Below are 144179 nucleotides of genomic sequence, written 5' to 3'. Positions count from 1 at the left end.
GAGAGGGCGCCTGGCACAGAGGGCGTCAGAAAGGGCACAGATTTCATGGGCCTGCATGCTCAGATGCTCCGTCTCCTTTGTGACTTAGTGACCCCATGGACTGCAGCCCGCCAGGCTCCTCTGTCCATGGGGTTCTTCAGGCAAGAACACTGGAGGGTTGCCATTTCCTGCTCCAGGGATCTTCCCGACCCCCAGGGATGGAATCCACAGAGCCCAGTGCAGATGGGTTGTTGACCACTAGCGCCACCTGGGGAGCCCTTCGTGGGCCTGGTAGCGCTACAATTAGACTGAGTTTTCTCTGAGTGCAAGGGGAGCCCTTCGGAATTTAGTTTTAAGCCGAAAAACGACATCAATCAGACTTACACAGGCAGACCTCCTTTTACTGCATTTTGCTTTCTTTGTGCTTCCCAGATGCAGTGTGCTTTACAAGTTGAAGGTTTGTGGCAAACGTGCGGTGAGCAAGTCTCTTGACGCCATTTTTCTGACAGCGTTTGCTTACTTCCTGACCCCGTGTCACATTTTGGTAATTCTCAAAATATTTCAGACTTTTTCATTGTTATTACATTTATTATGGTGACCTGTGATCTTTGATTTCACATTGCAAAAAGATTAGGACTCACTGGAGACTCAGATGATGATTAGTATTTTTTTAGTAATAAGGTACTTTTCATTAAGGTATGCACTTTGCTTTTTTTAGACATATGCACACTTAATAGACTTCAGACAAGAATACTGGAGTGGGCTGGCATTTCCCTCTCCAGGGAATCTTCCCAACCAGGGATTGAAACCAGATCTCCTGCATTGCAGGTGGAGTCCTTACCGTCTGAGCCACCAAGCGCAATAGACTTCAAGACAGTGCAAACATAACTTTCATATGCACCAGGAAACCTTTTAAAAAGCTCATGTGACTCACTTTATTGACATACTTGCTTTGTTGTGCCATCTGGAACCCAGCTGGAGACATCTCTGAGGCCTGGCTGTGTTTGAAAAGACTCACCGTGGTCACCGTGTTGAATGAGCGCTATGTAGGTTCCAGGGCAACCCTGCGTCGATTTCGAGTGAAGCAGTAGGATTCTCTGACAGCTGGATCCGAGGAATGTGACCAGCAGTAGGAAGTCAGGGATGGCTCCAAGGTCGTGGTTGAGCTGATGGAAGATGAGGGTGAGTGCAAAGGGAGGCAGGGAAGGCTGTGAATGGGGTTTTGAGGGAAGATCTGCGCTATGGTTAGACACATTGAGTTTGTCTTCTAGGTAGTCAGGTGGAGCTGTTGTTTAGAAAAAGAGGTCAGGGTTCAGCAAAGTGTTTGGAAGATGTGAACCTGGGAGTTGAAAGACAGCGAGACATTTAAAGCCTTCAGGCTGACAGCTCTACAGGAAGGAATGTTGGTAGAAAAGAAGCTGAGCCCTGGGCACCAGGGACGTTCAGAAGAGGGAAGGGAGAGCAGAGGAGGCTGAGAGGAGAGACTGGAGGTAAGGGGACGGGGAGAGCAGAGCATCGCGGGAGGTGGGGGATGTACAACGCCCGTCTGTCAAGGGGTGGATGGAGGAGGAGAAGTGTGGACGGTGTTGACCGTGGCAGAACAGCTGGCAGAGGGCTGGGGCAACAGCCTGACCACAGTGGCTTTAAGGTGAAGAGGAGGACGGAAACCACAAACGTAGATAGCAGGTCCCTCGTGACCCTCACAGCAAAGAGGAAACAGAGAAGAGAGGCAGTGGAGGTGGTGAGATCTGGGTAAAAAGTGGAAGTGAAAGTGAACATCACTCAGTCGTGTCCAACTCTTTGCCACCCCCAGGACTATACAGTCCATGGAATTCTCGAGGCCAGAATACAGGAGTGGGTAGCCTTTCCCTTCTCCTGGGGATCTTCCCAACCCAGTGATCAAACCCAGGTCTCCCACATTGCAGGTGGATTCTTTACCAGCTGAGACACAAAGGAAGCCCACAAATCCTGGAGAGGGTAGCCTTTCCCTTCTCCAGTGGATCTTCCCAACCCAGGTATTGAACCAGGGTCTCCTGCCTTGCAGGTGGATTCTCTACCAACTGCTCTCAGGGAAACCATGAGATCTATGTACCGTGTGGGTATTTGCAAACCAGACATTCAGAGTTAGTGGTGATGGCACCCAGGGGAGGCAAGCGCTGTGGCGGGTGTGTGTGTGTGGCCAGGGGCAGCGAGGAGGAGGCTCACTCTCACATCTCCATCAGCAGCTAACCGTCTCCTCACCTCGTACGCCCTGCGCAGTCCCAGTAAAAACACTGGGCCAGTTCTGTAAACACAACAAATTCAGGAAATTTAGGGCAGAAGCTGGTCATGGCCACTTTTAACTGCTCCTCAGGCAATGGCTCAGAGGATAAAGAATCCTCCTGCAGTGCAGGTTTCTTCCCTGGGTTAGGGAGATCCCCTGGAGGAGGAAATGGCAACCCACTCCAGTGTTCTTGCCTGGAGAACTCCACGGACAGAGGAACCTGGCAGGCTCTAGTCCATGGGGTTGCAAACTGCTGAACATGACTGAGCACAATTGTCTTGGCTCAGGTGATTCCATGAGTACCCCCATTAATCAAGAACCTTCTCTGCCTGCTAAACTGCTTCTCCTTCGAAGTCCAGTTCAGCTGAGAAACTTCTGTAGGTATTTTTGAGGCAGGAAAGTCGAGGGCACAGAGGAAGGGGTTAGGGGAGGGTGACCCTGGGAGGACACATGGCATCCTCTATTCTTCAGTAGCCAGGGACGCTCGGAAAATGACTGTTGTTAGGTTTAGAAACTGTCTCTGGGAGACCCTTTGGGGCTTTCTGATTCTGTAGGGTCTGTGCCCTTCGTGGTCTTTGATTGAGTTATTTTATATCTCTGTAAGCTGTAGAAAACAGACAGTAAAGCAAATGATTCCTGTCCACATCGATGCGAGTGAATTTTGCTGTGGGGACGCAACTGATTTCTGTCACAGAGAAGGCGGATTTGCATCCACCAACAAACTCATGGCAGCGCTCCTGATTGCCAATTCAAGTCTGCTCCTTGGGTTCTCCTTGAACCTGTTTTGATATCTTCCTCGTTCCCTCGTGATTAATCAACTAAATCGTATCTTTGACACAAATTCATTTTGCATTTGTATGAAAGTCATGATTTTGCCTGTTAAGAAGTGATCCTTTAACACTTGTTTAATTTGAAAATGATGGCTAGTGGTGGTAAGTAAGGAATGGGGATGGGAATAGAGACACAGCAAAGAAAGTATGTTTGGGTTCCCAGGGATAAAATTCTATCCAAACGAGTCCAACTAAGGGGAGTTTAACTAGAAAGATCTAGGGTCCTCTTATGAAACCCAGGGGTAAGCAGAATGGCCAGGACTCTTCTAAATTAGGAAGAGGGTAGGGGATTAAGTTTGGCTGCATATAACTGAGATAAAATATATATGAAATAGAAGTATAAAATTCAGAAGCTCAGATCTAGCATGACAGCTTCTCAGTGTCATAAAAAACTCAGACTGCTATTTTTCTGCTCTGTCATCCTTCAGTTCAGTTCAGTTCAGTTGCTCAGTCGTGTCCGACTCTTTGCGACCCCATGAATCGCAGCACACCAGGCCTCCCTGTCCATCACCAACTCCCGGAGTTCACTCAGACTCACGTCCATCGAGTTGGTAATGCCATCCAGCCATCTCATCCTCTGTCGTCCCCTTTTCCTCCTGCCCCCAATCCCTCCCAGCATCAGAGTCTTTTCCAATGAGTCAACTCTTCGCATGAGGTGGCCCAAGTACTGGAGCTTCAGCTTTAGCATCATTCCTTCCAAAGAACACTGAGGGCTGATCTCCTTCAGAATGGACGGGTTGGATCTTGCATTCCAAGGGACTCTCAAGAGTCTTCTCCAACACCACAGTTAAAAAGCATCAATTCTTCGGCGCTCAGCTTTCTTCACAGTCCAACTCTCGCATCCATATATGACCACTGGAAAAACCATAGCCTTGACTAGACGGACCTTTGTTGGCAAAGTAATGTCTCTGCTTTTGAACATGCTATCTAGGTTGCTCATAACTTTCCTTCCAAGGAGTAAGCGTCTTTTAATTTCATGGCTGCAGTCACCATCTGTCATCCTTAGCATGCTTCCAACTGCAAAGTCATCTCAGTGTCTAATATGATTGCTGAAGCTCCAGCCAGTATTTCTGTATTCCAAGCACCTGGAGTGAGGAAGAGAAGGATTCCTTTTAAAGAAAAACTTCCAGCAAGACCCACATAACACTTCTCTTGACCACACAAGATTTCAATTGGCCAGAAGTGAGTCGATGACCACACCTAAATTAGATACTCACTGTGGTTTGTAGATGTAGTTTGGCTACTCTTGACAATTTGGAATGTTTAAAACACATGAGCAGACATTTAAATACTAGAAAGATTAGACATTTCTGGACTCTCTTAAAAAAAGACAAACTCAGAAAGTCTGACAACCCTCTTTTTTTAAAGCCCAGTTTGCTCCACCCCTTCAGGTTACTTGCAGGCTATGTGACTTTGAGCTCCAGCTTTTCTGAGGGAGGAGTTGATGGGCCCAGATCTCCTGGAATAGTGTCCACTCCTGGCCCAGCCCTGCCGGCCCCTGGGAGAAGGGCTTGGCAGCCATGGCCGTCGGGCGGTTCTCCAGGTCAGGTTTGGTGCAGTCGGTCTGTTGCGTATGAGACTTCATCTCCATTGGCACCCTGGGGAGTGTTGTCAGACAGCCTTAAGCTGCCAGAGCCTTAAGCTACCCTTTTCTGAGTATCTACTGAATGCCACAGCTGTTGCACTCCAAACCCCATTTTACCAGTGTTTCTCTCAAAGGGTGGCACAGAGACTTCCTGGGGAATGTGTTTAAACTGTCCACTCCTAGCCCGGGTTCCAGAACGGCAGAATCAAGCTCTCTCAGTGGGACCAAGGACTCTGCATTTCAGCAGTCTCTCCAGGGCCTTCTGAACACTTCAGTTTGGGAGTGAGGGCATTACACAAACCCCACAGTTAGGAGTGCGAGCCTGAGTCTGCTCCCCGGGGCTGTCCAGGGGAGGCAGAGAGCAAGCAGAAGCTCTTTCATCAGGAGGCTGCTGGCCCCTACAGGCCTCTCTATCAAAGGCAGCTGGGGGCCACTGGGCATCTCCTGCCACAGGGTTAACCCTGGGCTGCACAGAGGGGTCTTGCCTTAACTGTCTATTTCACTTAGCAGCGGGGAAGGGGAGGGGCAGACAGTGAGCCTGGGGAAGAGAGTGCTCATGCCAGCTTCCCCTCCTCCCTTCCAACCAGGGCCGAGCTCACTCTCTGAGGCTGTTTCCTCCCCTTTACGTGGGCAGTTACTATTGTAATGGGTGATCCCGGTTTCATGCTGTCTAAATGCTATCAGTTTTCATGGTGTCTATCCCTCCTGTTTCTGCTTCTGCTTCTGCTTCCTTTGCTGGGTGTGATTTCCACAGGCGCAGTGCTCCAGGGTGGCCCAACGAGAGCCTGTATTGAGGACTTGATTGGAAACCATGGGGGAAAGAGGACATTCTTCTCCCTGGCTGGGAGCTGTGGGGATGTCGCCTGGGCTAACTTGTCCCTTCAAAGGGCAGTTCTGCCTGGGAAGGGCGCCAGCGTGGGGGAAAGCAGGCCTGAGAGAAAAGAGGCTAAGGAAGCGTCAGATGACATCCTGTAAGCCCCCGCCTCAAAGCCAGGCCCACTCCAGCGTGAGCGTGCCAACGGATTCCTGTCTCCTGCTAAAGTTAACCCGAGCCGATTTCCTCTTGCTGAGGGAGTGACAGAGGGCCCCATACAAGCAGCAGGCGTCAAGTCTGAAACCCGCATTTGCTGCTGAGTGTGGCGTGGCTGCCACACACTCAGTGCTTGGGCACTGCTTTGGATCTCCTTTGGCTTTTTATGATTTGTCCTCAATATTAGCTCTTTTTCTCTTTATTATTTCACTCCTTAACTGCTCGACTGATGGTAACAGCTGGCAGAGTTAAATGTGTCTGCAGGAAAAAGCTTTCAAGTGACAATGCTTTCCTAATCGGCTGCCTAGAGCGCCGGGTTGGGAATCAGTGGGAAGCAGAGCAGGGTTTGATTAGCAATGTCTGCCACAGAGGCTGTGCTCCACTGAGGGTGTGCATGCTACGTTCTCACCGTGTGTGAGTTAGTCCTTTTTTTGGTGTCAGTTGTTGCAAATCAATAAAAGGGAATTTTAGTGGTTGTGTGCCCCGTGATTTCTCAAGTTGGGGCCACTTCTCAGCCCAGTTCAGAAACTGGAGCCTGGGAAGATTTATGGCCGGAGGTGACTGAGGGAATTTGCAAAGGACTTGGGGGCAGTGGCCAGAAGTCACACTTAGTGTCTGCCACTTGCTGGGTGATTCTGCACAATCACTTTCCCTCCCCCAGCACCAGCGACTGAACCTGCAGTGAGAGGGATTTGAACCAGGAGGACTGGAGAGGTCTCGTGACTTGTGGGCAGGAGGCATGGCCGGAGCTGTCTTGCCTCCGGTCTTGATGCTCTGGTGACACTGACCTAGATGTCACTCTCCAGACACGTTGCTTTGCCCCTGTCCCTTTGAGGGCATTTGTCTCTCTGTGAAATGCTACGCTGACGCACTCCTCATCATCCCTCGGCACCCTGCTCAAACGCCCCTTCCTCCTCCTCGTCGTCCTCGGACAGAGGGGCTTGGAGCCTCTACTTGGCGTGCAGTGCTGTGAGTGGCCTGAAGGCAGGCCCAGGTCTGCTTCAGCTCGCACTCTAGAGCATGGCCTGTGACCCGGCGCAGAGCTAGTGTTCAGACAAGGTTTGTTGAATGAATTAGCAAATGACCTCTTTTCAGAGGCATGAAGTGCTGTGAAATTAAGGGAAAGGCAAGAATCCCCAGGAATCACATACTTTCTATAATTTTTCTCCCACCTTCTCCTCCCTTCTTTAGAATTTTCCTTTAGAGTCTCCCTTAGCATTTCCAAGAAGAAAGGGCCTGTGACATCATTGTCGTCACCTTTGGAGGAGAAACTCTTGACTCACTGGATTGGCCTGGGCTGGCCAGGGCTTGTGTGGGAAGCCTCTGTCCTCACCTCCAAAGGCTGTGCAGCCAGGACTCTCCAAAGACTCCATCAGAGTCACTGTTTACATGCTAAAGCCTGTTTTTCTCTGAACTTCCTGCAAATTGAACTGCATGTGCTAAATACATAATGAATCTGCTAAACTCTTTAATGAACTTGCAGTCCTTATTGATTTCCTCGTTGATTACACATAATTTGCTGAACTGATTTGGCTATGTGACTTGAAAGGCATTTGGGAGAGATCTCTGCAATTTGTCACTCCAGTGCCCTGGACTTTAAAATGAATACGGAATGATACATTAAAAGAAATCCCAGGGGTTGTGATCCCAATTATCTTCAGTGGATGGTAACACATTCAGGGCAGCAATTTTTTTTAAACTGAGTTCTGATTATACACCAGGCCCTGTGTGAGCTGCTGGGGTTTCCCGGATGAATAGGAGTGCGTTTCTGATCTTGGTGTGCTTATGGTCTATGGAGTGGGGGTGGGGGGTAGACTGATGGGCCTTCAAGTGCTTACAATTTAGAGAGTGGGAACACAGAGGAGGGGCATGTAAATTCACTTATGAAGGTCAAGGGCAACTTCAGAGAGAATTTGATCTTTGAGCTGTCTCTTAAAAATTGTGTAGGAGTTTCCAGACATGCCAGGTAGAGTAGACGTCTGCTGCTCTTGCCTGCTCAGCTTCCCTCCTGCCTTCTTTGATCATAGCATCCAGGTATTCTTTGAGAACTCACCTCCTGCATGCCACCTCCCATGAAGTCCTAGAGGAACCAGGTGTATGGCCCACCCCCAGCCCACAGCCAAGATGTGGGTCCTTCAGACCTCTTACTCCTGGAACTCCATTTCCCAAAGTATCTTACAAGGACAGAAGGCAGCTGGAACCAAGTCATCCCAAGATGGCCCTTGAAATTCTGCTCCTGAGATTCAGCCCTACCTGGATGGTCTCCTTCTCGAATCTCAGTCTCTGAGCTGCTCAATAGCCAGGCTTGGTTTCTGCAGTTCATAATCAAAAGGCCCTAAGTGACAAACTTGGCATCAAGGGCCCTTGCCTCCACTCACTCTGGGAAAGAATTTCTCCTTCCTTCCTGGCAAGACCACGAGCGCACAGCTATGCCTCTTGTCAGGGCCACGTCCCCATGACATATTTTCATCTCCAGCTCTGAGTGGTCCACTGAGCTGGGAACTTGAATATCCAACCGCTCCACTAACACGGCCACTCCGATAGCTAACACACAAAGCACCGACCCCTCAATCTCCGCTGCCCTGCCGCCTAAACAGCCACTTCCTCCCATCTAAGAAGATGACACCACATCCACCTCTGCGTTCAGCCCGTTGTCATCTGTCTCCTTGGCGCGCTCTCTCCCTGCCCAGCCCCATCCACCTGCTGGTCGTCTTGGACCCACACTCCTTCCCTCACAAGTTGCATTTGAACCCATCCTTTTCTTTCTGCATGGATTCCTTTCTATATCAAGACCTTCTCTCTCCTGGATCCTGTAATAGCTTCTTAAATTCAGTCTTAGACTCCTCAGTCCTCTACGCCCTTCTGCTTAACTACCTTCCAAGGCATCTTGTTGCGGTTGAGATACAACTCAAATCTCCCACTGTGGTCTCTTGGCACATCCTGCTCCGCTTAAGCCCCTTCCCACAGCCCTGTCCTCACCTCCTCCTCCTCCTCCTCCCTCATATCCAGCCCGCAGCTGACTGGCCTTCCTGTTCCTGGTACCCACGGAGCATCTCTGGGGCTTTGTGCTGGTGGGCCTCTCTGTCTGGGTGTGTTTATCCCCCGCTTTTACCTGGCGGCAGCTCCTCGTCACTCTGGCTCAGGGTCTCCGCTCAAAGGCCCTCTCCTTAGTGAAGTCCGCGCTGGCCGCCCCAGCCTCTCTCCCCGCGCCCCGCCACCGGCCACTCCAAGCAGATCTGTACACTTTCGCTTTCCATATTGCACTTTTTGCTGTCAGGTATTGCCTGGTTCCTTTGTTCACTTGTGTGATATCCATCTTCCCTACTGGAATGGGGGCCCCCGCAGAGCAATCTCTTGACTCTTCGGCCACTTCTGCATCGTTGTAACTCTGCACGTAGTGTGTGCTGAAATATTTGTGCCACGCAAGCACAGGAGCGAGTGAGTGAAGAGAAGAATGGAGAGCACGTGTCTCAGTGCTATCTTTGCACTCGCTGTGTCTCCTGCTAGTCCTCGAGGACAAGGACTGGGTCTGTTTTGACTCTCAGTATCCCCAGCACCCCAAAGATCGCTGGCGCACAGTAGGTATTCAATGAAGGTGTGTTTGAAAGATGCAGAAGTAAACGGCACTTGTAGCAGAGGGAGCAAGAGAGGGGAAACTGTGGAGGGTTACTTAATTTATGGCAAGCGGATTTACACGCTCTCTTCTTGGATAAAGCACTGAGCACGGCTATTTATGGAGCAAGAATGTGTGCTCGCACGCACATGCACTGCTTCAGGGAAACGGTGAGGAACGGAGCGTCATCTGATAAAACCTTTGCAATGAACTCTCCCTTCCCATCTAAAGCAATGCAATGGAAATTATTTCCAAGGATCAGAGTTCACAGGGGGAAAAAAAAACAAAGGGAAAAAAATGGTAGGAAGGGATGGCGAAATTTTGATAAACATCCAGACTTTGTATGATCATGGGTTAAAAGGGGCTTGATGTTCACCTAGGCCAGAAGTTCTCAAATGTTTTCAAACATTAGAATGGGGATCTTATTTTTTTTGGTAATAACTAAATTTCCGTCTTTTTCTTTCTTTCATTGAAGCATAGTTGATTTACAATGTTGTGTTCATTTGAAGTGTACAGAAAAGTGCTTCGGTTATACACACACACACACACACACACACACATATTAGATTCTTTTCCGTTGTAGGTTATTACAAGATACTGAATATAGTTCCCTCTGCTATACAGTGGGTCCTTGCCACTTATCTATTTTATGTATAGTGGTATGTGTCTGTTAATCCCAAACTCCTAGTTTATCCTTCCTCCACTTTTGTAAAGAATCCCCCTACAGAGGCAGGAGACTTAAAAGATGTGGGTTCAATCCCTGGGTTGGGAAGATCCCCTGCAGGAGGGCATGGAAACCCACTCCAGTATTCTTGCCTGGAGAATCCCCATGGACAGAGGAGCCTGGTGGGCTACAGTCCACAGGGTCACAGAGTCAGACACAACTGAAACAACGTAACCCTCGAACACATACCTCTTTGGTCAGCATGTGTGTTTTCTATGTCTGTAAGTCTATTTCTGTTTTTAAAATAAGTACATTTGTATCATTTTTTTAGGTTCCACAAGTGAATGATGTCATATAATGCCATTTGCAGCAACGTGGTTGTGTATACATATATCTATCTGTATATATATACATACAGTGGACTGTTACAACCATATATATATGTGTATGTGTATATATATATATATATTCGCATATAGAAACATATGTTATATCCTCTTTATCCATAGAATGGAGGTTTTACAAAAGGGGAAGATTCCTGGGGCCCATACCCATAGATTCTTGTTCTGTAGATCTGGGCTAAAGTTTCAGTCTGTGAATCTGTATTTTGGCATTCACCCTCTGGTGATTTTTACGTAGGTAGTCATCAGCCCCCAGGCCAGAGAAACCCTGAGCTAAACCAAACCCTATTTGATGTCTTGAAATCTCTCTGTAGCATCCCCTCTGGATGCCCTTCTTTCTATCTGTGATACCCTGGATGGAAACTCACTGTCTTTGGACGTCTAAGACTGTAAGGAAGTTTTATTTCATGTGCGTAGAAGGCCATTTGAAGGAGAAGGTACAGCATACACAAAAGCTTTTAAGAAGAAGGGGAGTTGCTAAAGGGTGGTGCAACGTAGATGGAGCATTGGATGGCAGGGAGAGGTGCAAAGCCTGAAAGCTAAACTTGCAGGTTGAAGCCAGATCAGGAAGGCCTTGAATGCCCAATTGGTGGAGTTTGGGCATTATTACCAGACACTGGGGACCTGTTGAAGAGTTTTTATCAGAGAACACCAGCGCTGGTAAGGTATGATTGCTACTTGGCATGGCTCAATCCAGTATCCAGTTTCTTTCTCTCCCCTTCTCTTGGTTATGCTTTATCATCAGATCTCATGTCACAAGATGGTTACAGCAGTTCCAGCCCTTCCACCTTCTCTCTAATCCTTCTCTAGGCAGGAGGAGGCACAGCATATTTTTAAAATTCACAGAAACAGACTAAAGGCATTTCATGGGCTCTAAGCAGGTCAGGGACCAGATGCCATGATCTTCATTTTCTGAATATTGAGCTATAAGCCAACTTTTTCACTCTCCTCTTTCACTTTCATCAAGAGGCTCTGTAGTTCCTCTTCACTTTCTGCCATAAGGGTGGTGTCGTCTGCATATCTGAGGTGATTGATATTTCTCCTGGCAATCTTGATTCCAGCTTGTGCTTCCTCCAGCCACTGTTTCTCATGATGTACTCTGCATATAAGTTAAATAAGCAGGGTGACAATATACAGCCTTGATGTACTCCTTTTCCTATTTGGAAACAGTCTGTTGTTCCATGTCCAGTTCTAACCGTTGCTTCCTGACCTGCATATAGGTTTCTCGAGAGGCAGATCAGGTGGTCCGGTATTCCCATCTCTTTCAGAATTTTCCACAGTTTATTGTGATCCACACAGTCAAAGGCTTTGGCATAGTCAATAAAGCAGAAATAGATGTTTTTCTGGAACTCTCTTGCTTTTTCGATGATCCAGTGGATGTTGGCAATTTGATCTCTGGTTCCTCTGCCTTTTCTAAAACTAGCTTGGACATCTGGAAGTTCAAGGTTCACGTATTGCTGAAGCCTGGCTTGGAGAATTTTGAGCATTACTTTACTAGCTTGTGAGATGAGTGCAATTGTGCGGTAGTTTGAGCATTCTTTGGCATTGCCTTTCTTTGGGATTGGAATGAAAACTGACCTTTTCCAGTCCTGTGGTCACTGCTGAGTTTCCCAAATATGCTGGCATATTGAGTGCAGCACTTTCACAGCATCATCTTTCAGGATTTGAAATAGCTCAACTGGAATTCCATCACCTCCACTAGCTTTGTTCGTAGCGATGCTTTCCAAGGCCCACTTGACTTCACATTCCAGGATGTCTGGCTCTAGGTGAGTGATCACACCATCGTGTTTATCTTGGTCATGAAGATCTTTTCTGTATAGTTCTTCTGTGTATTCTTGCCACCTCTTCTTACTTTGCCAACAAAGGTCCATCTAGTCAAGGCTATGGTTTTTCCAGTGATCATGTATGGATGTGAGAGTTGGACTGTGAAGAAAACTGAGCACCGAAGAATTGATGCTTTTGAACTGTGGTGTTGGAGAAGACTCTTGAGAGTCCCTTGGACTGCAAGGAGATCCAACCAGTCCATTCTGAAGGAGATCAACCCTGGGATTTCTTTGGAGGGAATGATGCTAAAGCTGAAACTCCAGTACTTTGGCCACCTCATGCAAAGAGTTGACTCATTGGAAAAGACTCTGATGCTGGGAGGGATTGGGCGCAGGAGGAAAAGGGGACGACAGAGGATGAGATGGCTGGATGGCATCACCAACTCGATGGGCGTGAGTCTGAGTGAACTCCGGGAGTTGGTGATGGACAGGGAGGCCTGGCGTGCTGCGATTCATGGGGTCGCAAAGAGTCGGACATGACTGAGCGACTGAACTGAATGAAGCAGGTCAGGTGCCCATCTCTAACCCAGTCACCATATTAAGCAATATAGCATTGTGATTGGCCAGGCTCAAGTCACGTGTCTATGGAAGGGATAGGGTCAACTCTACTGGAAACGCTGGGATTGCCTATGGAGGATGGGTGGTCCCCCAGAAGGAGATCTGATGAGTCAATTTAGAATGATTTATTCAATGTCTGCAGAGAACTGCCCTAGTCTTTAGTGGTGTGTGGGGTGAGGTGGAAGTCCCTCTGTGCCTCAGGGAACCAGGGCCCGGGGTAGGAGGGTGTAAGGCGGAGAAGGCAGAGTGGCAGAGGATGGAGGTTTTGAAGAGACAAAACTTGAATGCATGATGCTTAGTGGGTCAGGTCCTGGCTCAGCCATTTACTTTGTGAGGGGCCGTGGGAATGTTATTCATTTCTCTGAACCTCATTCTTCATTGCTCAAGTGGTACATGAGATGTTTTCTTTAGAGAGCTTCTGTAGGGAGTTGACAAATTTATATAGAGTCCCTCGCACAAAGTAACTACTCGATAACAATCGGCAATTACAATATTTCCTTGGCTCTATGAAAGCAGTGATTATAGATGAATCATTGATTTAATAGGCTTTTGGAGAGAGGAAAAAAATAGGTGAATCATTGATTTAATAGCTTTTGGGGAGGGGAAAAAACTGCCATATTAATGGCATGAAATTTCAGAAATGTTAAATTTGAAAAATAAAAATTGCCTTTGGATTGAGGAAATGGATAGCGATGATCATGGTGGTGCCGGTGATGGCATTGATGATGACTGGGGGGTAGGTGATCAGTGGCTGAGAAAACAGATTCGGAACACACAAACCCTGGTTTGGGCACTGACTAGCTGCCTGCTGTTGAGATATATAAACCATCAAAAGGACTCAACAAGTGGTAACTTCTTCTCCTTGCCCACTCGGTGCCTCAGTTTCCCTTTTCACTCTCTGTCCCATGACACATGATTTTTTATCTTCCTTACACATAGCTGTACTCACTTACTTTTCTACAATTTTTGAAAAATAATCAAGTTGCTTTGATAATTTAGGAAAATCTCTTCTAGAAAATTATAAAGAAAAAAGTCATCTAATTTCATGCCTGCCCCCTGGAGATGACTCTTCACTGCTTTATCGGATTTCCTTCTATGGTATTTTTCTGTGTATAAGGCTTTGTTGTTGTTGAAGACATAATCATCCGGTAATTTCAATTTTGTAGCCGATTCCCCTCTTGGTTATTACTGACTCTCCTTAAATAGAATTTTAATGACCGTAATATTTTTCATCATGTGTCTGGAATTGGTTGACTTAATTATTTCTATTTTTGAACACTGAGTAGTTTCCAAGTTTTCACTGGTGTTAATAACATAGGGATGAAAAAGTTCTGCCGAAACTCATTTCGTATTTCTGATAATATCGTAAGGAAACAATCTTGGATGTAGAAATATCGGGGGAAAAAGTTGGGACATGTTTTCAGTTCTTAGGAGCCAATGTGTTTTTCAAAATAATTTTATCACTGTAGCTATCTTGTAGCTATCTTGTATCTCGTAGCTATCTGTTTTAAATGTTTGACTTGTTCACAAATGTGAGTGCTTGCAAAAACATACATGTGCACGCATGTTTAGCGTTTGTCATGAGTGTCCCTGTAGACTATGGTCAATGGGTCTGTGCAACTGGGAAACAACCCTTCAAAACTCTGCCACCCCCAGCTCAGTGTTGAAAGGAGCCAAAGAAGCTGACATAGGATCTGATTGGCAGGGCCATTGCTGTCTCCAATTCTGGCTCAGACACTAGGTTTCAGCTCCAACTCTGGGGCTAAAATGAGATGTGGCTGGCTGCCAAGGCCAAAACCTTCTTTTCCCTCTCCAGGGTAAATTCCTTAGGGCTTAAGTGACTGCTATCCTTCTATGCCCTCATGTCTGGGAAACTCTCTGCTGGGCCCTAGGCAGCTACCCTCACCAGGGAGATTTGCTCCTGGAACATCCCTCTCAGGATGCAGGAAAATACACTGGGGTGTGAGAATAAATATTAGAAGTTCTTATATTTTAAAAAAACTTTTTTTTTGGTGAAAATAATGCATGTTTATAAAGGTATATGCAATACAAATCTACAGTTAATGGCTTGTTCTAAAATGCTGAGAGTTAAAAACTGGTCAGTGCCCCAGAAGCCTACCCCTTTCAATGACACCCCTCTCCATCCTGCCAAGGTAACTCTTGTCCTAACTTTTATGATAATCAGTACATTAACATTCTTCATACTTCTACTATCTAGCTATGCATTCCTAAACACTTCAGTTTAATTTTGCCTGCTTTGGAGTTTTCTATAAATAGTATGCAAATTATGTTTCCTCTTAAGTCTGACTTCTTTAGCTTAAAAATACTCTTTTAAGATTCATCCATGTTGCTCTGTAACATTTTTTGTCAGAAAATATTACTGAGCTGAATGAATATACCACGATTAATATAATCATTCCACCTGGGGTCTGCAAACTACAGCCCATGGATCCAAATCCAACTGAAGGCCTGTTGTTTATAGATAAAGTTTTATTAGAACACAGCCCAGCCCATTCATTTACACACTGTCTACGGCTGCGTTCACTCTAAGGAGAATTGTGGCAGAGAGTATGTGGCCCATGCTGTATGCTTGCATGCTAAGTTGCTTCAGTCATGTCTGACTCTTTGTGATCCTATGGACTGTAGCCCTCTGGTTCCTCTATCCATGGGGATTCTCCAGGCAAGAATACTGGAGTGGGTTGCAATGCCCTTCTGCAGGGGATCTTCCCAACCCAGGGATTCAACACACTTCTCTTAAGTCTCCTACACTGGCAGGCAGGTTCTTTACCACTAGTGCCACCTGGGAAGCCTGTATATGGCCCACAAAGCCTAAATATTTACTATATAGCCTTTGGGGGAAAAAAAAAAAAGTTTGTTCACCCCTCCTTCTACAGTTGATGCACAGTTGTTCTCTGGGTTAGGGTTATCACAATTTATGCACATTTTTCCTGGTATGTAGGTGCCCAAGATTTTCTGGGGTATATACTTAAGAGCAGAATTGTTGGTTCACACAGTATACCTAAGCTCAAATTTTCTAGATAATGCTGCGCTGTTCCAAAGCGGTTGTATTAATTTATATCCCTCACTTGTGCATAAGAGCTCTGGTTGTTTCACATCTCTGGACACTTGTATGGGTGGACTTTTTTTTTAAATGCAATACGAGCAGTTGTCAGTTATTATTACTGCTGCTCTTAAGGACCTTGCAGTCTAATGGGGACGAGCCATTGAGCAGTTATCGCTCGGCGTGCAGAAAATGTGTGTCATCTTTCCTGTCACAGTGACTCCTGTCTAATTTTTTTATTCATTTGGGAAATTGCAAATACAGCTTATGTTGGTCAGATCTAGTGCCTCTAGGATTTAGATGATGAGGGGAAAAGTGCTCTGAGACAACTCAAGGTAAGTTCCTCCTGAGAACATAAGATTGCCTCCCGCTTTTAGATAAAGATGCAATTAGCGCATTGCGCACTCTGGATTCAAATTCCTTCCTTTGTTGCTTCCCATTTATCGAGCAAGAACACCTCTGGATTTTGCTTCTGTTTTGCCTGGAAATAGTCGAGGAAGAGTCATTATTTAGCTTTTTTTTTTTTTTTTTTTTGGTCACTACCTGTGATTAGAGGTCTTTCAAAATAAATCAATGGGTCAGATATGCCTTTACAGTCTTATGGTTGATAGCCTCATTGTTTTTACTCCACCTTTATTATGCTGGACATAATTTTTGCCAATCTGATAGGTATGGTTTAGTACTTTATATCTTAGTATTTGGGGCTTCCCAGGTGGCGCTAGTGGTAAAGAACCCTCCTGTTAAAGCAGGAGATGTAAGAGATATGGGTTCTATCCCTGGGTTAGGAAGATCCCCTGGAGGAGGGCATGGCAATCCACTCCAGTATTCTTGCTGGAGAATCCCATGGACAGAGCCACATTTTCTCTCCTGTGAATTTCTTAGTCATTTTGTCCATTTATCATTCAGTTATTTGCTTTTTCCTTCTTGATTTATTGGAATTCTTTATCATATTCTGCTTATCAATCTTTTGTTGGTTATGTATTGCAAATACATTTTCCTTGCCTTTGACGAATCAAAGTTTCACTTTCTTGTTGGTCATTTTCACTCAGCAATTTTAAATTTTAGTCAAACCAACTCCTTTCCTTTGTGGCTTGTGCTTTTTGTATATTAACCAAAAAATTTTTCCTGTTCTCCTGTATTGGCCTCTAAATTTATATCTGCAGGAGTTACATACAGCATCTTAGTCTTTTAGACAGTTCTGTGGAGTGGACGTTTGTGTCCCCAGTTCAGATGAGAAAGCGGTTCAGAGTTACTGACTTGTCCAAGGTGGCCCAGCTAATAAGACCATAGGGGAGTGCAATCTAGACCTGCCTGCAGCTCCTCAGGACATGACCTCTGGAGTCCTTCCAAGGATTCAAATAAATCCTTCCTCTTCCACAGACCGGAGAAGGGCACTCTGTTCAATTGCATGCCCTAGGAAGAGGAAGTTGAAGCCCCAGAAAGGAAAGTGTGTTCAGGTACCCTGCCCAGCGCCTGACCAGGGAAGAGTACTCTACTTTTATGGGGCGGGTGGCCTCCAGGATACAAACCACAGAAATGCCCCTGTGGCCCGCTTCCTGTGGGTCTCAGAGCAGCTGGCCTGCATGCCAGCTTGGACTCGCTTCCCACCCCGCAGGGCTGTTTTCAGGCCTCGGTCAGAAGCAGCCTGGCCTTGGGGGTCCCTGGGGCTCAGCTGTGGACAGTACACCCATTGTTTTTCCACGGCAGGCCTTTGAAAGTGGATGACTTCCAAAAGGTCCGCTGCTTTTTTCCAGAAGTGGGAGTCCTGCCTCTAGCCTGCCTGTTTTAGGCAAGAAAGCTCACAGCAAGGTGTTCGCCACACTCCCGGCACCCACTTCACAGGCACTGCCCTGGGAGGATCCATTCTGTGTCACCCGCTGGGGTCATGACTCTGAGGGTGCAGACTCTGGGCCTACCTCTCAGTGGTTCCCCCAGGACACAGAGGTGAAGTCAGACATGTTTCCCACCCTGGACCCCTCTCTCCATGGCTTGTGAGTTGTAATGCAACCCCAGTCCAAAAGTGGCCAGGCCCCTTCATGGGGTTGCCTTTGACAATGGGTATCTAAAGGCAAAATTTACTCTGGGGCCCAGTATTCAAAGGAAGGAAAGTGTTAGTTGCTCAGTCATGTCAGACTCTTTGCGACCCCATGGACTGTAACCCTCCAGGCTCCTCTGTCCATGGGATTCTCTAGGCAAGAATACAGGAGTGGGTTGCCATGCCCTCCTCCAGGGGATCTTCCCGACCCAGGGATTGAACCTGGTTCTCCTGCATGGCAGGTGGATTCTTTATCATCTGAGCTACCAGCGAAGCCTGGCAATATTCAAATATTCCCCGCAGATCACAAAAGATGTCCCTCCTACATGGGTATTTTACCCCTGAAGAAAAGAAGCCACTGTTTGGGCTTTATGTGCAGCATCTCACCAAGTTCCTACAACTGGCCCAATGGGGCCCCATTCTACAGATTAGAAAACAGGGGTGCAAAGCAATTAGGCACCTTGACAACAAGGGCACACCGCTATAAACGGCAGAGGCACGATGGTTCATTTACTCGTTTGACACAGACTGTTGAGATCACACTATGTGCCAGGTGCTGTGATAGATCCATGCAGACATCTGTGGGAATGGGCATCTTGGTAGAGAGAACAGCCAGAAAAAGGCCCCCAAAGTAGGAAAAAGCCTGGAGCTTGAGGAACACAGAGAAGGCCAGTGTGTCTGGAGTAGACTGATGAGGGGGCAGTGGAGTGAGGGTGAGGGCAAGGCATGCAGGGGACAAATCTCACAGGGCCCTAGAGGCCACAGGGATAGGAGATTCTATTTCAGGGCAGTGAGCACTCTATACGGAGAAGGCAATGGCAACCCGCTCCAGTACTCTTGCCTGGAAAACCCCATGGATGGAGGAGCCTGGTGGGCTGCAGTCCATGGGGTCGCGAAGAGTCGGACACGACTGAGCGACTTCACTTTCACTTTTCACTTTCATGCATTGGAGAAGGAAATGGCACCCCACCCCAGTGTTCTTGCCTGGAGAATCCCAGGGACAGGGGGAGCCTGGTGGGCTGCCGTCTATGGGGTCGCACAGAGTCGGACACGACTGAAGCGCCTCAGCAGCAGCAGCAGAGCACTCTGTCTAGGGGAGGGGTAGGATGTGATCTGCATTTTACAAGCAGTACTCTGGGTGCTCACTGGGGCTCGAGGAGGAGTGTCAGGCCAGGCCCAGGGCTGTGGCTTCAGTTCAGGGTGAAGCTGGCGTTACAGGGCGGGAAGAGCAAGTGTAGATGGGTGAGGCAGAGACAGAACCCCTGTGTCTCCTAGGGTCTTTTTTTAAAAAAAGTTGAGATATAATCTATATCCCATAAAATTTATCCTTTCTAAATTCACAATCAAGTGACTTTTAGTATAAGCCAAAGTTTGTGCAGCCATCATCACTGTCTAATTCTGAAAACTTCCATCATCCCCAGAAGATGCCCCATACCCGCTATTAGTCAGTCCCTCCTCTCCCTTTCTCCACTGCGTGGACATCACTAATCTCTAGGGACCAGTCTTGTTTGGACATTTAATGTGAATGAAATGACTCAGTAACTGGTCTTCTGTTGTTTCTGGCTTCTTTCACTTTCACAGTGGTTTTAGTTCATTTGTGGTAGCATGAGTCAGAACTTCATTTCCTCTAACTGACAAATAATGTCCCATTCTAGGACATCCCACCTCTTGTTTATCCATCAGTTGATGAACATTTGGATTATTTCCGCTTAGCTACTATGCATAACTTCTGAAGAATATCTATGTTCAAGTTTTTGTGTGGACATTAGGTTTTCATATGTATCTGGTGGTAAAAGTAACGTCCAATGCTGTAAAAAAACATATCACACGTGCAATTGCAATGTTACGTCCGTGAATCAAGGTAAATTGGATGTGGTCAGGCAGGCAACGGCAAGAATGAACATCGACATCTTAAGACTCAGTGATCTAAAATGTATGGGAATGGGCAAATTTAATTCAGATGACAATTATGTCTCCTACTTTGGACAAGAACCCCTTAGAAGAAACGCAGTAGCCCTCCTAGTCAACAAAACAGTCTGAAATGCAGTACTTGGGTGCAATCTCAAAAAGGAAAGCATGATCTCAGTTCATTTCCAAGGCAAACTATTCAACATCACAATCATCCAACTCCATGCCCCGACCAATGATGCCAAAGAAGCTGAAGCTGACGGTTCTGTGAAGATCTAAACACCTTCTAGAACTAACACTGGAAAAGATGTCTTATTGTTCATAGAGGATTGGAATGCAGAAGTAGAAAGTCAAGAGATACTTGGAACAACAGGCAAGTTTGGCCTTGGAGTACCAAATGAAGCAGGGCAAAGGCTACCAGAGTTTAGTGAAGAGCACCCACTGATCATGGGAAACGCCCTTCTCTAACAACCCAAGAAAGAACTCTACACATGGGCATCATGAGAAGGCTGATACTGAAATCAGATTGATTATATTCTTTGTAGCCAAAGATGGAGAACCTCTATATAGACAGCAAAAACAAGACCTGGAGCTGACTGTGGGTGAGATCATGAGCTCCTCATTGCAAACTTTAGGCTTAATTGAAGAAAGTAGGGAAAACCACTATGCCTTTCAGATATTACCTGAATTCAATCCCTTATGATTATACAGTGGAGATGATGAATAGATTCAAGGGATTAGATCTAGTAGGCAGAGTGTCTGAAGAACTATGGCCAGAGACTCATAACAATGAACAGCAGGCAGTGACCAAAACCATCCCACAGAAAAAGAAATGCAAAGTAGTTGTCTGAGAAGGCTTTACAAATAGCTGAGGAAAGAAGAGAAGTGAAAGGCAAGAGAGAAAGGGAAAGATATACCCAACTGAATGCAGAGTTCCAGAGAATAGCAAAGAGAGATAAGAAGCCCTTCTTTTATGAACAGTGCAAAGAGAAAGAGGGAAAAAATAGAAAGGGAAAGACTAGAGATACTTTAAGAAAATTGGAGATATCAAGGGAAGGTTTCATGCAAAGATGGGCCTAATAAAGGACAGAAATGGTAAGGATCTAACAGAAGCAGAAGATATTAAGAAGAGGTGGCAAGAATACACAGAAGAACTATACAAGAAAGGTCTTAATGACCCGGATAACCATGATGATGTGGTCATTCACCTAGAACCAGACATTCTGGAATGTGAAGTCAAGTGGGCCTTAAGAAGCATTACTAGGATCCAAGCTAGTGGAGGTGATGGAATTCCAGCTGAGCTCTTTCAAAGCCTGAAAGATGATGCTGTGAAAGTGCTGCACTCAATATGTCAGCAAATTTGGAAAGCTCAGCAGTGGCCACAGGACTGGAAAAGTCAGTTTTCATTCCAATCCCAAAGAAGAGCAATGCCAAAGAATGTTCAAACTATGGTGCAATTGTGCTCATTTCACATGCTAACAAAGTTATATTCAAAGTACTTCAAGTTAGGCTTCACCAGTATGTGGACGGAGAATTTCCAGATGTCCAAGCTGGGTTTAGAAAAGGCAGAAGAGCCAGAGATTGAACTGCCAACATTTCTTGGATCATAGAAAAAGCAAGGGAATTCCAGAAAAACATCTACTTCTGCTTCATTGACTATGCTAAAGCCTTTGACTGTATGGATCACAACAAACTGGGAAGATGGGAAGACCAGAACACCTTACCTGTCTCCTGAGAAATCTGTATGCAGATCAAGAAACAGCAGTTACAACCTGACAGGGAACAACTGACTAGTTCAAAATTGGGAAAGAAGTATGAAACGTCTGTATATTGTCACCCTGCTTATTTAACTTCTATGCAGAGTACATCGTGAGAAACGCTGGGCTGGAAGAAGCACAAGCTGGAATCAAGATTGCTGGGAGAAATATCAATAACCTCAGATATGCAGATGACACCACCCTTATGGCAGAAAGTGAAGAAGAACTAAAAAGTTTCTTGATGAAAGTGAAAGAGGAGAGTGAAAAACCTGGCTTAAAACTCAACATTCAGAAAGCTAAGACCATGGCATCTGGTCCCATCACTTCATGACAAATAGATGGGGAAAAAAGTAGAAGCAGTGCCTATTTTATTTTCTTGGGCTCTAAAATCACCATGAACAGTGATTGCAGCCATGAAATTAAAAGATGCTTGCCCCTTGGAAAGAAAACTACGACAAACTTAGTGTATTAAAAAGCAGAGGCATCACTTTACTGACAAAGGTCCATTTAGTCAAAGCTCTGTTTTTTCCAGTAGTCATGTACAGATGTGAGAGTTGAATCATATAGAAGGCTGAGCACCAAAAAACTGCTTTGGAACTGTGGTGCTGGAGAAGACTCTTGAGAGTCCCTTGGACTGACTGCAAGGCCATCAAACCAGTCAGTCCTAAAGGAAATCAACCCTGAATATTCACTGGAAGGACTGATGCTGAAGCTGAAGCTACAATACTTTGGCCACCTGATGGGAAGAGCCAGTTCATTGGAAAAGCCCCTGATGCTGGGAAAGATTGAAGGGAAAAGGAGAAGGGGGCAACAGAGGATGAGATGGTTAGACAGCATTGCCAACTCAATGGACAAGAATTTGAGCGAACTCTGGGAGATAGTGGAGGACAGAGGAGCCTGGCGTGTACAGTTCATTAGGTTGCAAAGAATCAGACACAACTTAGAGATTAAAGGGCAGCAACAGCCCCATTTTTAAATTGGCTTGTTTATACTTCTATTATTGTGTTGTAAGGACTCCTTTTATATTCTAAATACAAGTTTCTTATGAGATAGAAGACCTGCAAATATTTTATCCTATTTGGGAGGTTGTCTCTTCACATTCTTGATAGTGTTTTTTAAAGCCTAAAAGTTTAGAATTTTAATGAAGACCAATTTACCTCTTTTTTGTTTTTATCCTTGTCTGTGCCCTCGGTGTTATGCCTAGGAAATCACTGCATAGGCCAGTGTCAAAAATACTTATCATTGTGTTATCCTCTAAGACCTTTATACTTTTATCACTTATATTCCGTTCTTTGCTCCACTTTGATTTAATTTTTGTATGTGGTGTGAAGTAGGGGTACAGCTTCATTCCTTTCTAGATGAATATCTAGTCGTCCCAGCACAGTTTGTTGAAACGACCATTCTTTCCCCACAGCCCAGGGTCTTCAAGAGCACCTGATGAGAAACCGTAGGGGAAAATGCTGCATGGGTGAAGGCTTCCCCAGGATAACCCATCTCATAGAGCTCCATCTAGTCCTGGGCCCTTCAGGGCTTCCTCAGTTCCTGGGAAGACAGTGCAGTTGGCTAGAGAAATCAGCTCAGAATTCAGTGAGCAATTCCTTGATGCTTCACAGACTCAGACTATGTCTTCAGAGATTGGGACAGGAAGACCCACTGAGTCCAGCAACCTCCCTTTGCTGAGGAAATACCCAAGTGTCAGAGAGGTGACTAGCCCAAGGTTGCAACCAGTTAGCTGTGGCTGGGCCCAGAGCAGCCTCACCACTCTCAGGATGGATCTCTGTGGGCACAGAAAAGGCCCTGTCTCCCCTGCAGACCTGGAGAGTCCCCGGGGCACAGGGATACCTTTGAAGACTCTGAGGAAATGAGCTGCTTCTTTGGCATAAACTCAGCAGGAAATAAAATATTGATCACTAATTCCAACATGAAATAATAACGATGGCTTTTAAAAAGGCCAAGGTTGAAGTGCCCCCTCTCTCAAAGAACTCTGTGCTGCTGGTGCTACTGGGCTCCCTCACAAACAGTCCTCTAGGTGGGGAGGTGCCAGGGGGTGGTAGAATCAAAGGTTTCCTAGGGAACAGGGCTTGGGAGGGGGGTCCTCAAGGACAAGGCTGTCGTTGCCAGGAGGAAATAGGGGCCAGGCAAAGGAGGCATGTTGGTGGATTGAACAGAAACAGCGAAGGCAGGCGCTTCTTTAGTGACGTCATTAGTCAGACTCAATTTGCTCTTCTGTTAAGTGCGGTGTGTCCACTGAGATGCTATTGGCTATGTGAGCAACTTACCGAACAAAAGGGGCCTAAACATGGGGGTTTTAAAGTCCTAATTTGACAGGAAGTCTGCAGGTTGACAGTTCCAAGCTGGATGACCCAGCTCTGCTTGTCGGAACTTCCGGGCAGCCTCTCTGAGTCTTTCTTCTCATGCTTGCAAGATGGCAGTCCTGGTTCTCTAGTCTAGTAGGAGAAAGAAAAGGAAAGCGAAAGTGAAATCGCTCTGCTGTGTCTAACTCTTTGTGACCCCATGGACTGTAGCCTGCCAGGCTCCTCTGTCCATGGGATTTTCCAGGCAAGAATACTGGAGTGGGTTGCCGTTTCCTTCTCCAGGGGATCTTCCCAACCCATGGATCGAATCCAGGTCTCCCGCATTGCAGGCAGACTCTTTACTGTCTGAGACACCGGGGAAGCCCCTAGTGGGGGAAGACAGGTGGTAATCTAAAATGCACGCATGTGTGTGAACGTCACATGTGAAAAGTGCTATGAAAATGGGCAGAGCAGAGTGGCAGAGAGTAACAGAGGGGCTCTGATTACACAGAGTGTCAGAGAAGAGGCCTCTGAAGGGCTCATACTTAGGCAAAGACCCAAAGGAAGAGAAGGAGCCAGATGCTGGCATGATTCAGGGAAGAGAGATCCTGGCAGGGCTGGAATCCAGGCGGAAGCCAGCTTCTCACCTCTGTAGCTTGTGCATCATGGACAGCACACAGCCAGGAACTCTGAATTTTAGTGCAGGCAGCCAGTTCTAAACAGCTCATCCAGGGCCTTCAGAATTCAGAATGCAATAAACAGTCCAGGCGAGCAAGGAATCTCTGAGAACAGGGTCTCATGGAAATGCTGGTCCACCAGTCTCCTTGCTTCTCCTCTTGTCCTCCCACAGTTTAGTCTCCAGCCAGAAACCAGACAGTTGTGACACAAATGTCCATGAAATACGGTCATCCCTTTGCCCAAGGCCCTCCAATGGCCTCTCACTGCTCTAGGAGTAAATCCAGAGCCCATCCCATGACTGGTAAGATTCTGCACCATCCAGCTTCTTGCGACTGCTTTGACCCCTTCTCTTACCACCCTCTTCTCATTCTCTCAATTCCAGCCTTCCTGGTCTGCTTGCTGTTTCTGGAATCTGCCAAGACGCTCTTGCCTCAGGGCCTTTTCACATGCTGTTCCCTCTGCCTGGAACCTTCTTCCCCAAATGTCTACATAGCTTACTCCTCACTTCACCCAGGGCTCTGCTCCAAAGGCACTGCTCAGAGTCTCTATCACCTTGCCCTGCTTTATATCATGGGGCTGTCTTTCTATCGTCAGCTTCATCAGAGCAAAGCCATTGTGTCTGACTTCCCCAGTGTCTAGACAGTGCCTGGCATACGATAGGCATTCGATAAGTGTTTGTTAAGTGAATGAATGAATGAAGCAGACCCACATGTGAGAGCATACAGATATTTGATATCCCCAAGTTATGGCTTCTGAGAAGAGTGGCCCTGTTCACAGCGACATCAAGAGAGGGGAGTGACAGGGAAAGAAAGATTGTGCCCCTGGCTGGAACACTGTCCAGCTGAGTCATCACTGAGGCATCTTGGAAAATCATCAGGAGGGCAGGCTGGGCTGAAGAGGGGGACTCAGGAGTCATGGGTGTGACGAGGGTGACACAGATCACAGGTGCCTGCCCGCGGAAGTGTGCAAGACAAAATGGGGGCCCAGCCTTGTGTGGACTGGAGGGTGGAAGAGGGGTGAAGAAAGAGCGGGCAGACAGGTCAATAAAAGGGGAGGAGAAAGATAAAAGAAATAATCACAAGGGATGCAGCTGAGAAGGGGCCATCATTTTCTATTTGTACTTTCCAAAATATATAAATAACTCACATAGCTCAATATTTAAAAAAAAAAAAAAGATGAGTAAAGACTTAAATAAAGGCACAAAGAAGGCACACAGTTGGCCAATGGGCATGTGAAAAGATAATCAACATCACTCATTATTAGAGAAATGCAAATCAAACTTCAGTGAGGTGTTACCTCATAGCAATTGGAGTGGCCATCACAAAATATCTGCAAATAATGAAAGCTGAAAAGAATGTGAAAAGATGGGGACCCTCTTACACTGTTGGCAGGAACGTAAATTGGTGCAGTCACTACGGAGAATAGTATGGAGGTTCCCTAAAACACTAAAAACAGAGTTCATATATGATCCAGCAATCCCATTCCAGGGCATACATCTGGAAATATACTTGTACCCCAATATTCAGAGCAGTATGATATATAATAGCCAAGCAACCTAAGTGTCCATCAAAAGATGAATGGAAAAGAAGATGTGATATACATATATAATCACGTCTTTATCTATCTATGTGGAATATTACACAGCCATGAAAAAGAATGTCATACGGCCATCTGCAGCAACATGGGTACACCTAGAGGTTACTATACCAAGTGAAGTAAGTCAGACAGAGAAAAAACAAGTATCGTGTAATATCACTTATATATGCAGCCTAAAAAATCAGGCAAATGAAACTGTTTATAAAACAGATAGACTTACAGACATAGCAAACAAACCTAAGGTTCCCAAAAAGGAAAGTGATTGGGGGGAGGGATGAATTAGGAGTTTGGGATTAACAGATACATATTTCAGTTTACAAAACAGGTAAACAGAAACCTGCTATATATCACAGAAAACTATATTCAATATCTTGTAATAACCTCTAATGGAAAAAAATATGAAAAAATACGTACAACTGAATCACTTTGCTGTACACCTGAAACTGAGAGAGTCATTTCCTAGGCAGGTTGATAAGAAGTCTAGGGGTCCCCAAGGAGAGAGGGGTCTGGAATTCTCAGGGAGGAAGAAAGGACAAATTTCTTCCTTCTCTACATTCCTTAGGATTATATAACAACAATGTATTCTGCCTGAGGACAGTCTCTGGATTAAACCTTCTGGCTAATTCTGTTATCTTAAAATGTAAATTATGGGAGAAGGTCTGGTGAGGTCTTTACAACCTCCAGACATTCTTTGGATTTACTGGAGAGTATATAACTTCATTGCCAACACTAACAAGCGGGTACTCTTTCTACCCCCTTCTGATGCCTATGTCAGAAGCTTTCTCTATCTCCTTTATACTTTAATACAACTTTATTACACAAAAGCTCTGAGCGATCAAGCCTCGTCTCTAGCCCCGGATTGAATTCTTCTCCTCCAGAGGCCAAGAATCCCGGCGTCGTGATTCAACAATAATCTTTCAAAACTAACTCAATATTGTAAATTAATTACACTTCATTTTTTTTTAAGTGTTTTGTGGGGACATGCAGGGGTGAGGACTGAACAGCAGTACTGCTTTCTGGAAGTGCATTTTTAAAGTCAATCGTTTCAGTTGGCCTTGGGAAAATAAACCAACGTTTCACAAATAACCATGCTTTTCAAAACTAAAAGCAGACGAGTTATTCCCAATGTGGACTACTTTCAATCAGAGCAGTGGAGTTTGGCTTTTTTCCCCAAGTCCTACATGAGGGCCTCACAAGTTATACTGGAGCCACAATGGGGCCGAATGCAGAACTTTCAGCTCAGTTCAGTCGCTCGGTCGTTTCCGACTCTTTGCGACCCCATGGACCACCGCACGCCAGGCCTCCCTGTCCATCACCAACTCCCGGAGATGACTCAAACTCATGTCCATCAAGTTGGTGATGCCATCCAACCATCTCATCTTCTGTCATCCCATTCTCCTTTCTCCTTCAATCTTTCCCAGCATCAGGGTCTTTTCAAATGAATCAGTTATTTGCATCAGGTGGCCAAAGTATTGGAGTTTCAGCTTCAGCATCGGTCCTTCCAATGAATATTCAGGACTGACCTCCTTTAGGATAGACTGTTTGGATCTCCTTGCAGTCCAAGGGACTCTCAAGAGTCTTCTCCAACACCACAGTTCAAAAGCATCAATTATTTGTCACTCAGCCTTCTTTATAGTCCAACTCTTACATCCAGAACTTGCTGCTAACACTTAAAAACTTGGAGAGTTTCCATAAAAACCCAATTTCTAGGTTCTTTAAAAACCAAGAGTATCTGAGAACACTGGCCTCTAATCCCCAGAAAGCATCAGTTGGCTGCTCTCTTTCATATTTACTCTTGAATACTTTGGTTAAGCTAATAACAATTCTTTTAAAGAAAACCCTTTTATAGTGAAAACTTCCTACATACTAAGAAGTAGAGATGAGACTAATGTGAGGTACTTTGCCATATTATCACAAAATTTGACAGTTGTTAAGATCTGCCTTTCTTGTTTTCTCAATTTCTATCCCAACCTTTTTTTTTTTATCTTTTTTTCCAGGGGAGGAGAAGGTTGTACTATTTTAAATTAAATTCAAGACATCATGTGACTCCACCCATTAATACAACAATTTGACTTTCTAAGAGGTGAAGACCTTTAAAAATCATAACCACAATGCCATTATCACACTCAACAAAATTGGTAACAATTCCTTAATATCATCTAATATCCAAATTATGTTCCATAAGACCCATAGACTGCATTTGGTTGACATGTTTACTAAATTTCTTTTAATCTATAGTTCTTTTTCCCTCTTCTTCTTTTTTTCCTTTTACACTTTTTTTTTTTCCATTTGTTGAAGAAACTGGGTCATTTCTCTCGTAAAACTTAGCATATTCTAGGTTTAACTGTTTCCTCCTGCTGTATTTAACATCCTTGTCTATCTTTGTATTTCCTCTAGACCAGTTATAGTTAGAGGCTTGGTTAGAGTCAGATTTATTCTTTCCTTTTTTTGCAAGTGCTACTCACTGGCTTGTTGCTGTTGTTCCATCACTAAGTCAGGTCAGATTCTTTGCGATCCCGTGGACTGCAGCGCCCCAGGCTTCCCTCTCCTGCACTGCTTCTGGTGTTTCACGTCCATTGAGTCGGTGATGCCATCCAGCCATCTCATCCTCTGCCACCTCCTTCTCCTCTTGCCCTCAATCTTTCCCAGCATCAGAGTCTTTTCCAAAGAGTCAGCTCTTCGCATCAGGTGGCCAAAGTATTAGAGCCTCACCTTCAGCATCAGTCCTTCCAATGAATATTCAGGGTTGATTTCCTTTAGGATTGACTGATTTGATCTCCTTGCAGTCCAAGGAAGAGATTCTCAAGAATCTCCCCGCCCCACCCCCCACCCCCCAGCACCACAATTCTAAAGCATCAATTCTTTGGCGCTCAGCCTGTTTTATCTCTTACATCCACACACGACTTCTGGAAAAATTATAGCTGTGACTGTATGGACATTTGTTGGCAATGAAGTCTCTGCTTTTTAGTATGTGGTCTAGGTTTATCATGGCTTTCCTTCCAAGGAGCAAGTGTCTTTTAATACGGCTGCAGTCATCATCCACAGTGATTTTGGAGCCCAAGAAAATAAAATGTATCATTGCTTCCACTTTTTTCCCTTCTGTTTGCCATGAAGTGATGGGATCAGACGCCATGATCTTAGATTTTCGAATGTTGAGTTTCGAGCCAGCTGTTTCGCTCTCCTCTTTCGCCACTCATCAGCAGCGCTCTTTATTTCCTGTTGCTTTCTGTCGAGGTGCCCAGACATCTGCTTTCCACATTTTAGAGAACAATGAGCAAGTTCAGATGTGTCCGTGGATCTCAGCATGATAAAGTTCACCACCATACCACTGATGACCACTGTCTAGATCACGCATTCTTACTGGGCTGACAATGTCTCCGAGGAGGCAAAAAATTGTTCTTGGATGGGGGATTAAAAAAAAAAAATCTTTTTTTTTTTTCCTGTGTATAAAGCATAGAAGTACATATAGTACACAGTAGTATACAATACATTTGTAGTATTAAAATTTCATGGGAGAAGAGTTGATGATTAGGGAAAAAAGTCTCAAAAGACTCCTTGAGGAGAGTGATAATGAAAAAGAGGTTGGGAGACACTGGCATAGACGTATTATTTCATTAGGGATTGCAAATTGGTGATTATCTAATGCTATCATTTCTCGGCTAAGATTCTCCTATGCGGAAAAAACCTTTGTTTGTTATTTGGTTTCCCTGAAATGTAATCCATGTAAACAAGGCAAGCAAATGCTTCAGTCTTATTCTTGATTCATCAATTTTCGGCATAAAGAGTCGGCACTTAGCAGTTTCTAAAGGAAACCATGAGATTTCTAAAATACCATCTTGAATTTAGAGATGTCGTATATTTTGTGTGGTTTTGCTGCTTGGCTATTTATAACAGCTTGTGCTGTGACCTTTTCGCTTGATCCATTTGACTGAATATAAAATCCTTGGCTCTCGTTTCTTTCTTGAAACTCCTTAAATACGTTACTCTTTAGAATTCTGACGTAAAGTGGTTCTGATGATAATTTGTCTTCGAATTCTTTCCCTCTTATTAATTTGTTCATTTTGGCGGGACACCTAATACAGTTTTCCTTTTAAAGTCCAAATGTTTAACTGGAGTGTGGCTTGGCACTGACCATTTAGCTTTGACCAGTTGCTTTTCCCAGATTATATAACTCAAGCATCTTTTGATCCCCCAGAAAAGCTTCTGAGATCACAGTTTTTGCTATTTGTTTTCTTGTGTTGCGCCCCTCCCCCCATTCAGAACTATTATATATGTGTTGAAGGTGAACATTCTATTCTATTTTCTATATCTATCCCTTTATCTCAAATCTTTTTAAACTCCTCATTTCTGTTTCCTTTTTTTTTTTTTCTCTTTTAACCTTATATTTCTCTAACAGCAATTTTCTGTGGTGTCTATCAATTTTATCTCTAATTCACTCCTGGCCTTTTCTAATTCTGTTTTATATTGGTCTTTCTTAATGGCTCTTTTTTCCCCCAGTTTTCTAGCTCATTTTGAAATTTTAGGTTATAGTTTTCCTCTCACTGGAACTAAATGTTTCTAATGTGTTGTTGCTTTTCATAGATATATTACTTTGTTAATTATTCTGTCTTTCTTATTCTTTAACCCCAGTCTTCCTCCACTTACCCATCCCATTTAAATGGGATGGGTTTTCCTATACATTTTGGAGGAATTTCTGTTGTTAAAAGATGATTTTCAGAAACAGGTGAAATAATGACTCTAATACACATACAGTTAAATACGAACATATCTTAAAATTTTTAGTCCATTTCAACAAAGGAACAAGGAGGATGTTTTAACCCATTCAAAGGAAGAGTCAGAAAAGCACAAATATATGCGGGTAAAGGAGTGTTGAAATGAGTTACAAATGAAGGCAAATTTTCTGCAGATCTGTGGAGGGCAATGAGACAGGACAGAATCCACGTGTCTACGTGTAACAAACTACTTACAGGACCCCCAGAGAATCAGCGTCTGATAAGGTATAGGGTGTGCTATAGAATATGTATAATTTTCCAGTAAAATGTGAGATTATTTTCTACCCTGTGCAGAAGATGGGGTGGCCAGCTCTCCTGGCTACTCTGAACCATAGACTTCCCCTTAGTACAAAGAGTTTGCCTGCATGATGCTGAGAAGCTTGGCCAGATATGAGCCTGGCTTCTAGTTGCACTAGCTCATGCCTCAGCAGGTAACCCCAGGCCCCTGTGCTAAGTCTGTGTTCCTGTTGAATGGGGGAAAAAAAAAAAAAAAGCACAACATGAGAGTTCTGAGTTAAGTTTTCTTTGTGCAAAATGAGGACTATAGCCCAGGAGACAGCATGTCAGATAGCTCTGAGAAACTGCTCCGAAGAGGTGGGCGGGGAGGTCAGAATATATGTGACTTTAGAGAAGGCGGAGGCCGTGCAATCGAGCACAGGATTTTTGCAGAAGGTTGCTGTTAGTCACAAGGGGCAGACGTCACCATGGAGGACTTTAGTGCTTTTCTAGATACAAGGAGAAACAAGAATTGGCTCATAAAATCTCTTCCTGAAAATACTTAATTATCTAAAGACCCATTCTGCCAACTGTTTCCAGAACACAGAGTGCCTCATTTCTGCTCTCTACCCTGAACTCCTTTCAGGAGGTGTCGAAGATCAGCAACTTCAGCTGAACATAATTTAATCAGAGGTAGATGGTAAATGCCAATTGTAGTTGGCACTCAAAAAATAAATAAATAAATAAATAAAAATAAACCAAACCACAAAATGTACCTGTTCTAACCCACATGGTCAAACTACTTTCAGTAAGTCTTCACTTAACTCCCTTCTGTGACTTTCCATTCCCTCACGTCTCCTTTCTCCTCTTTCTTTAAAAGCGTCAGTCACCTTTTTCCCAGTTAAAGTTGAGCTCACTTTGTTTGTACCCAAGTTTCTGCCCTACTGCCCTGGTCTGGAAAAAAATCTGCCTTACTGCCTTTAACATGTGTCTGATGCTGGTTTTCTTTGACGCACCACACTTTTCTCTCTCTTCTGCTGCTGCCACAAGTTATTTAAAAATAGCAATACATCCAGCTCCTCCCTTTTTATTTTCAGAGATCTGTATCCTCTGGCCACTTCCCCTACAAATATTCAGACTTTTTTTTTTTAACCTTTACTCACACACATTCTACCTTGGCGCTATTGCACACTATTTCTCTGCAGTTTCCCTCCTGGGTAACTCTGTCTCTTTCCTGGCATTTTGGAGAGCCTCAAGTTTCCAGGTCATCCCAGACCCCCTCTATCCCTGTGCAGTGCAGAGTCTTGTAGGCCCATCCAAGTTCTCTGTCCTCCAGACAGACTGTTACTGGTGAAAGGTTCTTATAATAGATGGAATTCAGAAATGAGAAAGGGAGATCAAGTGAGGAATATGCTCTCAAAGAAACAGTGGGCAGACAGATGGGTAGCTGCCCTGGGTTCCTTTGGCAAGTCAGTTATGAGGAGTATGCATGAAGAACCAGTGGCAAGAATACATAGAAGAACTATACCAAAAAGGTCTTAATATCCCAGATAACTAAGATGGTATGGTTGGACCTACCAGAAGCAGAAGACATTAAGAAGAGGTGGCAAGAATACACAGAAGAACTATACAAAAAAAGATCTTCACAACCCAGATGATCATGATGCTATGATTACTCACCTAGAGCCAGACATCCTGGAATGCCAAGTCAAGTGGGCCTTATGAGGCATCACTACGAACAAGGCTAGTGAGGTGATGAAATTCCAGTTGAGCTATTTCAAATCCTGAAAGATGATGCTGTGAAAGTGCTGCATTCAGGCATGCTAGAGTGCGAGGTCAAGTGGGCCTTAGAAAGCACTGCTATGAACAAAGCTACTAGAGGTGATGGATTCCAGCTGAGCTAGTTTAAATCCTAAGAGATGATGCTGTTAAAGTGTTGCACTCAATATGGCAGCAAATTTGGAAAATTCATCTGTGGCCACAGGACTGGGAAAGGTCAGTTTTCACTACAATCCCAAAGGAGGACAATGCCAAAGAATGTTCAAACTACTGCACAGTTGCACTCATTTCACATGCTAGCAAGGTAATGCTCAAAATTCTTCATGCTAGGCCTCCATAGTATGTGAACCAAGAACTTCCAGATGCACGAACTGGATTGAGAAAAAGCAGAGGAATCAGAGATCAAATCGCCAACATTCATTGGATCATAGAGAAAGCAAGCTAATTTCAGAAAACGTCTGCTTCATTGACTACGCTAAAGCCTTTGATTGTGTGGATCGCAGCAAACTGGAAAATTCTTAAAGAGATGGGAGGATGAGACCACCTTACCTGTCTCCTGAGAAACCTGTATGCAGGTCAAGACGCAACAGTTAGAACAGGACAGGAAACAACACACTGGTTCAAAACTGGGAAAGGAGTATGACAAGGCTGTCTATTGTCACCCTGTTTATTTAACTTCTATGCAGAGTACATCATGAGAAATGCCGGGCTGGATGAATCACAAGCTGGAATCAAGATTGCTGGGAGAAATACAACAACCTCAGATATGCATATACCACTTCAGTGGCAGAAAGTGAAGAGGAACTAAAGAGCCTTTTGATGAGGATGAAAGAGGAGAGTGAAAAAACTGACTTGAAATTCAACATTCAAACAACTAAGATCATGATATCCAGTCCCACACTGCAAGGCAGACAGAAGGGGAAAAAGTGGAAACAGTGACAGATTTTATTTTCCTGGGCTCCAAAATCACGTGGATGGCGAATGCAGCTATGAAATTAAAAGACTCTTGCTCTTTGGTAGGAAAGCTATGACCAGCCTAAACAGTGTATTAAAAAGCACCACTTTTTAATCACTTTGCTGGAAAATGTCCATATGGTCAAGGCTATGGTTCTTCCAGTAGTCATGTATGGATGTGAGAGTTGGACCAGAAAGAAGAATGAGCACCAACGAACTGATGCTTTTGAACTGTGGTGCTGGAGAAGACACTTGAGAATACCTTTAACAGCAAGGAAAGGAAATCCTAAAGGAAATCAACCCTGAATATTCATTGGAAGGACTGATGCTGAAGCTGAAACTCCAATACTTTGGGGCACCTGATTTGAAGAGCTGACTCATTGGAAAAGACCCCGATGCTGGGAAAGATCGAAGGAGAGAGAAGGGGGTGACAGAGGATGAGATGGTTGGATGGCATCATCAACTCAAGGGACATGAGTTTGAACAAACTCAGGGAGATGGTGAAGGAGAGGGAAGCCTGCTGTGCTGCAGTCCCTGGGGTCACAGAGTAGGATACAGCCGAGTGGCTGAACAACAGCAACAATACAGCATCCTAACCAACCACCTAATGCCACCATTCCAGTAGGAATTTTCTCTCTCTTGAGGCTATGGAAAGTGGCTGCTGCTGCTGCTGCTGCTAAGTCACTTTAGTCGTGTCCGACTCTGTGCGACCCCATAGGCGGCAGCCCACCAAGCTCCCCGGTCCCTGGGATTCTCCAGACAAGAACACTGGAGTGGGTGCCATTTCCTTCTCCAATGCATGAAAGTGAAACGGGAAAGGAGTCGCTCAGTAGTGTCTGACTCTTCGCGACCCCGTGGACTGCAGCCTGCCAGGCTCTGCCGTTGGTGGGATTCTCCAGGCGAGAGTGCTGGAGGGGGGCGCCACTGTTGCTAGCCTGCAAAAGGGTGCAGGTCTCCTTTGAGCCAGCCCGCTAACAGTGTCTCCCAAGCTAAGAAACCTTGTTCTCCTCTCATTCATTCTCATGCCTGGAAATTCTTTTCCAACGGGAACATGGACCACGACAGGAAGTCATTTCTCTCTCTCTTTCTCTGTTCAGGTGTTATTTTGGGGGGCGGGTGGGGGTGGGAAGGAGGAACCTGTTTTTGTCTTTCTCTATTTGCCAACAGAGGATGAGATGGTTGGATGGCATCACCGAAGCGATGGACATGAGTTTGAGTAGGCTCCGGGAGTTGGTGATGGACAGGGAAGCCTGGCGTGCTGCAGTCCATGGGGTCGTAAAGAGTCGGCCATGACTGAGTGACTGAACTGAACTGATACTGCTTTCATTGCAGAAAAAAGAATGCGAGCCAATCCCTTCCTCAAGCACTTTACTGAGACTTTCTTGAACCATCTAAACCTCAATTTCCTCATCTGTAAAATGGAAATAATATAAACACATCAAAAGACTTTGAGAAGATTAAGGATATGGTCTGCCCTTAAGTAGTGCTTTTCAGTCTTTCCAGCTGGTCCTAAAAGTGAAACTTAAGTACATTTTCCAGGGTTTTGTTTGTATTTATGGAATAGTTTAACTTCTTCTTTTTTTTTTTTTAAAACAAAACAGATGTGTGTTCAAAATGTTTTAAAATTCCACTTTGAAGAAATACCCCTCCTCCACCCCAACCCTTGCTGGGTAGGGTGGGGAAGAAGAAAAGGAAAAAGAAGCCAGGAAATCAGTTGCTTTTCCTTCTGCTGCTGGCAGTCACTCTTCTCCCCTTCTGGGTCAGGGACCCTCAGAGGAAAAAAAGAGAGAGAGAAAGAAAGAAAAGGCTTTCTATCCACGATTCAAATTAACCCCTTTTATGACCATATTTTCTTTCCTTCTGAATTGATATCTCCCCCTGCCACATGCTTTAGCCTTTGAAAAAACTGCCAGAAATGATTAGAACAGAGAACAAAAGGACTGCAGCCTCTGAAAGGTAGAGACTGCACACGTTTAAATTCAATCACCTCTTTTATTATGCAAATACCCTCCCCCTTGGATTCCGCCTTCCCTGTGTGATTAAATGGAGACTCTTAGGGTAAATGGAGCACAGATGCAGAAATAAAGGGCCCACATTTCTCAAGTCCCGTTCCCTCAGAAGCCAAATAACTTGCCTCTCCACAGTCTCTCTTGTTTTCTTTGGAAAGTGGTCCATATTCCCCAGGGGAAAGATAAATTTTTGAATCACTGTTTCCAGCCACGCGCTAAAACCAAAAACAAAACCCCAATTTTCTGGCTTCCTAGAGACTCTATCATCCAGGTTCAGATCTGAGTGATGTTTCCTACCTGATAGAGAAAAGAATGGTTCACTTTTTTTTTTTTTTTTTTTTTCTGAGCATTTCCTATGTGCCCGGCCCAGTGCCAAGCCCGCTCTCTGACCATTATCTCTTTTCATCCTCCCAACAGCTATATGAGGTAGGCAGTTGCTTGGATTATCTAATTCTGCAGATAAACTCTCCCAGGTGAAGTCACTCAGCTTGTTAGCCTCCAAAACCAGGATTGAAACCCACAGGCAGGGTCACGGAGTTGACACCGTGTGCCGTGCACAGAATCTCGTGGGCTTTGGGGTGAGGTGCAAGCCTGGGTTTTGTGTCCTGGACTCTAAGCTTCTGGGAAGCAGAGTCAGACATGAGGACTGGCTTCCTGTGCTCATAAGAAAAAGAATGGATGGATGGATGGATGGATTCCAATCTAAGAGCAATGCAGGATGGCAGAGCAAAAAGGACATGGGTTTGGGGTTGGGCATCTGGGATCCAGTCTCTGCCATACTGGGGACTTGCTGTGTGGCCTCATGCAAATTATCTTGCCTCTCTGGGTCTCTCCTCAAATTCATTCATTAAGTGGCGTCAGAAACAGCTCCCTCTCAAGATCGTTCAGTTCACTTCAGTTCAGTTGCTCAGTCGTGTCCGACTCTTTGTGACCCCATGGACTGAAGCACGCCAGGCCTCCCTGACCATCACCAACTCCCGGAGCTTACTCAAACTCATGTCCATCAAGTTGGTGATGCCATCCAACCATCTCATCCTCTGTCGTCCCCTTCTTCTCCCGCCTTCAATCTTTCCCAGCATCAGGGTTTTTTCCAAAGAGTCAGTTCTTCCTATCAGGTGGCCAAAGTACTGGAGTTTCAGTTTCAGCATCAGTCCTTCCAATGAATACTCACGACTCTTTTCCTTTAGTACGGATTGGTTGCAGTCCAAGGGACTGTCAAGAGTCTGCTCCAACACCGCAGTTCATAAGCATCAATTCTTCAGTGCTCAGCTTTCTTTATAGCCCAACTCTTAAGATTGTGGGGAGCATTAATTAAAATAAACCATAGGAAGCTCTTTAAACTTAATATCATTTGTGTGTGTGTATGTGTGCTGAGTCACTTCAGTTGTATCCAACTCTTTGTGACCCCATGGACTGTAGCCCACCAGGCTCCTCTGTCCATGGGATTCTTCAGGCAAGGATACTCGAGTAGGTAGCCATTCCCTTCTCCAAGTGATCTTCCCAACCCAGGGATGGAACCTGGTCTCCCACACTGCAGGCAGATTCTTTACCATCTGAGCCACAATTTTGTAGAGGGAGACAGCTCAATGTCCAAACCAAGATGACTGAGAACAGAAGAGGGTGCTGTTATCAATGATGCCCAGTCACCTGGAATGCAGGACCATTCTCCATCTCAGTGTTCAATTTATCAGCTGGCTTTCCTGAGAGCAAACGAGAAACCCTTCAGGAGGAGGACCTGTGGGAAGTGATTTAAGGTCATTAACTCAGCCCTTCAGGCATCTGACTTTGAGTACTTTGCTCTGTCCTCCCCACTCACCAGATCTCTGGACTCCTTCAAAGAGGAGAGCCCTTTTCATCCCGTTCTAGCGGTAGTCGGGATGACTGGCGCCGGGATTTTAAATTTCATTGGATCTCTTCCCCACTGTGCGATCCGGGAGAAGATGCGTTACCTCTCCAGGCCTCAGTTTTGTTCCCTACAAAACAGTGCGATGAACTCCCAAGGGCTTGAGCTGTATGAGGATTGGGTGCTTAGCGCGGCTGCTGGCACACAGAAGGCCTCCATAAGTGGCCATTTCCCTCCTTACCTTTCCCGGAACCAGGGAGACTGTTTGAGTATTTACTGAAATCCAAGCGCCACATGCATACGGGCTAAGTCACTCCAGTCGTGTGTGACTCATTATGACCCTATGGCCCATAGCCCTCCAGGCTTCTCTGTTGCTGGAATTCTCAGGCTATAACACTGAAGTCAGTTGCTATGCCCTCCTCCAGGGGATCTTCCTGACTCAGGGACTGAGCCTGTATCTCCTTCATTGGTAGGCGGGTTCTTTACCTCGAGCGTCACCTGGGAAGCCATCAAGCATCGCAGAGAACAATAAAAATTAGATCAAGTTGGTCATGTGCATGCGTGCTGAGGTGGTCAAAGCACTCTGTTACATTTAAGTGGTTATTGAACAGAAAAATACCTCTATGCATACTTATTGTTACTGGTGATAATGGTAAGCGGAGCAGGATCTATGAAGGCCCCCCTGCAATGCTCCCGAGCCTCCAGGGTGGGCCTGAAGCTGAGCACCACCCTCCTCCAGCTTCTGCATCCCTCTTCTCTGCCCTTGTCTCTTCACGCAGCTGTGCCCAGACGTTCAGTGGGGCTGCCCACCACCTCCCAGGGCAACGCTTACATCTTGGGGCTCAGAGTCCGCCCCCACTTCCCTCCTGTTGTGCAGGGTGATGACACGGATGTGATTCCACACTTCCTTAGTGGCCTGAGCCCCCAGGTGCCTACACAGGAGCCTGCTCAAACCGCAGCCAGCGCTGGCTCGCTCCCGTCACTCCCCGCTGTTCCCCCGTTGCTTTCCCTGGAGTCACCTCATTAAAAACATATGATCTCAAGTCCTACTCTCTGAGGACTGGGCACCCCAGGTGAGATGCTAACTGCTGCAGGCTGAACATTTGTGTCCCCAACCCCTGAAAGTCACATTTGAAACTAATCCCCAACACGACACTGTTAGGGAGGTGGGGCTTGTGCAGGGGTGATTAGGCCACGTGAGCAGAACCCTCAGCACTGGGATAAGGTCCCTTTCCAAAGAGAGAGCCAGCCCTCCCTTTCAAGCTGGGAGGTTGTGAGGGTATAGTGCGGGGATGGCCCTCAGTGAGGAAGTGAGGCCCCACTAGAGAGAGCCAGCCCCCCCTTTCAAGCTGGGAGGTTGTGAGGGTATAGTGAGGAGATGGCCCTCAGTGAGGAAATGAGTCCCCACTAGACACGGAGCCGCCAGGGCCATGATTTCCACTCCCCAGCCTCCAGAAGGCTGAGAACTGAGTTTCCATCGTTTATGAGGCACCGGGTTGGTCTGTAATATTTCTGTTAGAGCAGCCCCAGGGACTGAGACAGGACCCACCCTTAGGTGCTGGCGTGTCTGCCCAAGGCTGTGTTGCTGCCCCCTCCCTAAGCATCCCCGCGAGCTCCTTGTACAAACCCCGTCAGGCAGCTCCTATTACTGCCTCACTGCACAAACAAGAAAGCCAGAGCTCACAGAGGCACACAGCAACTGAGTCATCGTCCAAGGCACAGTCCCTGGGACTCTGGACGCCCCGGGGCGTGTGCCCTGACTGATTCTGTTCTGGGTCTGTTTCATTGATCTGATGTGAAGAGCCTCATTCAGCAGGGATTTCAAAGACCCCCTCCCCCCCAGGGGGTGGGGCTGAAGGTGGCTCTAGAGATCTATGGGTCATGAGAGATTGATGAAAGTGGGGGTCGGGGCCAGAGAAGAGCTCAGTCACGCCCTGGGGAAAGGTCGTCCGTGCTTTCATTATTGCTAGAGGCATGAAGAGGGGGTTCTCTGGTGGCTCAGGTGGTAAAGAATCTGCCTGCTGGGCAGGAGACCCAGGTTCAATCCCTGGCTGGGGAACATCCCCTGGAGAAGGGGATGGCTACCCACTCCAGTGTCCTTGCCTGGAGCCTCCCATGGACAGAGGCGCCTGGTGGGCTACAGAGTCGGACACGACTGAAGACTACTTTCAGAGTCATAACGGAGTCAGTTCTCTCAGCCGTCCTCTGTCTGCTTGTCTCCTGGGGGGCCTCCTAGAACAAGAGGGGCAGGTAAAGGGTCATGGCTACGGCGGGGCAGCCACCGTGCTTGGAACCACCCAGGTCATTCTTCGAGGCCATTCTTCCTTTCCTTCCTTCCCTTTCTCTCTCTTTTTCGTTCTAGTCTTCTTCATTTTTTAAAATATTTACTAGTTGTATTTTTTAGATTCCCTATATAAGTGAGATCTTACAGTATTTGTCTTTCTCTGTCTTATTCACTTCGCATAATACCCTCCCAATCCATCCACACTGTTGCAAATGGCGAAATTTCATTCTCTTTTATGGCTGAGTAGCAGTTCCTTGTATATGTACACCACATCTTTATCCATTCATCTGTTGATGGACACTTAGTTGCTTCCATATCTTGGCAACTGTAAATGAAGCTGCTATGAACTTTGGGAAGCATGTATGTATTCAAATTAGAGTTGTTTTTTATTCCTGATATATGCCTAGGAGTGAAAGTGCTGGATCATATGATGACTCTATTTTTGGTTTTTTGAGAAACCTCCATGCTGTTTGTCACATTGGCGGTACTGATTTACATCCCCACCAACAGTGCAGGTGGGAGGTGCATTTCTGATGCTCGGGGTCAGCCAACCTGGCTCTTTCTCTAAACTGTAGCATCTCAAGAATGGGGGTCTCTGGTCTTTGACAGCTGCAGATCTTGGGGAGACCTAGGCAGTCCCCCGGCTCTATGCACATGGGGCACTCTCCTTTCTACCATCTGATTCGCATCTCCAAGATGGGACTTCTGGTGGGACTTCACCGAGGACAAGCCTTTCATTGCAGCTTTTGCTAAGGAATTTAGGACCAGATTACCAGGAAGCATCGTTTCCCAACTGGACAAATTCCAAGATCGAAAGTGTGTTTTTAAAACTCAGGAGGTAATGAGATCCTGGAAGCATTCAGGAGAGAGGACGGAGCAGTGCGAATGATGGCAAGCTGCTCTGCACCCTGTCTGTGGGAGGGGTGCAGACGCCGCCTCCGAGTCCAAGCCTGGCTCCTGCTCCTGTGGACCTTGGCCCCCAGGGGAGTCACATGACCTTTCTGCTCCTCAGTTTCCTCATCTATGAAAGGAGGATGATTGGTTCCTACTGCACAGGTTTGATGTGGGGGCTGAATAGCAGTGTACCCAGAGCATTGGCGCCTAAGGGCTGTGTAGACAGTAGCAGAGCAAAGGACCGGCAGGCATCAGGCCGTGAAAGGTCAGGGGGAGGAGGCAGGGATGGGAACAAGGCAAAGGTTTTTAGAAGTTACCTCTAGATTTTCAGTTCTTAAAAAGACAATTGTATTCTGTGTTGGGAAAGGTAAGGACAAGCCATAAGGTCTTTGTGGGATTTGGGGCAAGGGGGTCAGCCGTTCTAGGTCTCAATTTATTGTGTGAAAAATGAGGCTAATAATAGAATTTATCTTATAGAGTTGATAAGAGGCTAAAATGGGATAATGAATAAACTGTGCTTATCATGTACATCAAAATAAATGCTAAATACAGCTGGCCCTGGTGGCTCGGACGGTAAAGCGTCTGTCTACAATGAGGGAGACCTGGGTTCGATCCCTGGGTTGGGAAGATCTGCTGCAGAAGGAAATGGCACCCCACTCCAGTACTATTGCCTGGAAAATCCCATGGACAGAGGAGCCTGGCAGGCTACAGTCCATGGGGTCACAAAGAGGCGGACACGACTGAGTGACTTCACTTTCCTTTCCTTTTGATCATCACCACCAAAAATTTAAATGCTCCTAGGACCTAACTCATCTCACTTATAGGAACCTCTATCAGAGAAACAATGGCATAACAATCTAAATCTTTGCACAAGGGTATTCAGGACAGAATTTTTTATTTTTTCGGTAGTAGCAAAAATGTGGAAATAACAGAAATGTCTATCAACAGAGGAATGATTAATAAATTATAGGAACTGCTGCTTCAGACTTCCATGAAGCTCTTAGCAAGAATGAGGAGAGCTATAAATATTATCTAAAAAATGAGAAAATTTTAAGGGGAAAAATGAAGTTGTAGGAGAATATGTGTATTTCCTTTGTACAAAGTCAAACCAAATATACTTATGAGCTAAATCACTTCACTTGTGTGCCTGTCTTTGCAACCCTATGGCCCATAGCCCACCAGACTCCTCTGTCCATGGGGTTCTCCAGGCAAGCACACTGGAGTGGGTTGCCATGCCCACCTCCAGGGGATCTTTCCAACCCAGGGATCGAATCTGCATCTCTTAAGTCTCCTTCATTGGCAGGTGGGTTCCACACTAGTGCCAGCTGGGGAGGCTGAGAACACTTACAGTTAATGGCATACCATTCAAGGTCCAGACGAAAGTGAAGGCCACTCACTGGTGTCCAGCTCTTTGTGACCCCATGGACTATACAGTCCATGGAATTCTCTAGGCCAGAATACTGGAGTGGGTAGCCTTTCCCTTCTCCAAGGGATCTGCTGCAATCTTCCAGCAGATTCTTTACCAGCTGAGCCATAGGAGGGAAGCCCAAGAATGCTGGAGTGGGAGCCTATCCAGCGGATCTTCCCCGCTCAGGAACCGAACTGCGGTCTCCTGCACCGCAGGCTGCTTCTTCACCAACTAATGTCAGGGACGCCCCCACGAGTACAGATCAGTACAAGGCAGTTACCTCCCACCCCCACCCCCGAAGAAAGCAGGGCTGGGGCTGGGATTAGAAGGAAGGCAGCGATCACTGTACACCCTTCTGTGTCATCCTAGTTTGTGCTTATGAACAAGCACTATTTTGGTAGTGAAAAGAAAGAGCTTCTTAGGTCAGAGAGGTTGAGGCAGAAAACACGGCTGAAGGAGGAGGCGTGCCGGGGGAACCTGCCAGAGCGGAGATGCGGGTGGGAAAGGCTGGAGGAGGCAGCTGCGTGCCCGGAATAGAGCTCCCTGCGGGGCTCCAGGAGCCTCATCACTCCACTCACGCTGCAAGCTCTGCAGACCCACGTTCTCCAGAACTCCCGCGCTGCAGCGCTCCTGCGGACGTCTGCTGCGGGCGTCCAGCGACGGTCCGGTCCCCTCGTACCCGGGGTCAGAAGGCGCGCTCGTCCCCTCGCCGCGAAGGCAGGCGGCTGAGCGGAGGGTCTGCGGCGGGGAGCGCCCTGCCTCCCTTGGCCCTGCCGGTCCCGGGTCCCCGGCAAGTGCCTGAAAGGCTGCCGTTTCACCCGCGAGGGGTGGCCCCGGAGTCACAGTTCCCTGACAGGGTGCTGTGAGAGTAAGCGAGGTGGCGATAGGGGGAAACGGCTGCTCAGCGACTGAGCCCCCCATCTGTCACAGCGGATCCTGGGCGGTCGAGTGCATTTAAGCGATGACACGCCCTCACGCCCAGCTCCCTGCCGAACCGCGTGTCACTGCCGGGCATCGACCACGTCCCCGTCCCCTCGCTCCCCTCCTCCAACTCCCGCACCTCCAAAGCCATGAAAACACTTCCGTGTACTCCTCAATCCTGAGAACAACCGGTCTCAGTCCGGGCTGCACTCAGAACCCAAGGTCTGGGGAGCCTAAAATGCCTCCCAGGCCACCTCTGAACGTTGGGATGTGATCGGCTTGGATGGGGCCTGAGCGGTGGGACTTGGGAAAGGCTCTTCAGATGATGCTGCGGTGAAGGCAAGGGGAGAGACCCTGTCCTCCCCCCAGGCTGGGGTGCCCTCTTAATGCGCAGTTTCAAGGATGGGAGCTCCGCATGTGCTGCCTTTTGGCACCCTCTCCCCCCAAACCCACATCCCAAAGACACCCCCCCACACCCCGCCCGGCCCCTCTCAGACTTGAAAGCTACTGCCCACAGCTGGTCCAGGCAGCTTTCTGTCCAAGCTTCCCCTCTTCCTCCCTCCATTTTTATTGTCAGGCTCTACTTAGCCTGGGGTTTCTTTGTTTTTGTTTTCCCCGTTGTCCGGATTTTGCCTTGCAAAGGAGCTCCGGGAAGCGGGAGCAAAATTCCATCTCAGCTTCTTTTTCAGTAACAGCACCCTCTTCCTCCTCCTCAGGTCACCATCGCTGGATTTACAGATGTGAGTCACCCTGCTGGTGAGAAGGCTGCTGGAAGAAAACTTTTTCTTTCTTTCCCATTTCAGCCGTCTGCACCCACGCCGCCCAGCCGGAAAGCTGCACAGCCCCTTCTCTTGCTGCACCTGAAATGGTTCCATGGGGGGGAAAGGGTTCCCAGCAGCACCCCCTCCTACCTTCTGGACTGAAATTATTATTCAGAGTTTGGCATCCTTTGGAATTTCAATAGAATCTCCATCTTCAACTCTATTTTTAGCTTTTTCTTATCAAAAGCACTGTTCTCTCCCGCTACCATTTTTCTTGGAGACTGCACATGATTAAAATACATTTTCATTATAAACGGGAATAAGACGAAAGAACTTGTTCTTGATTGCAATCACACAGGATGAAATGATTTCCTGGTCCCTAGAAACTAGCTGGGATGACTCCCCTGGACTAGCCATGCTCGCTGAGCTGCCTCGGGACACACTGTAAATTCCGGCCTGCTGGTCTCTTTTCTATTTGCTTTCCTGCAGAGAGATAAAAGGACAGGGGAAGGAAAGTCATGACTTCAGGCTCTCCATTTATCCATCTTAAGCTTCACAGCAAGACCGTAACGTAGGTTTTATTGTCTCCATTTTACAGATGAGAGTACTGAGGCTCAGAGAGGGGATCTGGCTGACGCTACACAGACGAAAGCAGTGAGTGGCCGAGTGAGGGTGTGGCTGCTGTCCCTCCCCTGGACAAACACTGCAGAGGGCCTGCCTGCTCTCAGGAGGAAGCCGGCACTCCGTCACTGGGTACTGAAGGGCCCTCACAATCCTGAGATACTGGCGGCATATCCCCCCAAAGTTCCCTCCCTTGCACACACCATTCAGCCACACTTTCCCGAGCTTCCAGGTCTTTTCATGGTAAGGTGAAGCCTTTCCTGCAGGAGAAGCCCCGTTTTCTTCCCGCCCCTTTTCTCCTCCCAGTGAAAAATCTGTACTCCCCTTCCCAGAATCAGCTGAGATACCATTCCTTAAAGCCCTCCCGCCTCCCAGCTCCCCTCTCCAAGCTGGCTTCAGGGCTCCTCGTCCAGGACCAGGTGCGATGGCCCGAGGGCAGGGACAGACTCCGGCCCCCAGTGGTTCTGGGCTCAGCTCTGACTCCTCCCGTCGGGAATCAGGCGCTCGGCACAATAAGCCCCAGGGGATGACTCCATTCCCGCTTGTCTCCGCATCTTCCCAGCTTCCTGTTGCCTGAGAGAGCACGTCCCTTCTCGTAGTTTCCTGCATCATCCTCCCGACCTGGCCTCGGAAATCCAGAGATGCGCGTTTCCAGGCCGCGGTTTGCGGCCTCGCGTCCTCTGCCGGCCGTTCTGGGGATCGGCGGGTTCCAACCGCGCGATCTTGCAGGCTATGCTGCCCCCTGGCGGCGTCTCTCGGCGCTGCGGCTCTCTCGGGTCTGGAGCGCTGAAACCACAGGTTCAGGTGGGGCTCAGAAGGCAGATTTTGTTTCCTTTATTTCTAGCCGGGAGCTGGAATCCAGGGGAGGGTGGATGACTGGCTCGGTAATCCCAGGGCTTGGGAGCTGAGAGGCACCCTCTTCTGAGTCTGTGCTGAGGCCACTGAACGGCCCGAACTTGACATCTTTCTGATTTTATCAATAGAACCAATGTAGGAGCATTCCAGAAAGTTGGAGAAACAGAAAATTGGAAAGAAAATAATTACCCTGTCAATCCATAGACACCAACTTTTAACCACTGTGGTACATATCTTTCTAATATATCTTTTCATACATATCAATGCATTTTTATTACAAAACTGGGTCTATAACCTATAGTTGTCTTTCTTGTTTTTTAAAGTATTGAGCATGTCTTGAGTTTAGAAGCAGAAGAAAAACTGGAAAATTAGAAAATTGTACATTACTTAAATTTACGTTACTTAAAATTGCACTATCCAGAGAAAGCATTTCTTTCCAAATTACTTTATATTTGTGAAACTCAATTATTATTTCTTTTGCAAAAATCCAATTTAGAAGGAAAATTTACTTTATACTTTGGATTACCCGATAATGACATACACTTTTTTTTCCTACCTGGCAGTTTCTGTAAACATTCTCCAACCTCCCCCTCCCTTCACCTTCCTGGACCATTGCATTCATAAGGCTCCCAGGAGTAGCCAGGCCTCCTGTGAATCTGAGTGTATTCACCTGGGGGATTGATTCTTAGAAGTGAAATTGCATTAAGGAGGGTGTGTGTTTTTATAAGCTTTGATAAATACAGCCAAGCTATCTTACAGGAAAATTTGGATGCCCACCAGCGATCCTGAGAGTGCTTGTTTCCCAGCAGGATCGCCAACGATGCTGTCAGACTTCTGGCCCTGGGGACCATATAAATTCAGCTACACTGTGCTGAGTGTGCACTGTGCCAGACACCAGGCACAGTGCTGTCCATTTACTTTATTTTTTATCTTCTGTCTGTGCTGCAAGGCATGTAGGATCTTAGTCCCCTGGCTAGGGATCAAACCCACGCCCTTGCATTGGAAGCACAGTCCTAACCAGAGAGGTCCCAGGGCTGTCTGTCTGTTAATTCTCATTGAATCCTCCCAATATGTCAACGAGGGAAGCAACTTCACTTTGCAGATGAGGAAACAGGGTCAGAGCGCTTAGGCTTCCTCGGTCCTAGAGCAGAGCTGGGTCTCTAGCGTTCATCCCAACATCCTCCTGACGGTGCTCAAGTTTGAATGGGCTGTCATAGCACTCAGAGGGCTCGGTGGCAGTCCCCTTAGTGTCTGACTCAGCACAATAGAAAGGGCCCGAGAACATGCAGGTCTGGCGACGCCGAGGCTGCTGGCCCAGGGACCATCCCTTGAGAATCACTGGTCGCCTTACTCTAATTAGGAATTCCATCTGGAAATGACCTGTGGACCTGCCTTTCACTTTGGCTCGGAGCTTATTTGAATTTGCATGCTCTACAAACCTTGTGGGGGTGTATGTGGGAACGTGAGTACATCTTTTACAGTCCTTTGAATTCACCACGTTTGGTTTGTGCTAAGTGATTTCACCTCTTCAAGACAGTTTCTCTACCTTTTTAATGGAGATGGTGCTTACAGGAATCTCTTGGGGGTATTACAAGGAGTAATGTATGCAGGAAAAAAAAAAACCAAAACATGCTGAAGATTGTGATTTACTGCACCAAAGCTAGTTCTCATCATGCCTGTTGATGGAAAAGCTGGGAAGCACAGTGGCAGACACTCGGGTTTGACAGGCCTGGACTGAGGGGGCAGTTTGGCCCCCACGTGATGTTAGACGAAGCAGCCCTCTTCTCTGAGCCTCATTCCTTCTCTTGAAGACTGGGCATATCACGGGCTCCCCAAGGGTTCAACAAGCCCTCTGTGGATTGTCTTGTGTGCTCCTTTGGCGCCGGAAGCTCCAGGGGCAGTGGGGTCCTCAGTGACAGCTGGGTTGGCTCAGGAACAATGGCTACAACCTGGATGGTCCCAGCCATCTTGCCTCTTGATTCCCAGGGGTAACGTTCACTTCCAGTTCTGTTCCTAGAAACCTTCAGATTCCTTGTTCTTTCCACATCCTGGGGATGACATGTGAGGACCCTTCCTCAGATTCCTGGAAAGAACCCGAATTCCAGGATGAACCGGATAATCAGGGGTTGCCTGGGGCCATGGGTTTCAGGTGATGGAGCTGTGGCCGTGGACAAGGCAGAAATCGCAAGTGTGTTGATCGTGTCCCTAAGACTGTCAGCACTGAGGCTGCAAGCTTCCTTGGAGTCTGGTGAGGGGTGGGTGCACACATTCAGAGTATCTGAAGTCGACCTGAAACTGACTGAGGGAAACTTGGGTCTCTGGGAGCAGCAGGCATGTGGCACAGCAGACCTTCTCCAGCTGTGATGTGTGTAAGAATCTTGGGGCTCCTGTTTCTGCAGACGCTGAGGCCCAAGCACTTGCGTTTCTAACAAACTTGGATGTTGCTGGGCTATCTGGGCCACACTTTGAATCTCTAGAGTTTAAGCGATCCTTGTATCACTGCTACCAAATATAACCTTTTCTTTGGCTTTCAGTGAAATTCTAAATGCATGAGAACACACAAATTCTGAAAAACTAATTTCATTAGAGCATTCCAGCTATAGCTTTGGGTGTCAGACCCTGGCTGCCACTGTAGTTTTCAAGCGACCGGGAACAGTCTTGAGCTCGTACTATCGAAGCCCCAGCTTTCTCATCTATGTGCAGAAACTCTCCCTACCTCTGTCTCATTTAGGCAAACCCTTGTTAGGGACTTCAAAAGCATGGATTCAAGTGTCTCCCTGTGACCATTTTAATCTGCTATTTTTAGTGAGGTTGTGGGTTGTCTCTGGGGAGGTTGCTGGGATTCTGAAATCTTACCAGTATATTGATACACTGGCATTTTGAATGCACTTCCAGTGTCTTTAAACAAATCTACGATGAACAATCATCCGTTGAGTGTGCCTGGCGATATGCGGAGCGCTGTACTGGAGTTATCTTGTTTACAACAGCTCTATGAGGCAGATCCAATTGGTCTGTCCAATCGATCCAAACCAATAAAACTGATGGGCACGAAGAATGCCAGCAGCCTGAATACATGTATTTTCCCAGTAGGTGCAATCAAGGCTGTACTGGCTGTGTCTCACCCCTAGAATATATCTCGAGCATATCTCCATGGTTTAAGTGAGGAACAGAGCTCCAGCAGTCAAACAGGTGCAGAGACGTGACCAAGGAGAGCAGAATGCTCAGCTCTCTATCGCGTCTGTCAAAAGGCCCTCCCCAGATCCTGGGTTAGATGCATGTTTTCTCTGTGAACTATGGAAATCGCGAGTTCCATGTTAGATTCTGATGAACAATATAAAAGCGAATTGACCTCAGCATCACATGCAAGGGTGTTAGTCACCAAGGCCAAAGGCAGAATCTCATTCCCCCGTGTCAGAATGAATGTTCCTGGAATTTACACTGTGGGGCTCGTGGTGGGTGCCGGGTGCCTCTATGCTCTTCAAAAACGTGGAAAATTGGTAGCCAAAACTAGAAATGTATTACCTGATTAATATAGGAGTTACCTAGATATTAAGACGGTACCTAGATATTAAGTTTGAATGGAAGGTACCATTGACTTTAACATAAAAACTGCTTTGTCCTTTACATACAAATAAAAAAGAGGATTTATTTTCATTCTGAGTTTATTTAACATTTCATCCAGTTGAAATGAAATAATACATGGACTCCAACACTGGCTAGACACTGTGCTAATACTGAAATAAAAGCTGCCAGTCATTCACACTTATAATTCATTATGTTACCCAAAATATTAATAACTATTTACCTTTATAAGCTTATTGCACTTCATGTCAACTTTTCTCCAGAAAAGGTATTCCTAAGAGATCAGCAAAGACTGCCAACCTTGGTTCATTTTGTTCCTTTTGATAAACCATGATTCAACTTTACAGTTCATATTTCTCTATAGAAGCATCAAAAATCAGAAGCTTCAGCAGATAACGTTTAAAAAGACACATCTCCAGGCTCGTTCCCTTTTGTCACGAGGCTCTGGTTCTCTCATCCTGGTATGTATTAAACATTTGGTCAGTTCATCAACCTTTCAACCAGCCATCCATTTTTAAATGAAGGTCAAGACTAACATGGAAATGCCAATGATCCGGGGCCAAGAATTCTGAGGTTAGCTGGAGGCAGGGGTGGGGGGGTGGAGGCTCCAAGGCCTTGAGTGTGAAATTGCTAGTGACTCAGTGTCCGGCTCTTTGGGACCCCATGCACTGCAGCCCGCCAGGCTCCTCCGTCCATGGGATTCTCCAGGCAAGAGTACTGGAGCGGGTTGCCATTGCCTTCTCCAGGGGATCTTCCTGAGCCAGGGATCGATCCCAGGTCTCCCGCATTGCAGACTCTTTGCCATCTGAGCCGCTGGGGAAACCCTTCAAGTTGCCTTAGTTTCTTGTTAAAAGTGCCCTTTAAGCACCTTGGGGAGCTCTGCCTCAAATTTCTAGCTTTCACCAATTTTCAAAGAGAAGCAAAGATGGCAACAAAAGACGTCCAAGGTCAGAATGTCACGGGGAAGCTCTTTTGCTTCAAATGGCTTAAGACAGAAAGCCTGCCTGAGAAAGCTCTGGCAGCAAAAGGAGGGCCCAGAGTAGCCCAGCTTCGGGCCCACTCACTGTTTCAGAGAAAAGAGAGGCACGGACACGAGGCACGCCATCCTGCCTTCAAGAGGAAATTCAGTCTGCTCACACCGTCAGCAAAAGTCCGCCCAAACTGGTTTCTACATTTGTTTCCACTTACAGGTCTCTGAATTACACATCGTATTGAGTGGTCTACACTTACTGAAATAACCACCTCACATATGCCTTTGAACCTCTATAGAATTACAGCATAATCTCTGTTACATTGAATACATTATTTGTGGAACTAGGACAGGTGATGTAAACAGTGGTCCATGGGCTGGTTATTTTCAAACACGGTGGAATGTAATATACAACATTCAAGTAAAATGCATTGAGTCAGTGATTCACATACACATCATTTCTGTAGCTTTCTGAAAGCCAAAGAGATCTTATAGGACGACAAGAAAAGAGATGTAGGTAGATGAGACCTCTTGATTCTTAGAAAAAAAAAAAGCCAGATTCAACCCAGTCATGTAGTGCTGGTTTTGAATAGACTCCCAAAATTTGACATTTGTGCATTTCAGTTACTGAATTAGTTGATTTAAATGACTGAATATAAAGTCAACAAGTGCAAGGTAAGATTAATATCTTCATAAGAATATAAAACAGAATAAATTTAAAATTCAATCAAAGAAAGCGACCAGCAATAGGAACGCTTACAGATGTATCACACTTGTCTATTACTTTGACTTTCAGGAGGTATATGAAGGAGCTTTCATCCTACAAATCCAAAACATTCATCTCCTATTTCAGGTTGCCTCCTGCCCAACCTGGGCAGAAAAGCAAACTGTCCTTAATATTTACGAGTCTTTTTTTTTTTTTTTTACAGTTTAGCCTCAGGGCTTTTGTGTTTTCTCAACTCGCTACTCAGCTCTCCTTGATTTGAAACAAGAATGGGATAAAATTTCAGTATTTTAAACAGATTTCCTTTTCACTGACTGACAATCAGTAGACTGAACATCTAACTCTATGCCTAGCGGTGCTCTGGGAAACTCTGGGTGTGAGTCAGGACATTGTCTTTGAAAAAACAGTGACTATAAAAGCTACAGGAAGGATGTCTGTAAATCATATCATGATTCAAATGTAAGGGGCAGGGGCTGGCAGGCGAGGCCCCTAGACCACCCCCAGGGGCTGTGCCGTAAGTAGCAGCTGGACTCTAAAGGCTTCTATGGGTCTTTAAAAGGTTTCTGTCACCGTGAGAACCCGGCCGCCCAGGTTATTCCTCTCCAACTTGGCTACACCAGGCTCACGGCAGGCAGGCTCCTCTGAAGATGCTTCTTAACCTGCTTTATAACCCCTTGTTAAAGTACACACGCCGTAACTCAGGGTAGGTCTCTCGGATCCTGGCTTGCAGCTCAGCTTCCAAGCTTGTCACAGACATGGAACTGGGAGAAGGGAGAAAACGACAGGGTCATCCCATGGACGGTGGAAATTGGAACCCGAGGAGAGGAAAGTGAGGACCCCCGTTCACCCCCACGACTGGTGTGAGAGCCCTGTTTGAAAAACGCTTCGCGTCCCAGGAAACTATCACTAAATAAGAAAGAAAGGCACCATCAGACCCCTTTTTGTTTCTCATCTTACTAAAAGCCTGAAAAACCACTTATGGCTGGCAAGAAGGTATGGTGATCACACTCTCAGACCCTGATGTATCGGAAAGTAATCTTGGTCCGGACACTTTCTAAGGAAAATAACATAAATGTTCACAATTCATGAGAAAAAGACACATGCATTCAGTGGAATTTTAAGCAGTAAAAATTCACTTGCATTAATGTGCTTCTGTCCACTTTATAGTGATATATATTCTGAAACTTTTAGAAAATATGAAAATATATGAGAAAAACATCTCTTCTAGTCACACTACCGAGAAGGACCACTGGAAGTCTTTGCTTTGTGCATGTAAAAAATGTACCTGAATGGTTTATATGTGCATATGTATTAAAGCTTATTTTTTCATTATGAACGCATACTTAATACGTAAGAGGATGAAGAAAAACTGGCCAGCAAAACTGTTGACTTTCTGTTATGGAAAGTTCATTTGCCCCTATCCATTTCTGTCCCCCTCTAATCTTAAAAGAAACTAATTATAGGAATGAGATCACCAGGCAATTTAACCTAACTCCTGACTTATGCTGTCCTGAATAACCTGTTCTTTTCCCAGATAGAAAGAAGAATGAAGAATTAAGCAGTTAATAAAAAACAATGACAAGCTCCCTAACCCCAACACCCACCCCTTACTCTGTCCCCTGCCAAGCAATCTGCAGGCAGATCATTCGGGCAAGACAACATCTGAAGGCAGAGTAGGTGGTTCACTGAGATTCCTTCCCCTCCTCTTTTTTTCCTTTAAAAACTGTCGTGATTGACAGAGAAGAAGAAATATCATATGACTTCCTTTATATGTGGAATCTAACAAGAAATGATACAAATGAGTTTGCTTAAAAAACAGGAGCAGACTCACAGACTTAGAGAACAAACCTACAGTTGCTGGGCCGGGGGAAGGATGGGGAGAAGGGATAGTTAGGGAGTTTGGGATGGACACGTACATCTATAGTGTCCCTATACTAAGGACACTCTGCTATATTTAAAATGGATAACCAACAAGGTCTTACTGTATAGCATAGGGAACTCTCATCAACGTTATGTGGCAGCCTGGATGGGAGGGGAGTTTGGGAGAGAATGGATACATGTGTGTGTGTGGCTGAGTCCCTTTGTTCTTCACCGGAAACTGTCACAACTTTGTTAACTGGCTGCTGCTGCTAAGTCGCTTCAGTCGTGTCCGACTCTGTGCGACTCCAGAGACGGCAGCCCACCAGGCTCTCCCGTCCCTGGGATTCTCCAGGCAAGAACACTGGAGTGGGTTGCCGTTTCCTTCTCCAATGCATGAAAGTGAAAAGTGAAAGTGAAGTCGCTCAGTCGTGTCCGACTCTTAGCGACCCCATGGACTGCAGCCTACCAGGCTCCTCCATCCATGGGACTTTCCAGGCAAGAGTACTGGAGTGGGGTGCCATTAACTGGCTACACTCCAATACAAAAATTAAAAGTTTTTTTTTTTTTTTTAATAAAAGGTATTACATGAAAAAAAAACTGTCACAACTGAGCAAAATCTTTGGAGTTGGTCTCTGGACACGTGTTCACCTTCTCCCTGACTAAAGCATCTTTCCTTTCTACGGACACCTGTGTCTTGAATTCCTGGCTTCTGAGCTGCAAGCAGCTGAACCTGGGCTTGGTATCACTAGTAATTAGTTGCTTAAGAATTGTTCTTCACTTGAGCGGGCTTCCCTGGTGGCTCAGTCAGTAAAGAATCCATCTGCAGTGGAGATCCCTGGGTCAGGAAGATCCCCTGGGGAAGGAAACGGCAACCCACTCCACTGTTCTTGCCTGGAGAATCCCATGGACAGAGGAGCCTGGCAGACTACAGTCCATGGGGTCGCAAGATTCAAACAGGACCTAGTGACTAAACTACCACCACCATAGTTGAGATGTGGTTAACTAAGAGCTAAAAAGACAGGATATAGATTTATAGACATAATGCAAAAAAAGAAAAATTATGAATATAGAAAAAAACACACTGGCTGTGTTTTTCTTCTCTATACGGAGATCTTGGGTAATTTTAAAATAATGTTGCTAATGGCAATGATAATGGCTATGACTTAGTGCTCAATTTTTGGGTCAGACATTATGCATTTTTAACCCTTATAAAACCTTGGAAAGTCAAGTATTATCTTAATTTTACAGATAAGGAAACTAGAGGTGCAGCTGAGATTGGAAGTCAGACCCTTCTTGACCCAAATGCCACGCTCCTAAGTCACTGAGCGCAAGGTCAAGTGCTGAACCACTGATATTCCAGTACCGCAGACTAAGGAAACAAACCTTTCTTACCTGAAGCCCTGAGATTCTGGGGTTCGCCCAATTAAACAGTGCTCTTCTTCAGGAAATTCATCTGTATCGGGCTTCACAACAGGTTCTGAAGCTCCTGCCCTCTCCAAGGGGGGCTTAACTATGGGCATCAAGGCGATAAAGGTTCCCTCTCCTTGAAATTTAAGTCCCCAGCTAACAACAGTGGGGGTCAAAGACAAGTGTAGGACCAGATAAAAGACGATGTCTCTATCAGATACGGGGGCATGATGAAGTCCGTTCCAGAAGAGACTATCGCGTCCCAAAGCCACTGGAAAGCCTCGAGCGTTAAAGGCCATCTGTGCGGGGCCTGTCTGTCCATGAAGGACATGACAAAGGCCGGACTGGAGGCAGAAATCACAGCAACACAGCACAGTGCTGCCCCTCTGCACCTGGACGTTAGAAGAGAAAAGGGCTGAAGCCTCAGATTTATGTGATGCTGATTTAATGCTGGTTAATCCTGTTCTTACATCAAAGGCAGGATTCAAGGGCAACTTGTGATGAAAGATATATGCACAATAAAGCTTTTAAGGCAAAAAGGGGAAAAAAAAACTCAAGTAGGAAGAAGGAAAGCCAATATACCAACCGCCAAAGTTAAGTGCATACAGCTGCTCTCCCTGGGGGTGGAACTTAAATTCTAATATTTCTGCCTTATAGATGCCTTTGCCAATGGACTGGACACCAGTGAATCATATTTAAATTTTTATAAGAGCAAATTTGCACCAGAGTTAACCTGGGTCTTACACAAGAATAAAGCATTTTCAAATGTAATCATAGCAGGTAGCAAAGAGCTGGGCAAAGAGAGTTTTGATATTAAATAGATGTGCATTTAATTTCTGCCCCTCTCTCTTCCTTTTAGAGACTCAGCTTCATTATCTTTTTGAGACTCAACTTTCCTCCTAGTTAAATGAACCTGTGTCTTCAACTAGTTTTTAGGGTTAAAACGCAGGATCATTCTGAAGAGTAACAAATACATACCTTTTCTGTGGAAACAGAGCACAGCACAGAGGTGTAGCAAATACCAAGCTTAAAGAAAAATGAAAAAGACACATCAGAGCACTTTTGAAACGGTCTACTTTTCAGATTTTTTCTATTCTACTTTGATAACAATCCCCTTTCTTTCTTTTGAGTATTATACTGCCAACACAAAAATATGCACTGTTTGTGTAATTTTACTACTAAGGGCTGCCAAAATGATTTTAAAAAGGGAAAAAATTTAAAAGAGAGATAAAAGGAGTTAAAAAAAAAGAATCACACAAATAGCCCCAAATGTTGCCGGTTTCTCTAAAGACGGTTTCTTTCTAGCTAATGACTGGGACCAGATGTTCTGAGATGGTCTCATTTTTCAAAATGCATGTCCCATATTAGCCCTCACTTTCATATGCTGTATATTAATCTTAAAAAAAAGAAAGAATGACACTGAAGTAATTCTACTCACCAAAAGCCAACTATTCCAACTTGAACAGGTGCGCTCATCCATGGGAACCTCTGGGTAAAGAAATAAACTATTTTGAATACTTTTTATACAGGCTCTCAGAGACAGTTTTCTCTGCTGGTTAATTGGAAGGAGCGTGGCCACATTACAAGATCCAGCTGGGATGCGATTAGCGCGGTGTGGGGGCACCACTGCAACGGCACGTTAGTCCCGACTTCCTGCAGCCCTCGCCGTCCAGCCACGATGTGCATGCGAGGGTCAGGTGGCTTCTCCTATTCCTCCCTTGCGCTTAGAGTCAGAGAGATGCCTGCTTGTAAATGGGAGCTGGAGAAAATGTTATCGCTTGGCTATAATTTGTCTCCTGGCTGGGGAGGAATGTGGTTCCAAAGCCGGAAGACTTAACAAACCTGTATTCAAATCTCTGTCCTTCCAGTTCACCCCCACTGTGGGGAAAGGGAGGCAGAGTCCACCTAGCCCAAGCTCTGGTTCCTTCTCTGCAGAATGAAGATCCCAACAGCTTCCTAAAAGCATGTGCAGGAAGATACTCCAGATAACATTTTTCAAGCACCTAGAGCTGTGCCTGGAATATTCAGAAACCCAAAGCCATTGCTGCCCTGCTCCCGCCCCCAACCCTGCACCTCTCCTCTCCTGGTTTTAGTTGCTGTCAGTATGGTTAAAATAATTGCTAGCATAACAAATTCTTGGCTGCCACTTTTTCGTTAATAGAGATGAATGAGTTGGTTGGTCTTTTGGAGAGTATGTGTTATTAGATTTTTAGCTTTCAAAAGGGAATTTTTATAAAAGCATAATATGCAATATAATGAGCAACGAGATATATAGATTATATAAGTAAGGCCACTGAAAGAGCTGCCACCAAGTTGCCAACTAGTTGTAATGAAATCAGCCAGAGTCAACACAAGTAGTTAATTAAAAGATCAGGATCCCAAGGGGGCTTGTGTGAGAGGCGTACCCTGCTCTCCGAGAAGGCTCCTCTGGCGAAAAGGTACATCCCGCGGGTTAAGGGAGAGAAAGGGAGAGATGTCAGCAAGCAGAGACAGGCTCACAGAGCGCGCGCAGACGGGCCCCGCCCCTCAAGGGAGGGCAGGAGAAGGAAAAACTGCATCCGGGGCAGCCGGGTCCAACCGAGGCCGCACGCCTTTCATAAGGAGATGGGGAATCGCCTCCTAGCATTCCTTCTTTCCCAGTCGTGTACCATCAGACTGGGAGCACAGACGTGGCGACGGGAAGGCAAGCTAAGAACTGAGTAAGATCCTGCTGGAAGACAGACCCATGAGAGCCCACGAGAGCAGCCTCTTCTTCTCAAGTGGACTCTTGAACAGCCGTGTGTGATCTCAGCAGCGGGTGTGCACAAACCAAACAGTGACGGAGGCTGGTGCAGAGGGTTTTGTTGGAAGGGTTCTCAGTAACCGCAAGGATTCTGGACAATTCCGATCTCTCCCACGAAGCTCAACCTGGATGTCATCCCTGCTCCCAACTCCTTTCCAGCACCCCCTCCCGCCTCATTCACCCCTACTTCCAACAGAACGCGGTCTGAGATTTTAAAAGTGAGCTGAGGGGGTTTGGGTTTTCCCCTAAATAATCCCAGAACCTGAGGGAGGGACAGAGCCCAGAATTGTGCAAACAGGATATTTTAAATGAATTAAAGACAGTAATCACAAGTTTAAAAAGATACATATTCAATGAAGTAAAAGCTCAAAAAGTTAGTATGAGTCCATTCTTTCTCTTTCCAATGATCTCTACTCTTTACTTCACACTGTAAATGAAAGACAGGAAACTGCACATACTGACCGTGCTGAAGTTTTGACACACGTATCCAGCTGTGAGGCCATCGCCACAATCAAGGCAATTAAATACCTGTAGCTGTCATCTTGTTTTGTTTCTTGTGCCGTTGGCCATTCTGCCATCTTTCCTAAACCCTGCTATTACCCATTCCCTGGCCACCTCCGATCTACTTTCTGTCATTACATACTAGTTTATGATTTCTAGGATTTTATATACAGCATCTACTCTTTTGCATAATTATTTTGAGATTTACTCATGCTGTTGTATATATGCATGGCTCAGGGCTTTTTATTGCTGGGTTAGGTATTCCATTGTGTGAATGGCATTTGATAATCCATTTTCCTGTTTATGAACATTCGGACTGTTTCTGGTTTGGGGCTACTGCAAATAAAGCTGCTTTAAATACTTGCCTTTTATGGACATACATTTTCATTTCTTCTAGGTAAATACTTAGGAGTGAAATGGCTGGATTGCAGGGTAAGCATATGTTTAACTTAAGAAACTGCCAAACTATTCTCCAAAGACTCTTCCGAGTCCCTTGGATTGCAAGGAGATCAAACCAGTCAACCTTATCAGAAATCAACCTTGAATATTCATTGGACTGATGCTGAAGCTGAAGCTCCAGTAATCTGGCCATCTGATGAGAAGAGCCGACTCACTGGAAAAGACCCCGATGCTGGGAAAGATTGAGGGCAGGAGGAGAAGAGGGTGGCAGAAGATGAGATGGTTGAAGGGCATCACTGACTCAATGGACACGAGTTTGAGCAAGCTCCAGGAGGTAGCGAAGGACAGGAAAGCTTGGTGTGCTGCCATCCCTGGGGTTGCAAAGGGTTGGACATGACTTAGAGAATGAACAATTAGGAACAGCAAAGTGGTTGTATCCTTTTACATTCCCACCGGTAGGGAATAAGAGTTTCAGGTCCTTTAGCTACATCCTTGCCAACACTTATTATGATCAGTCTTTTTAATTTTAGCCATTCCAATAGGTGCTTAGAGGTAGCTAATGTGGTTTTTAACCTGAATTTCCCCAATGACTAAAGATACTGAGCATCTTTACATGTGATATTATTTGATATCTATGTATATTTGGTGAAATATCTGTTCAAACCTTTTGCCCTTAAAAAAAAAAAAGAGTTGTTTTCCTAAATAAGTGTATCTTTTGGATACAAGTTTTTTTATCAGACACATACTTTGCATAAATTTTCTCCAGCCTGTTCCCTGTCCTTTCATTCTCTTTATAGTGTTCAAAAAACAGAATTTTAACATTTTGATGAAGCCCAATTTGTCCATTTTTTCTTTTATGGACTGCGCTTTTGGTATTAAGTCTAAGAAATCTTTGCTTAACTCCAGATCTCAAAGATGTTCTATTTTCTCCTAGAAGTGTGACATTTGTAGACTTTTACACTTAGACCCCATGGGAGTTGGTAAGTATATGTGCGTATACCATCAATTCCCTAGACCTGGCCCACATCCCAGGCAATCTGACCATACACAGGCCTCCCACCTCTGTATCCTTTCTGCGCTTCTGCACCATCTGTGCCCCTGGCCAGCCATCTTCAGGGGTCTCCGCTCACCGGCGGCAGCTCCCGCCATGCCCCACACTCTTATTCACCACGCATTGGAACCATGTGCCCTGTGCCCTCCCCGCCACCACACTGTATGGTTCTGAAGCCCTATTTCTTTATAATGGCACCCAGCACATGGCCTGGCGTGCAACAGGCACTGACCAAAGGGCTGCTTCATCAAACGAATGAACGAATAAATGCACAGTCACACTCCACTAGCAGACAACCCTGAAAATCTACTGCGTAGACAGAGCCGTCCACCTTTATTACAGAAAATATAAACGAACAAGAACTTCAGGAATGAGGAGCTCTTATCTGACCCAATTCATATCAACTTTGTTCTCAATGAAAAGCGCCAGCAAGGTAAGGAGACCACAGGAGCTATTCTTCAAGCAAACTGCTGGGTGAAGCACCAGCTTTTAAGCAGTGCACTTCTGGTTTACTGCAAAGATTTCAGTGAGTCACCTGCCCACAGCTGATGCTTTTTGCTAGCACTCTGTTTGGAAAAAGACAGGGCGTGGGGGGAAGGATGAGTCATGCCGAATGCTCCCCAAGCTCACCGGGTAAAAAAGCCAAGAACATTCAATTCCTTTCATGTTTGCAGAGTTTGGTCACATCCAAGGTGAAAGCCCTGAGAAGCACATCCTTACAGGGAGGCACTTCTGGCTGCTGGAGCTGTGGGAACAGAGGGCCGACCGACCCAGGCAGACGTGGCCGCCCACACGGACATGGTGCACAGCTAAAGAAATGATCTCTGAGCCTTTGTAAAAGGGGCTCAGAAGAGCCTCCCTTTCAAAACAGTGTGTGAGAGTGCTTTGCAGATGGAAATGTATGGATACAAATGTAAGCTGCCTCCACCCCTGCTTTCACAACGGCCGTACATCAATGAAGTCCTACAGTCCTTGCTACGCAGGCAAAAATGCAATATTCTGATGTAACAACCACCCTGAACGTAGGAGGGGGATGTATGTCTGAGGAGCTCAACATTTAGCCAAAGCTCTTTCAAAACACCATCCTCCAAGGAGGTCTGAATAGTTTAGCAGCAGCCAGACCCTTGACAGCTAGTGAGGCCCTTGGACAGATCCATGAGCTGCTCTGACCGCCTCCCCGCCCGGCCACATGGCTTCTGATGCCAGCAGCCTCCTCCGGCCCTGTGTGAGGCCCTTCAAGGGGGAAGTGGGGCAGGCAGAAGGGAAGCAAACCAGGGAGGAAGGACAAGGGAGGGAAACACAACAGTGACTCATTTTTCGTGTGGAAAACCCTAGGGCCCTGTGGGAACAGTGGCTAGCTGCTTGTGTCATTTGCTGGTTGCTTCCTGGAAGAAAACGCCAGGCTGTATCTGGAGCAGTTTCTGTCTGTCCCAGCAGGAAAATGATGCAATATGCCCAGCCCTGTCTCCTGGCCAGTGTCTGTTGCCAAGATATTAGAGTAACAGCAGCAACTTTCCCAACGACACCGAGACCCCGGGAGTTCAAGGCCATGACGGTTGGGAGAAGAAAGGGCCAAGTTCACATCACTGTTTTCTCTGGTGACCGAACTTCAGCATGAGCGTAGATCTGCATGCAGACTCTCTCAGAGAATTTCTGGAACCCCAAGCCCACATTAGCACCCATGTGCGCTCAATACCCACAGCCAGGAGTGAGACGCCCACTCCTGGGCGTCCCAGCAGCAGTGGCAAACGGCCAGATTCAGAGCCTCGCTGCGGAGTCGGGCTGCTGACACCCCTCTGCTAACTGGGTGCTGGGTGGTGTTGGGGAGGCCGAGAGAGAGGACTGGGAAGGCTTTGATGGTGGGGGTACCGCCACTGAAGGTGGTCTCCCTGCTGCATTCACAGGTGCTGATTCACGACAGCCATGTATTACTGGTGGAATGACTCACACTTGGTATTCCTCTCCTGCAAAAGTTTACTTTTATGCCAGACAACAGGATGAGGTGACTGTCTCCAAGCCTTGAATCCATGTGGAAATCTGATCTTGCTTTAAAAGTCTGATTTTGCTTAAAGTCTGCAGGAGGGGGAGGTTGGATTTACTGGATTTTTTTTTTTTTTTATTCTCTGTTGCCCCTGAAGTTCGCATGCCAATACCTTAAGAAATTAACAATCAGGAAAATCCAAAGGTTGCCTGGGTCAACATATGCCCTTGCAGAAGGACTGTAATCCTAATGTCTTATCAGATCAAGAGCTAGCGGTGAGGTGTATCAGTTCTGTATCTGTAAAGTTAACAAGCCACCGGATGTTCCACTTCCTACCAGCATCCTGGAGGATAAGGCTGATGGCCCCTCTCCAAGTTCATTTGACAGGTTTTCCCCTTCAAAGCCTAAACCACTTCCCATAAGGAAAGCAGGGATAGATAAAGAAAGGAGCATCACCTTTTTTTTTTTTTTTACATTATCTGAAAATCAAAGAGACATCAAAGTCGATGAGTTTTAGATGTTTACATAATTTAGTAGTTTCCAGACCTAGTCACTGTTCTAGTACATCTCCTAATTCCTTGGCAGCTTTAAAGAGTTCATCTGTTTACATAATATGGTAGCTTCAAGATCTAGTCTCTGTTCCAGCACACACACTAATCCCTGAGCAGCTTTAAAGAATTCATCGTTTCTAAATTCTGCAGAGGAAAGAGACTTCAGCAAAGCCTTTTCATGAATCCTCAAGTAAGAGCTTATCAAAGTAGGTAAGATGTCAAATGAGGTCACCTTTACATTTTGGTCTTCACTAATAGCTTTACTGGTTAAATCAGTGAAACTGTTGTATATTTTTGTTTAATCTTACACTTAAGACTAGAAATCCACCAGGAGATGGATGGAGACTCAGCAGGCATGTGAGAATGCTGCTTCCTGGGGGTGGTCCAGGGGTCTGTGGATCACCTGGGATGCTCGGAGGAGAACAGCTCGATCGCTATAGAGACTGCAACACCCCATCACAGCACTCACCTCAACATGTGAGACTGCTAGAGGAAGAAGCTCCAAGAATATAATTTGCTCATGTACCTGAAGCTCCCAGGAGAGAATGAGCGGGCTGCCGAGGAGAGGGCCCTCTTTCTTGCTCTCACACGGGGTTGGTACATCCGACATGCCAGTCAAATGAGGCACTCAAAACTATTGTTTTTTCAAAGCATACTTTTCTTGGCTTATCGTCTGAGAATGTAATTGCACTGAAAAGTATTTGTTGTCGGTCTTAATTTTCCCCTCTGGAGCCCATAGCGTGAATACACAGAAATCATTCAGAAAGCGTCAGGTCCATGAACCATGTCCTTCTTTCAAAGTCTGGTAGTGTTCCCTCATTGTGACAGTTCGCCCTGAGAAAGCTGCAGTGTTTACCACAGGCCTGCTCCCCCAGCCAGGAGCTGGAGCCCTTCCTCCCGCAAGAGCAATGGGGTCAGATTCCACGCACAGCATGAGCCAGAGGAGCTGCAACCTCCGCCTCCTCCCTACCTGTTAGAGGAAACTGGAAAGCTAAGGTGAGGCGTAAATACAACTGCATCTGAATCCTGGAAACCATTAGAATGCAGACAGTCCACAGAGGTTTCTCAGTTACAGTTTCATCCTGGAATATTTTCAGACCCTGAGGGGAGGCGGCTGATAGATTAATGGATTATTAGAGATGATTGCCACAGAAAAATACATCTAGGCACTAATTCCGTATTCTGTGAAGCTGCTACTCCCAATTATTTTTTCCTTTCAGATAGTATGTACAGGGACTTACAAACGAATCATTCCAAATTCATACCCTCTCTTCATTATCACTTAGCTAGGGATCTGACTGATAACTAAGATAAGCGTGTACTTGGGTTATGGCCGCCCAAGAGGAGTGGGCAGCATTCAACAAATGGAAGATTTATGAGAACTTTTTCAAATATTTCTTATTAGAAATAAAATATTTCATCAAGTGTCCAATTGCCACTGGCCTTTAAATTCCTTACTCCCTATCCACATGGGAAATAGTCCGGATAGTCTGAAGTCTGAAGACAAATTGTACGGATTGAGACAAGGATAAACAGAACTGGGGCTTACCTTGAGAAAGGCTTTCTTTTCCAGAGCATTCATGATAAATGGAGGGATGGCTGGAAGTAAAGATAGACCCGCTTAAATCTTGGATAATGTCTATTTTCAGCTCACATTTTTTTTTCCTCAACAATTTCACGAAAGGCTTATATTACTTGCAGACTAGTTTCACACTGGCAGAGTAAAAGCAATCGCAATATTCTTTAAAATATCTTAGCATTAAAAAACCCCCCACTGGTTCCATTTGTTAAAGTTTTGAAAAATAACACAATGCTCTATGCCAGCTAGAAAATTTTATGATCTTGATGAGAACTTTAACATTAAATATGCAACAATGCAAACATCAGGAACTTTCCCCTTCTGTACCAATGATACAAATGCAGGCTTTCCCAGGTGTCCATCCCTGTGGAGTACAGTATAAAAATTCCTGCCTTGAGTCACACAGACCACTTGTTAGCTGGGGTGATTCAGAAAAAGTTACCTCACTGCTCTGAGCCTTGGTTTTCTGTTTTCCTCATCTATATAATGGGATAACTGTATCAAACTAGCCAGGACGATAAGCTGCAATGATCCATGTAAAACATCAGATAGCTTAGTTCATTTACTCGTGATTCAGTGGCAACCCACTCCAGTACTCCTGCCTGGCAAATCCCATGGATGGAGGAGCCTGGTGGGCTGCAGTCCATGGGGTTGCTAAGAGTCGGACAGGACTGAGCGACTTCACTTTCACTTTTCACTTTCATGCATTGGAGAAGGAAATGGCAACCCACTCGTGTTCTTGCCTGGAGAATCCCAGGGACAGCGGAGCCTGGTGGGCTGCCGTCTCTGGGGTCACACAGAGTCGGACATGATTGAAGCGGCTTAGCAGACTCAACTATCCATTAGACTAAACTGTCACAGCAATTTCAATATGTCAATTACCTTTAGAGATGTTGCTGGGATAGGAAGACTGTCTCTTTTCCCGGGACTAAATAATGTTTCAGATAACCAAGCCACTGGAAACAAATCTGTTGGGATGACTGAACTCCAAAGAGGAGCCTTGTATTTCAAACTGGGAAAGAGCAAAACCAAAAGCCTACCCAGGGTAGCAGCTGAAGTGGCCAGCTTGGTCTCATAAAATCTGGAGACCTGGGCTCAGCAGGTATACCAGGGCAGCCTCCCCAACTCCTTGCAGGTCAGTGACAACATGCTGGTCCCTGACTCAGGGGACGCTTGGCCTACATTTCATGACTGTGGTTTCCTCAGTTCACCCACCCTACAGTGCACACTGCTGCCACATGAGGATGTCTTTGTTAAATCACTTAACGGTGGTTAATCTGTTCAGTTCAGTTCAGTCTTTCAGTCGTGTCCGAATCTACGACCCTATGGACTGCAGCACACCAGGCTTCCCTGTACTTCACTCTATCCCGGAGCTTGCTCAAACTCATGTCCATCGAGTCGGTGATGCCATCCAACAATCTCATCCTCTGTCGTCCCCTTCTCCTCCTGCCCTCGATCTTTCCCAGCATCAGGGTCTTTTCCAATGAGTCAGCTCTTCACATCAGATGACCAAAGTATTGGAGTTTCAGCTTTGGCATCAGTTCTTCCAATGAATATTCGGGACTGATTTCCTTTAGGATGGACTGGTTGGATCTCCTTGCAGTTCAAGGGACTCTCAAGAGTCTTCTCCACACCACAGTTCAAAGCATCAGTTCTTTGGTGCTCAGCTTTCTTTAGGGTCCAAATCTCACACTGATAAATGACTACTGGAAAAACCATAGCTTTGACTAGATGGACCTTTGCTGGCAAAGTAATGTCTCTGCTTTTTAATCAGATAACCAATTAGCTGGAGTGCCAGTAGTCGGAAAGGAAGAAAGTTTTCTTTCTTTAACTTTTGTTTGCTCACTCCTACTTGTGAGGAATGCTGATGAGCATTCTCAATGACAAAAGGAATTCAAAGACAACAACCAAAAACACATCCCTGGGAAAATCTAACAGTGCTCAACTAAGCCTGCCTCCTTTGAGAGCTTAGTAAATAGCCAAGGGCTGTGTGCCCTCAATTTAGACAAGGAAATTGAAGATACTCATTTCTGTTTTCTTTTTTCTTTAAAGAGTAACGTCCTCTTGGGCCCTCTGGTTTCTGAGAACCTTCTTGAGAGTCCTGGTCTGAGTGTAGCTGAAGAAGCTTTAGGACTAGATCAGAGATTCTCAGAGGAACTAAGTCACAGCAGAGATTTTCTGCATTTCATCATGCTGAGTCCAAGTCTAATGGACAAAACTGAGTCCATCCTGGCAGCCATTTTATTCAGAGCTGTTGGAATTAACCCAACTTGGTTTGTGTTCCAATGGTTTCCAACTGATACAAATAAATCCTCAGTATAAATTATTCTTATTCAAGAACTGTTAGAAGTTTCTTGTCAAGACTGACTAAGACCCAATTCTTTCTCTTCAAATTCTCATCACCCGTACTGCCAACTGCCCTGGTCCAACCGCCATCCTGACCAGTCTCCAGTCACCAGTCTTGGTTCCTCTTCAGCTGACTCTCAGCATGGCACCCAGGGTCGTGCAGTTAAAGCCTGAGTTGAGTTATTATTGCTACTCCCCTGCTCAAAACCCTGCGTGGCCTTCCACCCCTGGGACTAAAGCCAGGACTCCAAACGCCTGCAGAGCCATCCGCGCTCTGCCCACGTCAGCCCGGCTGTCCTGTCTACTGTCCCTGCCCCCTTTTCTCCCCCCACATGGCCCTGTGGTGCTTCCAGCCACCAGGCATGCCTCAGCCATCTCTTGCTGTTCCATGTGCCCCAGAAGATGCACCCCCGGAACCACCCTCCCCCTTGTCTGCCCAATCTACTCCTGCCACCAAGCAGGACCTCTGGGGTCTTCCTGGGACAGACCCCGTCCCCCACATCCTCTGCTGCAGCTCCTCTCTGAAGCACCCAGATAACGGTATCTCAGGACGATCATGAGCACACAGTCCCCAGACTGTCCCGCGTCCAAGGACTGACGCTGTTAACCCTCTTCGTTACCTTACCATCAGCCAATCAGAGAGCTATGCACAAGCCAGTCACATACCCTGCGGCAGCCCCTCCCCACTGTGTGGCCTTTAAAAATGCTGTGTCTGTAAATGCTTTGGGGTTTTTTGGGGGGCATGAGCCACACTGCCCTTGCACAGCCCTGCAACAGATCTTCCTCTTCTCCAAACTCTGTCGTCTGGTGGCGTTCGGCCTCACTGTGCACACGGACTTGGGTCTGATAAAACTTCCACTCTGAGACCCCCACCCTCTGTATCCCCTGAGCCCTTGTAACCATCTCACAGATTACGTATCTGACTTATTTGGTCAATTCTCTGCCTCCCTGACCAGAGGCCATCTCAGGGAGGGATCCTTCACGGTTGGTGCTCACTGGCACACCAACGCTTGTTCAAGCAAGACGTGCCAAGTACGCGAACAGATGCCAAGGTTCTCCTCACCCATGCCAGGGGCTGCCATCAGGATCCTGGAGACAACTACTTGCGTGATGGCTTGTTTGGCAGCGTTTGCCGACTCGCCCAGGCGGTTCCCGTTCTCATCTGTGACAGGAATGCCAACTTTGAGTTCCCTGGAGAGCAAGACACGTGCAAAGTTCATACACAGGCGGTTCACGGAACAGCTGGACACAGTATTTAGGCTGTGAAAGATCAAGTCCCTACTTAATCCAAAAATGCACTCCAGGGTCATTTTTGGCCCTAAGAAGCCTGATTTTTAAATGCCATGAACAGGCTTAATCCTTGTGGGACAGACACAAAAAGGAAACAACACTAGCAAATTTTGTAAAAAAAAAAAAAAAAAAAAAGGTAGCATTTTGAATAACAATAGGACTCAAAGGATGACTAGGTAACTTAAAGAATTTCAGGCAAGGCTTAACTGGGGCTCCTGCTGCAGCAGTGGGGAGCGAACACAAGTAACAGCTTCCTTTTCTAGCTTGCGGGCTCCCTGGGGGCTTGCCAGCTCCCTTGGTTGGGGGCCAGCTTGTTCCTTATATGCGGTGAGAGTAGGGGTGTGTCCAGGGGTCCAGCAGGAGGGTGGCTTAGGCATTTTGCCCAGTCCTTAGGTTGTCGTGTGCAGGGGCCTGCCCCAGCCCCCTGCTTTTGCTCCAGGCTCTTCAAAAGTGGGAGCTGGCTGTTTTGGTCTCTTTGTATCTTTTCTGCAGAATATTCCCTAACAATGAAGCCTTGCCTGAATTTCTGAAGAAAAGAAAAGGAGATACAATTCACAGCATCATTAAGTGAGCTAACTATGCTGACAGAGCAGCCACAAGTACAGGCACTACTGGACATTTAACTGTGGTCACTAAAGCTATAATTATTGCTCCTCTGTTACCCTGGTTTTCGTTATCCATTCCAAAACGCTTTTTTTTCATTCTTCCTTCTCCTTTAATTTTTTGCCAGTACTAAAAAATACTTCCAAAGATATAGATTAATCTTATCTTAAACCCTAAAAGAAAATCTGGGTGGGGGAAGAACCTATTTTATAGAATAAGCTTTCTGGGCACAGACATAAGCCTGAGATCTATTTTTTTTAAAACCTTGTATCATACAGAAATAGAAAGACTAGTCCAAATCCCATATGCTCATCAGTCCACTTTAATAATCAGCAACTCAGAGCTGACCCTGTTTCATCAATGGGCCCATCCTCACCCCATTACCAGATGACATGGAGGCAAATCTCATATACTTTTATCTGCAAATACTAAAATAAAACAAATGGTTTTAAAGTTCCAACAAAGCAATTTATTAGAAGAGATTCTACTGTCAAGCAAAAGTCCTCTCTAGGAGGGCACATCAACCTTACCTCTGCCTCATTAATGGAATATTGATACAATTAGCCGCAGCTACAGCAGCGAAGGGAACAAACCGTCCTACGAGCGGAGAGACACGCTGCAGAAAAGACAATTCCGAAAGCAAGATCTTAGTTTTCCTACAGTGCTGAATGCAAATACTTATTTCTTCTCAAAACACCACTACCAAGGCAGAGTCCTACTTGTATAGCAACGCAGGCCAAAAGTGCGCTCAACACTTGTTTCCTAGAGGTTATTTTTCTATTGCCAGCCTGGGCATCCTGGGACCAGGGGGACGTCCATGATGTTTTGATGGCTGCATGTGGATGACGGAGCAGGGGTTTTGAAGTCCCAAAGTCTGGGGTTTAGATGCTGACTCTTCCACCCTTCAGAGGTGTGCCCCGAGGCACCCTGCCCAGCACCCAGCCGTGGTGGGCTCTGTGGGTGGTAGGGAAGCATTTAGCACTTAAGACACAGTGTCAGGTACAAACAAGTGTCTTGGCAAATGTTATTAGTGAGGATATAATTTTTTTATTTTTTTATTTATCTTTTTAATTTTATTTTATTTTTTAATTTTTTAAAAAAAAGCCAAAAACAGTTGAAGATGATGACTATAATAAGAAAGTCATCAGACTTGAACTATTTTGAGAAATAACAGAGAGACTTCGAGCCAGGTAGGTGAGAACAAATCAAGACGCTTTACTACGGAGACAAAAATCTGAATACCTTGGTTAATGCGTTGAGTCCCAGAGCTGTTGCTACAGCACCTGTCGTTGCAGAAACGTAAGCTGTTCCCAGTTCACTGAAAAGAAGGAAAATGGTACATAAACCATGAGTGTATGTCAGAAAACTCAAGTCCAACATTTTGGGAAGAAATGAAGAAGATTAAGAATAGAGATTCCATAAAGCATGACACAAATGAGCTTATTGGAGGGACAGGAACACGCTCACGAGAAGAGCCTCGTGGCTGCCAAGCCGGAAGGGAAGAGGGAGCAACGGACTGCGGGTTTGGGTTTAGCGGATGCAAACCACTGTATACAGAATGGATGAACGGCAGTGTTCTCCTGCCCAGCACAGCGAACTACAGGCGACCCTGCGGCAGACTACAACGGAAGCGACTATGAAAGAGAACGTACGTTTTAACCGAATCCCTTTGCTGCACGGTAGAAACTAACAGCATTGTAAATCAACCATACTTCAGTAAAATAAATTTTAAAAAACATTCATCAATGATATATTCAGCTCTGCCAGTAGAGCTATTCATATAAAAAGGAAGCAGACCCATATAAAGATGGCATTCTTAACAAAACCTAACTACCACGCCGAACAAGTGGACGTGAAGAATATGTGTGTCTGGGGGAGGGGAAGAAAGGAAGCTGTGACCGGGCTGCTGCTGCTGCTAAGTCGCTTCAGTCGTGTCCAACTCTGTGCGATCCCATAGACGGCAGCCCACCGGGCTCCCCCATCCCTGGGATTCTCTAGGCAAGAACACTGGGCAGGAAGCTACAAATGTGGGGAAATGCATATTAGCTTAAATGTTTGTAGCCTATGGACTTACTTAAATAAAAAGTACCTCTCAAAATATTGCTATACATACTGAAAGTAAAAACGCAGTGCAGCCATTCTTAAAATGACTTCTTACTGTATAAAAATACTAAAAGTCTTATCCTCACAATACAAGTAAGCCCAAGCAGTTCTCTATTATTTTTAAATAAATTTTAATTCAAGAACTGGATGAAATGAAGGTGTGATCAGCACTGCTGGGTTGCAGATTTCAATATTCTTTGTTCCCTAGGATGATAATAGAAGAATACAGATGATCAAACTCAATTTAAGAGTTAAAACAAAACCCAAAATTCTTTGAAGTGTTATATAAGTTAGGCTCAAAGTTTTGGTTAACTAATCACTTTAGCTTGCCTGAACATTTTCTCACAGGAGGCAAAATTTTAAATCCATTCATTTTCTTTCAGGCTCCAGAGACATCCTATTTTAAAGACAAATCAGATATAAGATCCCCTGGATTTCTGCAGAGACCCCCCCGCTGCTGATGCTGCTATCTGTGTAACCCACAGGGCCTGCCCCGAGCTGTCTGCTGTGTGTTCCATGGGGGTGAAGGGGATGTGCCCTTGGGTGCGGGAGCCCTGCCTTCCTACCAGCGCCACTAACTGCGCGGATGATGTCTGAGAAAGCAGGCTGTCTGTTATCTAGGCAGAAAGGGAGGAAAAGACGCACCACTGAGATACAGGCTCCCTAAGATTCCGAACCACATACACGATTTGTACAAATACACGTTTTCACCAGGAGGGCATCACCGCCGGATCGAATGGACACCAGCGGAATGCAGAGGCTGGCTAAGCCTCCAGTCTTACTTGACAGTGAGGGGGGCATCTCCACTTCTGTTGGTGTAATTGACCACGGCATTGAAGGACTGGTTGATCCACTGCCAGAAGAGCACGGCTGGTGTGGTCCTGAAACAGAGAGGCCCGTCACACACCCACCGCTGCTGTGGGTCGCGCGGCACGCAGAGCAGACGCCGCGGACGCAGGGACCCGGGCAGCAGCCAGACTGGGGCCGGGAGCGCGCTGGGCCCGGGGCCGGGAGCGCGCTGGGCCCAGGGCCGGACACTCTGCGTCAGAGGCTGAGGACCAGTGGGGCTGGGCAGGTTTTCATCCTCTTTGAGTCTCAGTCTCCTCACTCATGAGCTGAGGATTGCAACAGACTGAAGCGGGCTAGAGCAGCACTCCTGAACCTTTACGGCACCAGGGACGGTTTCACGGAAGACAAGTTTTCTGCGGACTGGAGTCGGGGATGGTTTCGGGATGATTCAGGCTCACTACATTTATTGCACACTTCATTTCTATTATTACTACATTAGTTCCACCTCAGATCATCAGGCATTAGATCCTGGAGGATGGGATCGCTGGGTTAAGGTGAGGATGGAGTTAAATCTTGTCTTAAACTTGTAAGGGAGCCCAGCAAAGAGCAGGCACTCAATTGCTGTGATTAACATCAGGTCCCTTCTCTTACAGAAAGAAGCTATCTGTAGGCTAAGTATTTCTCATCCCCCCTCATTCCACGTATAAGCCTAGGTGTTTACACCTACATACATACTTATACCTATATTATATGAATTGATTACAAAGAGACTCTGCTTAGAGGCTTTCTAAATGTTCTTTCTCATTTTCTTTTAGGTCTAAGATTTAAGGAGAAATTCAACCTCCTTTTGGGCAACAAGGAGAGTTCTATTCAACCCAAGGAAAAGGTAAAACAACCTCCGAGGATTGTAACTTCTATACAAAATGAAACTCCACATGAAATGACATTTATTTCAATACAACCATTCAAGTACAAAAATGTGCTTTAAGCTCCTGGAATATAAAACAAACTGTTGTTACACTGCCAGAACTTACCTGTAAAATGTCATCATACAACCTGTGATGGTCATGTTCATTGGAACTTGAGCTGACATTCTTCCTATTAAAATCATCTTTTCTCCAGTGTCAGGATGAAAAGCTGAATCATAGATGTACTTTGCTCTCCATAATTCATTTTCTGTGAGACCTGAAGGAACAATTCCTTGCCTAGGAAAACAGCAACAAAGAACACAGCAATTGTTCATTCCAAGTACCTCACCATTGCTACCTAGAACATCTGTGTCTGGATAGGGTGAAACATCGAACTATTTCATAGAGCCAGGGAAATTCCAATAACACAAAGGACAATATACACTTAAAATGAGCATTTTAAACCCACAAATCTCAAGTTATCTATAACGTGGAAAAACAAAAATGCGTTGTAAAATAGGGAACTATTCAACTTTGAAATATTCTTTGTTTTAAATGACATTTTAAAATGTGCTTTGAACTGTAAACTCTAAGATATTTTTACCTCATTAGACAAAAGCTGTGGCAATCAAGAACATGAAATCATTCTTAAACCTATATTTTGAAAACCTAGACTAGAAAGGTTCATTATATTTCCTTATCAAAGAAACACATATTCCTTGCAAGAAATTTAGAAAAGACACAAATTCGTTAGCATAACTAAAACCATTCGAGCTTTCCCTGATTCACAGCCACTGGTAATGCTTACTGAATACCCTTTCAGGTTTTTCTAGATCGATAGACATGATCATTTATCACCTTTTTTATCAATACTATTTTGTAAACCGTTCTCTATATCTTCATATATTCTATATCACCTATACTGGGTTGAATACTTTCCACCCAAAAAATTCACATTCACATGGAACTTCAGAATATGACCTTATTTGTAAACAGGGCTGTTAATTATGTAGTTAAGGTGAGGTCATGCTGGATTGTGGGAAAGGGGGGTCAAGTTCAATGCCTGATGCCTTTGTAAGACCAAGCGCAGCCACATAAAGAAGAGTATGTGATGAAGGAGACAGAGATTTGAGAGGCATGGCTACAAGTCTAGGGCTTCCAGATGCTGGAAGAGATAAAAAAGGATCTGCCCTAGGGCTGTCAGAGGTAGCCCTGCAAACACCTTGATTTCAGACCATACATTTCCTTTATTTTAAGCCACTCAGCTTGTGGTAATGTGTTAAGGCAGCCATAGAAATCATACTAATCCCCGTTGCAGGACATTGTAACTGCACTTAACCTTTTCCACTGGTAAAGGATGAGGAAGTACACACCCTTATAAGTAAAACTTTTCCCACATCCAAGATTACTTAGAAAGAAATGAGTATATTCTCTGAGATAAAAACTATGTAAAATATTAAAGCTAAGTATTTCATCCTTTTTCTGACTCGAGTACGTCCCTTTGCTTACCCTCAGCAGGGGCACCATCATCATCATCTAGGTAGCCTGTTGTACTCTTTATTCAATGTGGATAATTTGGTCCAGTTAGGTTTTCTGCTGTCATGAAAATTTTTATTATTATGCACTCAGGTCATGGGGTTGCAAAGAGTTGGACACGACCAAGCACAGCACAGCACGGGAACAAAAGAAGGCTCTGCCCAGAAAGGTGTGACTCATTTTAGGGTTCTAGGCATGTTCACAGACACTGCTGGCATTTTCCTAATAGTCTTTTGGTTTGTTTTGTCACTTAAAGTTTTTAATCGATTTGGAATTTACCTTAAGATACAAATATGAGAAACTGCTTAACTTCTGTTACCAGTTGGCTGGTCTTCCATTCCAATATGAAGATTTCAATGTTATCTTTATCATCAGTTGAGCTTTTATGAACGTTAGGCTTGCTTTCTGGACATTCCACAGTAATCCCCTCATCTTGTGGTGTCAAAGCCACTATTGTAATTGATGGTTTTTTTTAAAATTAATTTTTTATTGGAATATAGTTCATTTATGATGTGTTAGTTGCCACTGTATGACTTAATATCTCGTACAGCACTGGTCCTTCACTCCATTCCTCTTCCGCATTTTCAAAAGTGCCTTAGCTATTATTGTGTTAATTTTATAGGTGATCACAATTGTATTTTGACCAAAACTGTATTAATCTGGAGAGAACTGAAAACTCTGCAACATATCCAGGCCTACCATAGATTTCTCCGGTATTCAAAGGACTTCTTTTAATGACGAGGTCCAGCGGCCTTGCACTTGCCTCACATTCATCAATCCCCTTTTTAGCCATTCTTGCGGGCATAAAGTGGTATTTGTCGTTTTTGTTTTTTACTTTAGACTTTCCAGTATATACCCCCTTCTTTTCTTCCAGTTTTGTTGAGATATAGTTAACATACAGCACTATATAAGTTTAAGATGTTCAAAATAATGACTCGACTTTCATACATCATGAAATGATCACCATGGTAGCTTAGTGAACATTCATATCATACAGATACAAAATTAAAGAAATAGAAAAAGATATTGTTCCTTGCCATGAGAACTCAGAATGTACTCTCTCAACAATTTTCATATATAATGTATAGAAGTGTTCATTTTATTTATCACATTGTATATCATATCTCAAGTACTTATCTTGTAACTGGAAGTTTGTATCTTTTGACTGCTTTTATCCACTTCCTCTCCTTTACCCCCTGCTTCTGGTAACCACAAATCTGAGCTCTTTTTCCATGAGTTTGTTTTTGCAGGATAGCTGACCTACACCACCACGTGAGCTCCTGGTACACAGCACAGTAATTCAGTACTTCTATGCATTTCAAAATTGTAAGTCTAGCTGCCATTTGCCACCTTACAAAGATATTCAAATTATAATTCTTGACATATCCCCACAATGTACATTTAATACCTGTGACTCAGTTCTTTTGAAATCAGAAAAGACCCTGATGCTGTGAAAGGTTGAGGGCAGGAGGAAGAGGAGGCAAGAGAGGATGAGACGGTTGGATGGCCTCCCCAGCTCGATGGACATGAGTTTGAGCAAGCTCTGGGAGATAGTGAAGGACAGGGAGGACCAGCGTGCTGCAGTCCTTGGGGTCACAAAGAGTTGGACGCGACTAAGCGACTGAACAAGGACGACAATTCAGTAACGGAGTTTGCACCAGCTAGGAGTTAATCCCCTTCACCTCTCTCTCTCCTCTCCACAGCCTCCTCTCCTCTGACAACCACCTGTCTGCTCTCTGTCTGTGAGTCGGCCTTCGTTTTGTGCTGTTTGTTCATTTGTTTCATTTTTTAGATTCCAAAAAATTGCTGTTTTGAAGCGTCATCTTCTCTTATTCTACACAAGTAAAATCACATAATATTTGTCCTTCTCTGTCTGACTTGTTTCATTTAGCATAACACACCTAAGTCCAGCTGTGTTCTCAGAAATGACAAGATTGATTTCATTCTTTTTTTTAATGGCTGAGTAATGTATTTTTTACCTATCTATTATTTATCACAACTTCTTATCCATTCATCTATTGATTGGTACTTAGATTGCTTCCATATCTTGGCTATCGTAAGCAATGCTGCAATAAACATAGGTGTACATATATCTTTTTTTGGATACCCAGGAGTGGAACTGATGGACTGTATGTATTGGGTTGGTGCGAAAGTTATTATGGTTTTGCATTGCTGAATTTTGCCATTTGATACTGGAATACATTCTTAAATAAATGTGGTTACATCATACATCATTTTAATGTGCATTCCTCGCTTTGTCATTTTTTGCTATGACTTATTTAGTGCAGTTCGGTAGCTCAGTTGTGTCCGACTCTGTGATCCCATGGACTGCAGCATGCCAGGCTTTCCTGTCCATCACCAACTCCTGGAGCTTACTCTCACTCAAGTCCATCGAGTCAGTGATGCCATCCAACCAACTCATCCTCCCGCCTTCAATCTTTCCCAGCATCAGGGTCTTTTCAAATGAGTCAGTTCTTCACATCAGGTGGCCAAAGTATTGAAGCTTCAGCTTCAACATCAGTCCTTCCAATGAATATTCAGGACTGATTTCCTTTAGGATTGACTAGTTGGATCTCCTTGTAGTCCAAGTGACTCTCAAGAGTTTTCTCCAACACCACAGTTCAAAAGCATCAATTCTTCACTGCTCAGCTTTCTTTATGGTCCAACTCTCACATCCACACATGACTATTAGAAAAATCATAGCTTTGACTAGGCAGACCTTGTTGGCAAAGTAATGTCTGCTTTTTAATATGCTGTCTAGGTTGGTCATAACTTTTCTTCCAAGGAGCGAGTGTCTTTTAATTTCATGGCTGCAGTCACCATCTGCAGTGATTTCGGAGCCCAAGGAAATAAAGTCTCTCACAATTTTCATTGTTTCCCCATCCATTTGCCATGAGGCGATGGGACCAGATGCCATGATCTTAGTTTTCTGTATGTTAAGTTTTAAGCCAACTTTTTCACTCTCCTCTTTCACTTTCATCAAGAAGCTCTTTAGTTCTTCTTTGCTTTCTACCATAAGGGTGGTGTCATCTACATATCTGAGGTTATTGATATTTCTCCCAGCAATCTTGATTCCAGCTTGTGCTTCATCCAGCCTGGCATTTCACATGATGTACTCTGCATATACGTTAAATAAGCAGAGTGACAATATACAGCTTTGACGTCCTCCTTTCCGGATCTGGAACTAGTCTGTTGTTCCATGTCCAGTTCTAACTGTTGCTTCTTGACCTGCATACAGATTTCTCAGGAGGCAGGTCAGGTGGTCTGGTATTTCCATCTCTTTAAGAATTTTCCACAGTTTGTTGTGAAATGCGTTATTACTTGCTATATAGTTCATATTTTTTTAGACTATGGAAATGACATGAAACAAAAGGCAAATGTGAGTGATTTTCAAGTTCAAAATGGGTTGTAAAGCAGCAGAGGCAATTCGCAACATCAAGAACTCATTTGGCCCAGGAATTGCTAATAAACACACAGTGCAGAGGTGCTTCAAGAAATTTTGCAAAGGAGACGAGATCCTTGAAGATGAGGAGACCAGAGGCTGGCCATCGGAAGTGGACAAGGACCGTTGAGGGCAACCATCGAAACTGATCGTCTTACAACTACATGAGAAGCTGCTAAAGAACTCCACATTGTCCCTTCTATGGTCGTTTGGCATTTGAAACAAACTGGAAAGGTGAAAAAGCTCGGTAAGTGGGTGCCTCACACGCTGACCGCAGATCAAAAAACTGTTGTTTGGAAACATCGTCTTCTCTTATCCTACACAACAATGCACCGTTTCTCAACCAGATTGTGATGCGTGACAAGAGGATTTTCTATGACAACCAGCAACGACCCGCCCAGTGGCTGGACTGAGAAGAGGCTCCGAAGCACTTCTCAAAGCCCAACTTGCACCCAATAAAAAGGCCATGGTCTCTGTTTGGTGGTCTGCTGCTGGCCTGATCCACCACAGCTTTCTGAATCCCGGTGAAACCACTACATCTGAGAAGTGTGCTCAGCAAATTGATGAGATGCACCGAATACTGTGACACCTGCAGCCCGCACTGGTCAGCAGGATGGCCCCCGATCTTCTCTGTGACCACGCCTGACCACACTTTGCACACCAAACACATCAAAAGTTGAACGAGTTGGGCTACAAAGTTTTGCCTCATCCACCCCATTCACCTGACCTCTCACCAACCGACTACCACTTCTTCAAGCAGCTTGACCTCTTTTTGCAGGGAAAATGCTTCCACAATCAGCAGGAGGCTTGGAAAACGCTTTCCCAGAGTTCATCGAATCCCCACGCATGGATTTTTATGCTACGGGAATAAACAAAATTATTTCTCGCTGGCAAAAATGTGTTGACTGTAATGGTTCCTATTTTGATTAATAAACATGTGTTTGAGCCTAGTTATAATGATTTAAAATTCATGATCAGAAACCTCAATTATGCACCACCTAATAGTTTTAAATTTTTAAAGGAATCTCCATTCTATACACTCCCACCAACAGGACATGAGGGTTCCCTTTCCTCTATATCCTCACGGAAAGTTGTTGCTTGTTGTCTTTTTGATTCTGGCAGGTGTAAAATGATACTTCATTGTTGTTTTAATCTGCATCTCCCCTGTGATGCTCTGCATCTTTCTATATGCTTGCTTGATATTTCTATATTTTCTTTGGTTGAGTGTCAGCCGTCTACTCAACTCTTTGGACCATTTAAAAACATTGGGTTTAAAAGAATTCTTTTCTCTTCTTGATGTAAGTCTCTTACGAGCTGTAAGTTTTGCAAATATTTTCTTCCAGTTTGTGAACTGCATTGTCATTCTCTAAACAGTGTCTTCTGCTGTGTAGAGATGTAACTTTTCCCTTTTTCTTCATGCTTACAGCCTAAGGCATCTTTGCCTATCCCAAAGTCATACAGATTTTATCTTGCTTTCTTCTAGAAGCTTTATAGTTTTGGCTTGTATATTTAGGGTTATCATTCATTTCAAGTTATGTTTATGGTTTTGTTTAAGGATTAAACTTTTTTTAATACGAAAATCCATTTTTCCAGACTCACTCATCAAACAGAATATTCTTTCTCTACTGAATTATCTTGAGAATTCTATTTGGGGATCCCCTATTCTGTTCCACTGACCTATATACCTATCTTTATGCTATACTGTTTTGATTACTTGAGCTTGATAGTAAATCTTGAAATCAGGCATTTAATATTTTTGTTGCTACTGAAAATACCATATGTAAAATTTCAATTTCCAGTTATTAGTTGTTACTAAACAGAAACTCATGGAGAAGGCAAGAGCACCCCACTCCAGTACTCTTGCCTGGAAAATCACATGGATGGAGAAGCCTGGTACGCTGCAGTCCATGGGGTCGCACAGAGTCAGACATGACTGAGCGACTTCACTTTCACTTTTCACTTTCATGCACTGGAGAAGGAAACGGCAACTCACTCCAGTGTTCTTGCCTGGATGGCGGAACCTGGTGGGCTGCCTTCTGTGGGGTCGCACAGAGTCAGACACAACTGAAGCGACTTAGGAGCAGCAGCAGCAGCAAATAGAAACTCAGTTGATTTCTGTATATTGATCTTATATCTCGTGATTGAGCTAAACGGGCTCTATTTGCAGTTTTGGTAGATTTTTCCTACACAGATGATCATGCTTTCTGTGAATGAAGACAGTTTTAGTTCCTTTCCTGTCTATACATCTTTTATGTTGCTATTTTTTCTTACTGGACTACTAGCTACTTAACAGAATGCTAAATGAAAGTAGTAACTGTTGAACTCTTGGCTTTGTTCTTGATCTCACGGGAAAAGTTTTCATTCTTTAATCATTAAATTTGGTGTCTGTTGTAGGGTTTTCTTAGACATACTTTATTCCTTCTATTCCTAGTTTGCTGAGTTTTATCATGACTTGATGTTGGATTCTTCTGTCTGCTTTCTCTGCATCTATTGAGATGACCGTATGTTTTTCTGTCATAGACTACTAATACAGTAATTTCCAAACGTTAAAATGAAATTGCATTGTTGTAATAAACCACATTTGGGTTCTGCTCATTTTGGGTATTATCCTTTTCATATATGGCTAGATTTAAGCTGTTAATTTTGTTGAGGATTTTCGTGTCTATGGTAATGAGGGACATTGGGCTGTAATTTTTTTCTTGCAATCCCTTTGGCTTTGCTGTCAACAGTGTCATAAAATGGGTGAGGAAGACTTTCCCCCTCTTCTATTTTCTGGGAGAGTTTGTGACGGAACTGGTATTGTTTCTTCCTATGAAGAAATGATTTCTTTCACCTGTGATGCTAACTGGTCTGAGAGATTTTAGTGGGAAAGTTTTATATTTATTTATCTATTCCATCTTTCTCTTTATTTTTTATTCATCTCATTTCTTCCTCATTCCTTTTTTCTCTTGCCTTCTTTTGCATTGAGTCAATTTTGGTAATTTGTATGTTCATAGAGGGTTAGTTACTTTACTAAGATTTCTGAAATTTTTAGCAAAGAGCTAAATAGTAGGCTTTATTTTTGTATTTCTGTTTCCCATAGGAAACTTCCTTATCCTCTTGCCATATAGTTTGAATTTTATGCATTTATTTCGTATTGATTAGATGTGCTAGAGGCTTATCTTTCTCTAGGTTTATCAAAGAACTAGTTTTTACATTTATTTTTCTATTAATTTCTGACTTTAAACAAATACGAACTTCCTTCTGTTTTCCTTGAAATGCGGTCTATGGAGCAGTTAACAAAATGTACTCTGGAGCCAGACTGTCTGGGTTCCTATGCTGGCTCTGTCACCTAACAGTGGCAGGACTCAGAGCCAGCTAACCTTTCCTGCCTTAGTTCTTTCATCTGAAAAATGGGCACATGAATAGCATTTACTTTTGCTGTGATGCTTACATGAAAGCATGTAAAGTGCTTCAAGCAGTCTCAGCCCACGGCACGTGCTATGTGTTATTGCTATTTTCTTTTTATTAGCTTGCGTCGCTCTTTAATTTCTCAAGCTGAAGTCTCAGTTCATTTGCTATCAGCCTTTAATGTTTAATCAGAGGGACACGTCAAACTCTAAACTTCCCTTCACAGTACAATTCTGGCACAATCCCCTAAGTTTTGATGTTAATTCTCTCATTATTTTTACTTTGTGATTTTACTCCTGGTTTTTCTTTTCATACAGTTAAAGGAAAGTATTGAACAATTCTGATGTGATTAGATGACTGTGTTTAATCAAGTGCTGTCTGTGTTTCTAACGATCTTTTCTTTGTGTATATGATGCAACATTAACTGTTTCATGAATACTGACCATGTTCATTTTCTCAATATCAATTTTTTTCTGATCTATCTGCCCGGAATTGAATTTTGTCTGGTTTTCATACAACTTCCTTTTTATTCGCAGTTACCTCTGTCCTGCTTTGTAATGTTAGCCGTTTTTATTACCTTCTGTTGGGTTTACATTCAAGTGGCATTGTTGGAATCTCACGAAAACTACAGATTATTGGTATTCACACTTCCTGAAGCTATGCTATATACATGATTCTTCTTTGACACCAACTAAAATGGCACCCCACTCCAGGACTCTTGCCTGGTAAATCCCATGGACGGAGGAGCCTGGTAGGCTGCAGTCCACGGTGTCGCTAAGAGTCAGACACGACTGGGCGACATCACTTTCACTTTTCACTTTCATGCATTGGGGAAGGAAATGGCAATCCACTCCAGTGTTCTTGCCTGGAGAATCCTAGGGACGGGGGAGCCTGGTGGGCTGCTGTCTATGGGGTCGCACAGAGTTGGACACGACTGAAGCAACTTAGCAGCAGCAGCAGCAGCAGCAGCAACCCTGTGACATATCCTCCCCGGAAAGGTCACAGATAATTTGTCTCTTGGTGGAAGAAGGAGAACTCTGGGGTATGTCTTAGCCAATAATTCAACAATTGGTTTTACAAATGAATACATATGTCTTATATATAATATTACATATAATACATACAAAAGCAGACGTGATTAAAGCAGCATTACCCCTAATCCCCAGTGGAGCAGGCCCAGGCAATTTATGACACAGATAATTTAAGGGCTTATATGAAAAGAGAAAATGAAGTGTTGATTGATTCTTGGAGGAAGGCACCATATTTCTCCCTTGGCAACAACCTCATACAGAGATGAGTCATGCAGCTAGAAACCCTCATGCATTCCTACTGGGATGCCACATCACTGCTGAGCTTTTTAAGTAGTTTTTACTCTATTTTAAAGTCTTTGATTTTAGTAGAGGATTTTGATCCTTTTTTACATGTATTGTTATCACTGGGCTATCTGGTCTCTTTTATCTTATTTAATGCTATTTTAAAACCTTTCATGTCAGGTTTTTGGTTTTATCTTTTGTTACACTTATCACACAGTCAGTTTTTATGACTTTGGGACTTTAGAAGACCTGCTGTGTATGCTTAATCGCTCAGTGCTGCCTGACTCTCTGCAACCCCATGGACTGCAGCCCGCCAGGCTCGTCTGTCCGTGGGGATTCTCCAGGAAAGAACACTGGAGTGGGTTGCCAGGCCCTCCTCCAGGGGGTCTTTTGAACCCAGGGATTGAACCCAGGTCTCCCGTACTGCAGGTGGATGCTTTACTGTCTGACCACCAGGGAAGCCCAAGGCATACTAAGATTTAACTTGACCACGGTTACCGTTAAGATTCTCAAAACCATTCTACAATACAGGGCATTTCTCTAGTACGGTGAAGAGCCAAACCACACGCTGAGACCACCTCCTAGTTAAAATGGGCTTCCCAGGAGGCTTGGTGGTAAAGAATCTGCCTGCCAATGCAGGAGATTCGAGTTTAATTCCTGGGTTGTGAAGATCTCCTGGAGAAGGGAATGGTAACCCACTCCAGTATTCTTGCTTGGGAAATCCCATGGATAGAGGAGCCTGGTGGGCTACAGTCCATGGGATAGCAAAGAGTCGGACATGGCTGTGAAACTAAGCACATACCTATTTACAGTAAATATCTGGTATACTTTTAATTCCTCCTCTTTTTTTTGTTGTTGTTGATACTACAATCTAGGGCTTTAGATTCAGATAGATACTACTTTTTTTTTTACAAAACATTTAAAATTTCTCTTTGCCTTTACAATGCTTTATAACTAGAAAGTGAAAGTCACTCAGTCGTGTCCACCTCTTTGTGACCCAATGGGTCACCCTATGCAGTCCATGTAATTCTCCAGGCCAGAATACTGGAGTGGGTAGCCTATCCCTTCTCCAGGGGCTCTTCCCAACCCAGGGAACAAACCCAGGCCTCCCGCATTGCAGGTGGATTCTTTACCAGCTGAGCCACAAGGGAAGCCCTTATAACTAGAAACACAACAACCATTTCTATTTTAACTATTTCAGCATTCATCACTAGTCTATATTACAGCTTCCTTATTTTTTTAAATATAATAAAATATACATAACATAAAATTTACCACGTTAACCATGTTTAAGGGTATAGTTTTAGCATACTAAGCATATTCATGTTATCGTCCAACTCTTGCCACCATCAATGTTCAGAACTTTTTCACTGTCCCCAACTGAGACCGTATTCTTTAAACAATAACTCCTGACCCTCCCCTTCCCTAGACCCTGGCCATCACCATTCTCTTTTCTGTTTCTATGTAATTGCTACTTTAGGCACCTCGTATAAGTGGAACTATGCAATAATTTGTCCTTTTATCTCATTGAGCAGTGCCTTCAAGGTTTATCTGTGTTGAAGTTACATTTGGAAAACTCAGCAGTGGCCACAGGACTGGAAAAGGTCAGTTTTCATTCCAATCCCAAAGAAAGGCAATGCCAAAGAATGCTCAAACTACTACACAATTGCACTCATCTCACACGCTAACAAAGTAATGCTTAAAATTCTCCAAGCCAGGCTTCAACAGTACATGAACCATGAACTTCCAGATGTTCAATCTGGATTTAGAAAAGGCAAAGGAACCAGAGATCAAATTGCCAACAACCATTAGATCAAAAAAGCAAGAGAGTTCCAGAAAAACATCTATTTCTGCTTCATTGACTATGCCAAAGTCTTTGACTGTGTGGACCACAACAAACTGTGGAAAATTCTTAAAGAGATGGGAATACCAGACCACCTGACCTGCCTCATGAGAAACCTATATGCAGGTCAGGAAGCAACAGTTAGAACTGGACATGGAACAACAGACTGGTTCCAAATCAGGAAAGGAGTACATCAAGGTTGTATATTGTTACCCTGCTTATTTAACTTCTATGCAGAGTACATCATGAGAAACGCTAGGCTGGATGAAGCACAAGCTGGAATCAAGATTGCCGGGAGAAATATCAATAACCTCAGATATGCAGATGACACCACCCTACGGCAGAAAGTGAAGAGGAACTAAAGAGCTTCTTGATGAAAGTGACAGAGGGAAGCGAAAAAGTTGGCTTAAAACTCAACATTCAGAAAACAAAGATCATGGCATCTGGTCCCATCACTTCATGGGAAATAGATGGGGAAACAGTGGAAACTGTTACAGACTTTATTTTTGGGGCTCCAAAAATAAATAAATAAATCAGATGGTGACTGCAGATATGAAATTAAAAGACGCTTGCTCCTTGGAAGAAAAGTTATGACCAACCTAGACAGCATATTAAAAAGCAGAGACGTTACGTTGCCAACAAAGGTCTGTCTAGTCAAAGCTATGGTTTTTCCAGTAGTCATGTATGGATGTGAGAGTTGGACTATAAAGAAAGCTGAGAGCCAAAGAACTGATGCTTTTGAACTGTGGTGCTGGAGAAGACTCTTGAGAGTCCCTTGGACTGCAAGGAGATCCAACCAGTCCATTCTAAAGGAAATCAGTCCTAAATATTCATTGGAAGGACTGATACTGAAGCTGAAGCTCCAACACTTTGGCCTCCTGATGAGAAAAGCTGACTTATTTGAAAAGACCCTGATGCTGGGGAAGATTGAAGGCAGGAGGAGAAGGGGACGACAGAGGATGAGGTGGTTGGATGGCATCACCAACTCAATGGACATGAGTTTGGGTAAACTCTGGGAGTTGGTGATGGACAGGAAGGCCTGGCGTGCTGCGGTTCATGGGGTCACAAAGACTGGGACACGACTGAGCGACTTAACTGAACTGAGCAAGGGTTAGGATTCCCTTTGTTCTGAAGGCCAAGTAGTACTCTACTGTGTGAATAGACTATGTTTTATTTTTTCATTCATCCTTCCGTGGACACCTGCATTGCTTCTACCTTTGGCTGCTGTGGGTAATGCTACTATAAACACCAGTATGCAAATATCTGTTTAAGACCCTGCTGCCTCTTCTTTTGGATATGTGCCCAGAAGCAGAATGGCTGGATATATGGTAATTCCATTTTGAATTGTTTGCAGAATCACTACATACTATGGATTTCTTATTTTTGAACTCAATTTTGCTTTATTTCTTGACCTCATAAAAAGGATTGATGAAGAGTCTATTTTTTACATTTTTTAAGACTTTTTTTTTTGATGTGAACCATTTTTTAAAGTGTTTATCAAATTTGTTACAATATTGATTCGGTTTTATCTTCTGGCTTTTTGGCTGTGAGTTTCCAGACCAGGGATCGAACAGGCCCCTCTTGCATTGGAAGATGAAGTCTTTATCACTGAAGGGCCAGGGAAGTCCCCAGGAGTTTATTTTTGATGTATATTTTTCTGTTGCCTCTCTAAACAAACGCTCTGGTGTAAAATTCCTCAGTTGCGTGCTTTCTCCAGGAAACGCAGCACATTTTTTGCTGTCCTCACGTGCTCAGTGCATAGATGAAAAGGTTGACTTCCATGTCATTTATTCTTTTTTTAAATAACTTTTTTCCTGTTTTGGCTGCTTATAACATTTTAAAAAGTTTCTTTGTAGAAAAAGAAAAGGAAAAAAATTTCTATTTTGCGGGGATCTCTGCCTACAACAGGGTGAGTTTAATTTCCAGATATTTCACTACAGGAAAATTCTTTATTTACTTATTATTACTTTGTTCGCATTTTTCTAATTTCTCCTTGAGAAGCATCAATGAATTATGTCTTCACGCGCCATCCTCTATTCTGTTGAAATACAATCTTTTCCACACTCTCACTTTTTCACCTGGGTCAGAAGTTGACAAGTCACGTCCTATTTTTAAATGGCTGGGAAGCTAACAATGGTTTTTCCATTTTTAAAGGGTGGCAAACACACAAAACAACACAAAAGAATGACTGTAGGGCTCTCAAAGCGAAAATATTTACATCTGGCCCTTCGCATAGGAAGTATGCGACCTTGGATTCTCACCCTTGGAGAGTGACTCAGGTTTACCACCACCCCCGCCCCCCCCCCTCCCCCGCCGCCGGCATCTCTGTGTCTGCTTTTTCTTGGTACCACTGCGGTCCTGAGTTCTCCACCACTGGCTCCAGTGAAGGTTTTAATTTTGCTATTACCAGTTTAGGGGCTTTGCGATCTCCTTCATGGCTTCGTTTCAACTCCTCTAGCTGTCTTTACCTCTCTATCTCTCTTCTTTTCTTGGCTTTGGTTCCAGAATCACAGAACATTTCACTTGTCGGAATTCTCGAAATAACATTTCTGCTCTCTTCCGCTGCCTCTTTTCTCAGGACTTGCTCACAGGGCTCCAAGACGTTCTCTGCCTAGGAAGCCCTCCTTCTGCATGGCTGCGCATGCCAGGACCTGGCCAGCTCAGTGCTCGGCAACAGTTTGCAGACTGCCCCTAGCTTCCCTGACTACCCATGTGACAGCCAGGTATGCACCCTGCATGCATTATCTATGGCACGCTGAGGCTTCTCATTCACACTAGTCCAATTCTCAGCTTCTGACTTTCCCTGAGAGCAGGAGTCAGAAAAGTACTGTCTGTGGCCTATATGGCTAGCTAGCTAAGAGTGTTTTTTCTGCTGTTTTTTTAAAGGATTGTAAAACAACCAACCAACCAAAAAGCAAACAGCCAAGAAATCAGCAAGAACAGACAGCACATGCAGAATAAAATGGAAACCCTTTGTGGTCCACGAAGCTTCAAATATTAATATTTCTTAATGGTCATTTATCTATCAAGAAAGCTGCACGTCCATCAACAGATGACTGGATAAAGAAGATGTGATATATATATGTGTGTGTGTATATATAGTTGATTCATTGGAAAAGACCGATGCTGGGAGGGATTGAGGGCAGGAGGAGAAGGGGACAACAGAGGATGAGATGGCTGGATGGCATCAACGACCCGATGGACATGAGTTTGAGTAAACTCTGGAAGTTGGTGATGGACAGGGAGGCCTGGCGTGCTGTGATTCATGGGGTCGCAAAGAGTTGGATACAACTGAGCGACTGAACTGAGCTGAATTTATATATATATATGTATATATGCGGAATGCTACTTATCATAAAAAAGAATGAAATTTTGCCATTTGCAGCAACATGGATGGAATTGGAGGACATTATGCTAACTAAGTGAAATATGGCAGACGGAGAAAAATGAATACCGTAATTATCGCTTATATGCGGAATTTAAAAAATACAACAAACCAGTGAATATAACAAAAAAGAATTGGGCACACAGATACAGAGAACAAACTAGTGGTTATAAGTTGGGGGGGGCAATATATGGGTGGAAGACTGGGAGGTATAAACCACTGGGTGTAAGACAGGCTCAAGGACGTATTTCAAAACATAGCATACAGTTATTTTGTTAATAACTGTAAATTGAGTATAGCCTTTGAAAATTGCATTAAAAAATTTTAAAATAAATGAAAGTTGTGACTATTGCCCTAGAGCTCATGCCTCTTCTCTACCTCACGCCTGGCTCTTTGAACTGACGAAATCCATCCCAAACCTACAAACCATGCCACCAGCATCCTTCCCATCTGAGCTACTATATGTGGGATTTATTCACTGAGGCTTTATCTAAGAAGAAGTGACCAACATACCCTAATTCCTGACAACTTGGTTTTGTAAGAGGCAGCTTCTACCTGGAGACAGAAGGATGTGGGTGCAGGGGTAGCTGTATCAGAGAGTGGGAGGCAGGGCACCTCACAGATGGGCACTGATGAGTTGGATGATGGTTGTCTTATATTCAGGTTATTATGAATCTTGGATATTTCTGTTAAGGGTCAGCAATGGGGTACAAAACCTGTCTTCTTATTTCTCACTTTTTTTTTTTCTTTTGATAAAAAGGACTCAATTGCAAAAACATGTTGAAAACTCACTAAGGGAAGGGTTAGGATAAGAGGCCACCAGGATGATCTATTAACACATCACGTCAAAAAGCACTAGTGTTATGGGGAGGGAGGTGGGAGGGGGGTTCATGTTTGGGAAAGCAGGTACACCCGTGGTGGATTCATGTCAATGTATGGCAAAACCAATACAGTATTGTAAAGTAAAATAAAGTAAAAAACAAAACAAAAAAAAGCACCAGTGTTACCTGTAATCATGGACTACCTTCCTCGCCGCCTCCAGTTGCTCGTTGGTCAACAGAATGTTCCTGGGATCAGTTACAGTGAAGAAATGTTTGGCGCGTCCAATGAAAGTGCTTTGATCCCATCGAGGTTCCTTGATGTTAATGTTTGGTGGAAGTTCTCCAGACATCTTCCTGGACTGGAGAGGATCAGAAAGACAAGCTGATTTAAGATTTATAATGTTACCATACATTTGGAAACTTTGTAATTACACTAAAGAGTTACGGACACTTCAGTTTACGAAAATAACTTTGTAATAAATGGCAGAGAGACAATTTAAGTCCAAACCTAAATTTGTTTGCAAAAATTCAGTTCAGTTCAGTTCAGTCACTCAGTTGTGTCCGACTCTTTGCGACCCCACGAATCGCAGCACGCCAGACCTCCCTGTCCATCACCAAATTCCGGAGTTCACTCAGACTCACATCCATTGAGTCAGTGACACCATCCAACCATCTCATCCTCGGTCGCCCCCTTCTCCTCCTGCCCCCAATCCCTCCCAGCATCAGAGTCTTTTCCAATGAGTCAACTCTTTGCATGAGGTGGCCAAAGTACTGGAGTTTCAGTTTTAGCATCATTCCCTCCAAAGAAATCCCAGGGCTGATCTCCTTCAGAATGGACTGGTTGGATCTCCTTGCAGTCCAAGGGACTCTCAAGAGTCTTCTCCAACACCACAGTTCAAAAGCATCAATTCTTCGGCGCTCAGCCTTCTTCACAGTCCAACTCTCACATCCATACATGACCACAGGAAAAACCATAGCCTTGACTAGATGGACCTCAGTCGGCAAAGTAATGTCTCTGCTTTTGAATATGCGATCTAGGTTTGTCATAACTTTTCTTCCAAGGAGTAAGCGTCTTTTAATTTCATTGCAAATCTTAGTTGATCCTAAACAAATTTCAGTAATTTCCCACACAGTTGTTTTTAAGAGGACATACTATTTCATCATCCCTTACTTTTGAAAACCTATCCTTTGGAAAAAAATTAAAATATGAAAAGTCAGAAATAACACCAACAGTAACAGGCACTGAAGCTTGAAATTCTTTTTCTGGGTGAAAGAACCAATGTCAAACTACCGCTGCATTCTGGTTTACTGAATCTGTCACTCCTACAAGCAGAAGTGACTGACGCAAAAGAAGGGTCACATGCTAAAAATTCTGCAATTAAAAAAAGATTCAGATTCATTCAGCCTTATTCAGCATAAAAACCACCAATCAAAAATGAAAAATTATGCTCTTCAATCTAACAGGGTCATAATGGGAAAAACACATTGTGCCAACCCCATGAATAGTCATAACATGGGAGCATGTAATTTTTCTCATAAAGTACTTATTTTCTGGCTAAGAACCCTTACTTTTTTCTAAAGTAACTAATTTCTTTCTCTGAGTAATACATGTTTATTGTTAGAACTGCTCTGTATTGTTGTAATACATGCTTATTGTACTATTTTGAATAATATAAGCTTATGGTAGAAAATGAATAAAGAAAATCTACTACAATTTAGCTATTCTGAAATAACTATTGTTGCTCTTTTTATATATTTCTTTGCAGATATTTTCTATACAGGTTATCATCTAATTAAAACAAATAACAAAGTTGATCTCATACTTAGTATTTTAATATCCTATTTCTTCAACTTATTTCATAAGCACTCAAAAGTTATGACCAACCTAGATAGCATATTCAAAAGCAGACACATTACTTGGCCAACAAAGGTCCATCTAGTCAAGGCTATGGTTTTTCCTGTGGTCATGTATGGATGTGAGAGTTGGACTGTGAAGGAGGCTGAGAGCCGAAGAATTGATGCATTTGAACTGTGGTGTTGGAGAAGACTCTTGAGAGTCCCTTGGACTGCAAGGAGATCCAACCAGTCCATTCTGAAGGAGATCAGTCTTGGGTGTTCTTTGAAAGGAATGATGCTAAAGCAGTACTTTGGCCACCTCATGCAAAGAGTTGACTCACTGGAAAAGACTCTGATGCTGGGAGGGATTGGGGGCAGGAGAAGAAGGGGACGACCGAGGATGAGATGGCTGGATGGCATCACGGACTCGATGGACGTGAGTTTGAGTGAGCTCTGGGAGTTGGTGACGGACAGGGAGGCCTGGCCTGCTGCGATTCATGGGGTCTCAAAGAGTCGGACACGACTGAGCAACTGAACTGAGCTGAACTGATGGCACTAAATATTCATTTGGGGTATTTAGCAACACCTTCAAAGTTTATGTTATTTTCAGTTTTTCACTATGAAAAGTAATGCTGTATCACTGTCTACTAATGTTTTCCCTCGTAGCTAGTGACTTCCTTAAACTATATCTCTCTACATGATATTAGAAGGTCAAAGGATTTGATCACCATTATGGCTTAAACCACTGCTTTCTCATACTGGTTTCCTCTTCTTACGTTTCTAATATTGGCTCTTCTAGTAGCTTTCTTTTCCAGGTCATTTTTTCATTAAGTTATTTTCCAGTGCTTCACTAGATTGGAAGTGTTTAAAGATGTCAGTGCCTGTCATTTAAACTTTATTAGAATCTCAAATTAACATGTATCATGGCCCACTGGATCCAAATCAAGCACATTGGGCCCGCAGATGCAAGGAATGTAGTGTATGTGAAATAGCTGGTCAGGGAGAGTGAGAAAGTGAAAAATTAGCCCTATTATTCTTAAAGCAGGCTGAGATGACAAACAGATAAAGTCAGCTGTGAAGTTAACGGGAAACCATATTTCTCCCAGGGGCTTCCCTGGTGGCTCAGACAGTAAAGTATCTGCCTGCAACATGGGAGACTCAGGTTTGACCCCTGGGTGGGGAAGGTCCCCTGGGGAAGGGAATGTCAACCCACTCCAGTACTCTTGCCTGGAATTTCAGGAACAGAGGAGCCTGGCGGGCTACAGTCCATGGAGTCGCAAAGAGTCAGACATGAGTGAGCAACTAACACTTCCTTTCATATTTCTCTGAAATAATGCAGCTAAAAGGTGTCATAACAACCCATTTTTTGGGTGACCCTGCTTTCTTATCTCACTTGTGGATAAGAAACCTTGTTCTCCATAATTGCAGACTGTCAGAAACTTTGTTGTTTGAAAAAACAATATTCCAAGTCTTTCTTAACTTTGCTGTTTCCACAGAAACAAGGTCATGGGTCTACTTCATAGTCCAGAGCTTCACAGCCAGCCCTGATCTGCTGCTGCTGCTAAGTCACTTCAGTCATGTCCGAATCTGTGCGACCCCATAGAGGGCAGCCCACCAGGCTCCCCCGTCCCTGAGATTCTCCAGGCAAGAACACTGGAGTGGGTTGCCATTTCCTTCTCCAAGGCATGAAAGTGAAAAGTGAAAGTGAAGTCACTCAGTCATGTCCAACTCAGCGACCCCATGGACTGCAGTCCACCAGGCTCCTCTGTCCATGGGATTCTCCAGGCAGGAGTACTACAGTGGGGTGCCATTGCCTTCTCCAAGCCCTGCTCTGAGTCAGTCATAATATTGCTTCATTAAGCTTCCCTAAATTCCACCATTCTCCAAGATGCTCTGAAAGACCTCTCTCTTCCTTTGTTGTTGAGACAGCCCCAGTTCCCCCACTGTTATTTCTCTCACTGAAATACAAGTGACTCTATTTAACTAAGTTTTGTCCCTGCTAGTTTTCAGCCAGTTCTGAAGAGGTGACAAGAATACACAGAAGAACTGCACAAAAAAGATCTTCACGACCCAGATAATCATGATGGTGTGATCACTCATCTAGAGCCAGACATCCTGGAATGTGAAGTCAAGTGGGCCTTGGTAAGCATCGCTACAAACAAAGCTAGTGGAGGTGATGGAATTCCAGTTGAGTTGTTTCAAATCCTGAAAGATGATGCTGTGAAAGTGCTGCACTCAATATGCCAGCATATTTGGAAAACTCAGCAGTGACCACAGGACTGGAAAAGGTCAGTTTTCATTCCCATTCCAAAGAAAGGCAACGCCAAAGAATGCTCAAACTACCGCACAATTGCACTCATCTCACACACTAGTAAAGTAATGCTCAAAATTCTCCAAGCCAGGCTTCAGCAATACGTGAACCGTGAACTTCCTGATGTTCAAGCTGGTTTTAGAAAAGGCAGAGGAACCAGAGATCAAATTGCTAACATCCGCTGGATCATGGAAAAAGCAAGAGAGTTCCAGAAAAACATCTATTTCTGCTTTATTGACTATTGCAAAGCCTTTGACTGTGTGGATCACAAGAAACTGTGGGAAATTCTGAAAGAGATGGGAATACCAGACCACCTGACCTGCCTCTTGAGAAATCTGTATGCAGGTCAGGAAGCAACAGTTAGAACTGGATATGGAACAACAGACTGGTTCCAAATAGGAAAAGGAGTACGTCAAGGCTGTATATTGTCACCCTGCTTATTTAACTTATATACAGCGTACATCATGAGAAACACTGGACTGGAAGAAACACAAGCTGGAATCGAGATTGTCGGAAGAAATATCAATAACCTCAGATATGCAGATGACACCACCCTTATGGCAGAAAGCAAAGAAGAACTAAAAAGTCTCTTGATGAAAATGAAAGTAGAGAGTGAAAAAGTTGGCCTAAAGCTCAACATTCAGAAAACAAAGATCATAACATCTGGTCCCATCACTTCGTGGGAAATAGATGGGGAAACAGTGGAAACAGTGTCAGACTATTTTTTTGGGCTCCAAAATCACTGCAGATAGTGATTGCAGCCATGAAATTAAAAGACGCTTACTCCTTGGAAGAAAAGTTATGACCAACCTAGATAGCATATTCAAAAGCAGAGACATTACTTTGCCAACTAAGGTCCGTCTAGTCAAGGCTATGGTTTTTCCTGTGGTCATGTATGGATGTGAGAGTTGGACTGTGAAGAAATTGAGCGCCGAAGAAATGATGCTTTTGAACTATGGTGTTGGAGAAGACTCTTCAGAGTCCCTTGGACTGCAAGGAGATCCAACCAGTCCATTCTGAAGGAGATTAGCCCTGGGATTTCTTTGGAAGGAATGATGCTAAAGCTGAAACTCCAGTACTTTGGCCACCTCATGCAAAGAGTTGACTCATTGGAAAAGACTCTGATGCTGGGAGGGATTGGGGGCAGAAGGAGAAGGGGACGACCGAGGATGAGATGGCTGGATGGCATCACGGACTCAATGGACTTGAGTCTGAGTGAACTCCGGGAAATGGTGATGGACAGGGAGGCCTGGCGTGCTGCGATTCGTGGGGTCGCAAAGAGTCGGACACAACTGAGTGACTGAACTGAACTGCTACGATAAAAGAAGTGTCTAAATTTCAAATTAGGGCACCTTTAAGTCATGCATGTCAAGTCCGGAGATACGAGGAAACACTTCAAAGAGCTGGGTCATTGTACGAAGAAACGTCTACATTTCAAATGAGACTATATAAGATATATTATCTATAAAACATATAACAGTAAAATAGAAACACCAATTCATGCCCAGGAAAATAGGTATCAGACTTGTGTGCAGGGACTTAGGGCTCTGCTGAGGGACTTTAGTGACCTCTAGGGGAGTGGAGTGCTGCACTCAATATGCCAGCAAATTTGGAAAACTCTGCAGTGGCCACAGGATGGGAAAAGGTCAGTTTTCATTCCAATCCCAAAGAAAGGCAATGCCAAAGAATTTTCAAACTACTGCACAATTGCACTCATCTCACACGCTAGCAAAGTAATGTTCAAAATTCTCCAAGCCAGGCTTCAGCAGTATGTGAACCATGAACTCCCTGATGTTCAAGCTGGATTTTAAAGAGGCAAAGGAACCAGAGACCAAATTGCCAACATCCGCTGGATCATCAAAAAAGCAAGAGAGCTCCAGAAAAACATCTATTTCTGCTTTATTGACTATGCCAAAGCCTTTGACTGTGCAGATAACAACAAACTGTGGAAAATTCTTCAAGAGACGGAAATACTAGACCATCTTACCTGGCTCCTGGAAAATCTGTTTGCAGGTCAAGAAGCAACAGTTAGAACTGGACATGGAAAAAACAGAGTGGTTCCAAATAGGGAAAGGAGTACGTCAAGGCTGTATAATGTCATCCTGCTTATTTAATTTATATGCAGAATACATCATGCAAAATGCTGGGCTGCATGAAGCACAAGCTGGAATCAAGACTGCTGGGAGAAATATCAATAACCTCAGATATGCATATGATACCATCCTTACGGCAGAAAGCAAAGAACAACTAAAGAGCTTCTTGATGAAAGTGAAAGAGGAGAGTGAAAAAGCTGGGTTAAAACTCAACATTCAGAAAACTAAGATCACGGCATCCGGTCCCATCATTTCATGGCAAATAGTTGGGGAAACAATGGAAACATCGACAGGCTTTATTTTCTTGGGCTCCCAAATCACTGCAGATGGTGATTGCAGCCATGAAATTAAAAGACACTTGATCCTTGGAAGAAAAGCTATTATCAACTGAGAGAGCAGATTAAAAAGCAGAGACATTACATTGCCAACAAAGGTCTGTCTAGTCAAAGCTATGGTTTTTCCAGGAGTCATGTATGGATGTGAGAGTTGGACTATAAAAAAAGCTGAGCACCGAAGAATTGATGCTTTTAAACTGTGGTGTTGGAGAAGACTCTTGAAAGTCCCTTGGGCTGCAAGAGGATCCAATCAGTCCATCCTAAAGGAAATCAGTCCTGAATATTCATTGGAAGGACTGATGCTGAAGCTGAAACTCCAATACTTTGGCCACCTGATGCAAAGAACTGACTCATTGGAAAAGACCCTGTTGCTGGGAAAGACTGAGGGCAGGAGGAGAAGGGGAGGACAGAGGATGAGATGGTTGGATGGCAGCACCGACTCAATGGACATGGGTTTGAGTAGGCTCCGGGAGTTGGTGATGGACAGGGAGGCCTGGCGTGCTGCAGTCCATGGGGTCGCAAAGAGTGGGACACGCTGAGCGACTGAGCTGAACAGAGGGGAGTGGAGGGGATCCATGCTCAACCACAGCAGGTGTGCTCTCATCTGCCTTCTGCAGCTGTGTTTTATGGTGATGATCTTTTAAAGAGAGGGTTCTACTGCTTGGGGGGAAGAAAAGCAAAAAAGAAAAAAGTTGAAAATCACTACAGGAGACAATAAAATGAACATCTATGAGATAACTAATAAAGGTACAGAAGGTCTCAAGCTGTTTTTTACTCCAAGTTCCTAAGGTAGCCCTGGAGTCCATCTGATTAGTGCTTCTTAAACTATGTGTGATGAAAGGCCTGCTTTGTTTGGTCTCATTTCCAATCCCTGTCACGAACCAATACTTTCGTAAACTAGATTAAAAATAAATTTTGAAAAAGGTTGAACACAAAAAAAAGTCCTAATTTTTTATTATTGTTCAGCAGATATTAGTATAATAGAACTCTAACATGTTTTTATGAAAGTTTCTCAGCACTTCCAATTTCTGTACTTTTTCCAGTATGGATCTATAATATACAGTTCACACTGGCCTTGTCTCAGGATCAGAATTGGAATTTCTACTTATGCATACAGGTCACAGTTTGTTTGTATACTTATACTTTCTATGCTATAATAATTAAACCAGATAACCTGGTCAAACTCACTCCTATTTCTGAATGGACCATTATCAGGTATAGTTCCCATACTCTACACTGCAGTAGGTCACAGATTAAATACAGAAGAAATTCTTGCCAAGACAAGACTTACAGGTTTCTTCTTTCTTTACAGTCTAGAAAACGCTGCTGCCTTTAGTGTTCACTGACTGGGCATCCACCACGTGACACATTCTTGGGCTAAATCAGTGAACAAAGACAAAACTTCCTGCCTTGGTGGAGCTGGTGTTGGACGGTGGGAATAGAAGGGGAGCCAGACCATAAAAACACAAAAGGTAAACCAAGTATTAAATATCTAAGAAGGTAATAGGTGGTTTGGGGAAAAGTCAGAATAGGAACCATCATGAGGAGCGTGTTTTTAACCGGGGCAGTCAGGGCAGGCTCACTGAGAAAATAACAAGGGAGCAAGACGGGAGAGAAGAGATGAACTGAAGCATGCGGGCAATGGGGGAACGGCATTCCGGGGAGAAGAACAGACACGCCAAAGGCCCTGAGGCAGATGTCTTCAAAGAACAGCAAGAAGGCGTGCAGCTGGGCTGGAGAGAGGAAGAGGGAGACAGGAGATGAGGGGTCTGAGAGGCATGGGGAGGGGGTTAAGTTGGAATAGGATTGCTTGTTGCCTTGTGGCCACTGTGAGGCCTCTGCATTTTACCCTGAGGGAAATGGGAGTCCCCGGTGGGTTCCAGAGTACTAAAATGATCTGACTTATAATTTAAAAGGACCTCTGTAGCTGCTGTGTGGAGAATGCAGTGGGGTGATGAAAGCAGATGTAGGAAGCGTCACTGTGAGGCTCCTGCAGGCATCCAGAAGAGGGCTGATGGTGGAGCAGGTGGCAGCAGGGAGCTGTCAGGAAGCGCTGATGTTCTGGATACGCTGTTGATGGAGCCAACGGGATTTCCTGATAACTTGGACAGGGGGTGGGGCAGAATAAAAAGGCATGACTCCTAAGGTAATCTGGATGGAAGAGGAGCCCGATGTTAGGGAGAAAACAGCAAGGTCAGCTTTGGATGAATGAAGTTTGTAATGCCCAGGGGCCTTCTAAGTGGAGATGTCCAGGAGGCAGCTGGAAATGAGAGTGTGGAGTTCAGAGGAGAGGTTTTATCTACAGATATTCATCTGGGAGCTATAAGCACAGAGACTATGGAAACTCATGCAATGGTAGGAGATCTACAGTGATGCGAATGTAAAAAGAGAAGGAATCCAAGGCCTCAGATGCTGCTGCTAAGTCACTTCAGTCGTGTCTGACTCTGTGTGACCCCATAGATGGAAGCCCACCAGGCTCCCCTATCCCTGGGATTCTCCAGGCAAGAACACTGGAGTGGGTTGCCATTTCCTTCTCCAACGCATGAAAGTGAAAAGTCAAAGTGAAGTCGTTCAGTCGTGTCCAACTCTTCGTGGACCTCATAGACTGCAGCCCACCAGGCTCCTCTGTCCATGGGATTTTCCAGGTGAGAGTACTGGAGTGGGGTGCCATTGCCTCAGATGTTAAGAGGTCGGGAAAGACTAAGTTTCAGCAAAAGAGGCTGCTACAGAGTGACAGCGGGCAGGAACTCGGCAGTGTGCTGTCCTGGAGGACAGGGGAAGTGCCCAAAAGGAAGATCCCCCTGGCTGGTTCCACCTTGGGCCAGTGAGGAGGTGGAGACAAGTCCCAAAGGGTCATCAGGGGAGTGAGAACACTGCAAGACGGTTATCTTGACAAATTCTAAAAATGATAAGCAATGGTGGTGGCAAGCAGGGAGTGAAATCTCAGCACATTAAAGGCCCCCTCCCCGGGGCACTATTATTCCTGCAAAGCCACCAGTACAGATGGGTGGTTCCTAAACAACAGAACACACTGACCTCACCTGAAGAGCTTCTGAAAAACACTATCGGCCTTCTAGAGCCTCGGATCCAGGAGGTCTAGCACAAGGCCTGGCACGTGCTTCTGCAGACGCTCTGAGCCTGGGCCTCCGGCTCTCCGAGCACCAGGCTGCGACTCTGCGTGAGGCTGGGAGCTGTGTGCGCCACGCCCTTCTCTGCTCCGCCATGTCTTCTCACAGCCCTGAGCAGGCTGCCGTGCTCCCCATGGGTATCTGACACTGATGTCTTCTCATTAAACTGGGTGCCAAGTCATCCTTCTTCCCTGTAAAGTCTAATTCTCACTGTCACTGTTTCCCCTCTACACTTAATACATATAACAACAGCAACAACAAAAACTTAATATAGCTTTCAGAGAATTCTCGTTCCTAATGACCAACCTACCTCTAATTTGTTAAACATGGGGCAAACTTAAGGTCACGTTATTGAAAACACGATCTGGTTTTATAACATGGTCCTTCATAAAAGATGTTCTAATTGGATAAGAGCTAGAGAGGATCTTAAAAACGATGCCCTCCATGTGCCCATCACACAGGAAACAGAGGCACAGAGGGGGAAATGACTGCCCAGGGTGTGCCCCTGGTGCTGGCGGCAGAAGGAAGTGGGCAAAGACCCAAAGCTGGACTGGAGTCTCAGGTGCTGGTCAGCCATCCATTCTTTCTTCTCTGTTACTCTTTCAGCTATCCCCTCCCCCGCCCCCCTCAAATCACAGCACTTAATGTCTGCACAGAACTGGGGTCTGTAAGGCCCTTCTTTTCCCCCTTAAATAAAAACAGGTCTATTCCTACCAAGAAGCTCCGAGCTATGCTAACCCTATGGTGCCTCCACAGTACACATGAGAAGACTGCTGTGGAGGCTTCACAAAGTCTCTTTTTTTTTTTAAAGTTGAAGTATAGTTGATTTACAATGTTGCATTAGTTCCTGGTGTAGGGCAAAGTGACTCAGATATGTATCAACATACGTATGTATCTGTATGTATATTCTTTCTCAGATTCTTTCCCATATAGATTCTTATAAGATACTGAATACAGTTCCCTGCGCTGTATAGTAAGATCTTGTTTACTTTATATATAGTAGTGTATACAAAGTCCCTTTTTTACAGCAAAGGAAAAACAGACTGATAGGGAAAGGAACTCCAACAGTTTTGGAGTTTCTATTACAAGCAAGGGACAGGGCTGTGTGCTTGCCTAAGAGTTCAAGCCCCTACTATGTGCCAGTGGAAGAATATTCTAAGCCAGTTTCCACAACACTGTGCTTTAGGCATGTTATGCACAACTCGCAGAGGAGGAAAGTAAGATCCTCAGAAGTCACTCATAGCTATCCAGCAAGGGGGGAAGCAGGCTTATCATCAGATGCCAGGCCTAGCCTGCCAAAAGCCCAACACTGAAAGCTCATACCACCCACTCTGTACAGACTGCGGCAGGCAGCACCACGGCCCCCCAGAGATGCCCACCCCCCAACCTCCAGACTCTGACTGTATTACTTTATGTGGCGAAGGGACTTTGCTGGCATAATCCAGTGAAAGCTCTTGAGACTGGGAAACTCCCTTGGATGATTCAGGTGGGCCTGATCACAAGGGTCCTTGTGAGAGAAAGAGGGAGGTAGGAGAGGAGAGTCAGAGAAGCGGACGCAACAAGGGACGAGCAGAGCTTGGTGTGAGGCAGGGTCAGGAGCCCAGCGAGCAGCATGGCCTCTGGAAGCTGCCAAGAGTAGGGACAGAGAGTCTCCCTTGGAGCCTCCAGAGGCAACACAGAACCAGTCTGGGCTTCTGACCTCCAGAAAGATAAGCTCATACATGGTTGTTTTAGGGTAAGATTTAGTTGTGTTAATGGTAACCCACTCCAGTATTCTTGCCTGGAGAATCCCATGGACGGAGATGCCTGGTAGGCTACAGTCCACGGGGTCGCAAAGAGTCAGACACAATTGAGAGACTTCACTTCACTCACTTACTTACTACATTTGTAGCAATATGCTAAGTAGCATTAGGCTACTAATACAGCACTCTTTTTACTACTTAAAAGGATGTGATTTTGTAAATAAGTTTATTTAGAAAAAAACTTACGGTCACTAAAGGGGAAAGGTGGGGGTGGGGGAGGGATAAATTAGGAATTTGTGAGTAATATCTACACATTATGTAAAATGCATCCCAGTGTCTCAGCAGTAAAGACTCTGCCTGCAGTGCAGGAGATACAGGACACTTGGGTTCCATCCCTGGGTTGGAAAGATCTCCTGGAGGAGGGCATGCCAACCCGCCCCAGTATTCTTGCCTGGAGAATCCCATGGGCAGAGGAGCCTGGCGGGCTGCAGTCCACAGTGTCACAAAGAGCTGGACACGACTGAAGCATCTGAGCACACACACACACATATAAAACAGCCACACGACAAGGACCTATTGTGTATATATGTATGTATATGCATATTGTGTGTGTATATATAGGTATATGCATGTGTGTGTATATATGCATGTGTGTATATATGTATATGCATGTGTGTATATATGTATATGCATGTGTGTATATATGTATATGCATATCTGTGTATATATGTATATGTGTGTGTGTGTGTATATGCATGTGTGTGTATACATATACTTGAATAGTTTTGCTGTATACCTGAAACTAACACAACATTGTACATCAACTAAACTTCAGGAACAGCAAATAAATAAAACTATTTGAAAAGGATTTTAATACAACTCTGTACTGGCGTAAGACATACCAACTAAACTTGAGAGCCTGTCCCTGCCCCCACCAATTTCAAAACCATAAAGGCTACTCAGAAATGCCATATGAACATTCTTACAAAGAAAGCTGATCTCAAACCAGATAAAATTTTAATTATTAACTAGGATTCCCATGATCTAACTGGATAAGCATTTTCTTGCACCAACCTTCAAGCGCAGGAACAGTTTATACTTTTTCCCCACTCTAAATAAAATAACCAGTTTCTATAAATAAGAGTCCAGTTTGAAAACAAAACAAACGAAACTTATTTCTTATTTTACACTAAAATTGTGGGACAGTGGACAAGGTGCCGCTGCCCTGGCTTACCTGTCTCCCCAGCTGTAGACCCAGGAGAAGCTCTGAGCCTCTGCCTGAAGTGCAGGGGGCCGAGGCGGGGGCTCCTGCCCCAGGAGCTGCCTTTGGGGGCAAAGCACCCCCTGGCCTTGACTGCTCTGTGGGGGTCCCTGGGCACAGCACCTTTCCACCTGCCTCCTTGCTGAAGCTTGGCAGGCCTGGACACCTGGTCCTGCAGCATCATGGGCACCCACTGACTGCTGGGTCTGTGCTTAGGGGTCATCCAGCCCGCACACTTGGTGCCAGCTCGTGGGCTGGGCCATGGGGCTGCCTGCCCAGGGCACTGTCGTGGAAAGGAAGCAAAGCCTCCAGTGGTAGGGGAAGGTTTATGGTTGATGGTGCGCCTTAAGCATAAAGTGCATGAAAAGTGCAGCCATAACCCTGCTTGCAGTCCCTGAACTTTCCTCCCTCTCTCCCCCTAAAGGCTGACTTTGGTCAAAGATCAGACACTTTTCCAGAGCGTTCTTGAGCACAGCTGCTGATGTGGTTCTCAGGGTATTTCATGACAATGGATGGTGACAACAGCAGAGCAAGTGCTTCTCGGGAAGGGATTCACTCAGAGGAGGCAGGGAGGCATTTCGCTGCACGGCCCTTGTGACGGCACTAGGCGCCACGAGGATGAGGGGGAAGCTGTGTGTGCACGCCGAGTCACTTCAGTCATGGCGGACTCCGCGCCACCCACAGACTGCAGTCCACCAGGCCCCTCCGTCCCTGGGATTCTCCGGACAAGAACACTGGAGTGGGTTGCCATGCTCTCCTCCAGATCTTCCCAACTCAGGGATCGAACCAGAGTCTCCTGCACTGCAGGCAGATTCTTTACTGACTAAGCTATGAGGGAAGCCCAGAACAAAATTAATTTGTAAATTCAGAATGGACTCCCCGGAGAAGGAAATGGCAACCCCCTCCAGCATTCTTGCCCGGAAAGCCTCATGGTCAGAGGAGCCTGATAGGTTAGTCCATGGGGCCGCAGAGTCGGACACGACTGAGCGACTTAACTGTCACTGTCACCGTCTGCCAGCATGGGCTGGAATCCTCTCCTGCACCCAGAGCTGGCTTGGCCTTGTTTTTGGGAAGACCCGATACACAGTGAATAGACTGAAAAGCAAGCACATTCTAATGACTATAGCCTAAATTTCCCCAAACGTACGTGTAGACACCTTCCCATTTAGAGCTTATTATGGGTGGACATCACCCACCTCCGCTGAAGTCTTCAACTAACTTATCAACCTTACTGATGACTTCAATATGAATGACTTGTAGGAGATGCCGGTTCGATCCCTGGGTTGGGAAGATCCCCTGGCAGGGGAAATGGCAACCCATTCCAGTATTCTTTCCTGGGAAATCTCATGGACAGAGGAGTCTGGTGGGCCACAGTCCACAGGGTTGCAAAGAGTCAGACATAACCTAGTGACTAAACCACTGTCACCCTATGACTAGCTAAGTCTGGGAGACGCTGTGTGGTAAAGAATATAAAACTTATGCATAAACATTAATAACCAAATGCTCTTCCAATCAAAGGAAGATTTTTTTACCCTCTTTCTGGGGAAGTATAAACATTTAGATGACTCCATGACCATCCATGCTAGTTGCTGGCTGGGTCCTGTGAGGAAGAACCCTTGCTCAGCGTTCTGGTTCCCTGAGTGTCTATCCTGGCAACCAACCCGCAGAATGAGAACCGGACTGAACCACTGCAGTCTGGATTAGAGCCTCAATTCTGTCACTTCCTTTCTAAGCATGTCTCTGGGTGACTCCTTTAGCCTCCCTGAGCCTCAATTCTCCCATCCTGAAGATGGAGATGAGGGTTGGCTAACTAGAGTTAAGGATTATAAAACTGAGGTGTACAGGAGGGCTTTATAGAGCTTTAGTAAATGTGAAGGGACAGACAAATGTTGGATCGCCACTAACACGCGGTTCTCCATGCGCGGACCCTCCTGTCCTCACATGCTGAAGTCTTGTCCGTAAACACAGTGGACGCCGGTGTGGTGGGACCAGAGGGGAACAAGAGTGCTTGGCTGCCTGAACTTCCTGAGGATGACCAGAAACACCTGGGGAAAACACTTTTCTCCTAAGATTAGCTTCATTTCAAGTTACATGCCAAGAAAATGCTCAACTACTGCAGAAAAAAAAAGAATTTACTTCACAGAAAACAAATTATCAGGGAATGTGCTCTCCCAGGGACTTGGGAAAAGAACTTGAACCCTGTCTAAAGATTAACAATGATAATTATTAAACTGGAAGCTTATTGTTAGTTAAGATAACTGCATTTGAAAAAGTTGGGAAGGAATCTGGTTGCCCTTGGTTTACTTAGTTAGGGCCAGAGAGCGCGATATACCCTACCCCAGTCCCCGGAGGGGGACACGGCTGAGAGCCCACTGTGTGCCAGACACCGGGCTTTCCACGTGTTAGGCTTTCCACGTGTTACGAGACGGCTAAATTCTCACTTCAGCTCTCTAAGAAATTTCCCCCTATTTTGTAAAGCTACTCAGCGAAACCAAGATGGCATTTCTACCTGATTTTATACCCTGCTTGGTTTCCCTGGTGGCTTAGACGGTAAAGAATCTGCCAGCAATGCAGGAGACCCGGGCTGGATCCTTGGGGAAGATCCCCTGGAGGAAGAAGACATGGCAACCCGCTCCAGTGTTCCTGCCTGGAGGGTTCCATGGACAGAGCAGCCTGGGGGCTGCAGTCCAGGGGGCTGCAAACAGTCGGACACGACTGAGTGACTAACACTTTCTTTCACTCCGGACCCTTGTGAGGCCAAGAGTGACGTGTCTGGCAACAGCAATAGCATTTATTCAAGAAGCACATTTCCTAATCTGGCTTTGAGATGGTTATTAGCACACAGCATTCCTTTCTTATGGGTGTGGCTACCCCAGAGATCAGTTTATAGAACAGAAAGTTGAATCCTGTGCTGAGAAGCAGATTCTTTCAGATCGCAGCAATGACCTTCTGCTGCATACCTTCCTCTGTTTCAGGGACACTTCTGCATGAAGACATAGGGCCCGCGTAGAATCAAGAAGCCACGGGGGAATGACTGCCGTCTCTCTGTCTCCCTGCCAGCATTCCCGCCCCGCCCCCCACCACCTCCCAGTTCACAGGGAAGATCCCATTCTTAGCTGAACTTTAAAACACACATGTGACAATATAATCTCTGTTCATATTCGATGGTCCTCAAGATCACCTTTGAGTTTCTTAATCAATTTCTTATGAGTGAAGTTCCTATCCATTAAAAAAAAAATTCTACTGGTTTATACTTGAGATAGTGGTATCAGCCTGTGAAAATAATAAAATACTCCCAAACCCTAGTACTTTCGACATACCAAGTTGCATACTTTACCACCTACTTTAAAGAATCAAGTCACAGATTATATATACTGTCTATTTCACAAAGTAATAGTTAACCAAAAACTTAATAACTTTGAACTTTGTGTGATTAAGTTAACTGAGTGTAGGTTTGATTTCTATTCTGACAATAAGTTCTCATGTTGAAGCCATCGTCAGCCTTTAAAAACCGACTGCCTACGGATTGCTCACCTTTAACCTCAGATAAAAGGTTCGTTCCATTCCCTATCATACTCCAATCGAACACATCTAAGCACTGCTTGCTTAGTAGGTTAGAGGCTATTCTTCATTCCAAGGCATCAGAGAACAGAGCAGCTATATGATGGATCTGTTCCAAGGGTCACGGCTGCTCCAGCTGCCCTCTCGGCTTCCTTCTATATCCATCCACATGGGATTTCATACAACTTCTACAGACTATTAAAAGCGTTCTAAATATTTTCCTGATCCTGAATTATAGCTACAGCTTTTTCTCTGACAACTGCAACTCGGGTATCAACACTTTCCTGAAAGTTCATGGGACTTTAAATGCTTGCACACTCAGTTGAACCCTTGAATACAGACTTAGAACAATTCTATATTAGAGCTGGAGAGAAACTGATACACCCACCTCTCCAAACATCATCATTTTCTACAAACCAGACACCCACAGTCCTCAGGGGAGAAAGGAGCTGCTTGAGGTCCCAGAACCTCCTGGTGGAGCCTCATTATCCCAGATTCCCTCTCATCTTATCTGGCTCTTATATGGCAAGTCAGTCTTACATGGCAAGTCCAAGTTCAGCACCACAAGAGTGGCAAAGCTTCTTTACTCACTTGCATATCCATCTCGCACCGATTACAAGGCCTGAAACATAGAAGCAGCTCAACAAACTGGGGATGGGCACAGGAAGAGAAAAGCTAGAGGCATGCAAGGAAAAATCTAGACGATGAGACAGAAGAGAGATTACAACTTTGAGATAAGTACAAACAAAATGCCGTGGGGATTCAGAAGGCAGTGGCTCATGGAGTGATTCAGTGTCCAAGCTCTGAAGTCAACCATGCTAACCTTTTTTCCCATGCTAAGCTTTTTCATTCAGGCACTCAACAAACATTCAGTGAGGGTCTACCTGGTGCAGGGAACAGATAGATGAGCAAGACAAACAGAGGCCCTGACCACAAGCAGAGAATCAAACAAGGAAGTCAACAGTTCGTTTCAACTGGTGACAAATTCTCTTATGGAAAAACCAAAGCGGTAAGGTAACAGAAGATAAGTGCCGGAGGAGACAATGTCAAACACGGCAGCCAAGTTTGGAAAGCGTCTTTAAGGAAGTAACATTTAAGCCGAGACTACAGAGGACCCACTGTGTGACCTGAGGCAGGATACACCACCTCTCTGAGATCCAGTTTCCTTCCTCACCTGGATTAGGAGGGCAAGCCCACGTACCCCATGGGGCTGCAGGAATGCGATGCAAAAATGCATGGACCTGGATCCCCTGCACACACTTAGCAGACATCGTGGCCACTGTCATTCTCAGAAGGCTAGAGACCCGTGACAAGCGCCAAAGCTCAGGAGCTCAGCACCGAGATGCAAGCTCTGGGCAGGGCCATCACTGCGTCCATCACCTGCCTGGCGCTTCCCTACTGGCAGGCTCCTTCCAGGGCCGGAGCCCGCTCTGCGCCGGGAGCCGGGGGCGCGGGGGTCCCCGCGCTCGCCCGCACCCGGCCCCGCGGCAGCCATCTTGGTGCCCTCCCCGCGGCGGGCGCGGCTCGCGGCCCCGAGGACGGCGTGGCGGGGCGCGGGCGGGCGTGGGCGCAGCCACCCCCTTCCGTGCCGGGCACCCGCTCCACCGCAGGGCTCCGCGCGCGGCTCGCGGGAGGTCAGGCTGCCGCAGGCGGGGCGCTGCGGCGGCGGGACGGCAGGCGGGGTCCCCAGGTGCAGGGACGCCCCGGCCCGGGGAGTCCGGGCGGGTTTGCGATTTCCCAGCCGGGTGCGCGGGGGTCGCCCGGCAGCCGCCCGCGGGCGCGCGCCCCAGCTCCAGCCCGCGCCCGCCCGCCCGGCTCCCGGCGCGCGTCCCTCCCACTGCACCCAGGCCCCCGGCTCACCGCTACCCGCGGGCTGCAGCCCGCGCGGCTCTCAGAACCTGCTCGGCGCCGCCGCCGCCGCCACCGGAAGAGCCTCTGCCGCCACGGCGGCCCCGCGCGCCGCCGCCGCCCGCAGCGCGCCCTCGGAGCGCGTCCCCGTGCGCGGCCACGAGGCCGGGAGGCCCGGACGCGCTCTCGCTGTCCCTGCGCTCTGGGCGCAGCCTCCGCCCGATCCAGGGGCGGAAGCGCGGCGCCCGCGCGCTTGCATCAGGAACGCCCAAGTCCGTCCTCGCGGCGGTGCGGGGCTCTGCTCGGGCCAGTGCCTCCGTTTCCATTTTGGCCTCCAGGAGACCGCCTCCTTTACTTGATCACTTCCCGGTTACCAGCATCTTCTTGCTCATCTTCTCATTCAGTTGGTAAAGAATCCGCCTGCAATGCAGGAGACCCCGGTTGGATTCCTGGATCCGGAAGATCCTCTGGAGAAGGGATACGCTACCCACTCCAGTATTCCTGGGCTTCCCTTGTGGCTCAGCCCGTAAAGAACCCACCCGCAATGCGGGAGACCTGGGTTCAATCCCTGGGTTGGGAAGATCCTCTGGAGAAGGGAAAGGCTACCAACTCCGCCCCCTTTACTTGATCATTTCCCAGTTACCAGCATCGTCTCAGTCATTCATTTAAGCCACTGTTTCCCAAAGTGTGGAATCTGGCATGGAGGCGACAAAGCGATTTGCCGTGGTGCCAGGCCATGACCCGATTTATGTCTTCACAAAACTCACCCCGCTGCTGCTGTGGAGGAGGTGACGTGGAGGCAGAGAGGCCGGTAGGCACGCGACTTTCGCTAATCAGGGGAGAGATGATCGTGGCTTGGACCAAGTTGGTTATGGTGAGAATTACTGGATTCTGGGTATATTTTGGAGGCAGATGAAATCTAATAAATGGTGAATTTACATTATTTAGCGGATAGGAAGATTCCATTTTTAAAGTCGTAAATTCTCCCCTAAATCAGCCTAAAAATTGAATGCACTTCCAAACAAAATTCTGACAACTCTAGTACGTATAAGGGTGTGGCGTATAACTTGACAAGGTGACTGTAAAAATGAATATGGAAAAATAAAGAGCCAGAAATAGCGAAAGCAAGTTTGAGGAAAAAGAGCAAGGTGGAGTGACTCGTCCTGTGAACACAGAAGGTTGTGTGTTTGCGCAGGCATCAACAAATAGTGCAGCCAAATAGAGGTACCAGACATGTGAGCCCTGCGCATAGAGAAACCTGCTGCTAGCTGCATCCCAGGTGAGGCGAGCCAGTGTCCGGGCTTCCCAGGTGGTGCCGTTGGTAAAGAATCCGCCTGCAACGCAGCAGAGCCAGGTTCAGCTCCTGGGTTGGGAAGATCCTCTGGAGAAGGGACAGGCTACCCGCTCCAGTCTCTGGCCTGGAGAATTCCATGGACTATATAGTCCACGGGGTCGCAAAGAGTCGGACACACTGAGTGATTTTCACTTTCAGGTGAAGGGGAAGGTTAAATAGCCATTAAATGATGCTGAGGCAATTGAATCCCTGCCTTAAACCATCTATGAAAGTGAGCTCCACACAGTTTAAAGACCCAAATATGAAAAGCAAAACTACCAGAATTTTAGAAGACAGTATAGGAGGGTACCTTTATGCCCCGGAAATAAAGGGGGCATGCTTAAATAAACACAAAATAGACTGGACTATTGGCTTCCCAGGTGGTGTAGTGGTAAAGAATCCACCTGCAATGCGGGAGATGCAGGTTCGATCCCTGGATCTGGGAGATCCCCTGGGGGAGGAAATGGCAAACCAACCCAGCATGCTTGCCTGGATAATCCCATGGACAGAGAAGCCTGGCGGGCTACAGTTCATAGGGTCTCAAAGGGTCAGACACGACTGAGTGAGCGTACAGGCATGAATGGAATATAAAGGGAAGATTAAGAAGTTAAACCTCATTAAACAATTCATGTAGCCCATAATAAAAGGGAAAGAGTTTGTTTACAGGCTGTCAGGAAGTGTTTTCAATACATGGATCTGACAAAGAACACATATGGAAACAATATTTTTAAAAGATTTACAAATTAAGAGGAAGAAAGAGAAGCTATCCAATAGAAATACATACAGAAAACTACGAAACATGCCACTCATGGAGAAGGAAAAACAAATGACTCTGATATCCAAGGAAAGATATTCAACCTGGCTAGCAATTTTGTCACTCATAATTCCTAGGAACGTTTAACCAGTTTCTTTTCTATACCACATATTGTGCCGAGTGTTGGGCTCAAAAAGATTTTTTAAAAATTCCTCCCTAAAATAACTTAGTGTCAAGGAGATAAATATGTAAACAAGTAGTTACAATAAATGATTATAACAATATAAACACTGTCACAGTATAATATGGGCTGTGAAAGTAAGTGCTATGAGCGCATGGAAGGGATGCTTAACTCTGCCTGCAGAATGGGGATAAGAGAGAGGTCTGGTGGATACAAAGTTTATCTGTTATCTTTTGCCACCTTGATGTTGCAACAGAAACACAAAAACCTCGAGAGTATACACTCATAAACATTTTTGTTCCTGCATCTATAGGTTGGCTGGCACTTCTGCCAATCAAAGCTGGGCTCTGCAAAACTTACTCAATTGGTGGCTCTGTGGGTGTTGGCAGGGCTTTCTCACTAGTAAAAGAGGACTGACTGGGCTCTGTTCCAAGTCTCATATTTCCAGCAATTCAAGGTTGCTTTCACTTCTACTTTATCCTGTTGGTCAAAGTAAGTCACACAACCAGCCCAGATTCTTTATCCCTTAATGGGAGAAGATGCATACTGACTATAAATAGCTATGGTAGATAGACAAGTGAAAATTGGGGGACATTATGTTTCAAAAATTCTTTCTTGTGTGTATTTTACCTTCTCAGCATCCCAATTTCTTTTGGGAGCTCCCAACACTTGCTTCATTTGATCCCGGTCAGATCATCAATCGTGGAATTTATCTTCTCTTGCCTACCACTGTTATGGGTATGTAACACAAGCTTGGTCAACCAGAATCTTGCCCTGAATTTATATGTAGGCACTGGGGAAAAGAGCAGTCGCCTCCCTCCTCTGGCCCTCCTGGGGTTGCTAAACCGGAAGAATCTGGATTAGGGGCTGCCAGGGCTGCTGTTTTTCGCCTGTTGGCAGAATGGAAACTAACTTGAAAGATGCAAAAGAGACAGTGCAGATGACGTCATTGCAGGCCCTGGCCTCACTCAGTAGCGAAGCTCAACCTTCTTCCTGGGCTTCTAGTTATAGGAGTCCATATATCAACCCACATGCACATTTATTATTTTTTTTTCAAGTCATAAGTTCTTTTGAGTTACAGTTCTGTCTCTGCTGACTGGCAGGTGCACAGAAGTGGTGACTTTGAGCCGAATGAAACCAAATTTGAAAAATCAAAGAAAAGAAGGCAGATGACAGAAGAAGAAATAAGCTAAGGTTTAAAGAATAAAAAGTAGGTGTCCACATGTGTTCCTACCATTGTTTTACATAAACATTTTTCAGAAACAGTGTCCAGAGAAGTTAAACTAGTATTTTTCAGCTTTGATGACAAGAATGTTGACAAGGGCTTGGGGATTCTTGCTGGGCTTGCATTGGCGAAGATTGCAAAACCCTGACATTTTAATATGGACTTTGAACCGTTCAGGGCATGGCAAAACAAAACAACGCTTAAGTCAGCAAAGATAGGGGGGCATTTCTGAGCATAGTGTAAGTTCCATGAGCTGAGCAAAGATCCTGCAGAATATATCACAAGATGAGGGTTTCCTCATTGTAGAACAGGGAATTCAGTGAGACTTAATATTTAAGTGAAAACCTTAAGCTCCAGACCCTCTTAGCAAAGTTATTTGTGATGATGAGAGGAAATACGCAACGGTGAGTTTGTAGAGGTATGCAAAAGTTCTTGTACGTACTCCCTGCTGTTCCCCAGCACTCTCCCTGAGAGAGTTTTAGTATGCTTTCTTCCAGAATTGTCTTTTCTTTTCTGACCTAATCAAACTCTTCATCCTGAGCCTCACAGAGGGAGGGACATAGGGGTAAACAGTCATGAACTATCCACTGTGAGCTGGGCCTATAGTAGTCACTTTCACCAACATCTCCTTTAGTCCTTAGCGAAACTCTGAGAGGTTAACTACTTGTGTTAGTCAGGGTTCACTGAGAGAATAGAGCCAATAGGATATGTTTCTATCTCTACAGTTAGATAGCTACCCATCCATCCATCCTCTATCCATCTATCTGTCTAGAGAGTTTTGGTAAGGAATTTTCTCAATGATTGTGGGGGCTTGCAAGCCTGAAATTTAGAGGACAGACCAGCAGGCTGAAAACTCCCACTGATGCTTCAGTCTTGAGTAGCTGAACTTCTCTGGGAAAATCATTCCTTGCTCTTAAGGCCATCAACTGCTTAGGTGAGCCCCCCCCCCCCCCCCCGCCCCGCATTATGGAGGACAGTCTTCTTTATGCAAACTCCACTGAGTACAGATGTTAACCATAACGACAAAATACCTTCACAACAGCACCCAACTTAGTGCTTAACTGAATAACTGGGTTTCTAGCCAAGCCTGGCTGATGCATAAAACTAACCATCACATTATCCTTCCCCTGACTTTATATCTCTCCTCACTGTTGCTTCTAATGGTCCATCCCCTGATCTTTTGAAATGTGAGTAAGGTCAGTTCATCCTCTGCCTTAAAATCCTCAATGGCTACCAGCTACACTTAGATTGGAACGTTCCATCATGACCTGTGGACTTGCGTGATCTGTCCTGTCCCATTGCTGCAGTTTCATATTAATGTCACCAAATTCCCTGACTTCCGAACAGGCCAACTTATTCCCACCTCAGGCCCTTTGTATCTGCCGTTCCAGCTGCCTGGAATGCTTTCAGGTCAAATATCACGTCCTCAAAGAAGCCTTCCTTGACCCTCCCACTCCCCCTGGAGTTCATCACTCTTTCATTTCTGTAACTGCACTGTTGCTATCCAAAACCCCTGTGTTTGCTTATCTGTTGAGCAGTTTCTTCTCTGTCTCTTCCACTAGAATGTTCCATCACAAGGGCAGGGATTCTGTCCACCCGCCACTGTAGTCTCAGGTCCTCGAATGATGCCTGCTGCAGCTACCCCTCTACTCAAATCACAGCACAGCAGCACCGTGGTAAGGGCCCCGCAGCCACCACCCCTGGATGTCGGGCACTACAGCTTGCACAAGAGTCGCTCCTGCTCCCGGAATTGCTCATGCAGCCACTGCCGGAAACGATTCCCCATGGTGCTGGGCATGTCAATCTGATCGGCTGAGCTGAGGTCACGAGCCAGTGCAACATCAAGACCTCTCTGTAGAGGCACGGTCTCTGCCTCACACTAAAACAAAGATGATGCCTCGAATCACCCAGAACGCCCCCGCAGGCTGTTTCTCAGTCAATATACTCCTTGATTTCTCCAGGGGTAACATCTTGGGACTTCCCAGACGGCTAAGTGATAAAGAATCTGCCTGCAATACAGGTGATGTGGGTTCAATTCCTGGATCGGGAAGATCCCCTGGAAGAGGAAATGGCAACCCAGTACAGTATGGCTGCCAGGATGATCCCATGGACAGAGGGGCCTCGTAGTTTACAGTACATGGGGTCGCAGAGAGTCGGACACGACTGAGCGGCTACAGGAGCACGCAGAAACACTATCTTGACTTTTGTCAGCTATCTTCGATGATGTCTAGCGCTAACTTCTAATTAGTGTTATCTGTTCGGGAACTTTCTCTAAATGACATCATACAATGTGTGCGTTTTGAGCGTGTGTCTGGATTCTTTCGCTTAGCCTGTTTTTGAGATGTGTCTGTGCGGTTGGATGTAGTTACACTCTGTTTTCTCTAGTTGCGTAGAATTCTGCTTCATATGAATAGACCACATGTGTTGTGTCCATTTCCAAACGACGAACATTTACAGTGTTTCCAGTTTTCGGTTATTATGAGTAAAGCCGCTGCAGTATTCAAGTATAATCTTTTTGTGGATAAAAAAGCAGGGGGGATTGCTCTGTTTTGCATTTAGTTTGCAGTGTTTGGGGCATGTGTTTTCACCTAATTGCTGCCTCTAGAGTGATTTCCAAGATCTGAAATCATATCACTCCCCACCTGAAAACTGATTCTTGCCTCCGAATAAAACTCCAAACTCTTTAATATGGCATTCAGGACTTGTTGATACTGACCTTAACTTCCAATTAACTTTATCTCTGACCTTTTACCTTGATACAAGAATATTGATCAACTCACCGTTTCCAGAAAGTTCAATTCAGTTCAGTCTCTCAGTCATGTCTGACTCTTTGCGAGCCCATGGACTGCAGCACACCAGGCCCCTGTTCATCACAAACTCCTGGAGGTTGCTCAAACTTATGTCCATCGAGTTGGTTATGCCATCTAACCATCTCATTTTCTGTTGTCCCCCTCTCCTCCCACCGTCAATCTTTCCCAGCATCAGGGTCTTTTCCAATGAGTCAGTTCTTCGAATCAGGTGGCCAAAGTATTGGAGCTTCAGCTTCAGCATCAGTCCTTCCAATGAATATTCAGGACTAATATCCTTTAGGATGGACTGGTTGGATCTCCTTGAAGTCCGAGGGACTCTCAAGAGTCTTCTCCAACACCAAAAGCATCAATTCTTCAGCGCTCAGCTTTATACCATTCTTTATGGTCCAACTCTCACATCCATCCGTGACGTCTGGAAAAACATGGCTTTGACTATATGGATCTTTGTCAGTAAAATAATGTCTCTGCTTTTTAATATGCTGTCTAGGTTGGTCATAGCTTTTCTTCCAAGGAGCGAGCATCTTTTAATTTGAAGGCTGCAGTCACCATCTGCAGTGATTTTGGAGCCCAAGAAAATAAAGCCTGTCTCTGTTTCCATTGTTTCCCCAGCTATTTGCCATGAAGTGATGGGACCGGATGCCACGATCTTAGTTTTTTGAGTTTTAAGCCGGCTTTTTCACTCTCCTCTTTCACTTTCATCAAGAGGCTCTTTAGTTTCTCTTCAGTTTCTGCCATAACGGTGGTGTCATCTGCATATCTGAGGTTATTGATATTTCTCCCAGCAATCTTGATTCCAGCTTGTGCTTCATCTTGTCCGGCATTTCTCATGAAGTACTCTGTAACAGGTTGTTTTCTTCCTCTTTGTTCAGATTTTGGTCTGGAATGCCTTTCCCAGAGAGTCTTGATTCCTGGACAAACTGATACACATCCCTCAAAGTCCAGTTGAAAGATACCTCCTCCAGGAAGCTGTCCTTCAGTTTGCCAGGCACTTTATTGTACTTCCATCAGGTGTATACTTTGGTATTAGTTTTGTTAGAGAGCTTACTTCTTCACATTTCTCTGATTGTGGTCTGTCCCTTCCTCTTGTCTGCAAGCTCTGAAAGGCAGAGAAGGAGGTTCTCAGCAGTGAAATGGTGTACCTAATGATCCCTCACAGCTTCTGTGACTCCAGGTCTGCCTGATTCCAGGTTAAATGCTCTTAACACCACAAGACTTGGTGGAACGCATGCTAATCACCGTGTGCAAGGTTAATGGAGACCAGAAGCTGGAGCTCCAAGAGCCTGGGGGTCCTCATCTCGGTGAGAACAGCAGAGAGTGTGGAGCTGGGCCAAGTGGTCTGGACAAAGCCACCAGAGAGGTTGCCATGGGAACCCGAGGGGCCACACCTTCTGATTTGTTTCAAGAGACACCAGAAATCCACAAAAGAGGCAGAATTTCTTAATTTTTGAATGTTAGTAAGTTATTGTCTTAAATACAAAGTAAGACAAGAAAGATCTGTGGGCTGGATTCAGGCCTTTTCACGCTCGTTTGCTTCTTGCACATCCACCCACCTTTGTCATGCAAAATCTGCCTCCTGGTCTTTCTTACTTTGGAAAGTTAAAAATAGGAGTGACAAGTTACCGCTTGTAGCCCAGACAGAGGTTCTCCTGGAAACCAAGTCAAATGTCCGAGTTTTCCGAGGTCCCGTTTGTTTGTTAGTTTTCTCGCTGTGTTTGTTGATATCATCCGATGAAGCCCCACTGAGGGGACCTCAGCCACTGAGGTGTTAGACACGGTCCGCCTGCCAGAAAGACACTCAGGGCCCACACAGGGCCAGGTGGCCTCAGCAGCAGACACGCAGCCCAGAGGAAGGACACATGTGTCAGGGAAGTGTTCCGGGTAGAAGCAACAGATTCAAGGGACAAGTAAGAGAAAGCGAGGTGAAGAGGCAGGCAGGAAAGGACATTCTTTGCAGGGGGAACATAGAGCCCCCACCAGGTGGTGTTGCAGTGAAAAGGAAAAAAAGGGGGAATGGGTTTTTTTTTTTTTAATTTTGCAGTGCAAAGGTGAAAAAGAGAAATGAGTCTTTTTAATGCGGTCACAGAGTCAGACATGACTGAGTGCCTTTCGCTTTCTCAAGGACAAAGAAGATGAAGAGAACAGTGAGCAGGCCTGAGCATTCCTAGTGATTTTTTGCTTTTTACTTTAACTGCCTGTAGCTTTTAATATCTGTAACTACGCTTGCCTTTCTGCCCCCTAACTTCGCAGGAGCTATACTTCGTACCTATCGTCCTGACTCTTCACTAAATGGCTTCCGAGCTGGTGCTAGTGGAAAAGAACCTGCCTGCCAATGCAGGAGACATAGAGATGCCGGTCTGAGCTTGGGTCAGGAGGATCCCTTGGAGGAGGGCATGGCAGTGCACTCCAGAGTTCTTGCCTGGATAAGACGCTCATGGACAGAGGAGCCTGGAAGGCTACGGTTCATAGGGATGCAAAGAGTCGGACGTGACTGAAGCAACTTAGCACGCACACTATGCTAAGCAATCCTGCGTCTAGCTTTTACCCTTGCAACACCTTCCCCTTGCAGTTACACATCAGAAAGGAGGGCGCAGTGCCACCGACCTGCCAGACTCAGTTACTGGGTTACTGACGCCAGCCTATGACTGTCTTTGACAAGATCCTAACACCTTTGCTCCTCATCACCGACTCCTGACTGCGAGCCCTCACCTTGCAGAAGCCCCTAGACTCCTCATGGAGGGGGAGGTGGGCACAGTTCTTGAGATGTGAGCCTGCTGTGATTCCGTCTCTGCCGGCTGAGAATTCACGCCACCTGTGCCTTCCACACTCTGTCTCCATAATTTTTATTTGGCTTCAGTGGACAGAGAAAGCCAAGATGTTGGCCAGCAACAATGGGTGTGGGCGGGGGAGCTGTGGTCCAGGTGGGTGACGATGGGCATGGAGTGGTGGGCTTGGCCTGGAAGGTGTAGGGGTAGGTGGAGAAGAAGTACCCAGACAGGATGGGGTCCATGGCTAGAGGGCATGTAGAAATACTTCTCAGGAGGGGTGAGGTCAAGGCTAGAAGCACTATCGCCTTGGATTCATTCCTTGGAGAGGTTAGGGAGAGGGTGGGGCCAGAGTCAGGGCCAAGGAAGGGAAAACCACAGGGCCATCAAAGCAGAATAGACAAATGGACAGCCCGGGGCGTCTCTGGAGGCAGAGTGTAGGCAGCGGAGGGACTTCATGCCATCTGCCTCGGTGCCACCAAGGACCTTTGAAAATAGCGACTCGCCCTGGCTAGAGCTTGGAGTCGCCCAGGAAGCTTTAAAAACTTGCCAATTTTATCCAGTTTCCTGGGCCACAATCCAGGCAAATTACATCAGGATCCTAAAAGGCAGGACCTGGAATCTGGATTTTTAATGCTTCAGTGTGCAGCCAGGGATGGAGGTCACGGCAGTCAAGGGGTGCTCCAAACACTGCAGAACCCACAGGATCCTCCTTCAGTTGATTCATAGGGGCCCCTCCTATTCTTGAGGTGTGGGGGGTTGACCGCAGGGATCTTTGTGGGTTAATTGCAGAGCTGATCGGCCATTTGCCCGAAATGGGGGCTGGACTGTGGGCAGAGGGCAGACAGGCCTTCGGCTTTTGTTCCTCAAATATGCAGACAATAATCCTAAAAGCATTCTTGTTTGGGGGGAGGAGGTATGAAAGCTCAATGTGTCTCACACACAAAGCATCTGAAAAACACATCATGAATTGGCTCTCTGTTTAAAAATACAGCAATGCTGAATATCGCTTGGAAGCCAATTGTGTCTTAAATAAGTCCTGGAGGCTAAACACAATGTTGATTACTCCGGGAAAGCTGACTCACCCCATTTGGGTTTTAAGAAACTGGTTCATTAGTCAAATTAATCTTAACATTTAGGGCAGAAATAAGGAAGCAATAATACTTCACATTTCTTTCTGCTCTGGGTAAGGGTTCTCTTTGCTCTTTCTGTAACTCATCTGAGAAGACTATGGTTCCCTGTTTGCTGCTTTGGTCCAATCCATTCATCCATCCAACGTACATCAACTGAGCATCTATTCCATGCCTACCCTACACAGGTACCAGTGAGTGAGACTCCCTCCTTTGTGGGAACTTATACTCTGATGGTGGGGAGGGGGGGACAAGAAATAACCCAATACATGCAGGACTTCAGGGAGTTAAAAGTGGAATGAAGAAAACTGGCTAAGAGGGTAGAGCAAGGTAAGGATGGGAAGGGGGCTGATCTTAGAGGAGATATTCAAAGAAGGCTTCTCCGCGGAGGTGACTTGGGAACAGAGACCCAAATCAAGGAGGGAAGGGCCAGGCCTGGGACAGGGAAGAGTGTTCCAGGCAGAAGGAAAGGTCAGTGAAATAGCCTCAAGCGCTCTCCTAAAAGCAGAGGCTGAGAAAACACCTTTGAGTTCATATGTAAATTTCTGATAAGACTGATGATCAGACTGAGACTCAGGGCTCCAGCTGGCACACATGATGCCTTCGTAGAAGCCGCAGAAGATGAGTCTGACTGGCAGACAAATTGTCGAAGGTGCTTCTACCTGTGATTAAAGTAGCTCCAGGTTGGCCCAGTTGTAAGCAGACCCCCTGATGGATTCTAGCTCCCTTTCACTCACTCACTTGGCCAGGGGCATCTTTGTGCAGTGCACAAACTGTACAACTGTACGTAGCAGACCTCACTGAAGTTCAATTAAAACAGACTCACTCAGGTCACAGGAAATTGATGAGATGGATTAGACTTTACTTTTCTGGAATTTTAAAAAATTATTTTATTCAAGTATAGTTGGTTTACAGTGTTGTGTTGATTTCAGCCATACAGCAGTGATTCAGTTATACATATTACAGTGTTGTGTTGATTTCAGCCATACAGCAAAGTGATTCAGTTATACATAGATATACACTCTTTTTCATATTTTTTCCACCGTGGTTTATCACAGGATATTAAATACAGTTCTCTGTGCTACGCAGCAGGATCTTATTGTTGTTTATCCATGCTATATATAGTAGTTTTTACGTGATAGTTTTTATGGGTTTGAAAATGCTCTCCAAGAAGCCTGAAACAGTTGCCATGGGATAATAGTTTGATAGATTAGCTGGTTAGCTGATTAACTTGATCACCTCCCCCAATTCCCTTTGGCCTCCTCCCTCCCCTTCAAATGACCAAGCTGTTCTGGGCCAAATTCCTCAGCCAAGGGTAGCTACAGGGCAGACAGAATGTTCCTAGGCTCCGGCCTTCAACATCTGAGTTTTTAGCGGGATGGAGGGCAGTTGAGTGGAGACGGCATGTTGGAAAGAAATAGTCCCCTTTTATTTAGTCATGGAATCCCCATTCTCCATGTCTGTTTTCCTCCCCTCCACAGGTAACAGCTCTAAGACACTGCTCCGTGTCCTTGTAGAACATGTAACATTGTTGTGGGTATGTGGGTTTTAAATTACAGTAATGCTATTCTGCTGTAGATCTTATTTGGTCTCTTTTCCCCTCCCAGCTAAATTTTCTGAATCTGTTCACAAGGTTCTGTGCATATCCTTTAAAAAAAATTATTTTATTGAAGTATAATTGATTTACAAGGTGGTGTTAATTTCTGCTGCATAGCAAAGTGATTCAGTTATACATGTTGTTGTTGCTCAGTTGCTAAGCCATGCACGACTCTTTGCAACCCCGCGGCTGCAGCACGCCAGCCTTCCCTGTCCTTCACTGTCTCCTGAAGTTCGCTCAAATTCATGTCCATTGAGTCGGTGATGCCATCCAACCATCTCATCCCCTGTCGTCTCCTTCCCCTCTTGCCCTCAATCTTTCCCAGCATCAGGGTCTTTTCCTGAATGAGAAATGAATGACTCAGTTCTCCACATCAAGTGGCCAAAGTTGCATATGCATATATACACACACACACCTTCTTACATATATATACATTCTTTATATATGTTAGATATATATGTATAAATACACATTCATATTTTTTCCATTATGGTTTCTCACAGGATATTGAATATAGCTCACTGTGCTTACAGCAGGACCTTGGCATTTATCCATTCTGCATACAATAGGTTGCATCTGCTAACCCCAAACTCCCAATCCAACCCTCCCCACCCTCTTGGCAACCACAGATCTGTTCCTTATGCCTTTACATCAGGGAGTTTATTTTTGTTTCATGGATAATTCGTGTCATATTTTAGAATCCATGCATAAATGATATTATGTGGCATTTGTCTTCTCTTTCGGATTTACTTCACTTAGTCTGATAATTTCCAGGTCTCGCCGTGTGTGCCTATCTCTTTGTTCCTTCTAACTGTGGACACAGTTCCATGGAGCAGAGCCACCGTATTTTACCATACACTCTCCGTGATGGCCACCAGGGTGCCTTCTGCTTCTCAGTGCCATCAAGAGCTCTGTGATAAATGCCTTCTCATAGGTCCAGTTACGGTCCTGTTTAATAAAGACTCCGGGCCTGTACAGAGGGAGGAGATTTCTGCACATTCAAGCACATTTAATTTAGATATGTACTGCCGGAGAACCCTCCAGAAGGGCAGCACTATCTAAACACTCACCAGCAGTGTACAAAAAAGGCTCCTGTTCCTCACATCTCACAAAAAAATTAGCATCATTCTTCTCTCTGGTCTTTGCCCGTCTGATGGGAATAAAGCTCTGTATGACTGTTGTGCTTCGTAGCTCTTTGATTATCAGTGACTTTGAGGAGCTTCTCATCTGCTTGGCACTTGCTCGATCATATTCATTGCCTGTTTTTTGTTTGTTTTTTTAAAGTCAGGTTCCCTGTCTTTGTCTCTTTGCAGTATGCCGTGTCTGTTGTAAACACTGTGGATATCTTCTCCCAACCTTCCCTCTTCTGTTAACTTGGTCTATGGTGTGTTTTGTTGAACAGAAATCTTTAAATCTGACGTAATTAAAGCCGTTTGCTTTTTACCCTATATTTTGAGCTCTTGAGTTCGGGTTGTAGCAGCTCTCCCCAGATGCTAGGTTGTAAAGATGCATTCCACTGTTTAATGCATTCGTTATGTCGTTTCAGGTTTCACATTTAAGTCGTTAGTCACTCTAGAATCGCCTTCTGTATACAGTGTGAGGTAGGGGTTCAACTTCATTTTTCTCTGAAGAATGAGCCAGATTTCACTACACTGTCTACTAAACTGTGAATAAGGGGATTTAAGGAGTGTAAAGTTCACTCCTTTCCCAGGCTGGGAATCACTCCATCAGACCAAAGGAAGAGAAGAGAAGAAGGAAAATGTTGAAAGTCCAGACATTAATGTGTTCCAAGGAGAGGGAGCCAGGCTTTCGCTTCTCTGGCAGACTTTAATCAGTCTAGGAAGAGGGAATCTTAGCTTCATAGATATTCTCAGGCTCTCACATATGGAAACAGAGCTATGGAAACAGAACTGATAGATCAAAAGATTCCTGGCAGATAGAAATGAGGGGTATGTATTTATATATATTTCTATATATATTTATTAAATATATATAAATATTGATGTGTATATAAAGGTATGCATATATGAAAATAGCAACCTCTTTAAACTAACAAAAGGTGATGGGCCCTTCTAATATGCTTTGGAACTTAGACTAAACCCCAAGAAACTAGGAAGGTAGGTGAACCTTCAATCAACTAAGACAAACTTTCAACCACCTCTGTGGAATGGGAGCTTGAGATAGGGATACAGTGGCTGAGTGAAGCTCAAATATATGTCTTCGTTATTTCACTTTTTTTCTGCCATATCAATCAATATTTTATCAGAACTAAATTTGTTGATCAGTTGCAATTATAGTTTGACTAAGAATATAGGGGTATTAGTAAAAATCAATGAATTACCTTGTATCAGTTGTCTAAGTGAAACTTATAAAAGAATACTGTATACTTTATTATCATTTATAAATTTTGTTCTACACATCCTTTGCCTCAGTGTATTTCTAATAAAATTATCATATGTATATATATTTCTCAGAGTACTGGTTGTTAAATATTTAACCTACACTTCTGGCTCAAGCCTCAATTTTCTTTAACTAAATACTCTCCCCACATGTTACCCAGGAATAAATTTTAATTACTCTAAGCTGTACTTGTTATTTCAGTTTCTTTCCTTGTTAAGGGTTGATTTCATATAGCCATGTAACCCTGTCCTGGCCAATGAAATATGAGAAGAAATATGCTGGGAGGCATATTTCATATGCCTTCATTTCCATAGTTCAAGGAAAAGTTTCCTTGAACTAAAAAGAGATTTTCTTTCACAAAGTGCTTTTTTTCTATGTCTGAATCTGTAATGACTATGTGATGTCTGGAATTATGGCAGCTATATTGTTGCCATGAGGAAAACTAGCTGAAGATAAAGCCACATTCTAAAGATGTCAGAGTGGAAAAACAGAAAGAACCTTTATCCTTGGTGCAATATTGAATAGCTGAATTATACAATCCTGGAACCATTCTTCTAGCGAACTTATACTTTGTTATCAGTTCAGTCACTCAGTCATGTCTGACTCTTTGCAACCCCATGAACCACAGTATGCCAGGCCTCCCTGTCCGTCACCAGCTCCCAGAGTCTACCCAAACCCATGTCCATTGTGTCGGTGATGCCATCCAACCATCTCATCCTCTGTCATCCTCTTCTCCTACTGCTTTCAATCTTTCCCGGCGTCAGGGTCTTTTCAAATGAGTCAGCTCTCCACATCAGGTGGCCAAAGTATTGGAGTTTCAGCTTCAACATCAGTCCCTCCAATGAACACCCAGGACTGATCTCCTTTAGGATGGACTGGTTGGATCTCCTTGCAGTCCAAGGAACTCTCAAGAGTCTTCTCCAACACCACAGTTCAAAAGCATCAAGTCTTCAGAAATCAGCTTTCTTCACAGCCCAAATCTCACGTCCATACATGACCACTGCAAAAACCATAGCCTTGACTAGAAGGACCTTTGTTGGCAAAGTAATGTCTCTGCTTTTTAATATGCTGCCTAGATTGGTCATAACTTTCCTTCCCAGGAGCAAGTGTCTTTTAGTTTCATGGCTGCAATCACCATCTGCAGTGATTTTGGAGCCCAGGAAAGTAAAGTCAGCCACTGTTTCCACTGTTTCCCCATCTATTTGCCAAGAAGTGATGGGACTGGATGGTATGATCTTAGTTTTCTGAATGTTGAGCTTTAAGCCAACTTTTTCACTCTCCTCTTCCACTTTTCACTTTTATGCTCTTTGGTTCTTCTTCACTTTCTAACATAAGGGTGGTGTCATCTGCATATCTGAGGTTACTGATATTTCTCCCAGCAATCTTGATTCCAGCTTGTGCTTCCTCCAGCCCAGCATTTCTCATGATGGACTCTGCATATAAGTTGAATAAGCAGGGTGACAATATACAGCCTTGACGTACTCCTTTTCCTATTTGGAACCAGTCTGTTGTTCCATGTCCAGTTCCATGCCCATGTTGCTTCCTGACCTGCATATAGGTTTCTCAAGAGGCAGGTTAGGTGGTCTGGTATTCTCATCTCTTTCAGAATTTTCCGCAGTTTATTGTGATCCACGCAGTCAAAGGCTTTTTTATACTTTTTTTTTTTTATACTTTGTTAAGTATAAGCTAATTAAATTAGAGTTTATCCATTGCTTGCAACAAAATATTCTCACTGATACCCTGATCATGTAAATTGTTTGTGTGCTAATTATTAAGTAATTATCTCTCTGTATCAAACCCAACTTTTCTATACCCTGCTTTGCCATTCTAGGACTCTCCAAACAGGGCCTTTGTTAGGGCCTGGGTAAAATTAGAGACTGAATGAGGAAAGAGGAACACATCCCTTCTTCCTTGCTTCCTATTGGCATCACCTCAGCCTGTTTCTTCATCTCAAAGGCCAAGCTTTTTCCACATGCCCAGATTCAAACTCATTGCACCTCCTCAGAGGTACTAGCGTAGACAGATGGGGTGCCCTTCCTCAGAGTTCTGGATCTAAGACCCCTGTCCTCCAAGCTCTGAGACACCAGCACCGATCAGATCAACAGCAGAGACTGGCCTGCCTGACCTCTCCTCCAGACCCCTAAGATTCATTAAACCCAGAGGCTGATTCCTACAGTGGGTACATTCTGAAGGCTTAGTGTTCCTTTCTGTCATTCCAGGGTTCTAAACCCATTCAAGAAACTCCTTAGATTAAATCCTCTCTGTTAAAATAGCTTGTGTAGTTCTTGTATTCCTGATGGAGCCCCGGGCTGATAGAATGCATTCAGTGGGCATTTGATCATTGTCTTTCAATATCTATTATCTTCTTTCTGCTGAGAGTACTCTGATTTGGAGCAGCTACTTCTACCCCGTGGCGTAGCAGCCATTTGTTTCAGGTGGACTGAGCCAGGCTTCAGCTCCAGGGTGGCTGGCTCATCAGCTATACCACACCCCCTTAGCTACAGCTCTTGGCTCAGGTATAGGCAGGGGTCTCCATCTGAAACACAGCAGAGCGCATCGAGGATGTTGCGATGTGAGAAAGAGGCATAAAGAAAGTGGCTGAGCTGCTGGAGGGAGGGGAGTATGTGGAGACAGATGATGAGGCTGATGAGGCAGAACACGGAGCAGAGAGAGGAAGAGAAATCCGAGGTGCGGTATGACTGCCAGCCCTCTGGGATCCAGCCTTCCCTAAGGCCAGCGCAAGCTCTGCGCTGTTCAGCTGTTCATCGAATAAGCCCTCCTTTGCTTAAATAAGCTGGGCCAGATAGTCTGTTACGTGCAATCAAAAGAGTCCTCACTGATGGAATGGAAAAAAGAAACCAGCACATTGAGCACACACACATTTGCCCTGAACTTGGTGCCCTCAGATAACCCGTGCTGGACAACTTTCCCTAGAATACTGTGTCTACATCACACATGCGGAAGCTGTCTCCTAGAAGCTAAGGGTCACCCTTGATGTCACACAGAAAGTCATTGGCAGAGCCAACCTTTTTTTTTTTTTTTTTCCAGAAAAAGGCTCACATAGCATTTTGTGTCAAGGATAACTATTAATCAGATTTATCTGGCAACAGAACCGTCTCCACGCTCGGAGAGGTGAAAGGGTGTATATTTGAAAGGAACCAGTGTTTATAGCAAAGGGATTTTTATGTAGATTCACACAGATTCTGCGTAGATGACCGTCATTGTGCTAGGAATTTTTGATGGACTTTATCGAGATATAATTGATACAAAATAAAATGTACAGTTTACTGGAAATTGTATGGCTCATAGAGTTTCAATAAATGTGTAAACAGTTGTGCAGTTACCACAACAATCAAAATATAGCATATTTCCATTGTCCTAAAAAATTTCTTTTGTGCTCACTGGCTCTCAGACCCTCACTTTGGCAACCACTCCTCTGCTTCCTGTGACTAGATATTAGTCCAACCTCTTCTAGGATGCTGAATAAACAGAATAATATATTTGCCATCCTTCGTGTCTGGCTTCTTGGGCTCAGCATGACTGTGGATCCGTCCACAGGGTTGCACGTATCCGTGCTTCACCCTCCCTCCTTTTATTTTTTTGCTGAGTAGTGTTTCTTTGTATAAATATACTGCCATTTTTAATCCAGGGAATAGGATTAAAACGCTGAGACCTGCTTCTTGGGAGGCAGGAAACACTATCTGCAGCTGTGCTGGAGTAGGGGCTTTTGCCCTTGGGAGCAGCACTGTTGTGTCCCGGGGTGTCCCGAGGGTGGTGTGATCTTACTGGTATTGTGGGTGTGGGCCTGCTCAGATGGTTTCAGGGAGAGGTGGTCTTCTGAGCCTCCCTTTGACTCAATCCCATGGTCCTTCAGACCATCTCATCTTAGCTTCGCGCTTGTCCGTTTTCTGGTGCAGTCCTGACTTTGATACCGTGAGATGGGAGATACCTGACCTTGATACCAAGAGTGCAGAGTCAGTCTCTTCCCCTCGGTGCACGCCTTGCCCTCTCGTCACTTTACCACTGTTCCAAGCAGCATCCGTTGCAGCAGGAAGAGGTCCTTACTGTGATGGGCTTGTAGGTCGGTTGTTGATGTTCTTGGCTGCTGCATAGTATGGGAAAATCATTTCAAGAAAATTGCCTAGGATTTGCTTGTATTGGACGGGTAGGGAGAGATGATCATACTTGTTCTCTGATTTAAATCAAATACTGAAAATGGGTGTCTTCAAACGGCCTTCAATAAAAAAATCTTTGTGAGCAGCTTTTCTGTGCTGTAGCTAAGTTCCACTTTGCGGCACTATTATTTTGCTTTTTTGAGCGACGCTAAAGTTAATTTGCTTCTAGCTGGAAAGAAATTCTGGCTCTCGCGAGGCAATTTCTAGCAGGTCTGAAAGTATCTAGACTCTCTTAACCAAAACACTGCCAGGTGCGTATTTGACTTTTAAAATATTGTTTACACACTGTGAAGGCCAAATGGTGGGTGGCTCAGTTGGGAGGAATGCCCCACTAAACTGTGCCAGAGCTTTGGGTCTAAGCTCCATTCCCCTGCTGAACGGTGCATATGCGCCCTTACAGTCTACTGTACTTAAACCAGTACCATCCCTCTCTGAAGATTCTCAGCTGCAGTTGCAGAGGCCCCTCCTCCTACTTTAAACAGAAGGGCATTTGTTAAGAGATTTTAGACAGTTTGCAAACTTCCAGGGTGTTTGAAGAATCAGACTTGGGAATGCATGATCAGGAAAAAATCCCGTTGGGAGAAACAGTCAGATGAAGGATTGTCCTGGAAAACACACTGTGGTGATGGGGACTGAAAACCTCTGCCACAGGGCTCACCGCTTTGTTCTCTCATCTGCCGGGGACCCAGCTTCCCTTGCTCACGGCCACATCCGCGTCTAGGGATGCCTCCGGCAGGCTGAAGCGAGGTCACATACTTGCGTGTAGCCAGCAAAGAATTCTGGGAAATGTGGTTTTTAGCTCTTCATCTGCTACAGCCCAGACAGGCAAGCTGGGAGGGACTTTGGATGGGTGCTGGCAGTGCCTGCCGTAAGTATTAATAATCACCTGACCTTCACAGAGACCATGCCATTACCGGATGTCAGCCAGAGTCTATGTACCCTTACTCAAAATACATTGTCGAAGTATGATCTTTGAGCCTCCATTTCCTAATTTGTAAGACATGGCTAAAAATCCATCCTTAAAGGGCACGGGTGCCCTGCTTGGGTCTCCCTTTAAGAAGAGTTTTGTTCCAGTGCAGGAGTGAGTACAATTAACAGCTTCTAGTTAGAGCCTTTAGATCTGACTTTATGTTCAAGCAGAGTCTATACTCTCTTCTAGATGACAAAGCCCTGTGCAAACACGAGGGCCTGTCTACTTCGCCCAGGGCAGGACTCCCATGGTGAGAGGTCTTTGCTCTGAGGCTCCCCACCGGGTTGAGTTGGCTAAAACTTTGTCAGATTCGCATCACAGTTCTTCCTCGATCCAGTTCTGCTTTCTTCCCTTTTTATCTCCCACAGGCATTTCCTCTTTTGTATTCCTAATCTCTTCTCAGTGTCTGCTTCCCAGAGGACCTAATCGACCTGCAGGAATCTTGTGAAGAGAGCAGTAGTTCACGACAGCCTTGGATGGAGTGCCTGATACACAAATTCAAAAATGAAATAGCCTCTTTCTTGGACTCCCTGATTCCTTTCCTGCTTAATAGAATGCAGGGAAATCTCTTAAACACTTCAATCTGATCACTTAGTGTCACTGCTTGGAAGCCTTCTGTGGATTGCTATCACACATATCATGCAATCCAGCCTCCTCACTTGGCTCCCTTGTCCTTAAACTCAGCCCAGGCATCTCTCCAGCTTTCCCTTCTATCAGCTTCAGATGTGCAGACCATGCCACGTTCTTTCCCACTCCAGGGCATGTGCCCTGGCTCTCCTTTTCTGCTCTTTACCTAACAGGAACCTGCATTTGGAGCTCAGCACAAATGTTACTTGCTCAAAGAGGTCTTCACTGACCACCCCTGGTAAGAGAGTCTAAGTCAGGATAAGGTGTCATGCTGCGCTAACAAATGAGCCCCAGATCTCAGCAGCATCTAACAAAGGCATCTCTACAAAGGGAAGGCTGAAACTCTGATCCACCACAGCTTCTCTCTGGGACAGACTGTTCACAGTCTCTGCCTTGGACACTGCTGGACCCAGAGGAGAGAGAAGAGAGAACTGATTTTAAGGCTTCTGCTTGACAAAAGCACACATGGCTTCCAGCCACATTCTATTGGCCAAAACAAGTCATGCGGGACACTTTTGAGTGCAACAGGGTGGGGACTCACAATGCTTCCTTAGGGAGGGTGCCATTAAGTCCCAGGGCAAGCTGAAAGTCAGCGAGCTGGGGAAGGGTAATGTTCTCCCTGGGAGCAAATATTTGGAACAACATATTCTACCAAAAAGTTTATCCCTGATTTGCATTCTTTCTTATTTCCTCTTTTTGCTTGCTTTCATAGAAATTATTACAGCTGTAAAATGCAAATAAATCCTCATTTATCTAAAAACTGTGTGTGTGTCTAGGCAGATTTATCTGGGTATGTGTGTCTGTATGTGTGTATCATGGAGGCCTGGCCCACGATAGGTTTTTGATAAATCATTATTGAATGACTGACCACACACACGTGGGAAAATATAGAGCCCATGCTTTGCAATCACATGCAATCAGGCATGTGTGCATCCCAGCCTGCCTCTTATTAATACATGATATTACTGCACTGCACTTTCTTCATATTTAAAATAAGGCTGATGAAACTTTCACCAGACTTGGCCCATAGATGGCACTAAAAAACATGAGTTTCTTTCCCACTTTGTTACTTTACTGGCTCTCATTCTTGAAATGTGTTTTATTTTAGCACAAATGAGCATGACCATGACATTTATTATATTGCAACAGATTAAAAAAAACATTTCTATACTGGCGTTGATTCAGAAGCCTCATTCATTTGGCATGGGCTGTGTATTGTGATAATTTAACCTAAGAGGACCTTAGTGATTTCTGTCTCTTCCACTGGGTCTCATATTCTCTAATTAACCTGCTATATCTGGATTTAAAAAAACGACATCTGTTGATATCTTGACTGTTTTGTTTCACTTGACGAGTACTTCACACATTTTTTTAATGGTGATAATGAGTTCTACTCCCAAACTAACGAATGTGATTTTGGAGAATTAGCCCCAACTCTTGTTTTCGATGCAATAATTACTTCTGACATACAGACTCTCAGCCATCTTCCAGCCAACATTCAGAGATTATGATCTCTGGAGTGAAACAGGACTGGCAAGACTCTTGCGCTAACACCTTGTTCATTCGGTACCTTTGGACAACTCACTTCCCCTGTCTGAGCCCCTCACTTATCTTGAGCAAAAATAGAGATGGAGCTTCCCTGGTGGCTCAGTGGTAAAGAATCTGCCTGCTAATGAAGGAGACGCAGATTTAACCCCTGGGTCAGGAAGATCCCCTGGAGAAGGAAATGGCAACTCACTCCAGTATTCTTGTCTGGGAAATCCCATGTACAGAGGAGTCTGGCAGGCTACAGACCATGAATGTGAAAAGAGTTGGACACAACTGAGCTACTAAACAACACCAAAGTAGAGATCATGCCTGAATAGTTTCCGCCTCTAGGCAGGGTAGGTGGTGACTGTAATGTCATGTCAAGAATTAGGACCAGAGCAAGTTGGTAACTTTTTCGGGCCCATAGACTGTGGTGCATGTCCCCTGTTGGGGGTGAAGAGAAGGACGAAACCAGTACAAAACCAAGAATGCATTGTCAACGAATTCTTCAGTTTGAAGACCCTGGACATGCAAGGTGACTGGGGATGGTGTCAGGCACAGGTGAAAACAGTGGATAAGGGATTCTGAGAATCAGTTCCTAGGCAGGTTGATAAAAAGACCGGGGTCCCCAAGGAGGAGACTGCTGCTGCTAAGTCACTTCAGTCGTGTCCGACTCTGTGCAACCCCAGAGAAGGCAGCCCACCAGGCTCCCTAGTCCCTGGGATTCTCCAGGCAAGAACACTGGAGTGGGTTGCCATTTCCTCCTCCAAGGCATGAAAGTGAAAAGTGAAAGGGAAGTTGCTCAGTCGTGTCTGACTCTTTGCAACCCCAGGGACTGCAGCCTACCAGGCTCCTCCGTCCATGGGATTTTCCAGGCAAGAGTACTGGAGTGGGGTGCCATTGCCTTCTCCAGGGTCTGGAATTCTCAAGGAGGAGGAAAAGACAGACATCTTGCTTTTGTCTACATTTCTTAGTCTTGGTCACATAAAAATTTTTGTCTTTAAGTGGGAACTGATGATTACAATACAAACAACTCAGTTTAAACTCTGTACTAAGTATATAGCAACAATGTATCCTGCTTGAGGAGTTTCTCCTTCCTGAAAACCTTCCGACTAATCCTGATATCTTAGAATGTATATTAGGGGAGTGGGTCTGGTGAGTTCAGTTCAGTCACTGTCGTGTCCAACTCTTTGCGGCCCCACAGACTGCAGCATGCCAGACCTTCCTGTCCATTACCAACTCCCAGAACTTACTCAAACTCATGTCCTTAGAGTTTGATGCCATCCAACCATGTCATCCTCTGTCATCCCCTTCTCCTCCTGCCTTCAATCTTTCCCAGCATCAGGGTCTTTTCCAATGAGTCAGTTCTCAGTTCTTCACATCAGGTAGCCAAAGTATTGGAGTTTCAGCTTCAGCATCAGTCCCTCCAATGAATATTTAGGGCTGATTTCCTTTAGGATGGACTGGTTGGATCTCCTTGCAATCAAAGGGACTCTCAAGAGTCTTCTCCAACATCGCAGTTCAAAAGCATCAATTCTTTGGCACTCAGCTTTCTTTATAGTCCAACTCTCACATCCATACATGACTACTGGAAAAACATTAGCTTTGACTAGATGGACCTTTGTTAGCAAAGTAATGTCTGCTTTTTAATATTCTGTCTAGGTTGGTCATAGCTTTTCTTCCTAGGAGCAAGTATCTTTTCATTTCATGGCTGCAGTCACCATCTGCAGTGATTTTGGAGCCCAAGAAAATAAAGTCTCTCACCATTTCCACTGTTTCCCCATCTATTTGCCATGAAGTGATGGGACCAGATGCCATGATCTTCGCTTTCTGAATACTGAGTTTTAAGCCAACTTTTTCACTCTCCTCTTTCACTTTCCTCAAGAAGTTCTTTAGTTTTTCTTTGCTTTCTGCCATAAGGGTGGTGTCATCTGCATATTTAAGGTTACTGATATTTCTCCTGGCAATCTTGATTCCAGCTTGTGGTTCATCCAGCCTGGCATTTCTCATGATGTACTCTGTGTATAAGTTAAATAAGCAGGGTGACAATATACACCCTCAATATACTCCTTTCCCAATTTGGAACCAGTCTGTTGTTCCATGTCCAGTTCTAACTGTTACTTCTTGACCTGCATACAGATTTCTCAGGAGGCAGGTCAGGTGGTCTGGTATTCCCATATCTTTCAGAATTTTCCAATTTGTTGTTATCCACACAGTCAAAGGCTTTGGCATAGTCAATAATGAATGATGATGAATGATGATGAAATTTGCTCAGTCGTGTCCAACTCTCTGTGACCCCATGGACTGTATAGTCCAGGGAATTCTCCAGGCCAGAATACTGGGGTGGGTAGCCTTTCCCTTCTCCAGGGGATCTTCCCAACCCAGGTATCCTGCATTGCAGTCAGATTCTTTTTTTTTTTTTTTAATCTTTATTTTTACTTTATTTTACTTTACAATACTGTATTGGTTTTGCCATACATTGACATGAATCCACCACGGGTGTACATGCGATCCCAAACATGAACCCCCCTCCCACCTCCCTCCCCACAACTTCCCTCTGGGTCATCCCCGTGCACCAGCCCCAAGCATGCTGTATCCTGCATCGGACATAGACTGGTGATTCGATTCTTGCATGATAGTATACATGTTTCAATGCCACTCTCCCAAATCATCCCACCCTCTCCCTCTCCCTCTGAGTCCAAAAGTCTGCTATACACATCTGTGTCTTTTTTGCTGTCTTGCATACAGGGTCATCATTGCCATCTTTCTGAATTCCATATATATGTGTTAGTATACTGTATTGGTGTTTTTCTTTCTGGCTTACTTCACTCTGTATAATCGGCTCCAGTTTCATCCATCTCATCAGAACTGATTCAAATGTATTCTTTTTAACGATTGAGTAATACTCCATTGTGTATATGTACCACAACTTTCTTATCCATTCATCTGCTGATGGACATCTAGGTTGCTTCCATGTCCTGGCTATTATAAACAGTGCTGCGATGAACATTGGGGTACATGTGTCTCTTTCAATTCTGGTTTCCTCGGTGTTTATGCCCAACAGTGGTATTGCTGGGTCATATGGCAGTTCTATTTGCAATTTTTTAAGGAATCTTCACACTGTTTTCCATAGTGGTTGTACTAGTTTGCATTCCCACCAACAGTGTAGGAGGGTTCCCTTTCCTCCACATCCTCTCCAGCATTTATTGCTTGCAGATTTTTGGATCGCAGACATTCTGTGCAGTCAGATTCTCTACCAGCTGAGCCACGAGGAAAGCACAAGAATACTGGAATGGGTAGTCTATACCTTCTCCAGCAGATCTTCCCGACCCAGGAACTGAACTGGGGTTTCTCTCCTGCATTGCAGGCAGATTCTTTACCAACTGAGCTCTGAGTGAAGCCGAATGAATGAAAGAGAAATATATGTTTTTCTGGAACTTTCTTGCTTTTTTGATGATCCAGCGGATGTTGGCAATTTGATCTCTGGTTCCTCTGCCTTTTCTAAATCCAGCTTGAACTTCTGGAAGTTCATGGTTCACATACTGCTGAAGCCTGACTTGGAGAATTTTGAGCACTGCTTTGCTAGCATGTGAGATGAGTGCAATTGTGCAGTCGTTTGAGCATTCTTTGGCATTGCCTTTCTTTGGGATTGGAATGAAAACAGTCCTTTTCCAGTCCTGTGGCCACTGCTGAGTTTTCCAAATTTGCTGGCATGTTGAGTACAGCACTTTCACAGCATCATTTTGAGGATTTGAAATGCTCAACTGGAATTCCATCACCTCCACTAGCTTTGTTTGTAGTGATGCTTCCTAAGACCCACTTGACTTTGCATTCCAGGATGTCTGGCTCTAGGTGAGTGATCACACCATCGTGGTTATCTGGGTCATGAAGACTTTTCCCCTACAGTTCTGTGTATTCCTGCCACCTTTTGTTAATATCTTCTGCTTCTGTTAGGTCCACACGATTTCTGTCCTTTATTGTGCCCATCTTTGCATGAAATGTTCCCTTGGTATCTCTAATTTTCTTGAAGAGATCTCTAGTCTTTCCCGTTTTATTGTTTTCCTCTGCTTCTTTGCATTGATCACTGAGGAAGGCTTGTCTCTCCTTGCTGTTCTTTGGAGCCCTGCCTTCAGATGGGTGTATCTTTCTTTTTCTCCTTTGCCTTTTGCATCTTTTCTTTTCTCAGCTATTTGCAAGGCCTCCTCAGACAACCATTTTGCTTTTTTGCATTTCTTTTTCTTGGAGATGGTCTTGATCCCTGCCTCTTGTATCATGTCCTGAACCTCTGTCCATAGTTCATCAGGCACTCTGTCTATCAGATCTAATCCCTTGAATCTATTTCTCACTTCCACTGTATAATCATAAGGGATTTGATTTAGGTCATATCTGAATGGTCTAATGGTTTTCCCTACTTTCTTCAATTTAAGTCTGAATTTGGCGATAAGGAGTTCATGATCTGAGCCACAGTCAGCTCCCGGTCTTATTTTTGCTGACTCTATAGATCTTCTCCATCTTTGGCTGCAAAGAATATAATCAATCTGATTTCGGTGTTGACCATCTGGTGATGTCCATGTGTAGAGTCTTCTCTTGTGTTGTTGGAAGAGGGTGTTTGCTATGACCAGTGCGTTCTCTTGACAAAACTCTATTAGCCTTTGCCCTGCTTCATTCTGTACTCCAAGGCCAAATTTGCCTGTTACTCCAGGTATCTCCTGATCTCCTACTTTTGCATTCCAGTCCCCTGTAATGAAAAGGATATCTCTTTTGGGTGTTAGTTCTAGAAGATCTTGAAGGTCTTCATAGAACCATTCAACTTCTTCAGTGTTACTGGTCGGTGCATTACTTGGATAACAGTGATACTGAATGGCTTGCCTTGGAAACAAACAAAGATCATTCTGTCGTTTTTGAGATTGCATCCAAGTACTGCATTTCGGGCTCCTGTTGACCATGATGGCTACTCCATTTCTTCTAAGGCATTTCTGCCCACAGTAGTAGGTATAATGGTCATCTGAGTTAAATTCACCCATTCCAGTCCATTTTAGTTCGCTGATTCCTAGAATGTCAATGTTCACTCTTGCCATCTCCTGTTTGACCGCTTCCAATTTCCAGGTTCCTGTGCAGTATTGCTCTTTACAGCATCAGACTTTACTTCCATTATCAGTCACATCCACAGCTGGGTGTTGTTTTTGCTTTGGCTCCATCCCTTCATTCTTTCTGGAGTTATTTCTCCACTGATCTCCAGCAGCATATTGGGCACCTACTGACCTGGGGAGTTCCTCTTTCAGTGTCCTATCATTCTGCCTTTTCATACTGTTCATGGGGTTCTCAAGGCAAGAATACTGAAGTGATTTGCCACACCCTTCTCCAGTGGACCGCATTCTGTCAGACCTCTCCACCATGACCCGCCCTTCTTGGGTGGCCCTATACGGCTTGACTCACAGTTTCATTGAGCTTGATAAGACTTTTCTGTCGTGAAGTTCTAATCCTGTTACCTTAAAATGTAAAGTATGGGAGTGAGTCTGGTAAAATGTTTACAACCTTGAGACATCCCTTTGATTTATCGTAATAACTCTCTTGCTAACACTAGTCGGGGAGGGGGCACTCTCCGCCCCCTTCTGATGTCTATGTCAGAAGCTTTGTCTGACCCTTTTCACTGTAATAAAACTTCTGCCACACAACAGCCCTGGGTGATCAAGCCTGATCCCTGGTCCCAAAGCTGAATCTTCATCTTCAGAGATCATGAATCCGACATCGTTCAGCGTAAGCTATCAGGATGTTCATAAAATGGCAGATATTCTTTGTCCCATAGAATAAATAGCAATGCTACCTCGCAGGCAAATAGCTGTGGCTGTTTTTTGTAGAATGTCAGCATTTCAGTCAACATCCATTGGCTGAAGGAAACCTATCCCCAATACCTTTGGCCAAAAGAGAACCTGATAGGATAAAGGGAATTCACAGGCTGGAAAAGAGGGCTGGTCCATCAGGAGGTCTAGGGAAGCACCGGGGGCTTCAACAGCAGGAGCCCACAGAGCACCCCCTGGCGCTGACACCTGATGACTCAGTTCTGACCTCCTGTTCTCTTTATTGTGGAGAAATGTTCCCTGATGACTCAGTGGTAAAGAATCTGTCTGCAGTGCAGGAGATCCAGGAGACTCGGGTTCGATCCCTGGGTCGGGAAGATCCTCTGGTGAAGGAGATGGCAACCCACTCCAGGATTCTTGCCTGAAAAATCCCAGGACAGAGGAGCCTGGCATGTAGTCCATGGGGTCGCAAAGAGTCAGACACGGCTGAGTGAGAGTACATAACATAAAATGTACCATTTCAAGCATCTTTAACTGTGCATTTCGGTGGCACTAAGCACATTCGCAGTGGTGAGCCATCATCACCACCATCCATCTCCAGAACTTCTGCCTCTTCCTCACCTGAGACTCTGTCCCCATGAAACAGTGGCTTCCCAATCACATGGTAACTCTGTTGTTAACTTTTTGAGGAACTGCCACAATATTTTCCATGCTGGCTGCACCACCATTTTTATTCCCGTCAGCAATGCAGTGCACAAATGATCCCATTTCTCTATATCCTTGCTAACCGTGGATTTTTTTGATAATAGTAGTATCTTATTGTGATTTGTATTTGCATTTCCCTAAATATTAGTGACGAACATATCTTCCTTTACTTATTGGCCATTTGGAAATCTTCAGAGTAACGTCTAATTAAGTCTTTTTTCTAGTTTAAAGTTTGAGTTGTAAGAGCTCCTTATGGATTCTGGATATTAATTCCTTATAAATATGGTTTGTGAATAGTTTCTTCTATGATGTGGGTTACCTTCATAATCTGTCAACAGTCCTTCTATGCACACAAGTGTTTGCTTTTGATGTAGTCAAATGTATCTACTTTTTTTTCTGTTGCCTGTGTCTTTGGCGTCTGTTGCCAATCCAGTGTCATGAAGGTCTCACTCTATATTTTGTCCTAAGAGTTTTATAGTTTCAGCTCTTCTTTTTAGTTTTTTTTGATCCAAGTGGAGTTAATTTTTCTATATGGTACTAGGTGAGGGTCCAAGTTTATCCTTCTGCATGTAGGTATCCAGATAGCCGAACAAAATTCACTGAAAAGACAGCTCTGATCACTTTTTGTTCCTCTGCGTCTCTAATTCAAACTTCAGATGCCTGAGAAGAGTCTGAACATGGTCGTACATGTCGTATGTTGGTCCTGTGAGGTCAGGGGAGTTGAGTGCCATGATAGGCAGGGTAGGAAAGTGCTAAGTGAACAGAAAATAAAGGTGTCACTATACCCAGAGACAGAGTCCTAATCATAAGCATTCATCGTTCAAAGGAAAGGAATCATTCAGATTTGTCCAATTACTTACCTTCATAACAAAGAGACAGGGAGAAGAGATAGGTTTGAGTTGAGGCTTCTCTTTCTGCTAAAGAAAAATGGCAGTCTATGAACCTTCCAGAAATAACAGATACCAATTTGAATAAGGTGTCTGACGATGGCCAATCACTATGAAAATCCTTGACAGATTAAAAGAACATTTAACAGGAAAGACTCTGAGTCCAGGTATCTTCAGAGAGATCTTTATGGACAGCTGAGGCCCCTTGCTGTTTTCTAAACAGAGAAATGAGCTTTATTCTTTTTAAATGTTTTTTGCCTTCAACCGTATCTAAAACTTCCACCCACCATCAAAAGGCTGTACAGTTTAAGATTTAATCTCCCAGTGAAACCACTCCAGCTTCTTTGTTGTTGCTGTCCCTTTGCTTGTAATTAGGAGGGTTTCCTTTGCAAAGCTGAAAATAACAGTGCTTTTGCTAGAATCGAATTGAATGGGGTGATGCCTACAGAAATCTCAGAGCCAATATAATACATAAGGAAGTATTACATTTTAAAGAAAGGGACAGGTAACATATAATACTTGCTGCCATAGCCAGGAGTGTCAGGTGGGACCACGGGAGGAGCAATGAAAGGTTCTGCTCATCCCATTTCACAAGGTGTCTGTGAAGACTAGAGACACAGAACCTATGACTTAACAGCTCAGGAAGGCATATGCTGGGACGATGATTGGGAAGCGGATTGCACTAACCAGGTGAGGGATATTGAGACCTGGAATAGAATAGTAGTTTTGGAAAGAAAGAAAAGGGAGTCTCCATGAATCTCGGGAGAATAAAAAGGAGGGTACGATTTTAAAGGTAGGAAGACGCGAGTAAAGACCTCAGGTAATGTGTCGAGTCCCATTGTTGCACCTGGGGGAGTCGAGACGTCTTTCACCAAGAGAAGAATCACAAGAGAGGCAGCACAGAGGAAGACGGGGACATAGTTACGATGGCCTGGTGGAGATTCTGAGTAAGCAGTTGGTGATGCAGTCATTGCGGAGAAGTAGGGGCTAGAAACTGAAGCCCCACAGCTCATGGGTGGTGCAGGGAGGAAGCCTTTCCACAAGGATCCCAGGATTCTGTCTGCAAGGGTGTTGACCATGCTCCTGCATATTCCCTATCTCTTCCAAACTGGAGCCACTGAGACATGTGGGGGCTCCTGCCTCTAGTTTCTTTCTTCCACGAACACAAGTCCTGCTGGTTATTCTTGAGATCCAACCCCAAGCCTCTAAATCAAAGCATATTGACCTTAAAATTGCATGAGTTTCCAAAGCAGGGGTGGGCCCTCTTCTTTATATTTCTTCCACTCTTCCAACTTCCTCTTTCATCAACCCCCACCCCTTCTCCCATTGCCATCGCATCACATATACTGTGTTCTCTTTCTCAAACATACCTTTCCCTCACTTCATCTGGATTATTTCCTTTCTTTCTTTTAAGAGCAGATCAAGTGTTGCCTCCTCTGGGGAGTCTCCCCTGGTCCCTCTACGTACCTTCCTGAAGTTGGAAAAGTTGCTTCGACTCTTTGGTGTGTGTGTGCTTGCTCAGTCGTGTCCAGCTCTTTGCAGTTCCATGGACTGTAGCCCACCAGACTCTTTTGTCCACGGAATTTTCCAGACAAGAATACTGGAGTGGGTTGCCATTTCATACTCGTGAATTCTTTTGTGAACTGAGGGATGCTCTCTGGGGTCCTCCAATCATGCATTGTCTCATAGGCCCAAAAGACAAATTAGCATCTTTTGAGTCTTCACAGAGCGTTGATTTACAAAAGCCTGCTTCAGCCTTTTCTCTGCAAAGCCTCTCCCTTGGGCTTTGTATTTTCTGTAAATGGCCTAAAGAAGACTCTTTAAAGTGACTTAAATAGATTCTATATTTACATAGTATAAACAACTTTTCTGAATGAGCCCATCTTTTAGCTTAGCTTAGGTTATGATTTTGTCAGTAAGAGCATTCTTTCTTTCAACAAAGTAGAAACTCGGGGCAATTTGTTATAAGATGCTATGCATGATTTAGCGCAGGAATACAAATGCTCTGAGGACAGGGGTGTTTCCTTTGTATGGTGCTGTGGCCCCAGCATCTAGAAAAGCACCTGGCCGAAAACAGGTACTCAACAAATATTTACAGAATGCATGATGGCATTTGTTGCCATTCCATCTCTGCTCAGAGAATTGACTCTGTCCACAACCCCAGGAGGCTAGACTGGGTCAAGCTGACTACCAGTGTCTCAAAACTGAGGGATTTAGTTGGAGGAAGAGGGAAAACGCTGGAGCCATAATATAGGTGGGCCAAGGTTAGATCTGGAGCTTGTGGCAGCCCAGAGCCATGGGCCAGGAGCAGTTTGGAGATGCAAAGAAAACCAGAAGAAAATCAGCATTGTACTAATCTTTGTTTCCAATCCCAATTTCCTTTGTTGGCTTAGATTCCTTTGCCTTTTTCAGACTTAAAATTTTAAAAGCTGAGATTTCTATTTCCAGACAGGAGTAATAGAGACTGGATAGATCCTCCTATCTGAAACAAGCAATAAAATGGGCAGAATGTATGAAACAATGGTTTTCAAGATATGGGTACCATACAACAAGGATGGTGATCCTTCCGAGATGGGAACCAAATGAGGTGAGACTTACAGCTGTCCCAGCTTACTGACTCAAGAGAATTTCCAGGTCATGGTGAGGGGAAGGGTAGCACAGGTGGAGTCTGGTGGACTCCAAGAACTGAGGAGACACCACTGAGAGTCCAGGGACATCAAGGCAGCTGGAGGTCACAGAATAAAGTACTGTAAAGAGAGACCTGGAGAGACAGACAGACAGACAGACAGACAGGGACCTCCAGAGGCCTTCAGCATCCCTTAGAGTATTCACAGGAAACTCATCAGTACAGTAAGTCCCCTACATGTGAACCATCAATTAGTAAACTTTCAAAAATGTGAATGTGTGTTTGCATGTCCAATCATGTAAGGCATGAATGAAATTGCAGCTTGCCCTCCATCTCCTATTGCTGACAATCCTTCAGTTTTGCTATCTCCCACCTCCTCTCCCTCCTCCAGTCAGTAATTCTTGCCTGTTCACTTGATGCCAGCCCTTGTATGCCAGCTGTTTTACCACGTTGTTGTTGCTCAGTCATGTCTGACTCTTTGCAACCTCATGGACTACAGCACGCTGGGCCTCCCTGTCCCTCACCATCTCCCAAAGTTTGCCCAAGTTCATGTCCATTGAATCAGTGATGCCATCCAGCCATCTCATCCTCTGACACCCTTTTTTCCTTCTGCCCTCAATCTTTCCCAGCATCAGGGACTTTTCCAGTGAGCCCTCTGTACACATCAGATGACCAAAATACTGGAGCTTCAGCTTCAGCATCAGTCCTTCCAATGAGTATTCAGGGTTGATTTCCCTGAAGATTGACTGGTTTGATCTTGCTCTCCAAGAGACTCTCAGGAGTCTTTTCCAGCACTACAGTTCAAAAGCATCAATTCTTTGGTGCTCTGTTTTCTTACAGTCCAGCTCTCACAACTGTATGTGATCACTGGGAAAACCATAGCCTTGACGATACAGACCTTTGTCAACAGAGTAATGTCTCTGCTTTTCAACACACTTTCTAGGTTTGTCATCGCTTTCCTGCCAAGAAGCAACTGTCTTCTGATTTCATGTCTGCAGCCACCATCCACAGTGATTTTAGAGCTCAAGAAGAGGGAATCTGTCACTACTTCCACTCTTCCCCCTTCTATTTGCCATGAAGTAATGGGGCCGAATGCCATGATCTTAGTTTTTTTTAATATTTAGTTTTAAGCTGGCTCTTTCACGCTCCTCCTTCACCCTCATGAAGAGGCTGTTTCTGCCATCAGAGTGGTATCATCTGCATATCTAAGGCTGTTGATATTTCTCCTGCCTATCTTGATTTAAACTTGTAACTCATCCAGCTCAGCATTTCTCATGCTGTGCTCAGCCTATAGGTTAAAACAACAGGGCTGCAACAGACTGCTCAACTCTTTCTCAATTTTGAACAAATCAGCTGTTCCAAAAGAGTTCTAATTGTTGCTTCTTGACCCTCATACAGGTTTCTCAGGAAACAGGTCAGATGGTCCGGTATTCCCATCTCTTTAAGAGCTTTCCATAGTTTGTTATGATCCACACAGTCAAAGGCTTTAGCACAGTCGATGAAAGAGAGGTAGATGTTTTTCTGGAATTCTCTTGCTTTCTTTATGATCCAGCCTATGTTGGCAACTTGATCTCTGGTTCCTCTTCTTTTCCTAAACCCAGCTTGGACATGCTTCTCAAGGTTCTGTACCATAAGATTAAAAATGTTTTCTTGTGTATTATTTTTGTGTGAAGTATTACAAACCTCTTCCAGTATGGTACTATATAACCAATAGTGTTAGTTGGGTACCGAGGCTAACTTTGTTGGACTTATGAGCAAATTGGACTTACCAGCAAGCTCTCAAAATGGAACTTGTTTGTATGTAGAGAATTTACTGTATATGATGTGAGGATATGGGAGTGTGGAGATTATATTATAGGGAACTCACACAGGACCAGGAACAGGGCTTGTTGCCACCATAATTCATACGGCACTGGAGAGAGCACACAGAGGAATCTTGCCCCAGTTAAGGAAACAATTACTCCCAAACTAAACACTGCTCTTGTTCAACCTAAACAGACCACCACAAAAGCAATACCTGAAAGGATCACACTGTTTTAAAGAAATTTAAATGTGTTCTAAAAACAAAGTTCAAGAATATTTGTAGGAATATAGAAAGATCCAGTACCCCAAAGATAAAATTCACAGTGTATGGAATCCAGTCAAAAGTTGCTAGGCATGAAAAGAACTGGAAAAGCGAAACTCATAATAAGAAGTAAAAGCAATCAATTGAACTGAGGCAGAGATTGGAATTAGTGAAGAGGAACGGTAAAACAGTTATTATAAATATATGTCATACATTCAGACTGAATGTATGAGACATAGGAGATGTAAAAAAGACACAAAAAGAACTTCTAGAGAAGAAAGCTGCAAATGATGAGATGGAAAATTCATTGTATGGGATTAAGAACAGATTAGACAGTGAAAAAGAAATATATTAGTGAACTCAAGAACGTAGCAATAGAAAATATTCAAAATGAAAATGCAGAGCAAAGAGAGTAAATAAAATGGAAAAAGCATCAGTGAGTCACAGGCCAATCCCAAGCAGTCTAACACACATGTAACTAAAGAACCTGGAAAAAGAGGAGACAGATAACAATTTTGAAAAATTAACGGCCAAAATTTTCCAAATTTGACAAAAGCTATAAACCCACACGTCTTTAAATTGATCAAAATCAATAATAATGGAAAAAAAATCTTAAAAGTAGCCAGGGAAAGAAAGATGTGTTCCGTACGGAAGGATAAAGGTGAAGCTGACTTCAGATTTCTCACTGAAAACAATGCGAGTGAACCAACAGTGGACCAACCTTCAAAGCACAAAAAGGGAAAACCTGTCAGCCCAGAATCCTCTCCCTAGCAAAACATCTTTCAGAAATGAAAGCAAAAGAAAGACTTTTCAGGGATACAGAAGTTGAAAGCATCAGTCCCAGAAGATCTGTGTAGCAAGAAAAGTTAAAGTTCATCCTTCAGTCAGAAAGATGACGCCAGGTGAAGCTATGGCTCTAGTTTCAGGAGAATGAAGAGTATCGGAAGAGGCGCATACGTTACTATACAGCAAAGATATAATCGTTCTCTCCTATTTAAATATCTTTATAAGATGACTGACTATTTAAAATTTATTTTATTGGAGTACAGTTGATTTACAATGTTGTGTTAATTTCTGCTGTACAGCAAAGGGATTCAGTTATACGTGTGGATGTGCATTCTTTTCCACTGTAGTTTATCACTGCTGCTGCTGCTAAGTCGCTTCAGTCGTGTCCGACTCTGTGCGACCCATAGGCAGCAGCCCACCAGGCTCCCCCGTCCCTGGGATTCTCCAGGCAAGAACGCTGGAGTGGGTTGCCATCTCCTTCGCCAATGCATGAAAGTGAAAAGTGAAAGTGAAGTTGCTCAGTCATGTCCGACTCTTCGTGACCCCATGGACTGCAGCCCACCAGGCTCCTCCGTCCATGGGATTTCCCAGGCAAGAGCACTGGAGTGGTAGTTTATCACAGGATACTAATATAGTTCCCAGTGCTATCCAGTGAAACGTCAGTTTACCCATTCTCTGTGTAACAGTTTGTTTTTGCTAACCCTGAACTCCAGTCCCCACCTCCTAACCCTCCTGGCAACAAGTCGGTTCTCTTGTCTGTGAGTCTGTCTCTGTTGCATAGATAAGGTCGTTTGTGTCGTACTTTACATTCCACGTAAAATGATGTCATATGATGTTTGTCTTTCTCTGTCTGACTTACTTAAATTAGTGTGATAATCTCCAGGTCCACCCATGTTGCTGCAAACGGTGTTATTTTATTCTTTTTCATGACTAAGTAGTGTCCTTTGGGTATTTATATATCACATCTTCTTTATCCATTCATCTGTCAGTGGACATTTAGGTTGGTTCCATGTCTTGGATATTGTAAACAGTGCTGCAGATAACTGACTATTTAAAGAAAAATTATAATGATGTATTCTGGGATTTATATCATTATGGAAGTAAAATTTATGACAAAACAACATTAGATCAAAAGGAAAGACATAGAAAAATACTATTGTAAATTTCTTCATTATACAAAAAATGGTACATTTCACTTGAAGACAGTCTATGAAAAAGATGTATAAGACATAACATGTCTGACATAGATCTATAAAATATCATACATATGTCTGATAGAAGATGTATATAGGTGTACTGCAGTGCTACTGTGGGTCTATTTCCAGACCACCACAATTACGTGAATATCACAAACAGAATGTGTCACACAAATTTTTTGATTTCCCAGTACATACGCAGTTATGTTTACACTATACTGTAGTCTAACAAGTGTGCAATAGCATTATATCTTAACAAGCACTGTACATACCTTAAGAAAATACTTGATTGCTAAAAAATGGTAAGCATCACCTGACCTTTCAGCAAGTTGTAGTAGTAACACCAAAGCTCACTGATCACTGTAACAAATATGAATTAATGAAAAGCTTTGACACGTTACAAGAATTACCGAAATGTGACACAAACACCCAAAGGGATCAAGCACTGTTGGAGAAAGGGCGCTGGCAGACTGGCTCAGAGTTGCCACAGACCCTCAACTTGTTAAACACACAGTATCTGTGAACTGCGGTAAAACCGGGTATGTCTGTGTCTATATCGTATGCACCGTCTCGTGTATATGATGTGAACCCTGAAGCATGAAAATAGCGCGAAAATAGCAGAACAAAGGGTTATAGACAGTAAGGCAAGGAAGGAGATAAAAAAAATCATAAAAACTACTCAGGTAAACCTACAGAAGTCAGAAAACAAAGACCAAAGGCGACCAAGCGCAGACACCACAACACACACACACGTTATGCACGACAGGCTACCTCTCAACCTCTAGCCAAAGAGATATTTGTGGATTTAAAAACTTTAATAGTGTTGGTTTTTGCCTCATATAAGAAGCTGTAGGAGAAGAACATTCAACATGGGATCAGGAATTTTCAGAGAAATTATATTTATGATCTAAAACAAGCATTTATCTCTTCTCACTAACATTATAAGCAATCACTTCGGGGTATTAAATTAGCTTTAATATCCTAAAGCCTCCCAAATATTTCATTTGTTATACTTGACAAATCAGTTGTTTTATTTGGTCTTTTATGAGCTTAAGCTCCCCTGTGATAGTGTGCCTTCTGTATTCATTTACTTTTACAAATGCCAAATAAAAATTTATTGAAAAGCAACATTTTAACTTCCCCCTCCCCGCAGTGCATAAATCATGGTAGAGCTTAAAAGACATGCCAATTTGGGAAACAAAGGTGCTTTTGTGCTTGGGTTTACATTCCCAGCACGATCTAATGCTAATACCTGCTTGCATTTATATTCGGTTCCTGATGTTTGTGGGGGAGATTTTTATAGAACAAAACGGAAGGTTTTGTTTCACCTTGGCTTCCGGAGAGAAAACATGGGGAGAAAAACCCAAACCTGATCCCTGTGTTGGAAGATCTTCCCAAGAGAAGGGAATGGCTACCCACTCCAATATTCTTGCCTGGAGAATTCCATGGACAGAGGAGACGGGCGGGCTACAGTCCATGGGATCACAAGAGTCAGACACGACTGAGCAACTAACACTTTCACTTTTTAGCCAAACTGTAAGTTCCCCTGAAATTCACACTCTCTGCAAAGGGGAAAAAAACCCTGAGATTTAAGTTACACTTTACTTTTTCCTGTTCCATTAGCAATGACGTTCAAAAATCAACAACTTAAGTTTGCCAGAAAGAGACCTCAGGAGTCTGTCTTGGAATCGTAAGAAATTGTCCAACTCTTTTGCTTTTCGGGTGACAGGAAACATAATTATCCGGTTAGGTATTCACAGAATCTTCCCTCCTCTAGCTGCATTCCTGAGCATTTTCGGTGTGTGGGGGGGTATGTTATGGGTAAGGAGAAAATTGGAGGTTCAGACAGTAAGAATTTACTCATAGAAGATATACTTCTCAAGCTGTACAATACGTTGATTTGATAACCTAGACATTTCAGGTGAATGAGTTGAGAGAAAAAGACGCAGGTCAGTGTGGGATCGCTTGGAAAGAATTTAGAGAATTTTTCTAGCAAAGAAAAGAAAGCTTTTTGTGTTTGTGTGTGGTTGTTGTTGAGAAGCTGCTGAGCTTGAGAGAAAGAGGATATGAAGTGTGATGTGAAAGTCATTTCCCTCCAACGGAGGTTTTGGTTCATGTTTAAATTTCAGTTCAAATACTTTTCAGCTGTTGAACTGTTGTTTCATTGAATGTGACGCCGCTGGAGATCAGACTGGTTGCCACTGGGCTCGGATCTAAAGAGCAGGGTTATTGACTCTGGGAGGACTTGGATGCTGGAGGTGTTTCTCAGGGGAATTACTGGAAATTTACACCTCACACTGGCCTTGTCCTGACCTCCAGGCCCTGTTACTATTATCCCCTAGTGTGTTCTCATGGAGTTTCTTCCCAGATGAAAAATCCCGGGTCAACTCCTTCCTCCAGTTCAATCCGGTTCGTACATGCTCAGTCACTACAATATGCCTTTTATTCTCCAGAAAAAGATTCCCCGCTTCCTGCCTTTAGGGTTATTGCTGAATTTTCCCTACCTGTGTGTTTCTGGGTAATTGCAGTGGAAACACTCCAGGGTGGGTGGGTAGAATGTGGGGAGTTAAATGTTCAGGGTGACATGGCTATCTTGAACCAGAAGCATATCCTTTCACTTGTTAGGAAAAGGGAGAGAAAGATGCAATAAAGCCAGGAAGTTTGGGGAAAGACTACTTTAAGGAAAATGGTCTGGAAGTATTATGCTAAGCATGGCTTTAAGACTCTGCAAGCTTGTGGTTCTTTGGGCAGGTTTGTGGCAAAGCTTGTGTCTGTGACGGTGACTCATGCCCCATGGTGTCACTGTGTGGGACAGTAAGGTTGAGGATGGGAGAACAGCTGGGGATGGGAGCGAAGGAGGGTCTGCCGTCTGTAACGCGGTTCTTTTGTTGAAAACCAAGGAGCAGCTTGTACTGGCTAACTGGATGGAATTATTATTTAGAGTCAGGGTTTTTACCAAGAAAATTGTGGCTTTCAATGTGGTGCGAGGTTCTCAACGAAATAAGACTATAGGTTTTCTAATGAGCCCCCAGGGGTTCCTACAAGGAAAAGGGGACTGACTGGGTTCTAGGCTCCCTGCCAAGCCCTCAACAAATATCATTTCCTTGAATACTTAGAACAAACCTGTTATGCCGTCACTGATTTATAGAGGAAGAAAGCAAGCTTGGAGAGGGGAGAGGGCACATGTGACCAGCGGTGGCAAGGTAGGGACTAGAAGCCAGGCAGTCTGACATGGAAACTACTCACTTATCTTCCCTACTCTTAGGAAGGCACAGCAAGGCACTGCGATGTCGCCATTTACATAAAGGTAATTTCTGCCTTTTAGTTGTGAAGTCTGTTTCCTGAGATTTTGCCCAGGACAGCAGGGGAGGGGTTCAGAGGCAGTCATCTCCAGGCTCCCTTGCTTCCATCCTGCTGCTGCTGCTGCTGCTAAGTCGCCTCAGTCGTGTCCGACTCTGTGCGACCCCAGAGACGGCAGCCCACCAGGCTCCCCTGTCCCTGGGATTCTCCAGGGACAAGGACACTGGAGTGGGTTGCCATTTCCTTTTCCAATGCAGTGAAAAGTGAAAGTGAAGTCGCTCAGTCGTGTCCGACTCTTAGCGGCCCCATGGACTGCAGCCTACCAGGCTCCTCTGTCCATGGGATTTTCCAGGCAAGAGGACTGGAGCGGGGTGCCACTGCCTTCTCCGGCTTCATCCTGCCCTTTCCTTAAATAAGCTTTGTGGGTAATTATGTAGTTCGTGGACTCCCAGACTAGACTCAGAGTTCCCAGAAGGCAGTGATGTGTAGGTGAAAATAAGGCGCAGGTGGGAGTCAGGCAGCTGGCACACCCTCCGCAACCCTGTAACTTCGGGTACATTTTTGAACCTGATTTTCCACTTGGGAAGAACGGAGATGAGGAAGTTGATGAGGAGGGATTTTTCTAAGGGGTGGGCGACATATGGCGTGTGTCTGGGACCCAG

The 144179-nt window shown here is 44.8% G+C and overlaps 1 protein-coding gene across 1 annotated transcript; it reads right to left on the bottom strand.

Annotated features, from left to right (window-relative positions):
* Positions 49037-104797, bottom strand: SFXN1 (sideroflexin 1). Its single transcript, XM_018053705.1, has 11 exons — positions 104676-104797; positions 86735-86907; positions 70945-71115; positions 69904-70002; positions 68261-68336; positions 67549-67634; positions 66189-66316; positions 62750-62799; positions 55374-55423; positions 54914-54961; positions 49037-51429 (listed from the first exon to the last, which is right to left on the bottom strand). Exons 2-11 carry the CDS (start codon positions 86896-86898, stop codon positions 51333-51335), a joined length of 969 nt encoding a protein of 322 aa, XP_017909194.1. The 5' UTR covers positions 86899-86907; positions 104676-104797; the 3' UTR covers positions 49037-51332.

This window comes from Capra hircus, chromosome 10 (genome assembly GCF_001704415.2).
Source record: "Capra hircus breed San Clemente chromosome 10, ASM170441v1, whole genome shotgun sequence".
In the NCBI taxonomy this organism is placed as follows: domain Eukaryota; kingdom Metazoa; phylum Chordata; class Mammalia; order Artiodactyla; family Bovidae; genus Capra; species Capra hircus.
This window is presented reverse-complemented; position numbering and strand designations above follow the sequence as displayed.

Excerpts from the sequence above, each read along its gene's own strand:
- SFXN1 (XM_018053705.1), bottom strand. The coding sequence starts at position 86,898 with ATGTCTGGAGAACTTCCACCAAACATTAACATCAAGGAACCTCGATGG. Across the intron at positions 70,003-70,944 it reads TGTATGATGACATTTTACAG|GACCACACCAGCCGTGCTCT; the intron begins GTAAGTTCTGGC and ends TCTCTGTTTCAG. Across the intron at positions 54,962-55,373 it reads GTTGGAATAGTTGGCTTTTG|CTTGGTATTTGCTACACCTC; the intron begins GTGAGTAGAATT and ends TTTTTCTTTAAG.